Below are 144,179 nucleotides of genomic sequence, written 5' to 3' on the forward strand. Positions count from 1 at the left end.
ACATGCTATAAAATTACTAAGGCAACATCTCGGGACATAGTCAAGTCTTGTGCTAAATGTGTTACACTTATTCCTAACCCCTCGCTAGGAGTAAATCCAAAAGGGCTTCAGCCCAATCATATTTGGCAAATGGATGAAACTCATCATTCAGAATTTGGAAAACTACAATTCATCCATGGTCAATAGATAACTTTTCAGGATTTATTATGGCCTCTGCTGACTCTGGAGAAAAAAACCAAAGATGTGATAACACACTGTTTACATTCTTTCTCCATCCTAGGGGTCCCCAAACAAATTAAAACAGACAATGGTCCTGGATATATGTCCAAGGCCTTTAAACAATTTTGTTTCACCTTTGGTATTCAACATATCACAGGAATTCCCTATAATCCTACTGGACAGAGCATTGTTGAGCGTGCCCATTTAACACTTAAAAACATGCTTTATAAACAAAAAGGGGGAATAGGGGCATCATACAGATTCCCAAAAGACAAATTATCTGTTGTCTTGTTCATTTTAAATTTTTTAAATCTCGATTCTGAGGGCTGATTGGCTGCTGACCATCATTCAGAGCCTCATAAAAAACATCTATCTCAAGTGCTCTGGAAGGACATTCTATCAGGACAATGGAAAGACCCGGATCCAGTATTAATCTGGACCCGAGGGTCTGTTTGTGTTTTCCCGCAGGACACACAATCACCAATTTGGGTGCCTGAAAGATTAGTCAAGGCTTCTTCAATAGAAAACCAAGAACAACAAGAAGCTGTGGAAGTTCCTCCAACTGCTGTTGTTGATGATCCCTCACCATGTTAACGGAGGAGCCGTGCGTTGCCTATGGGGGATAGTAAAAGTGTGGTCTTGCCTTTTGCCCCTTACTAACTCTTTCAATTTATATCCTCCTATTCTTACCACTAATTCCACATTAGGGTTACCTACTGTTACATTGCCCAGAGCTATTAATAATAAGACTGATTTTCATATCCATTGGTATGGCCATTGCCAGTCCTTCAAAAAGCCTATTACTTGGCCTCCATTATGGGGGGCTTGTCAGAACCTAGGACCTGATAAAAGGGTCTCCAGTAATCTGACTTTTGGACCTTGGTATTTACCTAATCAGATATCACATCTTAAAGTACAAAAGATTTTATAGAAAATTTGAAATATAAAGGCAATTACAACCCCTTATCCATCTGGTCCTTATGCAAACCTAAGGCATGTATGGATATAAGCCCCCTGGCTTTTGTAAAAGGAGGGCCTATAAGTAAAGGGAAGTGCACTGATCAAAAGGTTAATGAAGTTGATATTGAAATATGTAGAGAGAGCGAAATGATTGTTTTTTCATATAATTCTGTGTGCCTAGCTCTTCCTTTCCTTTTTTGTGACTTTTAATGAGAACTTCTCTAGACAGTTATTTTCACAGATCGCACAAGATGGACGGATGGATTCGATGAGCTGGTAACAAGGCTTTGACAACAAATCCTCACCATAAACGCCACTAAGTTGGAAGTCAAACTGGGAGGGCTTATCACGGGAGCATTAGATAAACTAACACAATTTGGCACCAAATTTTGGGGACCCTTAAGTCTCACACTAATAAGCTTGGGTATGCTTGTGTTAATTCTATTCTACATCTACAAACGCCTCAAAGCCAGTCAACAGGCTTATAATGTGATCATAAAACAGGCCATGGCCGCCCTTGGGGCAGGACAATCTCCCAGTATATGGCTTAGTATGCTGGATCGGTAGTCAAAGACGGGTAACCATAGGAAAACACTGTACCAACCTAAGACAGAGGGGCCAACCCTGCCTTGGTATCCTTTGATGGTGGGTAAGGACAGGATGTTGATTCCCAGGACCTAAGACAGACACGATCCCTGCCAGCTTCCTTTTCATTTCATATAAGGAAGGGGGAATTGTTGGGGGCTATGCCATGTGGACTATGCCAAGATGGCACCTGGCAGCCAGCCAAAAGTTGTTTTGGTCACATTGGCAGTGAGGAAGTTAATTAACATAAGCACACTCAGGTGATTTGTCATTGGCTGTATTCAATTAAGTCCACACATACAATGCATGCACATGTGTTCTCGGGTGCTCCTGATCGTGCCTGCTTGTTTTGACCTTTACCATGATTGGGCAGCTGGCTCCTTGCCTAATCTTCACATAATTGGCATCAGCCCTACCCTTCACCTCCTGGAGGGGATATAAGCTGGCTCTCCTCAAGTGCTGGGGTTCCAGGTTCGAGGTTCCAGTTCTCGGGTTTCCCGAATCTACAATAAACCATTCCAAATTCAAGAGCCTCACTATTCATTTGTCTCCCACGCCAAATTGACTCCACTGGACGGCATCAAAACTTAGATTAAATACAGAGGTCAAGAAAAGTCCATATTTGGGTCTTGCCCTCAAAGTCAGCCTGAACCCAGGGAACAAGAGGTCTTCTCCAAGGAGCTTTGCAACTCTGGGTCGCACAACCTCCTGAAACCACTAGAGGATGAAAAATCACTCAGTGCATCTGCTGCAGAGGAGGGTCATGGAACATCCCTGGTGCTTTCAAGGAAAGCCACCTCATGGAGGAGACCCTGCCTAACCAATGGCACTGGTGGAGCTAAGAAGCTGCTCTTAAGTTCTCTATGAGTGACCCTGTGGGAACTCAGCTGACTCTAACACACAGGAACAGGTCACTTTGACCTGCTTGATCTTAAACACCTAGCAAAATAGTTAAAACCAAAATATAGCCATTCTTGGGCATTTAAAAGAAATAATACTTAAATGTAACTTAAGATGTACACTTTTGTTAGCCCACGAAAATAAAGACTTAAAGCTACAAAAGAAAGATTCTTAGGCAATGTACCTGATAACTATCAAGAGACACTGCCAGAAGTTTTTAGTCAGTTTAAGGCCTACAGACACAGGTAGGCTTAATCTATGTTTGCTAGTATCTCTACTAAATGTTGTGTTTACATTCCTGATAACCTAGACAATGTTAAAGTTCTGAAATAAAGGCCTTCTTCTCTACAGCCTTTGCTTGGCTTTCTCAGTTCTTCCACCTCCTGGTGAGGGTTTATTGACTTCTGTCACTTTCATGATATGCATTAGCATGTTCCAGATTCTGCAACATTTATATTGTATTAATCTCATTTCAGTACTCATGTCTTTTGTTCTTCTCTCATAGAAGCACCCATCCCCAGATGCCTTTACAACCTGCTCTTCCCAACTGGACTTCTACCATGAACCCCTCAATTGACCTGATTTCTAAAATGGGAACTCAAAACTGCTTTTCCCATGCTGCCCCCTTCCAGCTTCAAGAAGCCAGATTGGTCATCACCTCTTTTCACTACAGCAGTGAAGGAGTTCCTAGAATTAGAGGGGTAAATGAGGTCAGAATTGGGGACAGGCAGTTAGTGTAGAAATAGGGGATCAGTCAAATCGAGGTCCATGAAAACCATCTACCTTTGGAAGTCTGGAAGGAGAATGGACTTCTTACATCTCACCTGCAAAACCAACCCTAGTCACTTAGGCAGGATGGAGAGAGAAAGCTTCAAAAAGAACTGTGGAGCAAAGGATTTTCTTATAAAAAAAGAAATGGAGGAATGTAATATATAAAGCTGCTCCCCCGCCCACCAGGTACAGCCATTTTGACCACCTCCCAATCACTTGTCAATCTGTGAACATCCTAGCTAGCTATTGGTTCATCAGTCAGCTTGCAAGTATCCTTCTCCGATATTAGCCTGGCAGAATTCAACTGTTTTACTGTAGCTTCCCCACCATCTTTTTCCATTCTTCTGTCTGTCCCACTCACTTTTCTCCATCATCCTGGCTTTCCACTCTCTCTAGCACATGCCCTTTCTTTTCCTTTCTATTTTCCTCTCATTTTCTCTCTTACCCTGCAGGGAGACACTCTATTTATTTAATAAATTTCTTTATGTGATTTCCCATGTCCAGGGTGGTTTCATGGGATTTCCTTACAGATATAGTTCTTTAAAGATGTTTAATAAACTCTTATACAAAGACATAAGGCCTGACTAGATTTTCTGTCCAGTGTTCAAGCTGAGTTATGTTGGCCTGTGGAACATTACTTATCCTTTGTGGTTTAAGCCATATTTGCAGTATTTGCAAGGGCTGGGACTGGAGGAACCAAGTAGAGCTCACCAGATAAACATTCTGTGGGATTGTGAAGACTGGCAGCTGTCAGGGCAGCACCTTGAATCAATCTAACAAAAAAGGCGAAAGACCTCTACAATGAGAACTACAGAACACTAAAAAGGAAATTAAAGAAAACCTTAGAAGATGGAAACCTCTCTCAAGTTCTTGGATAGGCAAAATTAATATTTTCAAAATGGCCATACTACCAAAAGTGCTATATAGACCCAATGCAATTACAATTAAAATCCCAATGACAAACCTCATAGAAATACAGCAAGCAAACATGAAATTCATTTGGAAGAATAAATGACCCAGAAGAGCTAAAGCAATCCTTAGCGAGAAGAGTGAAGCAGGGGGTATTGCAATACCAGAACTTCAATTAAACTACAGAGCAATAGTAATAAAAATGGCATAGTATTGGCACCAAAATAGACAGGCAGACCAATGGTAGAGAATAGAGGATACAGAGACAAACCCACACAAATACACTTTTCTCATACAAGACAAAGGTGCCAAAAACATACAATGGAGAAAAGATAGCCTCTTCAACAAATGGTGCTTGGAAAATTGAAAATCCAGGGGGGTTTCAAGATGGCGGACTAGAGGGTGGCTGAATTTCATGTTGCTCCAGGACTCAGGATTCAAAAGAGGAGATATTGAGAGATTTGGGACCAACTCAAAGCCACTGGGTGAGTCTCTCCCATTGGGGAGGCATCCTAGATGGGGCGGTAGTCCCAGAACACAGGGAAATTTGTGAAGTAGAGCTGCCCAACGAGACACCCCTCCCCCCCCCGGAGCAGTGAACTCAGACAACTGGGAGCATCATAGAGGAAGTCGCTCACCACAGCACTTGGAATCGGAGCAACCACTGGGGCTGCAGGCCGCTACCCAGAGGAGGAGCTGCACAGTGAGCTGTTTGGACTCAGAGCACCCACTCCTGAACACCGGGGGGCTGCCTGGAGGAGGAGGAGGGCAGCGGGTCGATTGGACTCAGAGTGACCACCCCTGAACAATAGGGGGGCTGCCCGAAGGAGGAGCGCGGCGGGTCGCTTGGACTCGGAGTGACTGCATCAGAGCTCCAGGCGGCTGCTCAGAGGAGGAGGTGAGTAGTGAGTTATTTGGACACAAAGCGACTGCTCCTGAACACCGGGGGAGTAGCGCGGTAGGTTGCTTGGTCTCAGAGATGCCACACCAGAGATCCAGGCGGCTGCCCGGAGGAGGTGTGCGGTGGGTTGCTTGGACTCAGAGTGACTGCTCCTGAACACCCGGGGGGCTCCCCAGAGGAGGAGGAGGAATGGGGTGGGTCACTTGGACTCGGAGTGACTGCCCAGGGCTACAGGCAGATGGCAGGAGGAGGAGGCACACAGTGAGTTGCCTGGACTCCTAGTGACGACACCGGAACACCAGGCTGCTGTCCAGAGGAAGAGGCTTGCAGCAGGTTGCTGGGACTCAGAGCAACTGTACAGGGCTCCAGGTGGCTGCTCAGAGGAGGGGCTGCATAGCCAGGCAATTAGATGCAGAGCAGGGTTCCAGGACCTAGGAGGCTTCTTGGTGGAAGAGTCCCACAGAGACACGCTTAGGGGCGGAGCGAAGGTTCCAGGACTGCGGGCAGATTCTCTGAGAAGAGGAAGCCTAAGGAGACTCGTCTGCAAAGGGTGAGACTCCCAGGCCCAGGAGATAGGTCCGGGCCCCTGGGAACGTTGCAGAGGAAGGCAGCCCAGCCCAGGCGGTAGTTGTAGATTGAGGGGAACCTCTAGGAGGGGAACTGACCAGCGAGACCTCCCCACTGGGTGAGTCTTCCCTGACAGGTGAGGTTTTCCCACAAGGATGGTAAAACCAGAGACTCAGGCCCAAACAGGCCTTGCCTCAGCCCACAGCCTAGATCCCCATGGCATGACCATTGGTCAACAAGTGGAGGGTGCCTCTGCCCACTAGCAGGGAATATACCCCACCTGAAGGCCACCACCCCTAGAGAGGCAGCTTCCTTGAGGACCACAGCATTATCAACTTCCTCCAAGACTTCAGGCTACTGAAGGCTAAGTGGGGATATACTAGAAATATTCAGGGACATTATAAGTCAATAGAGGAAATCTGCAATATCTTAGTGATCCACTGCTACCTGAACAATATGAGAAAACAAGGGAAGAAAATGCCCTAAACAAATCTAGATGTTATATCAATAAAATCCAATGACAGCATGGCAGAAGAAATGACAGAAAGGGAGTTCAGAATGTGCATAATTAAAATGATCAGGGAAGCAAATGATGAGATGAAAGAGCAAATGCAGACATTGAATGATTGCACCAATCAACAGTTAAAAGAGCAAATACAGGAAGCAAAAGATCATTTCAATAAAGAGAAATATTGAAAAAAAACAGAAATCCTTGAAATGAAGGAAACAATAAACCAAATTAAGAACTCCATAGAAAGCATAACCAATAGGATACAACACCTGGAAGACAGAACCTCAGATATTGAAGAAAAATTATTTAACCTTGAAAACAAAGTTGAACAAACAGAGAAGATGGTAAGAAATCATGAACAGAATCTCTAAGAACTGTGGGATATCATGAAAAGACCAAATTTAAGAATTATTGGGATTGAGGAAGGCTAAGAGAAACAAACCAAAGGAATGAACAATCTATTCAATGAAATAATATCAGAAAATTTCCAAAATCTGAACAATAAAATAATAGAAAATCAAGTTCAAGAGGCTTATAGGACTCAACATACACAAAATTACAACAGACCCACAACAAGGTATATTATAATGAAAACACCTAACATACAAAATAAAGACAGAATTTTAAAGACTGTGAGAGAAAAGAATCAAATTACATTCAGGGGAAAACCAATACGAATATCAGCAGATTTTTCAATCCAGACCCTAAAAGCTAGAAGGGCCTGGAACAACATTTTTCAGGCCCTGAAAGAAAATGGATGCCAATCAAGAATCTTATACCCAGCAAAACTTACCTTCAAATTTGACAATGAAATAAAATCCTTCCATGATAAACAAAAGCTAAAAGAATTTACAAAAAGAAAGCCAGCATTACAGAACATTCTCAGCAAAATATTCCATGAGGAAGAGATGAAACACAAAGAAGCAAATCAGCAAAGGGAGGAATTATCCTAAAGGAATTGTCAAATAAAGGAGGAACCAGGTCATGTCAAATAAATAAATAAAATTTCAAAAAATGAACCAAATGACTGGGAATACAAATCATATCTCAATAATAACCCTGAATGTTAATGGTCTGAATTCATCAATCAAAAGACATAGACTGGCAGATTGGATTAAAAAGAAAGATCCAACAATATGTTGCCTGCAAGAGACTCACCTCACAGAAAAAGATACCCATAGACTAAAGGTGAAAGGATGGGGAAAAACATACCATGCATATGGACTCAGCAAAAAAGCTGGAGTATCCATCCTCATTTCAGATAATGTGGACTTCAAGCCAAAGTTAGTCAGAAGGGATAAAGAAGGACATTTCCTACAGCTTAAGGGAAGCATAAATCAGCAAGATATAACAATCATAAACATCTATGCCCCAAACAGGGGCTCATCCATGTATGTCAAACAAATCCTTCTCAATTTCAGAAACCAAATAGACCATAACACAATAATACTAGGTGATTTTAACACGCCTCTCTCACCACTGGACAGAAATTCCAAACAAAAATTGAAAAAAGAAACCATAGATCTCATTAACACAATCAATAATTTAGACATAACAGACATTTATAGAATATACCATTCAACCAAGAGCGAATACACTTTCTTCTCAGCAGCGTATGGATCCTTCTCTAAAATAGACCATATATTATGCCACAAAGCTAATGTTAGCAAATACAAGAAGATAGAGACACTACTGTGTATTCTATCAGATCATAATGGATTGATGTTAGAAATAAATGACAGAATTAAAAACAGAAACTACTCCAGCACCTGGAGATTAAACAATATGCTACTATATGATGAGTGGATAACAGAAGATATTAGGAAGGAAATTAAAAATTTCTTAGAGGTAAATGAGAACAAAGAACATATCAAAATCTCTGGGACACTATGAAAGCAGTACTTAGAGGAAAATGTACTTCATACAGTGCATTCAATAAACGAAGTAAAACTCAAAAAATGAACGACCTAACACTACAGCTCAAAGCCCTAGAAAAAGAAGAACAGACTAACACCAAAAGTAGTAGAAGACAGCAAATAGTTCAACTCAGAGCTGAAATCAATGAAATTGAAACAAAAGAAACAATACAAAAAAATTGACAAAATAAATAGTTGCTGTTTTGAAAAAATAAACAAAATTGATAAACCTTTAGCCACACTAACAAAGAGAAGACGAGAGAAAACCCAAATCACTAAAATTTGAAATGAACAAAGAAATATCACAACAGACATGATTGAAATATAAAACTAATGAGAAGCTATTTTGAAAATCTATACTCCAACAAAATAGATAATTTCGAAGACATCAACAGGTTTCTAGAGACATATGAATTGCCTAAACTGAACGGGGAGGACATACACAATTTAAATAGACCAATTTCAAGTAATGAATTAGAAGAAGTCATCAAAAATCTACCAACAAAGAAAAGTCTGGGACCAGATGGGTTCTCAGCCGAGTTCTACAAAACCTTTAAAGAAGAAATCATTCCAATACTTCTCAAAGTATTCCATAAAATAGAAGAGGAGGGAACCCTCCCAAACTCATTCTATGAAGCCAATATCACCCTGATACCTAAACCAGACAGAGACACATCAAGGAAAGAAAATTTCAAACCAATATCCTTCATGAACATCGATGCAAAAATTCTCAACAAAAATTTAGCAAATCGCATACAAAAATATATTAAAAAGATAGTGCACCATGATCAAGTGGGTTTCATCCCAGGGATGCAAGGTTGGTTCAACATCAGGAAATCAAGAAATGTAATTCACCATATCAATAGACTTAAAGTCAACAATCACATGATTATTGTGATAGATGCAGAAAAAGCATTTGATGAAATATAGCACCCCTTCATGCTCAAAATAGTAGAAAAAATAGGGATAGTGGGAACATTCCTTAACATTGTAAAGGCCATCTAGGCTAAGCCCATGGCTAATGTCATTATAAATGGTGAAAAAGTGAAAGCATTCCTCCTAAACACTAGAACAAGGCAGGGATGCCCTCTTTCACCACTTCTATTCAATATCTCCTTGAAACTGGAGCCAGAGCATATGGCAGGCCAAAGATATTAAAGGGATACAAAGAAGAAAGGAAGAACTCAAACTATCCCTATTTGCTGATGATATGATTATATACTTAGAGGAACCAGGAAATTCCATCAGAAAACTTTTAGAACTCATAAGTGAATTCAGTAAAGTAGCGGGATATAAGATCAATGCACATAAATCTAATGCATTTTTATACATAAGTGATGAATCTTTGGAAAGAATAATTAGGAAAACTACCCCATTCAAAATAGCCATCAAAAAAAAATAAAATACTTAGGAATCAATATCACAAAAGAGGTGAAAGACCTCTACAATGAGAACTGCAGAACACTAACGAAAGAAATTAAAGAAAACCTTAGAAGATGGAAAGATCTCCCATGTTCATGGATAGGAAGAATTAATATTGTCAAAATGGCCATATTACCAAAAGTGCTATACAGATTCAATTCAATTCCAATTAAAATCCCAATGATGTACCTTACAGAAAGAGAGCAAGCAATTCTGAAATTCATCTGGAAGAATAAGAAACCCAGAATAGCTAAAGCAATCCTTAGCAGATAGAGTGAAGCAGCTGGTATTGCAATACCAGACCTTCAACTCTACTACAAAGCAATAGTAACAAAAATGGCATGGTATTTTTACCAAAATAGAAAGGTAGATCAATGGTACAGAATAGAGGACATGGACACAAACCCAAATAAATACAATTTTCTCATACTAGACAAAGGGGCCAAAAATATGCAATGGAGAAAATATAGCCTCTTCAACAAAGGTGCTAGGAGAATTGGAAATCCATATGCAACAGAATGAAACTAAACCCATATCTCTCACCATGCAAGAAACTAAACTCAAAATGGATTAAGGACCTTGGAATCAGACCAGAGACCCTGCAGATTATAGAAGAAAAAGTAGGTCCAGATCTTCAACATGTCGGCTTAGGACCAGACTTCCTCAACAGGACTCCCATAGCATAAGAAATAAAAGCAAGAATCAATAACTGGGATAGATTCAAACTAAAAAGGTTTCTCTCAGCAAAGGAAACTATCAGCAATGTGAAGAAAGAGCCTACAGAGTGGGAGAAAATCTTTGCCAATCATACTTCAGATAGAGCACTAATCTCCAGAATCTATAAAGAACTCAAAAACGTCTACACCAGGAATGCAAATAATCCAATTGACAAATGGGCTAAAGAAATGAATAGACACTTCACAGAAGAAGATCTACAAGCAATCAACAAATATATGGAAAAAATGTTCAACATCTCTAGTAATAAGAGAAATTTAAATCAAAACCACCCTACAATTCCATCTCATCTGAATTAGAATGGCAATTATCAAGAATACAACAGCAGGTGTTGGTGAGGATGTGGGGAGAAAGGTGCACTCATACATTGTTGGTGAGCTGCAAATTAGTGCTGCAACTGTGGAAGCAGTGTGGAGATTCCTTAGAAAACTTGGAATGGAACCACCATTTGACCCAGCTATCCCACTCCTTGGCCTATACCCAAAGGACTTAAAATCAGCATACTACAGAGATACAGCCACATCAATGTTCATAGCTGCTCAATTCACCATAGCCAGATTGTGGAACCAACCTAGATGTCCTTCAATTGATGAATGGATAAAGAAACTGTGGTATATATATATATATATACATATATATATGTATATATATATATACAATGGAATATTACTCAGCCATAAAGAATGATAAAATTATGGCATTTGCAGGCAAATGGATGAAATTGGAGAATACCAATCTAAACAAGATAAGCCAATCTTAAAAAACCAAAGGACGAATGATATCACTAATAAGTGGATGATGACATAATGGGAGTTGGGAGGGGTTAGTGTTAGGGTTAGAGTTAGGTTTGGGGGGCAAGAATGGAGGATGGAAGGACTATTTAGAGGGAAAAGAGGGGTGGGATGGGTGGGGGGAAGGGAAAAAATAACAGAATGAATCAAACAACATTACCCTATGTAAAGTTATGATTACACAAATGGTATGCCTTTATGCCATGTACAAACAGAGAAACAACATGTATCCCATTTGTTTACAATTAAAAAAAAGATTCAATAAATATTAGTATATTTTTAAAATAAAAAATAATTGAAAATATATATGCAGCAGAATGAAACTAAACCCCTATCTCTCACCCTGTACAAAACTGAACTCTAAATAGATCAAGTACCTTGAAATAAAACCAGAGACCCTGCACCTTATAGAAGACAGAGTAGGTCCAAATCTTTGTCATCTTGACTTAGGACCAGACTTCCTTAACATGACTCCCAAAGCACAAGAAATAAAAGCAAGAATCAATAACTGGGATAGATTCAAACTAAAAAGCTTTTTCTCAGCAAAGGAAACTATCAGCAATGTGAAGAGAGAGCCTACAGAGTGGGAGAAAATCTTTGCCACACATACTTCAGATAGAGTACTAAACTCCAGAATCTATAAAGAACTCAAAAACTTTACACCAAGGATACAAATAACCCAATCGACAAAAGGAAATGAGCTAAGGAAATGAGCAGACACTTCACAGAAGATGTACAAGCAATCAACAGATATATGAAAAAATGTTCAACATCTCTAGTAATAAGAGAAATGCAAATCAAAACTACCCTAAGTTTCCATCTCACCCCAATTAGAATGACTGTTATCAAGAATAGAAGCAACAATAGGTGTTGGCAAGGATGTGAGGAAAAAGGTACACTCATATATTATTGATGGGATTACAAATTAAGTTCAACCACTCTGGAAAGCAGTGTGGAAATTCCTTAGAAAACCTGGAATGGAACCACCATTTGACCCAGCTCTCCCACTCCTTGGCCTATACCCAAAGGACTTAAAATAAGCATACTACAGAGATACAGCCACATCAATGTTCATAGCAGCTCACATCACAATAGTTAGATTGTGGAACCAACCTAGATGCCCTTCAATTGATGAATGGATAAAGAAAATGTGGTAAATATACACAATGGAATATTACTCAGCCATAAAGAATGATAAAAATATGATATTTTCAGGTAAATGGATGCAGTTGGAGAATACCATGCTAAGTGAGATAAGCCAATCTCAAAAAACCAAAGGACAAATGATCTCTCTGATAAGCAGATGATGATACATAACAGGGGGTGGGAGGGAGGCAAGAGTGGGAGGAAGGATTGATTGTATAGAGGAAAAAGAGGGATGGGAAGGGGTGGGGGAAAGGAAAAATAACAGAATGAGACAAACATCATTACCCTATGTACATGTATGATTACACAAATCATGTGACTCTACTATGTGTACAACCAGATAAACAACAGTTGTACCCCATTTGTGTAAAATGAATCAAAATAAATGAATAAAAGATTACTCCTTATGGAAGTGTGAATGGCATTCAGACTAAAAAATCAGGACCTCCTAAAATTACATACAAAAGTCTTATAGTAAAGAATACTGAGAGAATTGGTGGGGAAACCCACAGAGATGTTTTATTTGGGCTAGGCCTTTTTACATCCATAGGGAATCTATGTTCTGTATATTCCAGTATGAAGGATGAGTTAGTTAATTTTATAAAAGCTCTTCTTAAAAAACAAAGGCATGTTTTCATATGAAGTTGAAATAGTGCTCTACACTTTAGAAAAAGCATGGGCATTTCTGAGATTACTTTTTCAAGAAAGATGATAAAATTCTTTTCTCATTGTCCCAAGCAAGCAGTACAGTTCTGAAAAACAAAAGGAAAACAAGAAATCATGCCCAGAATTAAACATTAAACCTTGAGACATTTTTCAAAAAACTAGAAAACTAAAAACCTTTTCTTTCATTTGGAAGAATAAGACACCCAAATAGCCAAAGCAATCCTTAGCAAGAACAGTGATGCTGGAGGTATCACAATACCTGATCTCAAATTATATTACAGAGATGTATTTTTAAAAGTAGCATGGCATTTGCACCACAATAAACATGACGACCACTGAAACAGAATATAGCAGAGTGTAATACACAGCTGCTCTCCCCACCCTTTCCTTTGCAGCCATTTCCCCGCCTCTCAACTACTTGTCAGTCTGTGAACATCCTAGCTAGCTATTGGTTCATTGGTTAGCTTGCAAGTATCCTTTTCCATTATTGGTCCCCTGTTAGACCGGCAGAATTCAACTGCTTAAAGATAGCTTCCTTGCCATCTTTCCTCTTGCTTTCTCTCTCTCCTCCTTGCTTTTCCACTCTCTTTAGTGTGTGCCCTTTCTCTTTTCCTCTCATTTTCTCTCTTACCCTGCAGGGAGACACTCTGTTTGCTTACTAAATTCCCTTATTTGATTTCCCGTGTCCAGCATGGTTTTTGTGGGTTTCTTACATTGGTGCCATGACTCAGATGGGCTCTTTCACTGTCTCTTAAGCAAGTGGAACCCCATGACACCCCAGTACCCCCCGGACACAGCCTCACCTTCCATTCTGCCCAGAAGCTCTGCTCTGCAGCCATCACTGGACTTCAGATTGGTGAGTCCCCTAGGCAGGTTCCCCTAGGCCAATTTAACACCCAACCATGACTTTTATAGTTATGGCTGGCCCCATTAGTCGGTCTTATCTGCTGGGTGGGTTCCTGATTTTATGGTGGAGATTCTTTCTCAGGGTTGAGGCTCATCTTTGCATTCGCACTCGCCCTCGAAAACCCTGACGTCAGGTTCTCAACCCTCCTCAGCTTTTGCATGGCCCCACATTGATGCTTGTGTGATGACACAATCAATGTGCTGCCTCCTCATTTCCAGTTGACTACTCTGGTCTTGGGACACCCTGGCCACAGACTCAGCTGTATCAGTCTCCATCATGGGATCTGTGTCCTCCATTCTGGCAGATTCACCCCTGGGAACTCTTCGCCTGACCCCCGGCTTAAAGCCATCAAAACTTAATGATATTTGGCCACAGTACCCTTTAGATAATCATCCAAAATGGCTGCATAATGGCACACAGCTTCCGTAAGCAAGTGGGCAGATGGAAAGGGATCCCTTATCTTCCAGTCTCTTCTTTCTTGCTTCTTGGCTTTTCCTGCAAACTCAACCACTTCCTTTTGGCTTCTTCTCCCCCTCTTAATCCCTCCTCCTCCTCTGACTTTAACTCAGCTCTGTTTCTGCTTCCATTCCCCTGCCCAACCCACCTAGTCCTCCTGAGAAGCCCCATTCCTCACAAGTAGTGGGAGATAATGTTTCACAATTTTCTGCATCCAAACCTGAATTGATTACTAACCAGGAAAAAGGGTTAAAATGCCCTAGGCATCAAGTTTCTGCTAGAACCTGTTAGCTCCTTTCAGATCTCAGTCAAGGCTTACATTGAAATGTAAATGGAGAAAGCCAGAGTGCTCAGAGACCAGTTTCAAACCCAAGGAAAAAAAGTTTCCATTTTAAATTTCTCCTGGGCTGCAACACAACATTTTGTCTCTCCCTTTTACCTCTTTTCTCTGCCCTTCTCCTTCTCATTCTCTCACGCTGTAATTAATAGCCATTATCATTTTTCTTCTAGGACTTTTGTTTTTCTTAAATGCTATATTTTTGAGCTCACAATTTTGATCCTACATACCGAGGTTAATGGTTTTGGATCAGTACTTTTTATCCAGTTCTAGAGTTATTTTTGAACATCCATTACATTGCAGTGGAGATAAACATTACAAGGCCTTTACTTTTGTGTTAAATGTAAGTGAACATAAAATTTAAAATTTAAAAAAATGGATCCAAATACTTTTAATTCACATGATTTAAAATGGTTCAATTTAAATTGGGTAAACTAATAGAAGTAAAATGTCTTTAAAATTAACTCAAGTCTCTAGATGGTCAAACTAATAAAATGTAGATGTTTAGAAAATGTCTAACATCAATTTTTCTAGGACTTTTCTTCAACAAGAACAAGATGGCAAATACTGTTGGTTCACTAGTCTGATATCTTGGTTTTTATTACACTTGTCTGATATCTTGGGTTTTTTTAACAATATGATGAGTGAATTACAGTTGACATGTATGGGATTACGCAAATGTGTTTGTTAGAGACATCTGATTAATTTACAAAGTTATTCCATGAGGTAATATACATAAACATTATTCTTTGTATATTAAATGTGTTCATATTTTCCAGGTATACAAGCCTTTAAAGCAGAAAATTTATCAAACTTCTATTCTCCAAATTAACCTTACCATTATTACCTTAATGGTAATATTATTAATCTTAATGGTAATTTTAAACTTACCATTTAATGTTCTATTATAGGACCTGTCATCAATAGGGTACATGTAAAATTTGTTACACTGAGATAAAAGAAATTCAAATGTAAATGTATTTCTAAAAGTTAGTGAGAGCCTGATTTGTTTAAAGGTTAATATCATGAAACATGAAAGCATTTTGCCACTTTGCCACACAAAAGGAAAGTTAAAAGCTCTCTCAACTTTTCTTTAATTCATATTTTAGATATAATGTTAAATTGTGTTAACTAATGTTCATATAGACTCAGGAGTCACTATATGTAAACTTCTTAAAATGACATTTAAGAATGAGTGTAATGTGCAGTAGCAAAAATGGGACAACAGTGACTGAGATTGGGGTCTCTGACCTCATGACTGTGACATGCCTGGTGCCTGGGAGTGTTCCTGTGTTCGGGCACAAGATGCCTAACTGCTGTGGCAGTACCCTCCCTGGGGAGGCTCTATATGGGAGTCCTATTGGCTCTGACATTGATCTGAGGCACACAGTTCTTGGGATGGAAGGAATTATTTTGCTAGATAGCCAGTGTTTCATCAGCTCCCTTCTCTGGCTCCTGCCCACCTTACAGTAACTTTGGACAGTGGACGTTCTTGAGAGCTACACAGAGCTCCTAACATTGTACTTTGCAGCTCTGAAAAAAAGTTACATAGATGTCCTTGTCTCTGTAACTTTCCTGAAAACAAAGAATAATGCTTATATACATATATAAAGATTGCTGTTATAACTCTTTACATCTGCATTTCCATCAGAGAACTGAGCTTCATCTGATCTCAACTTAATCTTCAATATCTGTGTTTATAAACCTTTATTTTCTAATACTCCTTTGCCCCTCACTGAACTTGAGAATTTTGTCATGCTGGTCATGGCAAAAGAAGAAAAAATTAGCTTCAGGATTAGAACATTTTACCTAAGATTTGTGAAGAGCCCCGCCTTACCTGAGATAAGGCTCTGCCTCACCCTGCTGCATGTTACAATGGCTCCAAAGTAAGCCAGACTTTAACTCATTTAAAATTGTGTTCAAAAGTTTGATGTTTGTTGTAAAGATTACTGTGATCCCAAAGAGGGGATATAATGAATAACTCAGCCAAAATTCAAGATAGCTATTGCACAAACTGAATGTTTTACTCTTGGTGATTCCATTTTGTATTTTCTTGTAAACTCTGTTGCCTAATTAATATTTTGCAGAAGTACCACTTCAAGAGCAAACACTGTAAATTAACTTGAAATAAATAGTAAGCCATCACCTTTAGGACAGATAATGTAGACCCCAATTAGATATAAGGGGGTAAATAACTGTAAAGTTATAGACATTGAAGTTAAAGCCCAGTACTCTTTATGAATGGTGAGACTGGCTTGCTGGATGGTTAAGATCAAATGCAGAGATTGAGATTAAATACAGAGGCCAAGAAAAACCAGTATCTTTCCTTCAAAGTCAGCCTGAACCCAGAGAACAAGAGGATTTCTCTAAGGAGCTTTGAAACTGAGTCACACGACCTCCCGATTAGGGAGATTAATAAGAACACTAGAGGGTGAAAAGCCAATCAGTGCAACTGCTGCAGAAGAGGGTCAAGGAAAAAGGGAGACATCCCTGGTGCTTTCAAGGGAAGCCACCTCATCAAGGAGACCCTGCCTAATGGACAGCACTAAAGCTAAGGCTTTCAAGTTCTCTATGAGTGACCCCTGTGGGAACTCAGCTGACTCTTTAATAGACAGGAACAGGTCACTTTGACCAGCTTGATCTTAAATACCTAGCAAAACAGTTAAAATCAAAATATAGCCATTCTTGGACATTTAAAAGAAATAATAGTTAGATGTAACTTAAAGATGTACACTTGTGTTAGCCCACTAGAATAAAGACTTAAAGCTGCAAAAGAGAGATTCTTAGGCAAATGTGCCTGATAACTATCAAGAGAAACTGCCAGAGTCAGAAGTTTTTAGTCAGTTTAAGGCCTACAGACCTTCCTAAGCTACACAGGTAGGCTTAATTTGTTTGCTAGTATGATTATCTAGCCCTAAGTAACAGAAGTATAGAGATCTCTACTAAACATAGGTTATACCAATAAAGGGATATTTTACAAAAATCAGATGACATTAAGTAGCTTAACTATATTTTCTGGGGACATCAATGATATTCAGATTTAAATGTTGTGTTTACATTCCTGATAACCTGACAATGTTAAATTTCCCAAATAAAGGCCTTGTCCTCTCCAGCCTTTGCTAGGCCTTGTTATGAGAATGACTTCTCAGTTCTTCCACCCACTGGTGAGGAATTATTGACTTTTGTCATCTTTATGATATTCATTGGCATGTTCCAGATTCTGCAACATTTATATTGTATTAATCTCATTTCAGTACTCATGTCTTTTTGTTCTTCTCTCATAGAAGGACCCACCCCCAGATGCCTTTACAACCTGCTCTTCCCCAAACAGACTTCTACCATGGACCCCTCAATTAACTCGATTTCTAAAAAGGGAACTCCAAATTGCTTGCCCCACGCTGCCCCCTTCCAGCTCGAAGAAGCCAGAACAGTCATCGCAACCCTTTCCCTACAGCAGTAAAGGAGTTCCTAAAATTAGAGGGGGGCATGAAGCCAGAATTGGGGACAGGTAGTTTGTGTAGAAATAGGGGATCAGTCAAATCGAGGAGATGAAGTCCATGAAAACCATCTGCCTCTGGAAGTCTGGAAGTTGGAGACTACCCCTGGGAGAATGGACTTTTTACATCTCATCTGAAAAACCAGCCCTAGTCACTTAGACAGGAAGGAGAGATAGGGCAGAAATAAGGCAGAAAAGAACTGGAGAACAAAAGATTTTCTTATAAAAACAGAAACGGGGGAATGTAATATAAAGCTGCTCTCCCCGCCCTTTCCTTTGCAGCTATTTCCCCGCCTTCCAACTACTTGTCAGTCTGTGAATATCCTAGTTAGCTATTGGTTCATCAGTCAGTTTGCAAGTATTCTTCTCCGTTATTGGTCCCGTTAGCCCAGCAGAATTCAACTACTTAAGGATAGCTTCCGTGCCATCTTTTCTCATGCTTTCTCTCTCCTACTCACTCTCTTTCTCTCTTCTCCTCACTTTTCACACTCTCTTTTGCACACGCCATTTCTCTTTTTCTCTCATTTTCTCTCTTACCTTGCAGGGAGACACTCTGTTTGCTTAATAAACTCCCTTATGTGATTTCCTGTGTCTGGCATGGTTTCGTGGGTTGGGTTTCTTAGAGAGAAAAATCCACATACTTAGAGTCATCTGATAATTGACACAGAAGCCAAAAATATGTGTTGATAATGGTGGCAGGAAAACAAGTGTCGAAAAGTAGAAAATGAAACTGTCCCCTCACAAAAGTCAAAACAAAGTGTTTCAAAGATTCAGGAATTCAATTAAAAACTTTGCAACTGCTAGAAGAAAATGTTGGATCGAAATTTCATCATATTGGGATACTTACCAACGTTCTCAAGAAGACCCCTAGTGTTCAAGAAATAAAACCAAGAATCAATGACTAAGATGTATCAAATTAAAAAGCTTATGCACAGCCAATAATATGTTTAAGAGTGTGAAGAGAGACAAAGAATAGAACAAAACTTTGACCATCTACTCCTCTGAAAGGGGATTAACATCCAGAATATATAAAGAACTTAAAAAGTGTAATACCAAAAGAAAAAAAAACAAACAAAAAACCAATCAGTAAATTAACAAAAGAACTCAACAGACATTTCATAAAAGGAAATACACAAATGACCAAAAAATACATGGAAAAAAAGTTTAATGTTTCTTGAAATCAGGAAACTGCAAATAAAAACCACGATCTGATTTTATCTCCTTTCAGCAAAAATGGTAATTATCAAAAATGAAAATAATAATAAATGCTGGGAAAGATGTGGAGGGAAAGGTACACTCATACATTGCTGGTATGGAGACTCCTCAAACAGCTTGGAATGGAACCACCATTTGACTCAGTTATCACACTTCTCCACATATACCCAAAGGACTTAAAATCAGCATACTATAGTATGAAGCCACATCAATGTTCATAGCAGCTCAATCTCAGTAGATAAGATATGAAACCAACCTTGATACACTTCAATAGATGAATGGATAAAGAAAATGTGGTATATATACACACAATGGAATATTACTGAGACATAAAGAAGAATGAAATGATGGCATTTGCCAATAAATGGATGGATAATGTTTCCAATTACTGTAAACTCTCATAAACTGACGGTTTCACCTTTAACCATTCCTGCATTATCTACACATAAGTTTTCAGGGGATACCGCATATCTAATCCATAACACTTCCCATCATTTGAACCCAACCAGAAGTAAGATATAAACTAACCATCTTCATGCAGCCTCTAAGGGAACAACAGATTACAAAAAATATGAGAGTCTATTATTTTGCATTAAGCACCTGCTTGACCCCAACATACCAGACTGAACCAAAATGTAAGTCACTCATAATACCTGTCACACAATTAGGATGAAACACTGAGTAACAAAAGAATGACTTTCAAGTTCTAGTTCTAACATGAACTATACAAGCTCAAGAATCCATGAAGCACAATTTCATTATCTGCCACGTATGGTTTATACTTATCTTGGAGTGTTTTTGAAAGATTATATAAGACTTGAAGTACAAAGTATTATAGTGGCTTATATTTCTGAATTATCTTCTTCATATCTCTATTATTCTGTTCGACCAGCTCTGATACATTCCTGAATAATCCTACCACATGTTTCAATTTCTAGCAACTATTTTTGGAAGATAACTTTAATTGTTAATTTTTGAGATCTACATAATTAATTTTCCTCCTAGTTCTAGACACACATTCTTATGGGTTTAGCTGTCTTCACATTCTATATTATAGTTCCTTTTGAGGAGGAATTTAGCAAGGTGATAAACTGGAAGAGACATGATAGACAACAAAAAATCAAATACACAAAAGAGAAAACTCAAAACAGTTAAGGAAATGAAAATATTAAGATGAGGTTGGTATGAGATTTGTTGATGGTTTTAAAGGAAGGATACAATGTGGTGGTTGAAAGGATGTGGGAAGTAGTGTGTGAAATAAAGTGAATCCTTGATACTTCTATCTTTTATCTGTCTATGCAAAATAATTAAATCTCAATATATATCAAGTTCAATAAATAAATATAAATATGGATAGGTGAGGTATAGCAAAGTGGGAACTCTTTTCTATAGGGTTCAGATGTTATCTAGAGCTTTTTAGCTTTAAGACTGGTGAGAGCTAAAAATCTGCTAAGCTTATCAATATGTTCCAAGAGTTTTACCTAAGGGTGATGATGTGAGATCACATACAATGTTGAAAAAAATGGTGGTAAAGGGATGAAGATAGCCTCAGATAATTTTGGTTGTCAACCTAAAATATTCCATCTCTCTTCAATCATGACTAATTCTACTCACCAAGAATCAGTATGAAGAATATTTAATATAGGTAAATCTTCTTCAGAGAGTTTCAGTTCCACAGAAGCAATAGCATTAACATTAACAAAGGTTGAAAAACATTTGAGACTCATGATTGTTTGAAATCACACAGAGAATGACACAGAATGAGTAGGCTTGCCAGGTTATGCCCACACATCAGCAAATCTCAAGGAGCATGATGAAATCGTTTCTCAGGTGAACTAATAGGAACCCATTGAAGAATGGCAGCAATGCTATCATTATCATTATCATTAATCGAATCAATGTATATTATAATTTATTTTGTTATTTTAAAATTACAAAGTTACTATTTCACTCTGAATATCCCAGAATAGAACTATTTTAATATGTTTCCACAATTAAAGTGCCCATGCAAGTACATATTAACTGATTTTAATTTTTCTTTACATAATTACAAAGAATGTTATAAATATTACTAGTTTGGAACAAGAAAATGGAACATAATATTGCCTAATAGGAATGAGTTAATAAGGAAACCCATATACCCCAATTCTAACTTTTAAATAATTTGATGTCTCCCAGCATCACTTGGAACTGAAAACACTCCTCACCAGCTTACTTAATGACCCTTTTACATCCTTATTCCTCAGGGTGTAGATGAAGGGGTTGAGTGTAGGAATCACTACTGCATAGAAGAGAGCCATGAACTTGGGCTGGTCTCTTGAGATAGAAGAGGGGGGCTGAAGGTACATGCTAATGACTGGGCCATAAAATAAGAAAACTACAATGAGATGGGATGAACATGTGCCTAAGGCCTTTTTCCTTCCTTCAGAAGATTTTATCCTAAGTATGGCATGTCCAATACTAGCATAGGAGGCAAGAATTAAACACAGAGGAATGGCTACTATAAAAATGCACACCACAGAGAGGGAGAGCTCATTAGCTTCTTTTTCCCCACAAGCAGTCTTTATCAGAACTGGAATCTCACAAAAGAAGTGATTCAGTTTATTGTTGCCACACAGTGGCAACTGCAATGTGAGAGTGATCTCAAAAACGCCATAAGTAATTCCACTCATCCACATAATAGACACTAATAGGATACAGATACGCTGATTCATGATGAGGTTGTAGTGCAGAGGTCTGCAGATGGCCACATAGCGGTCAAAAGACATGAGAGCCAGAAGAAGACATTCTGTGGCTCCCATGGTGCTGAAAAAATAAACCTGAATTACACACCCCACATAGCTGATGGTCTTCTTAGAGCTTCCCAGGTTAAACAGCATCTGAGGCACAATGCTGGTGGTTAAACAGATGTCCAGAAAAGAGAGGTTGGTGAGGAAGAAATACATGGGACTGTGGAGACTGGGATCTAACGTGGACACCAGGATGATTGCAATGTTTCCCATCATGGCCATGGAGTATATTATGAAAATAATAACAAATAGAGGAAGTTCTAGCCAAGGATGATCAGTAAAGCCTACTAGGATGAACTCTCCAGGGTGGCTTTCATTAATCATCATCATTCTCTTCTCCTTATTTCTCCTATGGGAAGGAATTTACAAAAAAAAAAAAAAAAAAAAAAAAAAAAAAAAAAAAAGTGGTAATAAAGAATGATAAAACATAATTATGCATTGAACTTAAAAAATGATAGATGGGATGCAAAACTTGTGGAATAATTAACATAAATGATCTGGCATTAGGTGACCAAATTCCTTTCATGACAGTATAAATTAAAAGCAGCCACCTTCAGCATGTTTCATAATCATTCTGACACAAAACTTCCACTTTGTATAATAAGCCAAACTACCTGTTTCTTTGTGTTGCAATGAGGAATAAATTAAAAGTTGAAGCAACTGTGTTTAAGAACATCTAAAACAAAAACTTTTACTGGCATGAAAATCAGTAGGGGAGTTTGTTTACATTATAGCTCCCCCCATCCAAATGTCTGATGAATGAGGTGTGTCAAGGGATGCTGGAATCAGAAGATTTTCAGACGAACTGCTACAAGGCATTACAGAAATATTAGAAATACTAAAAGTATTGAGATTGCAGACATTGTGGAAGGAGGAGAAAATCTGAACCTATGGAAATCATCAATATATTCATATCCAACTAAGTAGGTAGTTCATAAATCATAATACTTCCAGAGATAGGAATAAGACTTTGGGTTGAAAAACTTGTTTCTTAGCTCTTCAGAATTGAGCAAGTTCAAACACTTTTAATATTACTTTCCTGAATGATAAATTGAGGCAGTGAAGCTAGATTTCCTATTGTTTAAAAATTTGTTTATTCATGTACCACTTTCTTATATAACTATTATATATTATACTAATATTTTGTTATAACTTTGGGGAATTTGGTCTTTTAAGCTAAAGGTTTTTTAGTATATGCTTTCATAAGAATTTTCCATTATAAAGTGAGATTATCATCCTACTCCAATATGAGAGTTTAGACAATTATCAGTGATCAGTTGATTGTATATAGTTATAAATATATTATGGAACTTTATATGACAGCCATCAGGAGAAAAATCAATATCCCAGTATAGGTCCAACGACTTATTCAGATTCAACAGCAATTTTACATTTTCAGGACATTGGTATTTTTTTGTTTCACAGTTAAAAGTCATACTGATAATAACAAATTTCATTAGTTGAGTAAAGCAGCATTTTGAGAAAGATAAATAAGGTAATGAAGGTTTTAATTTCCATTGTTCTTTGCTTTAGTGGTGAGGCATATTTCATAAATTTGACCTTCTGTAAGATGGGAAAGGTTCAGATGTGGAGTTAAGACAGAATATCTTTCTGGGTTACTCTTTCTTTCCCTGTGTGGCAAGGTTATCCAATTATATTTTTAGGGATAAAAGACACAGTTTTCATATTGTTTCATTAAACCCTCAAAGCCATCCTTTGTACTGTCATACAAAAGTCCTCAGAGTCAACATATGAATGTTGTCCCTTGATTAAATGCTTTTTAGTGTAAAATTATACTAAAATAAAATCATAATAATTCCAACTAATCCTGTGAGGTCTTTATGCCAAAAATTTCGATGCACTTATTACACACATTAAATCACTTAGTATCACTTTTTATGCCCTATAACAAAGGAAATGTTAGTATCCCCACTTCAGGACACTGTTATTCATTCTTTTTGTACTGGGGATCGAACTCAGGGCCTTGTGCTTACAAGGCAAGCACTCTACCAGCTGAACTATCTCCCCAGCCCCCTGTTATTCATTCTTAAAGTGTGCTACTAACTGGGAGTTTTGAATATTAACGGACAACAAATGCCATAAATAAGATAGTGAGATGTTGAGATGATGAACTCAGTTTCAACATTTCAAAGAAAGGATGATTAATTTAGAATGAATATATTTTGGAATGTGTTTCACCTACACTTTGAGTTTGATGTTATGCAAGTGTTATATCTGCACAGAGAATTTAGAAATTATCCTTGTCCAAGTTGTTATTCAGATAAAACTCTATGTCATATATTGAATATGAAAGGAGCATGGTCAGAATTATTTAGATTGTTAACAATTTCCAAAACATGTTTATTAAATAGTTGCACTATAAGACTCAATTTCTCTCTATTGGATATATTTACATTCATTTTTTTTTCATAAATGTTGAAAAGAATTAACATTTTTATTTTAATAGGCATAGTTATTGTATAGGCATACTTATATATATATATGGGTTACAGTGTGACATTTCAATACATGCGTACGTGTTGTGATCACATTGGGGTAACTGTCATATCAATCACCTCAGGCAAGATTCACATTTTTATATTTTTTCTGCCCTGAACTGAACTTCAGTTTTATAAACAATAATTATAGATTTGATCTTTCAGATTATTTTTTCTAATTAATTACATCTAACTCTCAGTGAGACTATACTTTGAGAAAATTCATTAAATTTTATTTAGAACTTTGTTTCTGTCTTTCATCTTCAAAGTAGAAGATGTGAATGGTGATTGCTCATAGTCTCTTCATTTCTCTGGTATCTCCTTAAAGATACTAAAGAAAGTGTGACTAATCAATTTCATTTACTCAGAAATATAGTTAAACTTTTAAAATTAGCCTTAGATCTCATGCTGTCCATGTCCTGCTCACCTTTCATTATCTTTTGGATTCCGTCTGCCATTTGGACCTTTTACTTGCAGTGATTTTCCATTCCTAATTCATCACACAGTAATTATATACCCATGAATGTTGGAAGTCAATTTGATAAATTGCCAGACTCTGTGTTAAAATTTTCTTTGCATCTCCCTTACATTTTCAGACTAATGTATCTTATTCATACTTTAGATTTATCACATGTAGTATCTTATCTACACTAACAACATTTTTTAGTTTTACAAGGAGGAAAAAAAAATCACAAGCAGGAATCAAAGTCATTTTCACTGAAAAGTGTGGAGAAGTGAATCAATGAAATTTTGACCATATAATAAGAAAAAGTGATTCATGTTTTATATTCACATAATTGAATGAAGACTTCATTCCTCAATCGAGTGTATCTTTCAAGAATATTCACTATGAAATGTAAATGCTTTTAATGTTAGTTAAAATGAGAGAGTGAGAGAAATTAATTATAAAGTCAAATCTAGTTGTTCCTAGAGCCACTGACCTAGGTATTTCCAAAGTTTAGAAAAGGGTACCAGAAATGAGATATACCCTATCTTTCATATGCACATTAGCACTAGGTTCTACACACATTCCAAATACATGGTCCATAAAACAGCGTTTTTACTCACCTTATTTTTTTATAGATATTCTTCAATAAAAAAGAATAGTGAAGGGGATACATTTAAATATTTCAAACTTTTAGAAATAGACCAGAAAAGTATAGTGTACATTTAGACTCAGTTTCCGAACCATTAGTGTTTTAGTTAATATAGGGTACAAAAGAGAGGGGGAAAAAACCTAGCTCAGTATGTAATGCTTTGGGGCATGCTATTTGTATGCTTTCTTTCAGACTCTTGGACAGTTTTCAAAGAAGGCTTTCACTTATGTTTATCCCAGATGAATTAGCAGAGCAAGTTCCCAGGGACAGAGATCTCTATGGAAATGCTTTTTACATAAAATTAGTTACTACTAAACTGAGGTCAGAGCAAGTATCTTTATTACATGTGCTCTAAATAAACACATATGATTTCTCAACATATGAAACACTAATTTTGAATAAGATGCAATTAATAATAAATGAATAAATAAATGGTATAAACAGTATATGCTAAAAATAAACTTTATGAAAAAATGCTTCTGGGAAATTTAAACAAGAAAATATTGAATATTCTACTTCATTGATTCTTAGATGTGTCACATAATATTTAATTATTTTTAGTTAGAAGAGTAAAGTGGCTCAAAAATTCTTTGGGTCAATAAAAAGTAAAAACTTTCAGTTGTTACAGGGTTATATCATTTCTCAGTTTCCATTTTCTTGAGAAAGATTTTGGTCAAGAGATCAAATCAAATAATCAGAAAGAGTTTTAAAATTGAAATGAAAGTAAGATCTACTTCCCAGAGAGAAAATGGCCTGGGGTTTTCCACATAGAAGATTTCATATTTGGCCTGCATACTTCCCTCCTTGTGCAATATTTTTTTGGTGCAGTTACTGTGGTTTCAGCACCAATGCCTAGTATGCTTACACTGGTTTTGCAGTATTGTTTTGTTCCTATCAACAGTGAGATATCATATTAGGTAAAATAAGCCATTCATAGAAAAAAGTACTGCATGAGATCACCGAGATGTCAAACTTAAAAAAGTTGATCTCATAAAAGTAGACAGTAAAATGCCAGCTACCCAGTGATGTGGTGGTTTGATAGGGTTGAGGACATGTGAAGGATACAAAATTTCAGCTATATTTGAAAGATAGATTTACACATTGACATGATAAATATTGTTAATAGCAGATCAACTCCTGAAAAATGCTAAGAAAGTGAATGTAAAGTGTTCCTACCACAAAAATCACAACTAAGTGATGTAATCCATGAGATAATTAGGCATTGCACAGTGAATGTCAAAATACATAACACACATGGCAAATATATATATTTTGCCATGATTTAAAATAAGTCAATGAAATACAAAGAACACCCCAAAATAAGATAAAATTTAAAACCAGGCTGGGGAGATAGCTCAGTTGGTAGAGTGCCTGCCTCGCAAGCACAAGGCCCTAGGTTCAATCCCCAGCACGGCAAAAAAAAAAATTTAAAACCATCCTGCAGAATATGATCTTCAGTGTGTGTTGCAAAGTTTAGTCAGTCATGGTCCCAGCAGAAAATTGATGGCACATTGTAACTGGGATATTGAAGACCATTTTACAAAGAAAGCATCCACAAAGGTGTAAGAAGGATTTAGGAGTACAAATATTAAGTTTATATATATATATATATATATATATATATATATATATGTATATATATATATAGGACCAAGCAGGTGCTCATTTCAAAGCAAGAGCCTCTCATACTTTTTGTTAAATACTTTCTATTCTGTGCTGTACTCCTACAGGGTGAATCAATAGGATTCATTGATTTCTGACTTCTGGTTGGGTTTAGCTGAGAAGAGTTACCATTTAAGATTTGGAGAATAGAGCACAGCTAGTTTGGGTCATGTTTCCTTAGCTTCTTCTCAGTCAATGTTGCTTAACCAGAGTTCTTGGACGTGACCTTGTGCACGGAAATACTCTTGCTCTTTCTTTTTGCTTTCAAATATTACTTCTTCCTGTGAGGTCATGGTTTGGCAGCAATATCCCCACTGTTGCCAGCTTGTTCTATAAAATGAGCACCTGCTTGGTCCCAACATACCAGAACAGACCAAAGTGCAGTCACTCACACTAAAAGCCACATAATCAGACTGAAACATTAGGTAAGCAGATCTATCCTGAAATACAAAGAAGTGATTCCAGTCTATATGAGGCAACATAATAGAAATGTTTCCTTCTATTTAACACTCACCAAAAGAGCAACCTGACATTTCCTATTGATCTGTCGTTGTCCCCTATTTATGCAGCCCTGGGTTCTGCATTTGTCCAGGGAGAACTCTCATTCTATTTTTTTAATAATAGAAACTGCACTGATTCATGAATCAGGAAAAAAAAAAATCCTATAACTGAATTTTTTATTATTTTCTCTTCCGACAAATGGTACATTATGGGATACAGAATGAATTTGAAACAGAGGAAAATGAGTAGAAATACTTAGTAAATGCATAATATGGAAAATATATAATCACTTCGTACATGTGGTTACCTGCTATTTGATAAAATTGAACTTGTTTTTCCAAATAATGCAATCCTGCATTATATTCGTAATTTTTACATTTTTATTTCAGTACTGAGATTGAATCTTAGTGATTTGTCACTGAACTACAGTCACAGCTCCTTCTTTTTTTATTTTGATACAGGGTCTCACTAAGTTAGCAAGACTGGGTTCAAATCTGAGATCCTCCCACCTCAGTCTCCTGAGTCACTGGGATTACAGAGGTGGGCCACCATGCCCCAGCACTAGATCATAATGTCATCTACACATTTAACTTACATAGTGTGTGTTGAGAGAGAGGAACAGAGACACAGATTTTTCATTTCACCTTTTTATTGTGAAAACATTAAGAATTATTCTGAAATTTTTAAGTATCACTTGAATTCTACTCTTCGTGTTAGAATAAGTAGGCCGGTTGACATGAACAGTAGACGGAAGAAGGAAAAATGGGGCCCACTCCATCTTTAACGATGAAAAAAATAACTCCACCTCAGGTGATAGAAATCCTACCCATAAACCCACCTCCTTCTTAAACAGGAAGAACCAGGAATTACCAGCTTCAGGGACTTCCCAACTTGAAAAATGCAGAGAAAATTAGGCACTGCCATTTGGGTATCCTCTGATTCATTGTAATTTATATTATGCTTTTAAACACCCACAGGTTTCATTTAGGTAGTGATAGGAAGTTTCCAACATTGTGGAACTAGTGCAGGCACACTAAGCCTTGGTGTGAAAACCACAGTAACTGCACCAAACACATAATATGTGAAAAGGGAAGTTCCCAGACCAAAATGAAAACCTCCCATGTGGAAAACCTGGTTTGCTTTCTTTCTGGGAAGTGGCCCAGTCCACATGGAATGTATTTACATTTCATTAAATAGACTTCATGCTTATTCTTTGTCTCTTGACTGAAATCTTTCAGGAAGAGCAGAAATGAAGAGTGACATCACTCAGTAACATATCAGAGGGTGTTGGGACTAATGACACGTTAACTAACTCAGGCTGACTCCTTACTCCCTGTCGAGTGAGTAAGATGAAGCAAGGCCTCAAAGGCGGTTTCAATAGTTAATGACGATCAATCGGACCACCGTCAGGGATTGGTTAACAGCAGTTTAGTGAATGTAATCAGCTCGAGCTTGCCATGTAGTCCTATGGGACTCTCACCTGCGTGAAACCCCTGCATGCCTTGCTGACCTTTAAGCTGATTGGTTCCCGTCTAGCCCCCACCCTACATAAAAGCTGTGTGATTTCCTCAATAAATGAGATTCCTGCTGTGCCTCATTTGCTGACAGACCTCCCGGCTCTGGTGTGTTTCCTTTGCCTCTGACACTCATCATCCTGCTCACCCCATATTCTCCTCAGGCAGGCCCTGAGGAGGTACATTGGACCTTGTTGCCCGACAGGGAACAACGAGAGGGTGGTTCCTCTGTGTGGCAGCTATAGCAACTCAGGCTGACACAGAAAATGGCATGAGTTTGGGAAGCCAAAATGTTATCTGGCCAGCCTCATAGCAGGTCAAATCCCATCTCTGGCTGCCCTTAAAGATTTGCTTTCACTTTTGTTGTGGCCTTTTTCTGCCATATTGTGTATACAAGACCACATTTCCATGCAACTTCATTTTTGTTCTTCAGAGAGGTACTCCTATTTTCCTCCTCCTCCATGAGGACCTACTTCCTCTCTCATGTCTCTTTCACCATTGTTCTCTCTGCCCGTGGACTGATCCTAGACTCCAGCCTCTACTGGATGCCTTCTTTTGTACCACCCTACATCTCCACAAACTTTGTGATGACTCTCATCATCACCCAGACTGCTCACCTCATTCATTTGGTAGCCTTAGGATCCTTAAAATCTCACTCTTTCTTTCTTTATCCATCCTGTATTTTGGCATGGGGTCATTTCTTCCTCCATATTTAAAACCCTCCCTTGAACTCTTCAAACTATTCACAGATTCCTAACTGTTATTGAGTCAACTACCCTAATGTTTCCAAGATCAGAGAGTTGTTGCTTCTGTGGAACATAAGTAGGGGACCCTTTACCTTTCTCTATTCAATGCTTGCTTTTGCTTTTCCTTCATCTCATCTGTCAGTTGTCCTTGGACCCTATTAATCTTGGTCTGACCAAGTTGATTATTTCTTCATTCTGCTGACCATTTGCACTAGATTCTGGAGTTTTTTAAAGGGTGGCAGAAAATTAGGCACTCTTAGGGTGGTGTTTCTCATAGCATCTGTTGTGTTTCTGTGGATGACTTATTCTACCTAATATGATGTTTCAATTTCCATCTGTTTTTGCAGATGACAGAATGTCCTTCTTTGTCATAACTGAAGAGCATTCTACAGTATATACAGACTCTAGTTTCTTCATCCACTCCATATCATGGCTATTGTGCAACAAATGTGGTAAGGATACTTCTTTAGCATAATAATTTCATTTTCTTTGGCTATAGTCCTTGCAGTGGGATTGATGGATCATATTGTAAGTTTATTAAAAAACAATGTTTAATTTCCATGATATTTAGTGATGTGGAGCATTTTTTGCTGTTATTGTTTACCTTTTGGCAGTTTGTATGTCTTCTCTTCAGAAATGACCTTTCAGATTCTTTGTTCATTTTTTAAAAGGAGGTGTTAGGTTTTTTGTTTTGTTTTGTCTTTGTTTTTGTTTTTTTCTCACTATTGAGTTGTTTGAATTCCATTGTATGGGTATTAATTTCTAATAAGGTGCCTAGTTGGCAAAGATTATCTTCATTCTGTAGAATGTGTCTTTACTCTGTCAATTGTTTATTTTTCTCTCCAGGAACTTTTTCATGTAATGCAATAGTAGTAATATTAAATAGTAACACAGTAATAATTTAGTCTCAAAGTCAAGATTATACATAATGTGAACATTTAAAGTCCTCTAAGTTTTTATCTTCTGTAGCACACAAATTCTTTCATATTGCCATTGCTTTGAGTCCCTGGTTATGGTTCACTATACATCACATTTTCCATTTTACACACATGTAAATTTAGCTTGAAATTTTGAATTACTCATGATTTTTGATTTATAACTTTAAATTATATCATCTTTTCATACACATATGAGTATACCATAGTTATATTCACAATACACTAATTTTAAAATAAAAACTATGAGTAAATAGCAGAAACCTCAGTAGACTAGAGAAAAGGGAACAGGGGAGGGAGAAGAGGAAGGAAAGGGAAAGTACTGAATTAAGTACTTAAGGAACTGAATTAGAACAAATTATATTCCATGCTTTTATAACTATGTCCAAATTAATCTTATCATTATGCATAATTAAAAATATCCAATAAAATACCTTGTTATAGGTTGGAAATAACATCCTTTTTTTGTTATCAAATGGATTTCATAGATTTAACCATTTCACTGTGGAATGTACTTCAAACATCATGTTATCCATAATGAAATTGTACGTGTTATCTTTCAATTTAAGATTAAATAAATAAATACATACCAGTTTTCTCATTGGAAACAAATTTATTATTGGGGCACTGCAATTATACTTATTGGTAAGATTCAGTACACCATATTCATTCATGCACATAACATAATTTTATTAGTCTCATTTCCTAGTAGCTTCCCATTCTCTCATGCCTTCCCACATTCACTTGCTCTTTCACTGATATCTTTTCTATTTATTGTTAGTTATTTAGTTAATGCTTTATGTATATGTGTGTACATGTGTGTGATTCATTTTGACAAATTTATACATAAATGTAGCATATAGTTTTGTAGATTTCCTTCCCCAGTAATTCTCCATGCCTTGTCTGCCTTCCTCCCTCTTGATCCTCTTTATTCTATAGATATCACTTCTATTTTTATGAAATTTCCCTTTTTTATTCTGTCTCTCTCTCTTTCATTCTGCATGTTAGAAACCATCCTACCCTTTACTTCTGATTCTGGCTCATTTCACTTAGCATAATGTTGTTCAGTTCTATCCTTTTACCAGTAATTTACATAATTTTATCTTTTTATGACTGAGGAAAACTTCAATGGAAACAGGATTAATGCATGAGAAAAACATTATGAATTCTTACACATGCTGTCATTGGATGAAGCTTGAAGACATTATGATTAACATATAGTGAAATCATGCAGTATTTAATTTTGTATAAGACTTATCTAGGGCAGTAAAATTTGTAGAGATAAAAAGTAGAATACTGTTGCTTTGTGTTGGATATGAAGGAAATGTGAATTTGTTGTTTAATGGGTTCAGAATTTCATTTTCTGAAGATCAAAAGATTTCTGCTGCTGCAAGGAGTTAATGGTTGCACAAAAAGGGGAATCTACTTAATGCCACTAAAGTGTACACACACAAAAAAAATTGGGAAGCTAAATGTTATGTCGTGTATATTTTACCACAATTTAAAATTGAAATAATCTTTAAAATTAAAAAGTGCTAATATAAAGTAAACTTGGATTTCAAGTTTCCATTAAAACATGAACTGTACAAGCTCAAGAATCAATGAGAAATTCATTATCTATCAACTATGGTTAATACTTACTTGAAGGAGTTTAGAGCAATTAGATAAAAATTAAAATACACTCCATGTATGTATGTACAATATGTCCAAAAATATTCTACTGTCATATAGAACTAAAAAGAACCAATAAGAATTTTTAAAAATTCAAAAAGGAAGTTTATAAAATGTTCACTTATTTCAGCTTATTAATATTTGTGAATTGTTTTCTCATAAGTATCTTTTATTACCATGCTCCATCAGCCAGTGATATATTCCTGTGTAATCTTACTAAAGGTTCTAATTTGTGTCAATTGCCCTTGGAAAATATCTTTAAATGCACTTTGTTTCAGAGGGGGAGGTCAACATTATTAGTTTTCTTCTATTTTTGAAGGTACATTTTAGTGCTTTTTATATTCTATATGATAGCTGATATAAAGGAGGAATTCAGAGAGTTGATAAATTGGAAGGGGTATGATGAACAGCAAATCAAATACATAAAAGGGAGAAAAATCAGAAAAGGAAAGAGAAATATTAGCATATTGTAGTTGGTATGAGATTTGATGGTGGTTTTAAGACAAGGATTAAATGTGGTTGTTGAGAAAGAAGAGGAATGGGAAGTAGTATGGTAAATAAAGTGAAACCTCATCAATTCACTGTCTATGCAAAATAATTAAATCTCAGTACATATCAAGATATTGAGACCTTGAGTACAATAGGTAAATATTGACATAACCCAAAAATTAATGAAAATTTTTGGTATGATGTCAATCAATAAAAATAAAAAGTTTATTTAGACTTTCATTCATGAAGCAGATTCTTAAATGGCTGTTTAATTTCTACCCCATGGATTTTCATTTTGTGTTCATGTATATTATATACATTTATCAGTTCAGATGAAAATTTGGACATTTTTCGAAAATACAGTATTATTTTGATAGTAATGTGGCAGTATTTATTTCTCAGAAAAGATTAAGACCATAGTTATCTAGGTTTCTATCTAGTATATTTTCTTCCAACAAAATCTGATATTTTCTTCCTTCACAATATCTCATAGTAATCCAGCTAATCCACAAGCCCTAGTCTTCTCTTGGAGTCCTTTAGGGCATTGGTATCCCAATTGTAACAATTTGGAAAGATATTGGACATACTATTCATAAAGACATTTGTTGAATCAGAATCCTGGTGTGCACTTATTTTAATCACTCCTCTTTGAATAGGATGCACTCCTAATAACAGGCAGCTATTTTCCTAAGCAACTGTGGGGCAATATAGTTCTAAAACATCTTATTCTACTGAAAGAATGGACATTTTTTTTTAAGCTGTCTGTTTTATCTCAATTCCCTAAGGTCTCCCTCCTAGTGACGGGAACAAAGCCCTTAAAGCTGTTCCAGGAATCAGCCCCAAACAGAGAGTAAAAGAGTAAATTGAGCCAGATAGCCAGATAGTGCTCAAACAGTAGGATTACCAGAAACTATTGACCAGAATCTACACCCTGTTGTAAAACATTGTGAAACATGTTGTATGTTATCAGCAAACCCAGACCCCCTTTGAAATTTCCCGGCAGCTTTGTTCCCCTTTTTTCCTTTTTTTCCCCTTTTTCCCCCTTTCATGTGCGACCCCTCCCGATGTGTGTTCTCTGCCTTTATAAACCTACAAGATTTTCTGCTAGGGACTCGACTCCTGGACTTCTGTGTGAGTCACGAGTCGGGTCCCAGCGCGCAGGAATAAACACCTCTTGCGGTTTGCATCAAGTGATGCCTCCTGCGGTTGATTGGGGTTGCCGTCGATCCATGGGACAGAGTTGGGGTTTCCTTTTGGGGGGCCTTACACTACCTATACAAATTTTCTAAATATGTGTCTTAATTTTTAAATTCTCATTAGTTTTTACTTTACTTTTCAATGCTTATGTTTTTGTTGTTAACATGACTTACTGTTTTCCTTTTTTTTTTTTCCTTCAAGAAAATCCTTGTTTGGAACAATGAGAAAAGTATTTGATCATTTTCCTTGAAAAAAAATGATCTCAGGAGTGCTCATGCTTTATATCAAAGGTACAGCACACTTTCACCTTCTGTTTTCTTTCAACAGAACTTCTGTAAAATTAACTAAGAAATCCTTTATGCTGGTATATACCTATACCCTGGAGAAGTGGAACAGTCTAGTCTAAGTAAAACAGCTCTGTGGGTTCTCCCCATCATTTCTCTCAATATTCTCTATCCTCAGATTTTATATGTAAATTTAAAAGATCCTGAATTTTCAGAGTCAGAATGACATTCACACTTCAGTAATGAGTAATCTCTACAGACCAAGGAAAGAGTAATCACATTCCTAGGAAGGAGAACAACTTAAGAGAGTAGTCAATAAAATGGTTACCACCCTCTTCAGCTGTGATTGTGACAAAAATCTTTTCTATTATTTTCCCTATAGTAAAAGTACTGTATTTTACTGTATGACTAAAACAAATGATACTTTAATAAATAGTATATTATTTGACATCAAAGATTTTTATTTCACTAAGTGCACATGTGCGTGCACAAAATTGAAAAACTTTTTCTGACTATCAGGCAGCACTACATGAGTAATTAGGTGATATTTAAAGTTACTAATTTTTTTCAATTAAATCTATGGAAGGACAAAGCTATTGAGAACTACACTAGCAGTAACTAATCTGTTATTTGTAAGGAAAGTATCAGTTTCCATTCATTTGCATTTATAAGATGTGATTTTTCTTCTAGTGATTTATTTAGATCTTGCTGTTACCAACAGAAACATAATTCCAAAAGATCCATTGTTTTTCTTACTGTGAGCATGTTGAACTCAGCATATGAATTCATCCCTAAGGAACTACAGAATCCTGGATTTTTTTTTAACAACATTCCTAATTTTATGACTACTGAAGTTTTGGAAATTTCTTCATTCATTTGTCCTACCATATCATCCCTGAAGCAAATGGGGATCGTAAACCACCTTGTCCCTGAATGTCCCTTTCTTTTCCTAAGAACCTAGCCAAGAGGAACAATGAATGTAAGTCTGGACTGGAATATTCAGGTACATATTATCTTTAAGGACACTAGCTCTTTCTTATAAACAGTGGGAACTAGGGAAGTTAGCATTATCTGTAAAAAACTACTTTCTTGAACATGTGCCAGGACAGTTGTTCCTTGGAATGCTGGTCATATAAGCGGGCTAAGCAAGCTGATGCTGATGATGCCACTGCTTCTGCAGCCTAATATATAAAACTGCTCTCTGAGTTGGGGTGAGCAGAAAACTGAGGGAACGTTGGAATGAACATGTGGCACTTGTCCCGTCAGCTGCCACTGGACAAAGAACCATGAGGAAGAGCTGCTACTGCTTGGCAATGCACTGTGAGGGACAGAGGTGCTGTCCACCTGTTGCCACGGAACTCTTCTTAGAGCAGTCTCTGATCTCCCGTAGACTTTCTCCTATAAATTATATGCTCACCATTCTGTCTCTGGGTGTTTTCTTTGGCCTGTCTACAACCTACTCCACTGCCCTTGCCCAGCAGGGCTATGAATGAGAGAGCTACTATCACAAAATACCTGAAATTGTGTAATGTATAAATAATATCAGTTTGTTTCTCACAGTTCTTTATTATCCATAATAAAGAAACCAGTAATTTAATTGTCTAATAAGGATTCAGTTTTAGCTTCCATGTTGACACCTTGTTTCTGTATCCTTTGTGGGTTGGTATCACTGTGTCCTCAAACCAAGGGAAGGCAGAAAGAAGGGTAAAAAGGTCAAACTCTGTGTCAAGCCTCTTTCATAAAGGCCTTCATCCCATTCAGGAGGGAAGACCCTTTAAGACCTAATCACTTCTCATATATTTTTCTCTAAATAGAATCACACTGAAAATCAGAACAATAAATGAATTATGGCAAAGAGGCATTAAGCAAACAAAAGCAGAGTGAGTCCTAGTACTACCTTTTAGCACTTTTTAACCTTTAATAATTGCAAATTTTGAACATCATTTAAAACCCAAATTTAAATCTATAAAATATATTGCTTGTTAAAATAGACAAGTTGCTTTTCATTCTAGAAACATGAGTTATTTCTTTTTCATGTTGTTTCTTTCACATCTAAAGAAGACATTTCTGGCTGTTCAAATTTATGTAGAGAAATGTTGTTAGGTTGCAGTTCATTATTAATATCACTTTTGTGTCTTCTCTCATTAACAAGACATATATATCAAAAATACATTAAGAAACATCTCTTCATTGGATTCATTTTAATATTAGACTATAAATTGTTAAACTCAACATACAAAACACTGTGTACTTATTCACTAAGCAGGAATTAAAATGCATTTTTAAAAAGTGTCCCTAAAATAATAATTTTGACTTACCAGAAAATAGTTTATTCTGAACTGAGTATGTCTGATCCTGGCCTAGGAAGATCAAATTACCTTGAATGACAAGTTTTGTCATGGAAGTGAATACAAAGCTTTTATGGTCTTTAAAAAAATTATAAACACACCAAATATTTTGGTAGGGGCATTAGCTACACAGGTTACAGCAGACCAGGGAACTTGTTTATATAGATTTCAGATGATATAACATCCGTAGCTTTCATGCTGGTGGAGGCTCATTGTCTGCTGAGCTTAGCAATACTTTTCCCTAGTAGTCATGAGGACACAGAGTTTAAAGGAAAAAAAAATGGGTTAAACATTAAGATAATCCTCCTTCATTTTGGCTCTCTCCACAGTCATTACTATTTGATTCTATCTAGCCAGTGTCAAACAGTTCAGGATCTTTAATATAGATGAAACTCCTTCAAAGAATTTCCATTCCACAGAAACAGCATCAACATAAATTGAGGTTGATAAAGTTTTGAAACTCATAATTGTTTGAAGTCATACTCTTTCACACATATTGCACTCAGACATGCATCACTTTCAGAGGTGAAGTGATAAGATGCCCATTAAAATGAATGGTTGCCATGCTCTCAATATAATGAAGAGTGTAAAATAATCAAACTATATTCTTAATTTTAAAATGACTTTTTAAAATTTTTAAAAATTTGTTCTAATTAGTTATACGTGACAGTAGAATGATTTTGTACATTGTATACTAGTGGAGCACAACTTCTCATTCCTCTGGCTGTACTTGATGCAGAGTCACATCAGTAGTGCAATCATACATGTGTAAAGAGTAATAATATCTTCTCATTCCGCCATCCTTCCTATCTCCATACCCTCTTCCCTCCCCTCACCTCTCCTACACAATTCTTCATTCTTCCTTCCCCCCACCATTATGGATCAGCATCCATGTATCAGAGACAAATCTACTGAACAAAGTCATTACTGCATCATGTGAAACAAACAGTACAATTTTTAAATATATTTTCACAACTAGAGTGCCCATAGAGGTGCATATTAGCCGATTATCATTCTTGTTTAAAATAAGTATAAAGACTGTTTAAAGGAATTATGAGCATGTTTGGCAAGAACATGTGGTCTGATTGGATTATGAGATGAGAATGAGTTATTAAAGATATTCCTATGAATCATGTATAATTTTTTAAAAAGTTTGTGCCATATGTACCAACTATCACTTGTAACTGAGAATGCTCCTCACCAGCTTGCCTAGTGCCCCCTTCACATCCTTGTTCCTCAGGGTGTAGATGAAGGGGTTGAGTGTAGGAGTCACCACTCCATAGAAGAGGGCCATGAACTTTGGTTTGTCCCTTGAGATAGAAGAGGGGGGCTGAAGGTACATGCTAATGACTGGGCCATAAAATAAGAAAACTACAAGAAGATGAGAGGAACATGTCCCAAAGGCCTTTTTTCTTCCTTCAGAAGATTTGATCTTAAGTATGGCATGCCCAATACCAGCATAAGAGGCAAGAATTAAGCACACAGGAATAGCTACTACAAAAATGCACACCACAGAGAGTATAAGCTCATTAACCTCCTTCTCCCCACAGGCAGTCTTTATCAGAACTGGAATCTCACAAAAGAATTGATCCAGTTTATTGATGCCACAGAGTGGCAACTGCAATGTAAGAGTATCTTCAACAATTGCGTAAGTAATTCCGCTCATCCACATAATAGTCACTAATAGGATACACATGCGCTGATTCATGATGAGGGTGTAGTGCAGAGGTCTGCAGATGGCCACAAATCGGTCAAAAGACATGAGAGCCAGGAGAAGACATTCTGTGCATCCCATTGTGCTGAAAACAAACAACTGAACTACACACCCCATATAGCTGATTGTCTTCTTGGAAGTTCCCAGGTTAAACAGCATCTGTGGTACAAAGCTTGTGGTGTAGCATATGTCCAGAAAGGAGAGGTTGGTGAGGAAGAAATACATGGGTCTGTGAAGATGGGGGTCTGACATGGACACCAGAATGATGGTGATGTTTCCTATCAAAGCCAAGGGGTATGTTATAAGAAGAATAACAAATAGAGGAAGTTCTAGCCAAGGGTGGTCAGCAAAGCCTAATAGGATGAATTCTTCTGGGTGGCTTTCATTAATGAGTGCCATTCTCTTCATTTGTATTCCCTATAGTAAGGAAGTGGCAAAAAAAAAAAAAAAGTAAATTTATAAAAAATGTAAAAGCATAATTATTGACAATCCTCATAGTGAAGATGGGATACAAAAGTTTGTTAGGCAAAAATTTGTGGTCTGCAAGCAAATGATCAAAGTTCCTCTCACAGTAGCAGAAATTAATAGCATTTACCTTCAGCATGTATGTAATCACTGTGATACTGAATTTCTTCTTGTTAGTCTGGTGATAGCTTTTGCCTTATGTTTTGATGGGGAATAAATGAAAAGTGGAAGTGATTGTGTTTGTAACCTATAAAACAAAGTTTTTCAAGCCTATGCTATCATTAAAATCAGCAGAGGCATTTGTTTACATGAGATGGATATCTTCACCTCTTCAAGTGTGGCATGGGGTGCTGGAATCATATGGTTTATTTTCAGACACACCACTACCAGCCATCACAGAAGTGTTACAAAGAGTAAAATCTGAGTCATTAGAGAAGAAGGAGGAGAAAATTAGAGTATGGGGATCATCAATGTATTCTTCTTCAGCCTAACTAGGTTGTCTAAAAATCATAATAGTTCTGTAGATAGTAAGAAGAATTTGAACTGAAGCAACTATTTCATGTTTCAGAACTGAGAAAGAATTCAAATATTTTTGTCACTAGCTTTCATAATATTGAGACAGTGAAGCTAAGATATAGGTTTTCCATTGTTTAAGCATCTCTATTTTCATGTAACCCCTCCCCTTTTTTTTTTAACATGGCTAATTTTCTCAACATTTGGGCATTCATTATTTTGAATTAAATGATAGTTTATATATATATATATACACATATATATATACATATATATATATACACATATATATATACATATATATATATGGGGATTTTCCATTATAAAGTGTTGTAGTATAAGAGTTTGGACAATGGCCAGTGATCAACTGATATAATTTTATCTTTGAATTGCACATAATAGCTGTCAGGGGAATGTCAATATTTCAATTTCAGCTTAGAGACTTACTCAGATTTACCAGTTATTTCCCATTATTTAGGGTATACATATATTTAATTCTTAGCCAAAAATCACACAGGTAATAAAACTTATTAGCTGATTAAGGCAGTATGTTGAGAAAGCTAAATGAGGTAATGAATATATTAATTTACATTTTTCTTCTCCTTAGTGGCGAGTTCTGTTCCATGAAATCCACAATCTTTTATAAGATGGGAAGTGCTTAATTGGGGAGTTAAGACACAACTCAGTGACAAAATCTTCAGGTACTTTTGCCCCTCTCTTTGTTCTAAGGATATCAGATAATATTTTTAGGGCTACAAGGCATAATTTTCACATTGTTTTATTAAATCCTCAAATTCACCCTTTAAAGTATCACAAAATTACAGAGCTATGATATGAATGTTGTACTTTGACTAGATACTGTCCTTGTCCATAAGTATGCAATAATAAAATAAAAATTCCATCTAATCCTGTTTGGTTCATGTATCATTAGAATGAGATTTTTACCTATCAAATAATTTAGGATCTACCCCCAAACCTTATGAGAAAGGAAAGTTTAGTGTCCATATTCAGGATATTGTTAATCCTTCATTGTTATGGTATGATATTAACTGGGAATGTTCTTAAGATAAAAAGACATTCAATGCCTTAAATGAGGCAGTGAGATATTGCGGTGATAGATTCAGTTTTAAGATTTCAAAGAAAGCTTGGGTGCTGACAGTACATATCTTAGATGTTTTACCTATACTTAATTCAAGCTTGACATTATGCAGGATGTTATTTGTACATAGATAATTCAGAATTATATCATGACCCAAGTTCTTATTCAGGATAAAATCTGTCATAGATTGAATATGATATAAGCATGACCAGAAGTGATTGGATTGTGAAATGGTGTAGAACAAAAAATATTGTAATGTAACCACATTACAAAATAATTGCACTGTTAAGACATCTGTCTGTTTTTGGACATCTTTACATATATTCACATTTTTATACTTTTCTACCATCAACTGCCCTTCATATTTTAACAAACAATTTTAGATTTGATCCTTCATAATTTCTTCTATAATTCATTAATTTAGAGTTAGCTATAATTATCCTTTGAGGAAGTTTATTAAATGCATGTTATGTAGAGTTTTCTTCCCATTATTCACCTTAAGTGTAGCTTAGGCTGTGAAGGATGATTACACCAAAGGCCCTTCATTTGTCTGAATATTTCCCTAAAGGTAACAGAGAAAGTGTCACTAGTCAATTTCATTTACTCTGAGGTATGTCTCATTACCTTCAATCTGCCCTTGATAGCATGCTTTCCATGTCATTCTCACATTGCATGATCTTTTGGATTCCTTCTGCGATTTGGAACTCGGACCCTCTACTTGCAGTGACTCTCCATCCCCTTTCCATTACACAGTATTCTATCTATTCATGAATGTTTAAATTCAGGTCAATACATTGCAAGGCTCTATCAGTGCTGATGCCTTTCTTCTATTTCCACTTGCATTTTCAATCTAGTGTATCTTATTCATACATCATTTTCATCACACGTTATTTTATCTATACATACAGCACTTTTTAGTTTAATAGAGAGGAAAACATCACAAGGAATCATCATTTTCATCTAATGCCAAAACACATTAATGAAAGATGTAGTCAATCCATGAAATTTTGACCACATATTAAAATATAATTCATATTGTATAGTTGCATGATTAAGGAAAGACTTTGTACATCATTCAAGTATCACCCAGAAATGCTCTTTATGAAATTTAAATGCTTTTAGTGTTGCTTAAAATGAAGGACTGAGAGAGAGTTTAATACATAGTGAAATCCAGTTTGCTTCCCCCCGCCCCTGCGGTGCTGGGGATCAAACCCAGGGCCCTATGCTTGCAAGGCAAGCACTTTACCAGCTGAGCTATCTCCCCAGCCCTCCAGGTGCTTCTTGAGCCATGGACTTAGGTATTTCCTAAGTTTAGGACAGGTTTCCTGAACCCTGAAGTGAAATGCACTCTGCTCTTCATGTGTATGTCAGGCACTATGATCTACAAACATTCCTGCCTTCTCTCAGAATAAATTGTTCATAAAACAAGTGTTTTACTCACCTTATTTTGATAAATTTCCTTCAATAAAATAATAGTGAAAGATTACACTTGGATTTTTCAAACCTTCCGAGAAAGACCAAGAGACTCTAATTCATTTATCCATATTTAAGAACTAGATTCAGAACCCTTAGTTTTTCTGTTGATACAGGATGCCCAAGAGAAAGAAGCCAAAGTTTCTAGGTTAAGGAAGCAATAGTAGAAAACACAGACTGCTTTGTGGGCATGCTGTTTGTATGCTTTTCTTGAGGCTCTTGGGCATTGTTTTCACTCAAGTCATTCATGTATCCTTATCCCAGATGAATTACCAGAAAACGTTCCTGGGGACAGGGAACCCTATGGAAATGCTTGTTAATGTGCAATTAACTGCTTACTTGAACTAAGCTCTAGAATAAGTCTCTTTGTTAATGTTCTGAAATAAACTCTTTCAAATCCAAACACATGAAATCTAATTTTTAAATAAGATGCAATTAATAATAAGTAAATTGTATATTCTAAGACCACATCTTATTTGAGTAAATGATTCTGGGGCATTTGAACAAGAATTCTTTCTATATTTTACTTCATTAACTCTTACGTTACTTAAGATTTGATTATTTGTAGTCATAACAAAAAACAAGCCCCAAATGAGTTAGGTCAATAAACAGTAATCTTCCTAATGAGTAGAATTCAAGTGATACTTTGAAACTTCAAATTATTAAATGTCTTTACAGCAAAAATGACAAAGTTTCTGTCTCTTTTTTTTCCTCTCTCTCATGTACCCATATAACATTACTATGATATATAGATAACAATAAAATGTAAAAAACATACATGATGCCTGAGCATATTAATTTGAAAAATGAATTCAATTATATCAAATAGCAGGTAACTACGAGTACCATACAAATACATATTTTTCCACATTATCATTTGCTAGATTTTTTCTTCCTTACTCTTTGCTGCTCCAAACCTATTGTTGTATTCTAATATGCATTATTGTTCAAAAGAGAATATACAGCAAATTTAGTTATAGGTTTAATTGTCTTTTTCTTGATACGTGAATCAGTGCAGCTTCCATGATAAGAATTATAGTGAGAGCTCTCACTGGGCAACAGCAGATAATAGTGCTTTGTAAATTGGGGACAATAAAATAGAAGAGTAGAAAATGTTGATTTGTAATACTATGTCGCTTCAGAATTGAAGATGAGAAAACATCTTTATTATGTTGTCTAGGGTAGACTGGGATCACTTCCTTCAAGAAAGACTGGTCTGTTTGGGGATGAGTCTGCTTTTTTTAATGTTTCATCATGATTATGTGGGATTTATTGTGAGTGATTGTATTTTGGCTTGATCTGCTTTGGTCTGTTGGGGCCAAACAGGTGCTCAGTCCAAAGCAATAGTCTCCCAGCCTTTTTACTCTATGTTGCTTTCCTCCAGGGTGAATCATAAGAATTCCTTGAAATCTGACTTCTGATTGGGTTCAGCTGAGGGGAGTCCCCACCTAAAATTTGAAGTGTAGAGCCCAGCTAGTTTAGTGTCTATTCCCATAGCTTCCTCTCAGTCAGCTCAGAAGTCTTCCTGTATAGATCAACCTAAGGTCACAGTTCTTGGAAATGGCCTTATGCATATATAGATACTCTCCCTTTAAGGTTTTCATTTTGAAGTCTTCTCTTTGTTACTATGGGCTTTTTTTTTTTTTTTTTTTTTTGTAATAGGCTTCACAATGTTGCTAGCTTCCGGTGGACCATTTGTAATACAAACAGAGACTTTCCTTATTTGTCTTCTTAATATTTTTCAGTTGTTTTTACTATATATTTTTAAAATTGACTGTAAAATTATGTGTTTTTTCATGTATATGATCATATATGAAGCACATATTTATTGTTCTAGTTAATAACCATACACCTTACCTCATGCATTATATCACATAGTCATGATTTTTATGGTAAGAACACTTTGCATCTACTATCTTAGGATTTTTCAAGTCTATATTTTTTTAACAATAGTGACCATGTTGTGTGACAAACTCATGACCATGTCTAATACAACTGCAAATTTATATACTTTGACTAACTTGTCCACAACTTTCTCTTCAAATTCACCTTATTTTCTAGCAAATGACACTTTGTTATCTTTTTCTGATGAGATAAATTGTTTTTTGATTTCAAATATGAGTGATCTCATGTAGCATTTGTTGTGTCTGCCTGGCTCATTTCATTTAATATGATGTTCTATAGTTCCCTTCTGTTTTTAGCAAATGACATAATTTCCTTCTTTTTAAAGGCTGAATTATGTTCCACAGTGCATGTTTACCATGTTATTTTATCCATTTATTCATTCCCCATGTTGGTTTTTGTAAATAGTAATGCAAAAAACATGGCAGTGCAGATTTGGTTTTGGCATGCTGATTTCATTTTCTTTGGATGTATTCCTTGCAATGGGATTAATGAATAGCCATTATAACAAGTGTGAGGTGATATCTAATAGGAGTTTTAATTTCTATTTTCTTTATTGTTAGTGATTCATACTTTTTTTTAACCCCTCTTTGCATTTGTATATCTTGTTTTCAGAAATGTGTCTTCAGATCCTTTGCTAATTTGTTAATGGAGGTATTATTTTTCTTGTTATGAGGTTGTTTGATTTTCTTATATTTTCTGAATACTAACTCTTTACCATATGCATAGTTGCAAATATTTTCTCCCATTTTGTATATTATCTCTTCCCTCTGTCAATTGTTTCATTTTCTGTGTAGAAATCTCTTCATCTAATGCAATTCCATTTATTCATTATTTGCTTCTGCTTTTTGTGATTTTGGGTTCATATCCAAAAATCATTGTTCAAATAATTTCTTCTAGAAATTTGCAATGTAAAAAAACCTAAATGAATCTACTGAAGAGTAGAAGAAGAAAAATGAATCTACTAAGATTAGAAGGAGAGGAGGTCCCAACAGTGGGGTAAACTCTACTATTTTCAAACTACTGGCATAAAAGAAAAAGCAAAATTTCAAAAAGAAAATTTAAAATAGTTTCCTGACAATGCATTTTAATTCCCCTTAATCTCCTTTGGACCTTCCTTTCTCTTCACTCTCCTAATGTAGACAGTACACTGCATAGAAACAACTTTAAAAGCGAAGTTCATGGGTGTTTCTGTTAGCGACCATTGTGACGGGTTGACATATTTGACTCCATGGAAATGTTATAGACCAAGCTACATGGGCAATGACTAAACAGACTCCATTTTACCCTGAGACTCCATGTCATGTAGGAAATGCTTCTCCCATGGGAACACCCCACCTCTGTACCCATCAACAGTTGCTTAGCATAGCATGTTTGGCAACACAAATGGCAATTCTTATGTAATGTAAAATTGTTCTATTTTTTGTTCCTATTTTTCCTAATCAATGTACCATGTCAACAGTGATTGTCTAGATATTAGTAACCATTCTTTAATTTGTACCTAAGGTCATTTTGACCCACTTCCCCCTTCTTATGATTTCAGATCTCATGATGTTAGATTGTAATTTTGAATCATAGCAACAGACACTTATGATTGATATATTGACTTAAGGTGTAAAATGTCCTATAACCTTATGGTCGGGGCTGTTCTCCCAATAGCCATTTTTGGCATGTTGTGTGAGACAGTCAGCTGGTCAGCTAATAAAGACTCAAATTTGAACTTCTCAGTGGTGATTTGTCTGTTCTTAAGTTGTGCTCCATAGCACCATTATTCCATTGTGGAAAACTGTTCTGGGGTTGGATAATTTTGAACTCTAAGACTTAGGAGAGTTTGTATAAATTACTGGTATCCGACTTTCCATTCCTTGACATCATCTTAAAAAATTTTTATATTATATAACATAATTAATTATCATAGGCATAAATATTTAAGATGATATCATGTTAAATGATTGAATTTCTTTCTTTTTTTTTTAAAGGGTACTGTAAAGTATGCTGAGAATAACAAGTGATATCAGGAAGTGGAGCAAATGTCACACACACTGGGAGGGAAGGTAACCTGGTAAACTATTCTAGAACATATTGCATAATCCATTAAAGTTGAAGATACACAAATCCTACTACTCAGAAATTCCAACTAGAAGTATAGACCCAACAGAATATTCATTCTTTTTTTTTTTACAATATAGATTTACACCATTCATGTAATCATACATATACATAGGGTAATACTGTCTGTTTCATTCTACTATCTTTTCATTCCCCACCCCCTCGCACCCCATTTTCCTCTACACCATTCAAAGTTCCTTCATTTTTTTCTTCCCCAGTGCAACCCCCCCTCTTTATATATTGTCATTCATTTATCAGAGAAAAATTTTGGCCTTTGTTTTTTTGGGCTTGGCCTATTTCACTTAGCATGATAATTTCCAACTCCATCCATTTACCAGCAAATGCCATAATTTTATTATTCTTTATGGCTGAATAATATCCCATTGTGTATATATATGACATTTTCTTTATCCATTCATCTGTTGAAGGGCATACAGGTTGGGTCCACAATCTGGCTATTGTGATGTGAGCTGCTATGAACATTGATGTGGCTGCATTACTGTAGTATGCTGATTTTAAGTCCTTTGGGTATAAACCAAGGAGTGGGATCGCTGGGTCAAATGGTGGATCCATTCCAAGTTTTCTGAGGTTTCTCTGTACTGCTTTCCAGAGTGGCTGCACCAATTTGCAACCCCACTAGCAATTTATGAGTGTGCCTTTTTCCCCACCTCCACACCAACACTTATTATTGCTTGTATTCTTGATAGTAGCCATTCTAGTTGAAGTTAGATGAAATCTTAGGGTGGTTTTAATTTGCATTTCTCATAATTACTAGGAATGATGAGAACTTTTTCAAATATTTTTGATCACCTGTATATCTTCTGCTGTGAAGTGTCAAGTTCCTTAGCCCATTTATTGATTGGGTTCTTTGTATTTTTGGTGTAAAGATTTTTAAGTTCTTTATAAACTTTGGATATGAGTGCTCTGATATTATTTTATTGAAGAGGTTGTTCATTCCTTTGGTTTGTATCTCTGTGCCTTCCTCAATCCCAGTAATTCTTAAATTTGGTCTTTTTATGATGTCCCTTAGTTCTTGGAGATTCTGTTCCTGATTTCTTAACATCTTCTCAGTTTGTTCAACTTTATTTTCAAGATTAAATATTTTTTCTTCATCGTCTGAGGTTCTGTCTTCCAAGTAATCTAGTCTGTTAGTGATGCTTTCCATTGAGTTTTTTCTTTGATTTATTGCTTCCTTCATTTCAAGGATTTCTGTTTGTTTTTGAGAATCTGTATTTCTTTGTTGAAATGATCTTTTGCTTCCTGCAGTTGCTTTCAACTGCTTACTGAAGTGATCATTCATTGCCTGCATTTGCTATCTTTTCTCATCCTTTGCTTCATGAATCATTTTAATTACATATATTTTGAACTTTTTTTCTGACATTTCTTGTAGCATGCTGTCACTGGCTTCTATTAATATAGAATCTAACTTTGTTTGAATCATTTTCTTCCCTTGTTTTTTTATGTTGTTCACGCATCTTCCCCTCTATCAGTGCAGATCTGGGGTATTGCAATTTCCCCCCATAAGCTTATAGTGACCCTATAGATTTCCAAAACCTTTTCTTTAAGGGGGAGATCAATATTAGCAGTGCCCAGTACAGACAATATGCAGCCCTAAACCAAAAGCCCTATGAAGATGTTAACAATATTGTCATAATAAACAGAATGAACTCAATTATTATCTACAGTATAACACATAGATTTGCAATAAGTTCTGCAGTTTTTAATGGAGGACAAAGAGGATGGTGAGGGGTGAAGGATGTAACTATTAATTGGATAAAAAAAGAGTATAGAAATTCTAGATCATAGAAAGAGTGAGAGTGTAATCAAAAGAAGTTGTTAGAATGTGGAAAGGGAGTAAGAGTCTGAGGAAACAGGTAAACAAAAGGAAAATAGAGCAAGAAATAAAAACAAAAATTTTCAAAAAGGTGAAATGAAAAAAATCTATACTATAACAGTCATATAGTATTCAAACTTTCCAGTCTTCATTATCCTCATGCATGAGAGGTACCCACAACAATGAGCTTCCAGTCTCCAGCCGGCATCTCAGGATGGGATTTGCCCCACGTAAAGATGAGAGCTACCACTTCCAGGATAATCCAAGATGGCCACTCTGGCTTCCAAATGCGTTGGCAAATAGGGAACTGCAGCTTGGGGTGTGGGTTTGGTGAGCCAGGGGTCCTGGAGGTGGAGCATGTTCAGTCGGTCTGGGGGTTCTGGTGGCGGGGCATGGTCAGTTGGTCCAGGGGTCCTGCAGGTACTGTGACAGTAGACTTCCAGGCAATAGCAGGCAGTTGGTGACCCACTGGCGGTCTGTGGTCAGTCTGCTGGCTACCAGCGGAAGATTAGCAGGTGGACTTCGGGTGGTGGGTGATGGGTAGGTGAAAGGCAGGCAATGGGCAGGCAAGAGGCAGGTGAACAAGCAAATGGTGGATGATAGGCGCCAGTGAGCAATCTACACTCAAAAAAGTAGTCGATATGCTGGCAGACTGCAGGTGATTGCTGTAGACAGCAGGGGATCGATAAGCAGCAAACACTGCCTCACCGAGAAACATATCCTCTGCTTGAAACCTGAGTTATGGAGCAAGAAGGAATGCAGCCTCCCTCTAGTATACCACCTTGGATCTCCCTTGAATTTCTATAATGTCTCCAAAGATAAAGAAATGCTACAAAGTCAGATTTATTTATTATTTATAAACCAAATTCACTTTGTTAGAAACCTATTCTTTGTGCAATCAGAGCCATTTCTTCTGCTAATAATTAATAACGTCTTCGTTGGAACTGTATTTCATTTTCCTGAAGTTCTTTTAAAACTTTTTTAAAATCCAAATTGGTCTTTAATAATACTGATATTATAGTGTTGCTAAGGGACAATAAGTATTAACACTAATATAAATGAATACATAGTTAGGCATGTAACTGACAATGAGAATACTTTTTAGAAAATATTTTAATCCTTTGCGTAATTACCTATTCATCCCTTCCTTCACAGATAAAATTGTATGTATTTATTTTATAAAACATGATGCTTTGAGCTATAAAATTTTGTGAAATGGTTAAGTATAGCTAATCAACAAATGCATTATCACATACAGTTATCATTTTGGGGGATGAGAACACTTTACATCTACTCTGAACAATTTTCTAGAATACGATATATTGTCATTAGCTATAAATGGCATGCTGTGCAATCTTTTTAATTTTTTAAATTTATTTGTTCTAATTAGTTGTACATAACAGTACAATGTATGTATACATTTTGATAGATCATACATAGAGTGTATTTAATCTCTCATTTTTCTGATTATACATTATTGCAGGATCATATTGGTCATGCAGTCGTACATGTACATGAGGTAATACAGTCTGTTTCACCCTTCTTTTATTCCTGCCCCCATTCCCCTTCCCCTCCCTTCACTCCCCTCTAACTAATATAAAGTAACTCTAATCTTCCCTATTCCCCCCGCCTTTATTGTGAATTAGCATTCCCACATGAGAGAAAACATTCAGCCATTGGTTTTTTGGGTTTGACTTACTTCATGTAGCATGATATTCTCTAACTCCATCCATTTACCAGCCAGAATTCTGTTCTTCTTTAAAGCTAAGTAATATTCCATCATATATATATGCCATGTTTTCTTTATCCATTCATCTGTTGAAGGGCATCGAGATTGGTTGCATAGTTCAGCTACTGTGAATTGAGCTGCTATAAACATTGATGTGGTTGTGTCACTGTAATATGTTGATTTTAACTCCTTTGGCTATAAACTAAGGAGTGGGATAACTGGGTCAAATGATGGTTCCATTCCAAGTTTTCTGAGAAATCTCCATACTGCTTTCCATAATGGTTGCACCAATTTGCAGTCCCACAATAAATGTATAAGTGTACCTTTATCCCCACATCCTCGCCAACATTTATTGTTGCTTGTATTCTTGATATTTGCCATTCTGATTGCAATGAGATGAAATCTTAGTTTTGATTTGCATTTCTCTAATTGCTAAAGAAGTTGAACTTTTTTTTATATATTTGTTTATATATTTGTTGATTGATTGTATATCTTCTGCAAAGTGCTTGTTCAGTGTCTGTTCAGTTCCTTAGCCCATTTATTGATTGAGTTATTTGGGTTGTTGGTGTTAATTTTTTTGAGTTCTTTATATATCCTAGAGATTAATGCTTTATCTGAGGTGCATGTGGTAAAGATTTTCTCCCAATCTGTAGGCTCTCTCTTCACATTATAGATTGTTTCTTTTGCTGAAAAGAAGCTTTTTAGTTGAGTCCATCACATTTATTGATTCTTGATTGAACTTCTTGTGCTTTAGGGGTCTTGTTAAGGAAGTCGGGTCCTAGACCCACATGGTGAAGACTTGGGCATACTATTTCTTCTACACATCACAGGTTCTCTGTTCTAGTGCCTAAGTCTTTGATCCACAGTGCATTGAGTTTCATGCAGGATGAGAGATAAAGGTTTAATTTCATTTTGTTACCTGTGGCTTTCCATTTTTCCCAGCACCATTTGTTGAATAGACTATCTTTTCTCCAGTGAATGTTTTTGGCACCTTTGTCAAGTATGAGACACCTGTATTTATGTGGGTTTGTCTGTGTGTCTTCTGCTCTGTACCATTGGTCTACATGTCTGTTTTGGTGCCAATATCTTGCTGTTTTTATTACTATAGCTGTACATATAGTTTGAGGTCTGGTATTGTGATGCCTCCTGCTTCACTTTTCTTTCTAAGGATTGATTTGGCTATTCTGGGTCTCTTATTTTTCCAAATGAATTTCATGATTGCTTTTTCTGGTTGTATGCAAAACATCATTGAGATTTTAATAGGAATTGCATTAAATTTGTATAATGCTTTTGGTAGTATGGCCATTTTGACAATATTTTTTTTTTACTGTAAACAAATGGGGTACAACTCGTTTCTCTGTTTTTATATGGATTAAAGGCATACCATTTGTGTAATCATATATTGATGTAGGGTAATGGTGTTTGATTCATTCTGTAATTTTTTCCTTCCTCCCCACTCCTCCCACCCCTCTTTTCCCTCTATACAGTACCTCCTTCCTCCATTCTTGCCTCCCTTCCACCCCCCATTATGTAATCATCCACTTATCAGTGAGATCATTCATCCTTTGGTTTTTTGAGATTGGCTTATCTCACTTAGCATGATATTCTTCAATTTCATCCATTTGCCCGTTTGACAATATTAATTCTGCCTATCCAGGAGTATGGGAGGTCTTTCCATCTTCTACAATCTTCTTCAAATTTTTTAAATTTACATTTTATTTTTTTCATTTTTACAGACTGCTTTTTGATTTTTTTTAATGTTCTATAAATTTCATTGCAGAGGTCTTTCACCTCATTTGTTAGATTTAATGATGCAGCTTTTGCGCAACATCTATCATGCTTCCCTCTTCTCTAAACATCCCTATTTCTGATAGCCTGCCTTACTCCTATCCATCACCCAACGCTCAAGGTTCACCTCCTGATCGTCCGACAACAGTCAGCAAACTGATCGCCAACCGCCAGTGGAGCACCAGCTGCCTGCTGCTCCCTAGAATTTCACTGTTACAGTACCTGCAGGTTTGATTACACGTGGCTGCCGCCATTTTGAGACAACAGCCAGGCCCCGTAGGACCCTGACCAGACTGACTGAGCCCCGTCTCCAGGATCCCTCAGCCCAACCAATCACTCCCTGCCTCTGGGGCCCTCACATCAACTGACTGCTCCCTGCCGCCAGGACCCCCAGACCAACTGACTGCGCCCTATCACTGGGACCCCAGACCGACTGATTGCACCCGGCCTCCAGGATCCCACAACCATACCAAATACACCAGACCTCCAGGACCCGTGCCGGACCAACTGCATCCCATCTCTAGGACCTCCAGCTGACCATGTCCACCCCTGAGCTGCAGCTCCCCATTTGCCAACACATTTCCAAGCCAGAGTGGCCATCTTGGATAATCCTGGAAGCCATAGCTCCAATCTTTGGGTGGGGCAAATCCCATCCTGAGACGCCTGCTGGAGGCTTGAAGCTCATTGTGAGGTACTTCTCATGCATCAGGCTGCTGAACACTGGGAGGTTTCAGTAGTATATGGCTTTATACAGTAGATTTTCTTCTTTCTCCTTTTTAAAAAAATTTGTTTTTATTTCTTTACTTTTCTTGCTTTCTTTTCCTTTTGTTTACCTGTTCCCTCAGAGTCTCTTTCTCCCTTTTTTGCATGCTAACATCCGATTTCTTTTGATTACACTCTCACCCTTTCTATTTTCTAGAACTTCTGTATATTCTTATCACATTAACAGTCACATTCTACATCCCTCTGCATCCTCTTTGTCCTCCATTAGAAACTGCAGACCTTATTGCAAACCTGTTTGTTTTACCAAAGATAATATTTGAACTCATTTTGTTTATTTTGTAAATGTATGAATATGCAAATGGTATGCTATTACTCCATGTACAAACAGAAATAACATGTATCCCATTTGTTTACAATAAAAATAAGTTTAAAAAAATAAAATAAAATTAGAAATTAAAAATAAATAAATATCCCTATTTATGGTAAAAAACATGCTTTTCTCTACTCATTTGCAGTGAGCTGTTTTGGATCCCACATATCAGTGACATAGGAGGTGTTTGTGTTTTGGTGAGTAGCTTTTCTCATTTAACCTGTTGCATGTTCATCCATGTTATTGTATGTAATTGGACTTTTCTTTTGAATTACGTTGTAGCATTCCATTTTGTTTTGATGTCACATTTCATTTTTTGACACTTATGAATGGATTCACATTGATACCATATCTTAACTCTCATATGTAGTGCCACAATAAACAGGATACAGGAATGCAGCTATCTCTTCAATATACTGATTTCATTTCCTTTGAATATATTGGGTATAATAGGTTTTCTTGATCACACGGTTGTCCTATTTTTACTTTTTTGAAAGACCTCCATACTGTTTTCCATAGTGTTTGTGCTAATGTATGTTTCCACCAACTGTGTTCAGAGGATCCTTTTTTTCACATTCTCTGTTATCAACTCTGGTTCTTCTAATTTTTTGATAATAGCTGTTCCAACTTGAGTGAGATGGAATTTTAGAGGATTGAACTGCATTTGTCTAATGATTACAAAATGAGTGCATTCATGTAATAATTGAACATTTTATCCTAAATCTGTTGGTCATTTGTATGGTTACTTTTGAAAAATGTCTATGTGGGTCTTTTGATCACTGTTTAATGGGTTGTTTTCTTGAAATCATGATATTGAAATTCCTTTTTCAAATTCCTAAATATCCTTTAGGATATTTATCCCTTTTGAGAGATCTAGTGTCTAATGATTTTCTCTCATTCTGTAGGTTGTCTCATCATTTTCCTTTGCTTTGTAAAAGTTTTCTTAGTTTGATGCAGTCCAAGTTGCCTATTTTTTTTGTTGTTTCCTATATTTTTTAGGTCATTTTCCAACATTCATTGTCCAGGTCCAACATTAGAGATATTTCTTCTTATAGTTTTCTTTAGTAGTTTCTCTTTTCTTCTAGTAGTTTCATAGTTTTGGTATTAAATTGAAGTCTTTATTCCATTTTGAATTGACTTTTGTATATAGCCAGAGATAAGCATATAATTTCTTTCTTCTGAATTTGAATTATTATATTCTCACAATGTCATTTATCAAAGAGATAGTGCTTTGCCCTTTCTGTATTCTTGGAGTATTTGAGCAAAATCTTTCCATTATAGATTGAGAAATTTCTTTCTTGCAGTTATGTTTCACTAGTTTATGGGTATGTGCTTGCAACAAAAGGCCATAGTGTCTTGGTTAGTACAGTTTTTCAAAATATTTTGAAGTCAGGTAGTGTGATGTCTCTTCCTATGTTGTGTTTAATTAAGAATGCCAGCCTATTCAGGCTCTCTGCCATATGCAAATTTTAAGATTTTTAAAATATCTATGAAGAATTTTATTTGTATTTAATTAGCTATTAAATATGTAGATGCTTTTAGGTACTGCAGGCATTTTAACATTAATCATTTCAAAACATGGGCATAGAGTATCATTACATTTTTAAAATGTCTCCTTTTGTTTTGTTCTTCAGTGTTTTGTAGTTTTCAGTGTAGAGATTGTTTACTTTCTAGGTTAAATGTGTTCCTAAGTATTTTTTTTCACTTCTTGAAAAAGTGATTATTTTCATAATTTCTATTTCAGATTTTCAATGGTTAGTGTACAGCAATGTTACTCATTTTAATATGTTGAGTTTGTATCCTGCAATTTCATTACATTTGTACATTGTTGCTAATGGTATTTTTTGGTAGAGTCTTCATGGCTATATATTTTTTTCATGTTATTTGCAACAAGTTATAATTTAACTTATTCCAATTCAATTTCAATGTCTTCTCTGTCTCCTTATTTATTATTCTGATTTAGATTTGTTGAGTATACATGCTAGTAATATTTATATATGGATTTTGAATTTTATAACTTTTCCAAAAATTTTTTTAATAATGCTAACTTTTTTTGGTGCTGTCCTATAGTTTTTCTGATTTTTTTTAAATTAACACTAACTCTTTTTGGTGTTCTTCTGTATCTATATCATCATGTAATTTGCAAGCAGGAAATAACTTTATATCTTTTTCTTGCTTAATTTTCTTAGTCAGACTCCCATTACTGTGTTGAATGATATAATTCGCAGAAGTGGGCACATTTTCTCATTCCAGATTTTACAGGGACATATTTCAACATTTCTCCTATAAATGTGATACTTTTTTTTACATATGACATTTATTTATTCTATGACTATTTTCTTGATAGTGTTTTTCATCATTAAAGAATTTTGAATTATATCAAATTATGTTTCTTCATTTGTTAAAGTGATTGTATGGTTTTTGTTCTTCAATCTGTTTACATGATATATCACATATATTGAATTGTGTTTACAAAACAACTTTGCTGTTATAAATCCATTTGATTGTGTTGAAAGTATTCTTAATGTACTGTTAAATTTAGTTTGATACTTTTGTGTTGAAATTTTGCATCTATATTCATCAGGGATGTGGACTGGTACCTTTGTTTTATTCTTTCTTGTCTGATTTTGCCCTCTGGGTAATGCTTGCCTCACAAGATGAACTGAGAACTATTTTTTCCTTTTCTAATTTATGGAATTATTAAATCTTGGTAGTATGTATGTGTCCAGGAATGTATCCACTTACAGCAGATTAGCCAGTTATTTAGCATGTGCTCATTCATAATAGTTTCTAATGATTCTTGTATTTCTGTGATACAATTTATAATTTCTCCTTTTCCATGAACTCATTTCATTCATTTGAATCTTACTTCTTTTGCTAGTTTGGCTAAATTTCTTTCAGTTTCATTTATCTTTTCAGTGAGTAAATATTCTTTTAGTTGATCTTTTTCTATTTCTAGTCTCAATTTTATTTATTTCTCTGTTCTTTATTGCCTTCTATTAACTTTGAACTCAGTTTTTTGTTGTTTTGGGTACTATTTATGAATTTTCTAAACTTCCTTTCATTATTTTCTAATATTATCCAATTTTGGTCAGAAAAGGTACTTGCTATTTCTCCAATGTATGTAGTTGACTTTTATGATCTATTGCTGAAAGAGGGATTTAAAAATCCCCTGATATTATTGTATTTCCAATTTGTCCTTTATTATTTACTTCTTTCTATCAACTTTGAACTCAGCTTTATCTTTTTATTTGTTTCTTGTGTAGCAGCAGTAGTTTCTGTATTTACACTTTTATTCTTTTTCTGATGGAAGCATTTATTTTTGCAAACTTTTTTCTTAGAACTCATATTAAGTACCCCAAAGGCTTTGGTGTGTTTCTCCTTTTTTTAAATTTTCGTTTTTGGGGGTATGGAGGTTGAACTCAAGGGCACTTGACCAATGAGCCACATTCCCAGCACTATTTTGTATTTTATTTAGAGACTGGCATGTGCCACTGCCAGGCAAATGTTATCTCACTATTGAGACCACCAATAAATGGCAGGTCCTGTTTCCTGTCCAGGAGAAAGCTGTCAACTCCAGGATGAACTTGGGGCAGGATAATCTTTTACATTTTTTTCTTTGCTGGTGGAAAGGATCCTTTCCTTCCAAGTTGTACTAGTTCAGGTCATAGGACTCGGTTTGTTAGACGTGATGGGGTGGAGCTCCTCTGGGCACTCAATATGACAATGGTGGGATTGTTGCAGACTGTGATGAAATGGCACATTTTCCCTCAGTGACTAAAAGTCCTGGGTTAGTAAACTTTTTGTATTTTTATCTCCTGTTCTAATACTTTTGCCCATGGACCTAGGAACCCACACCATCAAGACCCTGTTTTCTCCGGGTATGGTGGCCTGTGCTTGTAATCTCAGCAGCTCAGGAGGCTGAGGGAGGAGGATTGAATTCAGAGTCAGTCTCAGCAAAATCAAGGTGGTAAACAACTCACTGAGACCCTGTCTCTAAATATAATACAAAATAGTGCTGGGGATGTGACTTAGTGGTCGAGTACCCCCTGAGTACAATAACTGGTACTCGAAAAATAAAAAAAAATTTTAAAAAGTTTTTCATTTACCCAGGTAGCAGAGGAGAATATTGTTTATTTTCTAATGCATTTGTGAATTTTCTGTATTTGTTTGCTTTCCGGTATCATCCCATTATAATCAGAGAAGATATTTGGCATGATACAGGTATAACTAACCCTCTCTAGTCATTGTGTGTCTTTGTGGGTTAAACCTCATAAGGCAGCATATATTTGGGTTTTATCTTTTTTATCCATTCACCATTGTCTATCTTTTTGTTGGAGAATTGAATGCACACATATTACACATAATTAGACATGTGGGAACTTTGTAGGGTAACTTTTTTAGTCACTTTTTAGTTGCTTCATAGGTCCTTTCTTCTTCTATACTGTCTTTGTGTTCAAGTGACTTTCTCTCCAAGAATATTTTCATTGCTTTTTTTTAATTCTTAATGTCCATCTAATAGGTTTTTACTTTGTGGTTACCATTAAATATACAAAACCATCTTATGGTTATAACAAGCCACTCTAACCTGAAAGATTTTGAATTTTTATTTCACAATTTACATTTTTTTAAAATATTTTTTAGTTGTCAATGGACCTTTATTTTATTTATTTACATGTGGTGCTGAAAATCGAACCCAGTGTCTCACACATGCCAGGCAAGCGCTCTACCACTGAGCCACAACCCCAGACCACACAATTTACATTTTTATATTGTATATTCATTCCTTAAGGAAATAATAATTATTTAATATTTTTAAATTTTTAACAAAGATATAAACAGGTTTAAGCACTACACTAAACTTTTTTAGTATTCTGCAATTATGTGCTTATTTTACCCATGAGTTTTTTTTAATAGTTCCATTAATATTTTGGTATGTTTTCATATATCTTACATATTGGCATTTTTTGGTTTTTTTAAATTGTTTTTACAATATAATATGACTTCATGTATTTGATTTTTAATTTAATTTAATTTGTTCTTATTAGATATGCATAAAAGTAGAATGTATTTTGGCACATTACACATATGTGGAGTATAACTTACTCTAAATTGTATCCTGTTCTTGTACATGATACAGAGTTACCCTGGTCATGTATTAAAATACAAGGATAGGAAAGTTATGTCTGATTAATTCTACTGTCCTTCCTAATCCTTTCCCCTCATTCCTCTTTTGCTATAGTGATCAGCCATATGAATGTTTATGGCAGCTCAATTCATAATAGCCAAGCTATGGAACCAACCTAGGTGTCCTTCAACAGATGAATGAATAAAGAAAATGTGGAGTATACAGAGAATGGAATATTTCTCAGTCATAAAGGAGAATGAAGTAATGGTATTTAGTAAATACATGAAACTGGAGAATGTCATGCTAAGTGAAATACGTCAGTTCCAAAAACCCAAACATATCTCTCTGATATGTGGATGCTAACCCACAACAAGAAAGGGTTGAGAGGGGAAGAATAGAAGTTCGTTGGATTATTCATAAATAATATAATACTTTCAGTTATTTGCATGTTAGTTTTTCACATGCTTCTCTTTCAACATGATGAGTCACCTCTAGCATTTCTTGCAAGACAGGTCTATGGCAGGTGAATTTCCTCAGATCAGATTTTGTCTGACTTTCATTTTTGAAGAATAGATTTTCTTTGTATAGATGGAACTTGTTGTATCCCATGGGGGCTCGTGTAATTGGGGGTGAAGGGCACAGTGTCAATAACCACACAGACACTGGGAGCCAGGTAAGAGCAGAAGAGCTAGTAGCTGCTGACTCGTTTATTGCATAAGCTTCTTCTTTTATTGAGTACCTATCCAATCAGCGCGTCAATCAGCACATCACACCACTGGAAGCCACCAATCATTTAGTCTCTTAGAACCACCAATCATTTGAGGGTTTTGTATTTTGCACAAATGGGGATATATTTCTTATTCTACATGACTCCACATTTCCCCCTTTTCTTTCTTTCTTTTTTTTGTACATTACTATGTGTCCCCTGGCCAGGAGCAACACTATAGTTCCACCAGGTGTCCAACCTGCGTGGACACTGCAGGAGATAAGCGGCTGTGCCTTTCTTAGGTCGTCTCCCTCTGGAGATCTTACCCATCATTGACTACCAGCCATCATCAATCCTGAGTGTATAGTACAATTTATAATGGTAACATGTGATGTAGGGGCCTTTTGGAGTTTTTTGCTGTTGTTTCTTTTTCTTCCTTTTTAGTTGGTGCACATCATCTTATTTCTGGAGGTCATCATCATTATTAGGGGGCTCTGTTCCCTGTAATCTTACATATTGTGGCTCGGTGCTTACAAGCTTTGCCATTGATTTGCTGATGTTGTCGATTTGAACCTGTAATGAATTTCCTTAACAGCATAGCAAGGTATATCATTAGAAGTATTTTAGTCAAGCACAGGTTTGACATTCCTCACAGGTACCCACACCAGAGTTTTGCTGGTTTCTGGAAAGACACAAGCATAACTCCTACCTTGAGAGAGAAGGGGATGGGGCCTATGCCATTGAGATGATATGGGGTCTTTCCACCTAACTAAAGGCAGAGGAGAATGAGCTGGTAAGGAGCCCCAGTGTTTGTATGCAGGGGATATATTACTCTTATCAAATGTGAGGAAATTAAGGGAAAAAAAGGGCACCAAATGAGGGTTGTAACAAGGATGGGTAAGGTGCTGCTTAGCAATTGTATCCTTAAGGGTCATCTGTAGTAAGGACCACATCCAATTGTTGGAGGAGGCCTCATCCCCAGAGCGTATTGGCATTTCAGCAATCAGCGGATGGAATGCTCCTTTTTCACCATCCATATCTTGCCAAATAACTTCATATCTTACTTGAAGGTTGAAGACCTCCAACACCCATTATGTTTGGACCTTGCTCAGTTTTCCAAGAGAATTGAGCAACAGTAAGAGCATCAATAATGGTAACATCAGCTCCTGTACCTACTAAACCTTTAACAGGTTTGCCATCTAGAATGAAAGTCATTTTAGGCTTAGTATCTAATATAGGTAATGTCCAATGAACCTGAGGAGTAGCAGAAGTCCCTCTTACTTGCGGGGCTGAGGGATGCCCCTTTGAGAGTTTAAAGGCACTGCAGGAGAAAGGGCAGAAGACCTGCAGTCTTTAGCCCAATGATACCCTTTTTCATACTTTGGACAGGGGTCTTTGGTCTGGGATTACTTTGTGTTCAAGGTTATTGTGAAGGGGACAGAAGCGTAAGATATGACCAGGTTGCTGGCATCCCTAGAAGATAGGGAGTCCCATAGGTGAAACAGCAAAAGCAGTTGGGCAAGAGGCAGACTACAGAGAAGCAGATAAGCGTTCCATGGATACAGCAAGAACAAAGATCGGGACAGAAAAGGAGAGACCAGGGTCAGATGGAGGGAGTGGAGGAACTTCTCTGATGGCTCGAATCCATTTAGCTATAGGTTCGGCATGGAGAGGAGCAATGGCATTTTTTAACCGAGGTAGTGGCTCCCTCCCAAACAAGTTGTTTAACAAGAAACAAGAAGTCCGGAAACCACTCATGATGGCCTTGAATAAGGTTTCTAAAAAGTTCAGAAGATTTAGGAATATTAAGTGATTTAAGGGACTTCAAAGCAAAGTCTTTAACCTGATCATAATAAAGGTGGCGACCCACGGTGGCTTGATTCCTAGGGTGTATGTAATCACCGCAGCCCAACATGTCAAGGGAGACAGGCTCTCTATTGACAGTATTTGTTCTGGCTTGTGAATCAGCCTCCATGTCATAAATGGCTTTCCATTGTACAAACTGACCAGGAGATAAGCAGGCCTTTCATTTATTTCCCCATTGTTCTAAAATTTGGATAAAAAAGGGCAAATTAGGGCCAGACTCAGAGACAGCCTTACAAAGGGCGGTAAGATCCCCAAGTGTCATAGAGAGCCAGGGATTGTCCTCAACATCAGGACCAGCAATGACAGGGAAGGCATAAGAGGAGGCCAGAAGAGGAAGGAGTCGGGGGGAAGAGCAGTAGGGCTGAGCGAAGTGGAAGAGAGAGGAGCAGAAGACGTGACCGAGGGGGGTAGGAAAAGGAAGTTGAGACAGAGAAGCATGTTGGGGCTTAGGGGGAGGAGAAGGAATGGAATGCGGAACGTTAGAAGGAGAACGTTCAGTGTCTTCCTCAGAATCAGAGGAAGACGGAGAGTCTTTAGAGGACAAAGACAAAGTAGATGAGTGCAAAACCAACTTATCATCATCCATGGAAGCATTATGTTTTTGAAATATAGCTTCAAAAAGAACTTGAAATGTAAATCAGCGGAGGAACCCTGCAGGGACGCGATGATAGCTAGGAGAATAGGAAAAAAGGTAGGGGGGAGTGACCATCATGAACCTCCCTTTTTTGGGCCAAAAGAAGGACCCACATCCAGATTTGTGGGTCCCAAATATTTTCAGGATTAATCCAAGGTGCCAGAATTATAGTCTTATCCCAAAACTTATCAAGGTCAGAAGTTTTTACTTTAAGGACTCTCTGGGACAGAAGAATTTGTAAAGCAGATAATTGAGGCATTTTCTGGGTAGAAAGGAGGTTGCCCATGTTGAGGGAACACAGAAGAGAATAGAGGAAAAAAAGAGCAAAAAAAAAAAAAAAAAAACAAAGAGGCATGAAAAAAGAGAAAAGTGAAAGGAAATCATAAGAGAGAAAGTGAAAGTAAAAAGGGAGACAGAAAGGAGCCCTAAAAATGTGATGGATCAATGTAAATGCTTAAGCAGGGGACTTGCAACATGTTTTAGGCATTGCCCTGTATCTGCCACAGTGTCTCGGATTGTTCCCAAGCCAATTCAGGCAAGGGTGGTTCAGCATTTAGGCGTGATTAATGTCGAAGTAAACACCCCTGACGAACGAAAGTGTTGCAGCTCAATGAAACTAGGGTGAATATGACGAGACAAACTAGACAAACAAAAATGGGGGAAAAGAAGGAGCCTATCTTACCCTATAGGTTCCATATAACACAAAACACAGAACAAAACCCCGAGAGACATATATAATGTCCATAGGGGCCCTTACCCAAGAACCAAAGAAAGGGGCTGGCCAGGGGCAGTGGGATTGTTGGGCACCAGCTGTTTATACCACGGGGGCTCGTGTGATGGGGGGTGAAGGGCACAGTGTCAATAACCACACAGACACTGGGAGCCAGGTAAGAGATAGCAGAAGAGCTAGTAGCTGCTGACTCATTTATTGCAGAAGCTTCTTCTTTTATTGAGTACCTATCCAATCAGGGCATTAATCAACATGTCACACCACTCGAAGCCACCAATCATTTAGTCTCCTAGAACCACCAATCATTTGAGGGTTTGTATTTTGCACCAATGGGATGTATTTCTTATTCTATATGACTCCACACCATATGCTACATGATTCATCCACATCAACATTTACAGCAGCACAATTTAAAATAGCTGATATTTGGAACTAGCTCAAGTACCCTTCGATAGACTAATTTATTAAGAAAACGTGTTACATATATACAATGGAGTTTTGCTCAATCACATAGAATGAAATTATGGAATTTGCCAGTAAATTGATGAAACTGAAGAACATCATACTAAGTTAAATAAGCCAGTCTGGAAATCGAGGTTGAATACTCTCTCTCACATTCAGAAGCTAGACCAAAATAAGTGAGAGAGTTAAACATCATAAAGATATAGGAATAGTTTTCCTAACTTCTCTTCCTGAAGATTCATCACTTACGTATAAAAATGCATTAGATTTATAAGCATTGATCTTATATCCTGCTACTTTACTGAATTCACTTATGAGTTCTAAAAGTTTTCTGGTGGAATTTCCCGGTTCCTCTAAATATAAAATCGTGTCATCAGCAAATAGGGATAGTTTGAGTTCTTCTTTTCCTATTCATATCCTTTAATTTCTTTGATCTGTCTAATTTCTCTGGCTAGAGTTTCAGTAAACCCTCTGTTTAAAACCACAATACCTAGTAACTCATATTTCACTAACTGCTTTTATAGGATCAGTTTTCAGGTTCTACATCTGAGTGATGTCATACACTATTTATCTTTCTGTGGATGGTGTATTTTACCTGATACTATGTCCTTCATTTCATCTGTGTTGCTGCAAATGAAATGATTTCCTTCATTTTATAACTGAATATTTCATTGTGCATGTATGCCACATTTACCTTATTTATTATTCCTTTTCTTATCATGATTTATTGTGAATAATATTGTAACAAACATGTAGTTTTGTATAGATATTTCTTTGGCATATTGATTTTTATTTCCTTTAGATAGATTCCTTGCAGTGGGATTGATGGATCATATTATAGTTTTAATTTTTAAAGTTGTCTTCATTCTATTATATAATGGCAGATCATCTCTTTATTAGACTATTATGATTATATATAGTAGTTGGGTTCATTTGGACAAAATCCTATATGCATGGAATTTGATTTAGTCCTTCTTAATTCCCATTTTCCCCCTTTCACACCCCTCCTGCCCCTCACCTTGCACTCTCCTTTTTCTACTTCACTGAACTTCCTTTCACTCATTTGTTCATTTAATTTTGATTGATGCCTTTTACAAGTATATGTGGTAAAATTCCCTATGGTATATTATAAGTGCACATATGATTTTCTTAAATTCCTTGCACATTTCCTGTCCTTCCACCCTCAATCCTGATCCCCTTTTTTACTCCACTGATATTCCCTATATCTTTATTTATTTATTTTTTAGATTTATTTTTATTTTAAACAAATGGTGTATATCTTGTTTCTCTGTACATGAAGTAGAGATGATTACACATACCATTTGTGTAATCATACATTTACATAGGTAATGATGTTTGATGCATTCTGTTATTTCCTTCCCCCCACCCCTCCCACACCTCTTTTACCTCTATACAGTCCCTCCTTCCTCCATTCTTGCCCCCCTCCCAACCCCCCTTATGTGTCATCATGTGCTTATCAGCGAGATCATTTGTCCTTTGGTTTTTTGAGATTGGCTTATCTCACTTAGCATGATATTCTCCAATTTCATCCATTTGCCTCCAAATGCCATAATTTTATTATTCTTTATAGCTGAGTAATATTCTATTGTGTGTGTGTGTGTGTATATCACAGTTTCTTTATCCATTCTTCAATTAAAGGGCATCTAGGTTGGTTCCACAATCTGGCTATTGTGAATTGAGCGGCTATGAACACTGATGGGCTGCATCTCTGTAGTATACTGATTTTAAGTCCTTTGGGTATAGGCCAAGGAGTGGGATAGCTGGGTCAAATGGTGGTTCCATTCCAAGCTTTCTGAGGAATCTCCATACTGCTTTCCACAGTGCCTGTACTAATTTGCAACCCCACCAGCAGTGTGTAAGTGTACTTTTCCCCCCACATCCTCGCCAACACCTATTGTTGCTTGTGTTCTTGATAATTGCCATTCTAATTGGAGTGAGATGGAATCTTAGTGTAGTTTTGATTTGCATTTCTCTTATTACTAAAGATGGTGAACATTTTTTGCTTTGTTAGTATAGTTGAAGTTCTGGTATTATGATACCCACTGCTTCACTCTTCCTGCTAAGGATTACTTTATCTATTCCGGGTTTCTTATTCTTCCAGATAAATTTCATGATTGCTTGCTCTATTTCTGTAAGGTACGTCATTGGGATTTTAATTGGAATTGCATTGAATCTGTATAGCACTTTTGGTAGTATGGCCATTTTGACAATATTAATTCTGCCTATCCAAGAACATGGGAGATCTTTTCATCTTCTAAGGTTTTCTTTAATTTCTTTAGTGTTCTGTAGTTCTTATTGTAAGGTCTTTCACCTCTTTTGTTAGATTAATTCCCAAGTATTTTATTTTTTTTTTTTTTTTTTGAGGCTATTGTGAATGGGGTAGTTTTCCAGACATGAGTGAAATATAAAACATAGAAACTATTTGGAAAATTTATGCTCTTACAAAATAGAAAATCTCAAAGACATCAACATGTTTCTAGAGACATGTGAATTCCCTAAACTGAACCAGGAGGACCTATTCAATTGAAATAGATCAATTTCAAGAAATGAAATAGAAGAAGTTGTCAAAAGCCTACCAACAAAGAAAAGTCCAGGACCAGATGGGTTCTCAGCTGAGTTCTACAAAACCTTTAAAGAGCAGCTCATTCCAAAACTCCTCAAAGCATTCCACAAAATGGAAGAGGAGGGAACCCTCCCAAACTCATTCTATGAAGCTAATGTCATCCTGATACCTAAACCAGACAGAGACACATAGAGGAAAGAAAATTTTACACTAATATCCTTCATGAACGTTGATGCAAAAATTCTCAACAAAATTTTACAAATCTCATACAAAAATATATTAAAAAGTTAGTGCACCATGATCAAGTGGGTTTCATCCCAGGGATGCAAGGTTGGTTCAACATCAGGAAATCAATAAATGTAATTCACCATATCAACAGACTTAAAGTCAAGAATCACATGATTATTGTGATAGATGCAGAAAAAGCATTTGATAAAATACAGCATCGCTTCATGCTCAAAACACTAGAAAAAATAGGGATAGTGGGAACATTCCTTAACATTGTAAAAGCCATCTATGCTAAACCCATGGCCAATATCATTCTAAATGGTGAAAAACTGAAAGCATTTCCCCTAAAAACTGGAATAAGGCAGGGATGCCCTCTTTCACCATTTCTATTCAACACTGTCCTTGAAACTCTATGGTCATGCATTGCTTGCATTTGCTCTCTTATCTTGTCTTTTGCTTCATGGATCATTTTAATTATGCAGATTCTAATCTATTTTTCTGTCATTTATACTGCCATGCTGTCATTGGAGTCTATCACAATAGCATCTTGGTTTCTTGGGGACACTTTCTTTCCCTGGTTTTTCATATTATTTCTATATATTCCCCTCTAGCAGTGAAGATCAGAGATACTGAAGTTCCCCCCACCCCACCCCACCCTCGAAGGCTTATTATGACCCTACGGTTTTCCACTACCTCTCCTTTGAAGGGGAAATCAATACCAGTAGCACCCAATACAGAGAAAATGCAGCCCTGAACCAGATAGCCCTTTAAAGACTTTAACATGATTGTAATGAACAGGATGAGTTTGATTACTATTTACAGTGTTTCTAGTTGTGAGCAAGAGGATGGGGAAGGGTGAGGGATGTAAGTGTGTAAATAGGGTTATCTGTCAAAAGGCCTCCAGTCTCCTGTAGGTGTCTCAGGAAGGGAGCCGCCCTTCCAATGATGATGGTTACACCCTCAGGAATAATTCAAAATGCCTGGACCAGCCTCCAAAGAAACTAGGGAGCCCCAGCAAGGATGCACAGAGCCAGCACAGAGGCAGGCACAGTGTCCCTCAGCAGTAGCGGGGCAGGCGGGCAGACTCAGTGACCAGCATCCAACCTCAAGTTGGGGGGCAGGTGGGCTCAGTCCTAACTAGATTCTTAACTATACATTCTTACAGATTAGGTGGAACCATCCTCATTTCCCTCAGTTTGGGGATCTGGTCTGTGAAAAGGGTCTCAAAATTCTCATCCTTCAGGGTAACTTGGGTGTTTCTTATCAACATTATTTCAGTCCTGAATTTCTTCTGCAGATAAAAGGTAATTTGCTAAGGAATGTGACATATCCTGTCCATTTAGGCCAGATAGGGCTGCAGGAAAATTGCTTCTTGGAAAAGAAAGCAGTGGACCCATTTTATAGAATAGTTCCTTTAACCACTACTCACATCTATCTGTTCCCTATCACTATCACTTTACTCCTACTCATTGAAAATTCACTTTTTATTGGTTCAACTCACTTTAGGGTACCTTTATTGTTATATCTAGAAATAATTAAATCTGACAATCTAAAAATTAATAAAGAAAAATATTCAAATAACTAGTTTAAATTCCCAGAACCATTTATTCAAACTAGTTCTGGTCTTATTGTATATTAATTAATTAATTAATTGATTTTTTTATATTGTCTTATTTAAAGTCTAGTGTGTTGGGAACTTGAATGAGTTTATTGTCAAATATATCTAACAAGAGACTTGATTCCAACTTTGGTTCAGTAGATAACTAATTGTATAAAATAAGCATTTCCATAGAGAGCACTATCCCAGGAACTTTCTCTGCTTATTCACCTGGGAAAAGGATAAATCAATGGCCTGTATGAAAACAGTGCCCAAGAGATTTCAGGAAATGCATAGAAACAACATGTTCCCAAAGCATTCTTGATTTTTTTTTTTTACATCTGTATCAAATAGAAAACTAACCATTCTGAAAATAACTCTTAAATATGTATGTGTATTTTAGTTTCTTGGTCTTTTTCTCAAAGTCTGAAAAATTCAAGTGTATCTTCATATATCCTTTTGATTAAAAGATATTTATCCAATAAGGTAAGTTAAAAGACTCTTATTGTGATGGGCCAAACTTACTCAGGGACTTTTAAATGTGATGAAAGACAAAGTATTTCAGGGAGTCTCCATACTTCCACCCCCATCTTGTACTCCACCCCCACCCCTATGCTATTAATAAAATCCAGTACTTGAAGCATTGTTAGGCAATCCAAGGCCTTGATAATATAGACCTGGAACAACGCTGAGCTATGCCCTCAGCCCAAGGATAAGTTTGTAAAATTTGGAAATACCACATTATGTAGTCTAGGAACAACTTGATTTCTCTTAGTAATGAATAATTTCTTTCTGTGTCTATCATTTAAAATAATGCCCAAAGCATGTAAATTTCAATAAAGAGTATTTTACACAGATGGAAATATGAAATCTTCATTCAATCACATGACTATAAAACATGACTCTTTTATTAAAGGATCAAATTTTCATGCATTGATTTTTGCACATTTTCAACCAGAGATTTTTTTTTTTTTTTTTTTTTTTTTTTTTTTTTTTTTTTTGCGGTGCTGGGGATCGAACCCAGGGCTTCATGCTTGCAAGGCAAGCACTCTACCGACTGAGCTATCTCCCCAGCCCTCAACCAGAGATTTTAGTGTCAGATAAAAAATAACTTTCATTTTTTCCTATGATTTTTTACTCTATAAAGGCAAAAGGTGTTATAAGTATAAATTAAATACTGTTTGTGTTGAAAATAAAATATAAATAGGATACACTAGAATGAAAATGGGAATGGAGATACAAAAAAGACATTAACAGAAATAGAGTCCAACAATTCATTAAAATGACTTTTAAAATCTATGGATAAATACATCACTGTGTAGTAAAATAAGGATGGAAAAATTACTGGAAGTAGAAGACCCAAAAAGCAAATGAAACCCAAGAGTTAAAAGTAACAAAACATGAGAATGACATGGAAAGGAGGCGAGATCTAAAATAGAATTATAGCATGTAAATAATTCAGAGTACCTCATATGGATTAGGCATATAGATTAGTTATTAAGTTCTCTGTGGTGGCTCTGGGGGAATATCAAGAGAAATGGAAAGGGTTTGGGGGTAGCACCATTTACAAGAAAAACTATACTTAAGTAAGGTGAAAAATATGAACAAAATCCCAAATAATACAAATTAAAATAAGCATAATGCGTGGGATCACTGTCATTAGAGTTAGGCATAATAAATTATGGAGGTTTCCTTGTAGATCAAAACCAAAATTACTCTGAAAACTTAAAGGATGGTCCATGGTATATACGTATGTATGTGTAAATAAATAAATATAACTATACAAAATAAATAGATAATAGGTATCTTACAGTATAATGATTTAAAAATGTGAACAGATTCTGTCGCTGAAGAGACCCACCATTGGACCTGAAGTGACAGAGGGGGTCCATAGTTCTTGCAGTCTCACAAGAAGAATTTCAAGGAAGTTCCACAGAGTTTAGATAGGACTTTGCTAGAAAAGTGAAAAATGAGGATAACATACAGTATAGGCACTTCATGGACTGCCTCTAGAGAGACTGGTGTGACTCTACAGAATCTGGGTGTTTTAAGGGTTTGGGGTTCTGTTCTTTGGTTTCTCATTTCCCCTCTTAAATGATTTACTATCCTTCTGTTGAGTCTTCAGCAAATTTTCTTCATAAAGGTCATGATAACCTAGTCACAAGGGGTGGGTGCAACATGGTTTCCATGATGACCTGTCACAATGGATAGATGTGACGTGATCTTGAAACAATGGTTTCCTTAAGAGATTATAATTAAGTATGACTGGGGAAGGTTTGGTATATCAGTTTCCATTTTCCAAATGCTTGTCTGCTTCAATAAGGTTCCTTATGATTTCCAGTTCTAAGACTCATGGATTCTTTTTGATGCATATGTCAAATGTCCTCCTTGTAAGTTACTGTTCTTCATCATCCTTCCCCTGTCCACCTGTGCATGGTTAAACTACCTAATGAACTGCACTGTTAGAATATTTGTTTTAAGACTAATTAGTTCTTAGAGTGTTTATTAAATGTCCCATCTACCACACAGAATTTTCATGTAAAAAAGAACTTAGACCAAGAGAAAATTGTGTTCATACAACACCATGATTGATGTGAAGCTCAGATAAGGTTCAGGGGTGACCAGGAAACATCCCTAGTGTACAGAAGCCTTCTATGGAACATTGAAACTCTGGAATTATCATCCTGATATTCAGTCATATTTCAGCCAAGAATTGCCCTTTTTTCACATATTAGGTTATTTATTTTCTTTTTTATTGGTTTTTTAGTTACATATGACAATACACTATGACATAATTATAAAAGCATGGGATATAATTTGCTCTACTTCAGTTCCCAGTACTTTCCGTTTCCCTCCCTCCCTTCCTTCCAACCCCTGTTCCCTTCCCTCTACTCTGCTATTCTTTATATATTTTACAATCTCCTTTGTCACAGGGTTTGGGGTGGATACTAAATTATTTAATGGGTGTGAAATACTATTGGAGTGTTTGGCACATAGGGATCACTAAAGATTAGTTAGAATTATTTTAGAGCACACTTTTTAACTAGAATGGCATATAATCAAACAGTTATCCTCTCTCTGCATAACTTTGTGTGAAACTTAACAAGATAACTTTGAGAATTGACTTTTCTCCTGACAGCCTTTATCTGGAGTTAAATAAAAAAACTTACAGTCATTCATTGATAATTGACTACACTCTTACATTGCAAAAGGATGATGAGCTCACTTTGTAATGAAAAATCCCTACATGAGAATAACTGAAATTTAACATAAAAGATCAAATGCTCAAAAAGTTTGAAATAAATTCTTAAGTCAGAAAAAAGTACATACAAAATGAAATTCTTAAAACAGTGAAAAAACATTGTCATAGCTCAACTATCTTAATTTATACTTCAAGAACTTACATTAAAAAGTGTTTGAATATATTCCTTGATTCCAAAGAACTAAGAAATATCTGTTCCCATCTTCTAACTATTCACAGATATAAAAAGATTATTCAAGTAATTGGTGAAATTGAATGAGACTAGATGATTTTCATAGAACCAAGTTTTCTCCTTCTTCAACTATTAGAAACTGAATATGTTTTTACTCTTGACATTTCTGTAATGCCTTAAAGTAGTGTGTCTGAAAATTAATCATCTTGATCCTGTATACCATGCTACATGTCTTCTATCAGACATCTGAAGTGATAAACCAATAAACTTCATTTTAACAATATATTTGGCTAATTTTTATGCCAGCAAAAGTTTGAAAACCATTGTTTTGGAATTTACAAAATACAATGACTTCTATTTTCATTTAACCCCCATCAGAACTTAAGAAGATGGCTGTTGTCAGCCTATTAAACAAAGCATCAAATTAAGTTTGAGAAATACTAGCTTACATGGGGAAGGTAACTGCTTATAATTTATGCTGTCATGTAGGGAAGCTGGGTCACCTACTACCAGAAGATTTGTTTTCAATTTCATCTTCTGTAAGTGGCTGGTAAATACACAATTATGTTTTTATGTCTACTAGTAAATCTACCAATTTTTATCACTTTGTTACAGTAGGGAAAAATAAATTGAAGAGAATGGCACTAATTAATGAAAGCTACCCTGAAGAATTCATTCTACTAGGATTCATTGACCATCCTTGGCTAGAACTCCCTCTGTTCATTGTTCTTCTGGCCACAATGGGAAACATCACCATCATTCTGGTTTCCAGGTTAGATCCCTGTCGCCACAACCCTATGTACTTTTTCCTCACCAACCTCTCCTTTTTGGACATGTGTTAACACAGCAAGCATTGTGCTCAAATGCTGTCTAACCTGGGAAGCTCTAAGAAGACCATTGGCTGTGTGGGATATGCTGTTCAGCTTATATTTTCCACACAATGGGAGGCACAGAATGTCTACTTTTGGACATTATATCTTTTGGTCACTATTTGGCTATTAGTAGACCTCTGCACTACACCCTCATCATGAGTCAGTGCATTTACATCCTATTGGTATCCATTGTGTGGTTGAGTGGAATTACCTATGCTGTCTCAGAGGTCACTTACATTACAGTTGTCACTGTGTGGTATCAATAGACTAGATCACTTGTGTGGGATTCCAGTTCTGATAAAGATGGCCTGTGGTGGAAAAAAAAAAAAATGCTAGTGAGCTTATGCTTTCTGTAGTATGCATTTTTATATTAGTGGAGTTTTTGGCACATAGGGATCCTCTGTGCTTAATTCTTGCTTCCTGTGCTAGTATTGGGCATGTTATATTTAAGATTCAATCTTCTGAGGAAGGAAAAAGGCCTTTGGGACATGTTCCTCCCTAAACTAATATGGGAAGTAAACATTTTTCACATTATTATCACTTTTCATTTTGATTTGATAGTTGCTACCAATATTGTACCCTCACCACATTTGATTGCATTTCTTCTACTATTTTAAAGTATTAGTTGGAATCATTCTTTGTTAGCTTAGCTCAGGTTCCCAATCCTCTTTCCCCCTCTTTTTCTTCCTATACTACCTCCCATGCCTGAAATTCCCCCATTCATGTTTTTCTTCTTTTACTTTGGTATGTATTATTCTTTTCTATATCTGTTCTCTTTTTTATCTCTTTTTGACCCAAATCATATCTCTTCCCTTTTCACACCTATATAATTTTATAGAAATTTTATAATATTTATGAACTAATTTTTACATATTCTAGAAATTTACTACAAGTTTATACCTGGATTACAGGGACTGAAGTTAACAGTACTAACAAGTTTTTCCTTATAATACATGGCTTTGCTCTGAAGCGATTCTAATAAATGGGGCTCATTGGCTCCTCTCAAAGTGGTGTTGATACTGGGAACAGCAACGGACACACATTGAGTCTAAGTATCAATACCTGGATATTCATCAAGCCCAGAACTATTAAGAGAAGGAATTGCTTGCAATAAAATAAGTGATAATTATACCAATAGATGGGTAGATACACAATCAGTATGAAAAATAAAGAGAAAAAACCCACAAACAATCCACAACAATTCAACAATTGATGCCATTGACATAATGCTGAAGAAAATGTTAATGAATTTAGAAAATTCATAATTAAAATGTTTAGCAAGATAAAAGGAGATGTGAGGAATAATTATATAGAAAATATAGGAAGTGAAAGATGGTTTCAATAAAGAGAGATTCTGAAAGAAAAAAATGGACATCCTGGAAATGAAAGTCTCAATAAACCATATTAAAAATTCAATGAAAAGCATCACCAATAGATTAGACCACTTTGTACAGAGATTCACATGACTTGAAAACAAAGTATATGATCTTGAACATAGTCAACAATAAAAAATTTTTTTTAAAGATTAAAAAAAAAAAAGATTTTAAAAGACCTTGACCAGAATGGTCAAGAAATCTCGGTTACTATCAAGACCAAATTTAAGAATTACTAGGGTAGACAAAGACTCTGAAATACAAACAAAAGGGATTCACAATCTAATCAATGAATTAATACTAGAATTTTTCCAGATCTTAGGAACAAGATGGAAATCCAAGTACCAGGGGCATATCATCACAGTGAATACCACCATCATGTACATCTACAAGAATGGGGTCCTAATTAGAATAAGATATATTCCATGCCTGTATAATTATATTAAAAGGGATTCTACGGTTATGTGTAACTAAAAATAACCAATAAAAATTTTAAAACAAGAGAAATTACTGAAATTAATACGATTAATATAACCATGCTCAAAAATTATATATTTTCTATATAATTATTCCTCACATCTCCTTTTATCATTAAATTTTACTGCTTTTTGAAACAAATATATGATATAAACATGTTGTTTAAAAAGACCCAAATAGCAGGATCAAAAAGAACTCCAAAACATTATGATAAAAATGTGCAATACAGAATAAAGGACAACATTTAAAAAGTTGCAAGAGAAAAATGGCAGATTACATTTAGAGGTAAACCAATTCAGATACAAATTGGAAAATAAACAGTAAAAGTATTTGATTATTGAAGAAATGATTCTGTATTTAGAAGACTTAAAAAAATCCACCAGAAGACTTTTAGAGATGATAAACAAATTCAGCAAAGTAGCAAAGTACAAAGTTGACATACATAAATCTGTTACTGTCCTATACTCCAATAATTAGTCTGCTGAAAAAGAAATTAGAAAAATTATCCCATTCATAATAACCTCAAAAAAAGTACTTAGGAATAAATATAACCAAGGAGATAAAAGACCTTTACAATGAAAACTACAATACTACATAAAGAGATTGAAGAACTTGAAAGATGGAAGGAACTTCCATGGACTTGGATAAACAGAATTAATATTCTCAAAATGGCTATACTACCATAAGTGTTATACAATCCCCATCAAGATACCTATGATAGACATTGATGGTGGGACTGAAAATCAGTGTGCCACTCTGGAAAGCAGTATAGATATTCCTCAGGAAACTCTGAATGGATCCACCCTTTGATACAGTTATCCCACTCCTTGTTATATACCCAAAGGACTTAAAATCAGCATACTACAGTGACATGGCCACATCAATGTTTATAGCAGCTCAGTTCACAATAGCTAAACTATGGAACCAATCTAGGTACCCTTCAACAGATGAATGGATAAAGAAAATGTGGTATATATGAACAATGGATTATTACTTAGTTGTAAAGAAGAATAAAATTATGGCATTTGCCAGCAAATGGATGGAACTGGAGAATATTAGGCTAAGTGAAATAAGCCAATCTCAAAAAACCAAAGGCCAAATGCTCTCTTTGATATGCAAACGCTAACACAAAATGGGGGGGTGGGTAGAAGTTTATTGTATTAGACAAAGGGGATAGAAGAGAAGGAAAGGGAATGGGAACAGGAAAGACAAAATGAATCAGACATTACTTTCCTATGTTCATATGTGAATAAACAATCAGTGTAACTCCACATCATGTGACAACTGCAAAAATAGAAAGTTATACTCCATATACAACTCAACAATTGTACTTCACACTCTACTGTTATGTATAACTAAAAAGAACAAATTAAAAAATAAATTAAAAGCAAAATAAGAGATACCCATGACATTCTTTACTTTATAAAAAAAATAATTTTAAAATTCATTTGGAAAAATAAGAGACCCAGAATAGCCAAAGCAATTTTGAATAAGAAGTGAGATGGAGACATCACAATACCTGCTCTCAAATATAACACAGAGCCATATTAAGAAAAATAAGCATATTATTGACACCAAAATAGACATAAAAACCAATGGAACAGAATACAAAATATTGAGAAAAAAATCCACCTCCTTACAGTCATCGAGGCTCTATAAAAGGTTCAAAAAATATACATTGGAGAAAAAATGGCATTTTTAATAAATGGCACTGGGAAAACTGGATAATCATATGTAGAAGAATGAAACATGATGCATATCTCTCACCCTGAACAAGTCAATTCAAAGTTCATCAAAGACCTAGCAATTAGAAGAGAAACCACAACTGCAAAATGAAAATGCAGGTTCAATACTCAAACATATTGGCACAGGCATCAACCCTTAACCAGACTCCCAAAGCAGAAGAAATAAAACCAATAATTGGGATGGCCTCAAATTAAAAAGCTTCTTCATGGCACAGGAAATAATTAAGAACATAAAACAAGAATCTATAGAATGAAAGAACTTTGCCATTGATAGATGGCAAAGTCCCTCAGATTTGGAATTAATATTCATAATGTATAAAGAATTCAAAAACTTAACACCAAAAAATAAGCAACCCAATTAAGAAATTAGCAAAAGAACTAAGCCAATAGTTCTGAAAATAAGAAATACGAACGGTCAATAAATATATGCTCAACATCTCTAGCAATCAGGGAAATGCAAATCAAAACTACATTGAGATTTTATCTCATTCCAGTCAGAACAGCATTATCAAGAACATAAATAATAATAAATGTTAGCAAGAATACAGGGGAAAATGTACACTCATACGTTGTTGGTGTACCTGAAATTAATATAACCACTCTGGAAATCAGTACGGAGATTCCTCAAGAGGTAGTGAGGAATGGAACCACTGTATGATCTAGCCATCCCTCTCAGTATACATAAAAAATATCTATAATCAGCCTACCATAGAGAAGCAGCCACATCAATGCTGATAGCAGCACAATTCACAATTGCCAAGCAATTTAACCAGCCTAGGTGCCCATCAACAAAGAAATAGATTTTTTAAATGTGGTATGTATACACAGTGAAGTTTTACTCAGCCATAAAGAATGAAATTATGATGTACACAACATATATGACACCTATATGTTCACTCACTAGCAATTACTAATTTTAAAATTTAACCTTACAGTAATGCATAATGTTCATATGAAGAATTGTGCTTATGCTAGTGGACTGTATTCATTAGGAAATTAAGCAACAATGATATTCTTTAATATTTAAAAATACATTCTAACAGAGCTTTTAATCCAGATCAGCAAGCAGTTAAAATTAACTACTGACTGTGCTACTAATGTAAACTGTTTCCTTTCCCCTAAGGACCATGCAGTAAACTCATTTAGTCTCTTTCAAATAGCTTCTAGAGAGAGATAACTAAAGAATTTTATGCACTTAATAATTTTCAATGATGTTTGCTATTTTATGTACTCATAATATGAAAATATGGCTAATAAGGGTGCTGTTTGTAAAATTCCACATTAAATATATTATGAAATTTTCTTTAAACTCCAATCTGAGATAATGAATCCAATACAAGGAGGTAAAATCCCGAAGGCATCATTAATTTTGTTTGCTCAATGGGAGCCTACTGGCATAAAAAGAAATTTTTAGAAGCAAATTTTTAATAGTTTACTTGACAAAGTATTCAATGCCTCTTAGTGTCCCTTGGGTCTTTGTACCTCCACAGTAGCCTATACATTACATATATATGAACCTTAATCCAAAACTGATTTTTTTTCAAGTAAGGAATAATTTTATTACAATGATTTTTTTCTTAAATTAATTTGCTTTTTTCCCCTCATTGGAAAACATGAATATTACAATTACCTAAAAAATAAGAAATCGTGAGAAAATACACTTAAATTTCATAGGCAGGTTTTAGAATCCTATTGTATACAGGAATGCACACACACACATACACACACACATCACACTAGCAATGTTTAATTCATTGTGGAGAACCCTCTCAGGTGAAGATAATTGACATAGAAGTTTTTGGCTTAGAAGTGTCTACAGAAACTACTATTGTCCAACTTTCTAATTCCTACATTAATTCATATTATAATATATATTGCATAATACAGCAAGGCATTCTACACATGAAACTTTTATCCTACGGTATTATATATTGTTAAATGATTGAATTTCTTTAATACATCCAAGAAAGAAATGTTATAAATTCTTTTATACTCTTACTTTATAAATCAATTTTTTTTTTTTTTTGTGGGGGTACTAGGGATTGAACTCAGAGGCTCTTTGCCACTAAGCCTCATCCCTAATCCTTTTTTTTTTTTTTTTTTTTTTTTTTTTTTGGTGGTGCCGGGGATAGAACCCAGGGCCTTGTGCTTGCAAGACAAGCTCTCTACCAACTGAGCTATCTCCCCAGCCTAGAAAGAGGTGAGAGGATGGAAGGTTGGAAGCCTGAGAATTGGTTTCATTTGTTTGTTATTTTCACAATCAATCAGTGCTGGGGACTCGAACCCAGGTCTCAGGTATGCGAGTCAGGCACTCAACATGATGGGCTATATCACCAGCACCAAATTCTCTTTGATAAATACCTAGTCTCCATTTTTGCAATTACAATTCATTTCTATTAGTAATTAATATGTTCCTCACAATTTGGCTACTAATAAGTTTTTCTAGACTCCTTAAAATTTGTTTTAAAAGCTATTTTTAATACAAAGTAATCCTATTCTATTGAGATTATCTTCTTGATAACAAATGAAAAATTAACATTAAAATAGAATATTCAGCTGGGTGCAGTGGCACACATCTATAATCCCAGCAACAAGTTTGAGGACAGCCTCAGCAACTTAGCAAGAATCTGTCTCAAAATAAAAATAGAAATGATTCAAGGATATAGCTCAGTGGTAAAGCACCCCTGGGTTCAATCCACAGTACCCAAAAATAGGGCATATATATGACTGATCAGATAAAAATTGTGTTCAATTTTTTTTTTTCTTTTTTTGGGAGAGGAGGAAAAGTTTATTTTATGGCGCATGGTTTCAGAGATCTCAGTTCCACAGACAGCTGGCTCCATTCCCTGGGTTCAAGGTGAAGCAGGAGGATATCATGACCGAAGAGTGTACCAGACTGCGTTGGCTCATATGATGATCAGGAAGCAGAGAGAGACTCCACTGACCACATACAAAATGCATACTCAAAAGGCACTCTCCCAATGACCCACCTCCTCCAGTCACACCCTACCAGTTACCACTCAGTTAATCCCAACAGGGTATTAATTCACTGATTGGGTTATTTTTAGAAAATGACAACTAAAACTATATGTATATAGTGTAAAACATGATGTTTTGATGTAAATATACATTGTGAAATAGTTTCATTAACAAATACATTTCCTCATACAGTTATCATTATTGTAGTGAGAGTAGTTAACATCTACTCGGTATTTTTGAACATTCTATTTCCATTAACTATGAGTATGCTGGATGATAGATACCTTGAATGTATTCCTTCTGTCTAGCTATAATTACGAATACTATGGCAAACATCTCCATAATACCAATGATCCCTAAGTACCCTAATTTCTAATAATCACAATTTTACTGTTTGTTTTGTGTAACTATTTTGTCACCCACATATAAATAAGATCATGCAATATTTGTGTTTCTGTGCTTGGCTTATTTCACAAAACACTATGTTCTTTGGGGCAATTAATGTTGTCAGAAGAAAAAGGATTTCATTAATCTTACTGGCTAAAAGTATAATATTATATCACATTTTCTTTAAACATTCATACACTGAAGATCACTCAGGCAGACTCCATGTGTTTTTTATACTTTTATTGTAACATTATGATTATATATAATAGTGGAATTCAGGGTGACATATTTATACATAATGTAATTTGCTTAGTTTTATTCCTAAGTACTTCCTCTTTATTCCCCTGATCCCCTTTCTCTACTCTAATTGCCTCCCTTCTGTTAATGTTTAATTGGTAAATTATACCTAGAAATGAGATTGTGATATAGTCATACATGCACGTAGTGTAATTTGGTCAACTACATTGCCCAGTACTTCCCCCTTCCATCACCTCTTACCTTCCCCTCATTCCTATTCCTGTTCTCTACTGTTCTCCCTTTGATTGTTTTGAAATCTACTTTTATTCTTTTTTCTCTCTAGAAAAAACATCCAAGGCCTGACTTTGAGTCTGGTTCATTTCACTTAGCATGATGTTCTCCAGTTCCATCCACTTTCCAGCAAACGTAACAATTTCATTCTTTGTGGCTGAGTAAAACTCCAATGCATTACAGACCATGTTTTCTTTATTCATTCATCTGATAACAGATACAAAAGCTGATTCCATAAACTGGCTATCATGAATGGTGTGGCTATAAACACTGGAATGCAAGTTATCTCTATGTATACTGAATTTACCTCTTTGGAATAAAACACCAAAAAGTGAAATCACTGTTCATATGGTTGTGTCCTTCCTAGTCTTTTGGACTATGCTGATTTCCACATTGGTTACACTCATTTGTATTTCTGTCAATAATGTGTAAGTGTTCTTTTTTCCCATATCCTTGCCAGCATTTATTATTTAGATTCTTATGAGATGAAATCTCAGTACAGTTTTGAGTTGCATTCTCCTGATTGTTAAGGATGTTAAACATTTTTCATATATTTGTTAACCATTTGTATTTTTCTTTTGAGAAATATCTGTCTAGTAAATTTGCCCATTTATTGATTAGAAATTTGGGTGGGTTTTTTCTTGGTGTTAAGCTTTGTATTTCTTTATATGTTCTGGATATTAATCCTCTGTCAGAAAAGTAGCTGGCAAAGATGTTCTCCTATTTTGTGGGCTCTATCTTTGTGCTTTTGTTTTCTTTATTGTGTAACTTTTTAATCTGATGCCACTCAATTTAATAATTCTTGATTTTATTTCTTTAGCTTTAGGAGTCCTATTAAGGGAGTTGATGCCTGTGCCTATAGATTGGAGTGATGAGCCTATGTTTTCTTCTTGCAGTCATGAAGTCTCTGATCTAATTCACTGATCAATCCAGAATATATTTCAATGTATATTTTTGGCTCTTTATCAGAGATCAGCTGACTGTATCTCAATGGATTTGTCTGTCTTCTCTTCAATTCCATTAGTCTTCATGACTGTTTTGGTGCCAGTACCATGCTGTTTTTGTTACCATAGCTCTGTATTATAGTTTGAGATTGGGTGTTGTGATATCACCAGACTAGCTAATGTTGCTCAGAACTGCTTTGGCTATTCTGAGTCTTTCTTTTTCTCTTTAGTACATTATAGTTATACATAATATTGGGGTTCATTTTGACATAATCATACATGCATAGAATATAATTTCTTCCACTTCAGTCCCTTGTATTTCTCTTTTTCCTCTCCTTCTTCCTCTCCCTGTTCCTCTTTCTCCCCTGTTCTTCCTTCTATTTATTTATGTTTTTATTAATTAGAGCTTTATAGATATGCACGTAGAGGGGATTCACTATGATATATTCATATATGTAGGTAGAATAATTTGGTCACTTTCATTCCACCATCACTCTTCTTTTCCATTCTTTTCCCTCCCCATCAATTCCCTTTCCTCTGTTCCACTGATGTCCCTTCTATTTCCATGGACTTCCCAGTCCTTTCTTCCTCGTATTTTGGTCTAAGCTTCCACGAATGAGAGAAAACACTGGACCCTTGACTTTGAGTCTGACTTAATTTACTCAGCACGATGGTCTCCAGTTCCATCTCATTATAGCAGTTATATTCATGAGAAAGCTCCATACAGTTTTCCAGATTGGTTGTACTAATTTGCAATCCCATCTGGGTCTTTCATTCTTCCATGTGAATTTTAGAACTTTTTTTTTTCTAGTTCTGGAAAGAATAGCACCAGTATTTTGATGGAGATTGAATTGAATATATAGATTGTTTTTGCTATGGCCATTTTGACAATATTAATTCTGCTTCTCCAATAATATGGGAGATCTTTCCATCTTCTAAGATCTAAGATCTTTAATTTTTTATTATTCTGTGTTTTTTATGGAAAAGGTCTTTAACCTTCTTGGTTAGATTTACTCCTAGGTGGCTTGAGTTTATTTTTGTTGTAGTTGTTTGTTTGTTTTTTGTTATTGTTGCTGTTTTGGTTTTTTTAAGAATATTGTGAATAGAATTATTTTTCTGACTTCTTTTTCCATTGAGTTTATTGTGTATATAAAGCTATTGATTTTTTTATTGGTCCTGTTGTTATACATGACAGCAGAATCCATTTTGATATAACTATACAACAGTGGTGTATATCTTATTCTAGTTAGGGTACCCTTCTTATGAATGTACATGGTGGTGAGAGTCACTGTGTTGTTTTCATAAATGTACATGGGAAATTATGTCAGATTCATTCTACTGTCTTTACTTATCCCCCTACCTTCCCTCCATTCCCAGTTGTCTAATCTACTGCCCTTCTATTCAGCCCCTCACACCTGCCCTCAGCTTATGTGGGTTAGATTCCGCATATCAGAAAAAAAAATTCTACCTTTGTTTTTGAGACTGGCATACTTCACTTAGCATGACAGTCTCCAGATCCATCCATGAAATGTCTTAAAGTTATTCTTCTTTATGGCTGAGTAATACTCCATTGTGCTTTTTGTCTATTGACTTTGTATCCTGCTACTTGGTTGAATTTATTTATCAGCTTTAGAAAACTTCAGTAGAATTTTGTTTTGTTTTATTTTTTGTGTGTGTGTTTTTGGAGGTGGGTGTTCTTCTAAGTAAAAGATCCTATCATGGGCAAACAGATAAATTGAATTCTTTTTCTAATTTGTAGCTCTTTAATTTTCTTCTCTTGTCTGAATGCTCTAGTTAAAATTTCAAATAGAGTGGTGAGAGTTGACATTTTTATTCCATTCAATTTTACAGGAAATGTTTTTCTTTTTCCTATTTTTCTATGACCTTGAGATGTAACATTATATTGTTTGAGATTCTCTGTTTTTAATATAGTCACTCATAGTTAGATACTTTCCTCTTAGAACTGCCTTCATGCAGTTTCCTAGATACTGTTACAATGTACTTTTGTTCTTGTTGGATTCTAAGAATTTTTAAAATTCTCCCCTTAATTTCCTCTCTGATCCTTTCAAAACTGAAAAGTCTTAAAACTCCCATTGAAAATATTCTCCACAAGTCTACTAATCCAAGTGGAAAATGGAAGTAATGTTCTTGAATAAACTGAGAAATTAGGTATAAAGTTTAATAGTAATTTTACTTTATTGTGCCTGAAGAGGAAAAAAAGAACAAGAAAAAAAGGTGAAAATCAGAGGATAGAGACAGAAGCAGATAATGTGAGAAGAAAAAGACAAAAGAGGAAGTAATATAAACATGAGCAAGGAGAAAAAAATGGAAAGAATAATTCCAATTAATGCTTTAAGATATTAAAAGAAATATACCAAATTGAATCGAGGAAGTCAATATGAAATAATATGGAAAACCTATCAATAAACATGAAAACTGAGATCAGAACTGCTGAGTTATTGAGATGAGGATTTGCACTTTATTAGGTTTCAGGAAGTCAGTAAATACCCACACCTCCTCAGCTTTACCTCTAAATTTCTCCGTGAAGGTAGCCGTCTCACCAGCGCATCTCTGATAAAAATCTAGGAAGTTCCTAGATTTGTGTGTTCTTTGGCATATCTGGGTAGCTAATAGGATTCTGGTGGGTCAAAGAAAACAACATTTGTCTTAGCAGTCACATCTCTCCCCGGTTGGGAATGTGCCTGTGTGCACACCTGTACGTTGGGGGCTGTGCCATGTTGGCAGCGCCAGGATGGCTTCTGATCACATCGGCAGTGAGGAGGTTAAATGACATAAGCACATTCAGGTGATTTTCTCGTCCACGCACACAATGTATGTGCACGTGTTCTCGAGCACTAATTGCCTGCTCCAAGCTTCTCGCCTAATCTTTCCTAAGAGGCGTGGCCCTGCTCTCCGAGTCCTGGAGGTGATATAAGCGTAGGCGGAGCAAGACAGAGATATAGCAGCCATTAGAAGCAGCCAGAGGGAAAAACACAGCAGCGAGTAGGGGCAGCTGAGGAAGGCAGATTGCAGAACGGAGAACTGAGACGCATCACTAGGGAACCTTAGGTAGACACACCCTTAGTTCACAGGATGCAGGGCTTTAAAGCATGGCAGGCCTCTCTCCTTCTAAGCTCTAAGAAAAGCCTGTCTTTCTTTCAAAGTTTCTCTCTTAAGCAAAGTTTCTTTCTCTCTGATAAGCGGGGTCTCTCTCTCTCTCCTCTCAAAGCAAGTAACAAGCAAGAAACAAAGTCTCTCTCTCTCTCCTCTCAAAGCAAGTAAACCTCATTTCCTCTATCCTCTATAAACAAGCAGGAAAGCAGTGCACCAAAGAGAAAGATAGAAGTGCCTCAGTTTCCACTCCACCACCCATAAGACCCGTGCAAGTTGTTGCTGCAGGCGGTGACAAATATCCACGGATTTTGGAACCGCAAAGAGCCAGCGACACCTGTACAAATGCTTCATGTGCCCAGAGCTGTCAAATCAGGTATGAGCTCCTCTGTTTTGATTTCAGGGTGTGTGAAGCAGAAGCCTAAGGCAGGGGTACAGTGGTTCAGCTTAATAAATGCTGGGTGGCAAAGATGATGCTCCTGCTGGGACACGCAGGTTAGGGGGCCTGTATCGAAGCACATTGTGCTGAGATAGCATATGTGGTATTGTGGTCTACAGGAACCCTCTGTGGGATGTGCTGTTCTGCTGAGGCATGGAGGGGCTTTCACTGGTTACTGTGGGGAAGGGGGATCATGCTGGTTTCTTCTTGCTACCAGAGAATGCCATCCATGGGCATGCATCTGAATGCATTTGGTGGCTGCCAGTGATCGTAGGACCCACGTGTGTGGGCTCTCTGCATGGTTCGTAGCCCTGCTGGGCTGCTGGCAGTTCATAGGCCATGGCTATACACACTTGGTGGCAGCAGGTCCCTGTGGACTGCTTCTTTGGGGTAAGAGGGGCTGGGCACAAAACTTCCCATGGCTGCTGCAGATCACAGGATCCTCACCCACCACTGGTGCTTGCTATTAGTAGGCTGGATACTTGGGGGAGGTCAGCAGATGTGAGGCCCATGTATGCAGGCTATCTGTGGTGTGCCCAGGCACTGCTAGGCACTAGGGCACTGATACAAATCAGAATTTTCACCCACTACTGGAACATGCTGTCAGTTAGCTTCTGTCCATACACTTGGTGACAGCAAGCAGCTATGGGGAGCAATGTGCCCCTGGGGCACAGGTAGGTGCCTCTGCCCCAACTCTGGTTCCCAAGGCTTCTGTCAAACACCCACCCATACTCATTGTCAGTTGACTGACCAATATGAGGGCTGGGAAGCAGTTAGTAGCTATGGGCAACTTCTGTCAAGGGTGGGGGATTTGATTGGGCCTCTGCTGGCTGTTACACATGTTCCAGGTTTCTGTCTTACAACCTAGACTCACTTTCAACCAACTGGCAGCACATGTACTCAGTGAGGTCTGCAAGGCCCAAGTCTGTGGGATTTGTGTGTGGCACAGCACCACTAGGGTGCTGGGGCACAGGGATGTTTCTGCTGATTAATGGGGATTGTGCTACAGTGGCCCATAACTAGGGTGCTTGATTCCCAGGTGCTGGTGCCCAGCTCCTCAGAAATGATTTGATCTCAGTTCTGCTCCAACCTGGTCTCTTTGTCATCAGCAAGGGAAGAGGGGTTGGCAAACTTCAGCTAGCAGTGATTCGTCTACACAGGTTCATGAACAGCTCATTTTAAAGGCATTCCCTATGACAATGTTACCAGGTAATATATTTTTCCCAGTTTTGTTTTTCTTAAAATAAAAATTTCAGATTAAAAAAATTAAAGATTTAAAAAAAAAAAAAAAAACATCGTTTATTTAGTGAAATGTGTGTGTGCTCCAATAAGGACCTGTAGTAGTACTTCCCAAGAGAGAAAGCACCTTGTGTCTTCAGCTTAAGCCCTGCTTGGTATCCTTGAAACTCATGATTTATTCATTTGGGGCATTTACCATGGTTTTCTGTCAAGACTTAGTGCATCAGTGCTTTCCTTGAGAATGCTCCAAAGTTAGAAAATGCTTTAGGCTGACTACACCTATTTCTTATTAGTTTTTTATTTGTTTGCCTTTGGTTTGTTTTTAACTTTTGTTATTTTTACATACGCATGACAATAGGCTGTATTTTGATGTATAATAGATACATGGAGTATAACTTCCCTTTGTCCAATATTCATAAGTGAACACAGGAAAATTATGTCTGATTCCTTCTACTGTCTTTTCTATTCCTATCCTCCCACCCTTACCTTCATTCCCCTTTGTGTAATACAATGAATTTCTATTCTTCTCTCCCCCAACTGGCCTGCATTGTGTTAGCGACTGCACACCAGAGAGAACATTCAGCTTTTTGTTTTTTTGGAAATAGCTAATTTCACTTAGCATGATAGTCTTTTATTCCGTCCATTTACCAGCAAATGGTATAATTTCATTCTTCTTTATGGCTGAGTAATATTCCATTGTGTGTATATACCACAATTTCTTTATCCATTAATCTGTTGAAGAGCACCCAGGTTGTTTCAATACCGCAGCTATTATGAGTTGAGCTGCTAAAACACTGATGTGGCTGCCTCACTGTACTATGCTGTTTTTAAGTCCTTTGGGTATATGCCAAAGAGTGGTATAACTGGGTCAAATGATGGTTCCATTCCAAGATTTCTGAGAAATTTCCAGACAGCTTCCAGAATAGTTGCACTAATTTGCAGTCCCACCTATATATATATATATATATATATATATATTTTCCCCCACATCCTCACCAACATTTATTGTTCTTTGTAGTCTTGATAATTGCCATTCTGACTGGAGTGAGATGAAATCTCAGTGTTGTTTTAATTTGCATTTCTCTAATTGCTAGGGATGTTGAACATTTTTTCATACATTTGTTGACCAATCATATTCCTTCTTTTGAGAGGGATTTGTTCAATTACTTTGTCCATTTATTGATTGGGCTATTTTGGGTTTTTGGCATTAAGTTTGAGGTTTTTTTATATATCCAGGAGATTAATGCTCTATGTGAAGTGCAGGTGGCAAAGATTTTCTCCCATTCTGTAGGTTCTCTCTTCACATTCTTCATTTTTCCCTTTGCTATGAAGATTTTTAGTTTGATACCATCTCATTATTTGATACTTGGTTTTACTTCTTGTGCTTTAAGGTTCTTGTTGAGGAATTCAGTTCCTAAATTGACATGGAGAGATAGGCTCACTTTTTCTTCTCTTAGGTTCACAGTCTCTGGTCTAATGTCTAGGTTGTCTTGATTCACTTTGAGTGAAATTTGGGGTAGGATGAGAGGTAAGGGTCTAATTTTATTTTGCTGTATATGGATTTCCAATTTTTCCAGCACCAATTTTTCTAGAGGCTATCTCTTCTCCAATGTGTTTTTGGCACCTTTGTCTAGTATGAGACAACTGTATTTATGTGGGTTTGTCTCTGTGCCTTCTATTCTGTACCATTGGTCTTCATGTTTGTTTTGGTGCCAAGATCATGTTTTTGTTATTGTTAACTATAGATCTGTAGTGTAATTTAAGTTCTGGTATTGTGATGCCTCCTGCTTCACTTTTCTCATTAAGGATTGCTTTGCCTATTCTGTGCCTTTTATTTTTCCAAATAAATTTCATGACTGATTTTCTATTTCTACAAAGGATGTCATGGGGGTTTTAATAGGAATTGCATTAAATCTGTATAGTGCTTTTGGTAGTTTGGCCATACTGACAATATTAATTCTGCCTCTCCAAGAGCATGGGAGATCTTTCCATCTTCTAAGGTCTTAACATCTCATTTTTTAGTGTTTTGTAGTTTTCATTGTAGAGCTCTTTCACCTCTTTTATTAGATTGATTTCCAAATATTTGTTTTCAGGCTGGATGGGATAGTTTTCCTAATTTCTCTTTCAGTTGATTCATCACTGATGTATAGGAACACAATAGATTTGTGGGTATTAATTTTATATTCTGCTACTTAGGTAAATTTTGAGTTTTAGAAGTTTTCTGGTGGAGTGTTTTGCATCTTCTAAGTATGGAATCATTTCGTCAGCATAAAGGGATAGTTTCAATTGTTCTTTTCCTATTTGTATCACTTTAATTTCTTTCTTTTGTCTAATTGCTCTGGCTAGAGTTTCAAGGACTATGTTGAATGAAAATGGTAAAAGAGGTTCTCCCTGTCTTGTTCCAGGTTTTAGAGAGAATGCTTTCAAATTTTCTCCATTGTTAGGATGAGTTTAACATATGTAGCTTTTACAATGTTTTGAGTATGAATGGATTCTGAATATTTCAAATGCTTTTTGTGCATCTATTGAGATAATCATGTGATTCTTGTCTTTGTCTATTGATGTGATGAATTATGTTTATTGATTTCCATCCTTGCATCCCTGGGATGAACCCAACTTGCTCATGCTGCTCTTTTTTTTAATGTGCTTTTTGATGTGATTTGTCAATATTTTGTTAAGAATTTCTGCCTCTATGTTCATTAGTCTGAAGTTTCCTTTTCTTGATGTGTCTTTATCTGGTTCGTATCAGGGAGATACTAGCTTCATAGAATGAGCTTAGAAGGGCTCCCTCCTTTTCTATTTCATGGAATAATTTGAGGAGGATTGGTGTTTGTCTTCTTTGATGATCTGGCAGAATTTAGCTGGATTCTATCTGGTCCTGAGCATTTCTTTGTTGGTAGGCTTTTGATGTGTCTTCAATTTTATTGCTTGAAATTGATATTTAAATTTTCTATGTCCTCCTGATTCAATTTGGGTAGGTTATATGTTTCTGGAAATTTCAAGTCTTCAAGATTTTCTATATATTAGAATACAAATTTTCAAAATAGTTTCTATTATTTGTATTCAGTAGTATGTGTTGTGAGGCTTCCTTTTCATTATGAAATTTTAGTAATTTGAGTTTCCTCTCTTTCCTCTACATTAGCACTGCTAAGGGTTTTTCAAACAACCAATTTTTTGTTTCAATTTTTTAATAGTTTTGTTTCAATTTTCATTGATTTCAGTTTTGATTTTAATTATTTCCTGTCTTCTGTGCTTTTGGTGTTGATTTATTCCTTTCTAGGGCTTTCAGGTGTTAAAAGGTTTCAGGTGTTAAAAGGTCAGCTTTTTAGGTTATTTATTTGGTGACTTTCTATTCTTTTCATGAATGAGCTCAATACAATGAATTTTACTCTGAGAACTACCTTCTTAGTGTCCCAGAGATTTTGAGTTGTATCATTATTCTCATTTACCTCTAAGTTTTTTTTTTATTTCATTCCAGATTTCTTCTGTTATCCATTGGCCATTCAAGAGCATATTATTTAGTCTCCAGGTGTTACAGTAGCTTCTGCTTTTTACTTTATTGTTGATTTCTAATTTAATTCCACTATTATCTCATAGAACACAAGGTATTATCTCTATTTTTTGTACTTGATAAGAGTTGCTTTGTGTCCTAAGCTATGGTCCATTTTACAAAAGGATCCATGTGCTGCTGAGAAGAAAGTGTATTTAGTCATTCATTGATGGATGAAATACTCCATATATGTCTGTAAAGTCTAAATTATTAATTGTATTTTTTAGTTTGAGAGCTTCTTTACTTTGTTTTTGTTGATCTATCCAGTGAGGAGAGAGATGTGTTAAAATCACCTAGTATTATTGTGTTCTGGGCTACTTGATCTTGAAATTGAGAAGAGTTTGTTTCATACATGTTTGAAATATGTGCCATTGTTTGGAGCATAAATATTATTAGTATGATGTTAGACAGGTTCTACTTATAATCTTAATCATTCAAGAATCCTTCAACAAAGTTATTGTCTACATTGGTAATTACCTATGTCTTATTGATTTTTTTTTCTTTTTTTTCTTTTTTTTTTATTAAAAATCATAAACTTACATAGGGCAATGTTGTTTGATTCATTGTTATTTTTTTCCCTTCCCCCCATGCCTCCCACCCCTCTTTTCTCTCTATACAGTCCTTCCTTCCTCCATTCTTACCACCATCCTTATCCCTAACCCTAACGCTAACCCCTCCTACCCCCCATTATATGTCCTTATTCGCTTATCAGCAAGATCATTCGTCCTTTAGTTTTTTTGAGATTGGCTTATCTCACTTAGCATGATATCCTCCAATTTCATCCATTTGCCTGCAAATGCCATAATTTTATCATTCTTCATGGTGGAGTAATATTCCATTGTATATATATGCCACAGTTCCTTTATCCATTCATCAACTGAAGGGCATCTAGGTTGGTTCCACAATCTGGCTATGGTGAATTGAGCAGCTATGAACATTGATGTGGCTGTATCTCTGTAGTATGCTGATTTTAAGTCCTTTGGGTATAGGCCAAGGAGTGAGATAGCTGGGTCAAATGGTGGTTCCATTCCAAGCTTTCTGAGGAATCTCCATACTCCTCTCCAGAGTAGCTGCACTAATTTGCAACCCCACCAGCAATGTATGAGTGTACCTTTTTCCCCACATCCTCGCCAACACCTATTGTTGCTTGTGTTCTTGATAATCGCCATTCTAATTGGGGTGAGATGAAATCTTAGGGTAGTTTTGATTGGCATTTCTCGTATTACTAGAGATGTTGAACATTTTTTCATATATCTGTTGAATGCTTGTACATCTTCTGTGGAGTGTCTGTTCATTTCCTTAGCACATTTGTTGATTGGATTATTTGTATTCTTGGTGTAGAGTTTTTTGAGTTCTTTATAGATTCTGGAAATTAGCACTCTATCTGAAGTAAGAGTGGCAAAGATATTCTCCCACTCTGTAGGCTCTCTGTTCACATTGCTGATAGTTTCCTTTGCTGAGAGAAAGCTTTTTAGTTTGAATCTATCCCAGTTGTTGATTCTTGCTTTGATTTATTGTGCTATGGGAGTCCGGTTAAGGAAGTCCGGTTAAGGATCCTAAGCCAACAAGTTGAAGATTTGGACCTACTTTTTCTTCTATAAGATGCAGGGTCTCTGGTCTGATTCCGAGGTCCTTGATCCATTTTGAGTTGAGTTCTGTGCAGCATGAGAGATAGGGGTTTAATTTCATTCTGTTGCATATGGTTTTCCAGTTTTCCCAGCATCATTTGTTGAAGAGGCTATCTTTTCTCTATTGCATATTTTTGGCACCTTTATCTAGTATGAGAAAATTGTATCTATTTGGGTTTGTGTGCATGTCCTCTATTCTGTACCATTGACCTACCTATCTATTTTGGTACCAATACCATGCCGTTTTTGTTACTATTGCTTTGTAATAGAGTTGAAGATCTGGTATTGCGATACCCCCTGCTTCGCTCTTTCTACTAAGGATTGCATTAGCTATTCTGGGTTTCTTATTCTTCCAGATGAATTTCATAATTGCTTGCTCTATTTCTGTAAGGTACACCATTGGGATTTTAATTGGAATTGCATTGAATCTGTATAGCACTTTTAGAAATATGGGCATTTTGACAATATTAATTCTGCCTATCCAAGAACATGGGAGATCTTTCCATCTTCTAAGGTTTTCTTTAATTTCTTTCCTTAGTGTTCTATAGTTCTCATTGTAGAGGTCTTTCACCTCTTTTGTGAGATTGATTCCCAAGTATTTTCTTTTTATCGAGGCTATTGTGAATGGGGTAGTTTTCCTAACTTCTCTTTCTGAAGATTCATCACTTATGTATAAAAATGCATTGGATTTATGAGCATTGATCTTGTAACCTGCTACTTTACTGAATTCACTTATGAGTTCTAAGAGTTTTCTGGTGGAATTTCCAGGTTCCTCTAAATATATAATCATGTCATCAGTGAACAGGGATAGTTTGAGTTTTTCTTTTCCAATTCATATCCCTTTAATTTCTTTGGTTTGTCTAATTGCTCTGGCTAGAGTCTCAAGAACGATGTTGAATAAAGTGGTGAAAGAGGGCATCCCTGCCTTGTTCCAGTTTTTAGGGGGAATGCTTTCAGTTTTTCACCATTTAGAATGATATTGGCCATGGGCTTAGCGCAGATGGCCTTTACAATGTTAAGGAATGTTCCCACTAGCCCGATTTTTTCTACTGTTTTGAGCATGAAGGGATGCTGTATTTTATCGAATGCTTTTTCTGCATCTATTGAAATAATCATGTGATTCTTGACTTTAAGTCTGTTGATATGGTGAATGACATTTATTGATTTCTGGATGTTGAACCAACCTTGCATCCCTGGGATAAAACACACTTGATCGTGGTGCACTATCTTTTTAATATATTTTTGGATGCGATTTGCTAGAATTTTGTTGAGAATTTTTGCGTCAATGTTCATTAAGGATATTGGTCTGAAATTTTCTTTCCTCGATGTGTCTCTGTCTAGTTTAGGTATCAGGGTGATATTGGCTTCATAGAATGAGTTTGCGAGGGTTCCCTCCTCTTCTATTTTATGGAATACTTTGAGAAGTATTGGAATGAGCTCTTCTTTAAAGGTTTTGTAGAACTCGACTGAGAACCCATCTGGTCCCAGACTTTTCTTTGTTGGTAGGCTTTTGATGACCTCTTCTATTTCATTGCTTAAAATTGATTTATTTAATTTGTGTATGTCCTCCTGGTTCAGTTTAGGTAATTCATATGTCTCTAGAAACTTGTTGATGTCTTCCAGGTTTTCTGTTTTGTTGGCGTGTAGATTTTCAAAATAGCTTCTAATTATGTTTTGTCTTTCACTCGTGTCTGTTGTGATATTTCCTTGTTCATTCCAAATTTTAGTAATTTGAGTTTTCTCCCTCTTTCTCTTTGTTAGTGTGGCTAAGGGTTTATCAATTTTGTTTATTTTTTAAAAGACCCAACTATTTATTTTGTTAATTTTTCCGATTGTTTCTTTTGTTTCAATTTCATTGATTTCGTCTCTGATTTTAACTATTTCCTGTCTTCTACTACTTTTGGTGTTGGTCTGCTCTTCTTTTTCTAGGGCTTTGAGCTGTAGTGTTATGTTGTTTATTTGTTGATTTCTACTTCTTTTGTTGAATGCACCCCATGAAATAAATCTTCCTCTAAGTACTGCTTTCATAGTGTCCCAGAGGTTTTGATATGATGTGTCTTTGTTCTCGTTTAGTTCTAAGAATTTTTTAATTTTCCTCCTGATGTCTTCTGTTATCCATGCATCATATAATAGTGTATTATTTAATCTCCAAGTATTGGAGAAGTTTCTGTTTTTTATTCTGTCATTTATTTCTAATTTCAATCCATTATGATCTGATAGAGTACAAGGTAGTATCTCTATCTTCTTGTATTTGCTAACAGTAGCTTTGTGGCATAAAACATGGTCTATTTTAGAGAAGGATCCATGTGCTGCTGAGAAGAAAGTGTATTCGTTCTTTGTTGGATGGTATATTCTATATAAGTCGGTTAAGTCTAAATTGTTGATTGTGTTATTGAGATCTATGGTTTCTTTATTCAATTTTTGTTTGGAAGATCTATCCAGCGTTGAGAGAAGGGTGTTAAAATCGCCTAGTATTATTGTGTTGTGGTCTATTTGATTTCTGGAATTGAGAGGGATTTATTTGACGTACATGGATGAGCCAATGTTCGGGGCATAGATATTTATGATTGTTATGTCTTGCTGATTTATGCTTCCCTTAAGCAGTATGTAATGTCCTTCTTTATCCCTTCTGACTAGTTTTGGCTTGAAGTCCACATTATCTGAAATGAGGATGGATACTCCAGCTTTTTTGCTGTGTCCGTGTGCATGGTATGTTTTTTCCCATCCTTTCACCTTTAGTCTATGGGTATCTCTTTCTATGAGATGAGTCTTTTGCAGGCAGCATATTGTTGGATTTTTCTTTTTAATCCAATCTGCCAGTCTATGTCTTTTGATTGATGAGTTCAGGTCATTAACATTCAGGGTTATTGTGATATGATTTGTATTCCCAGTCATTTGACTCATTTTTGTTTTTTGACACGATTTGGTTCTCCTTTATTTGGCTATTCCTTTAGGCTCGTTCCTCCCTTTGCTGATTTGCATCATTGTTTTTCATCTCTTCCTCATGGAATATTTTGCTGAGAATGTTCTGTAATGCCGGCTTTCTTTTTGTAAATTCCTTTAGCTTTTGTTTATCATGGAAGGATCTTATTTCATCATCAAATCTGAAAGTAAGTTTTGCTGGGTATAAGATTTTTGGTTGGCATCCGTTTTCTTTCAGGGCTTGGTAAATGTTGTTCCAGGCCCTTCTAGCTTTTAGGGTCTGGATTGAAAAATCTACTGATATTCTTATTGGTTTCCCCCTGAATGTAATTTGGTTCTTTTCTCTCACAGTCTTTAAAATTCTGTCTTTATTTTGTATGTTAGGTATTTTCATAATAATGTGCCTTGGTATAGGTCTGTTGTAATTTTGTATATTTGGAGTCCTATAAGCCTCTTGTACTGGTTTTCCATCTCATTTTTCAGATTTCGGAAATTTTCTGATATTATTTCATTGAATAGATTGTTCATTCCTTTGGTTTTTCTCTAAGCCTTCCTCAATCCCAATAATTCTTAAATTTGGCCTTTTCATGATATCCCATAGTTCTTGTAGATTCTGTTCATGATTTCTTACCATCTTTTCTGTTTGGTCAACTTTGTTTTCAAGATTAAATATTTTGTCTTCAGTATCTGAGATTCTGTCTTCCAGGTGTTCTATCCTATTGGTTATGCTTTCTATGGAGTTTTTAACTTGGTTTATTGTTTCCTTCATTTCAAGAATTTCTGTTTGGTTTCTTTTCAATATCTCTAATTCTTTATTGAAATGATCTCTTGCTTCCTGTATTTGCTCCTTTAATTGTTGATTGGTGCGATGATTTAATGCCTGCATTTGCTCTTTCATCTCCCCATTTGCTTCCCTGATTGTTTTAATTATGTACATTCTGAACTCCCCTTCTGACACATCTTCTGCTGTGCTGTCATTGGGTTTTATTGATATAGTATCTAGGTTTGTTTGGGACATTTTCTTCCCTTGTTTTCTCATATTGGTCAGATGTCAGTGGGACTTTGTGATATTGCAGATTTCCTCTATTGGCTTATAGTGTCCCTGTAGATTTCCAGTGTATCACCTCCCCGCCTTCAGTAGCCTGAAGTCTTGGAGTAACTTGATAATGCAGTACTTCCGAAGAAAGCTGTCCCTAGCCTGCTATTGGTTGCAGGCTTGGAGCTGGCTCTGTGTGGAAAGGCTCTCACTGGGGGGCCTGCTCCGAGAAGCTGGCCGTGTGGGAGGAGCCCACCGCTGGAGTGTCCAGGGCTGCCTGGAGAAGACTCTAGCTGCCCTGCCCTACTCTAATAAGCTGCCCAAATCCAGGCCTGCTGCCCGGGCCGAGCTTCACCGGGTGGGGGAGACTCACCCCATGGTTCTATTTTAGTCCAAGTCTCTCTCATTGTCTCCCCTTCTTGAATCCTGGGTTCTGGAGTGACTGGAGATGCAGTCACCCTCTAGTCCACCATCTTGGATCGCCCCATTTGAAAAGCCTGCAGCCAGACGGGGGCTGGGCCGCCTGGAGAGGTCTCTGGCTGCCCTGCCCTGGTCCCCGAGGCTGCTTGCAGGTCGGAGGTCTCCACTGGCTTGAGGACTTGTGGCTGGCTCTGTGTAGAATGGCTCTCACTGGGTGGTCTGCTCCGAGAAGCTAGCCTAAAAAGGCACTTCCCGCCGGAGGGAGCTGGGCTGCTTGGGGAAGTCCCTGGCTGCCCTGTCCTGGTCTCTGAAGCAACCTGTGGGCGGTCCGGAGCTCGCCATGCCCTGGCTCAGGGACTTGGAGCTGGTTGTGTGCAGAAAGACTCTCACTGGGGGGCCTGCTCTGAGAAGCTGGAGAATCTGGCCCTGTGGGAGGAGCCCACTGCTGGAGTGCTCAGGACTGCCTGGGGGAGACTCTAGCTGCCCTGCCCTACTCTAATAAGCCACCCGAATCTGGGCCTGCCGCCCGGGCCGAGATTCACTGGGTGGGGGAGACTCACCCCGTGGTTCTATTTTAGTCCGAGTCTCTCAGTGCCTCCCCTTCTTGAATCCTCAGTTCTGGAGCGACTGGAGATGCAGTCACCCTCTAGTCCGCCATCTTGGATCGCCCCCTTGATTTTTGATCTTGCTAGATTAAATTAGAACTGGATTTTGAAAGGCTTTCTTATTTTATATTGGAGGTATTTAAAACCTTAATTTAAAAAATAAAAAGATGGTAAATATTGAAATACATTTATGTATATATAAAATTCAGCATCATTAAGTACATTCTCATTTTTCAGTTATCACTACCATCCATCTCCAGTAATGATTTGATATTCCCAAACAGAAATTTGTTCCCCATTAAACACCAAATGCTCATTTCCTCTTACCCCTCCCCCTGGAAGCAACTGTCCTATTATCTGTCTCTAATTTTGACTGCTGTAAGTACTTCACAGCTGGAATCAGAGTATTTGTTCGCTTGAGACTGGTTTACTTCATTTAGTATAATGCCTTCAATCTATTATTATCATTTCAGCATTTCCTTCCTTTTTTCATTCATAAGTATTCCTGTTTCCATTGAGAGAACCAGTATTTTATTCATGTTTTCAATTGATAGATAACATTGTATGTTTCTTTGTGTACAAAATGATATTCTAAAGTATGTGTTCATTGGGAAAAGATTAAATTTATGAAAGAATTTACCAGAAATGAATGCTTTTCTTCTTTTATAAGAAACTATTTGCCAAGATTATACATTCAAAATTATTAATTTAATGATGGTGTATTAATCATCATAAAGCTTCATGGAAATTGGGATATATGTGGAAGTGCCCAACTGCAAAAGTTTATGTGCCTTCCCAGTTCAGTCAATCTATGTTGCTAACAATGAAAGAATGAAGGAGCTGATTGCAAGAGAGTTTACCCATAACAAGTATCTGGAATTCACATTCTGGAATCCTATTACAGATTAACTGGTTTTAATCCAGTCAAGATGAAATGAAACCTCGAAATAGAAGAAACAGTAAATGTGTTTTTTTATGTTTTCTCTATAGATTAAAAAGAATCAAATATAAATATCAAATTAGTACAGAATTCAAAAATTCTAAAATTATCCCCCAAAACAGTTTAACTTTTAATTTATATAATTGAGAATCAAAGACTTTTTATATTGGTATGTGTTAATTATACAGAATGATGGGTTTCATTCTTACAAAGTTGCACATATATAAAAATATAAATTGATCCATTTTTAGTCGCCAACACCTTCTCTGTTTTTCTCCTTCCCTGTGGTCCTTTTCTTCTACCATATTCTTCTAGTTTCATGAGGTCTCTGAATCCCCTCCCTGCCCATTTCTCCTCCCTAGCTTCCACATATGAGAGAAAACGTATGACCCTCAACTTTCTTGATTTTGGCTTATTTCACTTAATATGATGCTATTCAGTTCTTCTATTTTTCTGCAAATGATATAATTTCATTCTTCATGTTTGAATAAAACTCCATTGTGTTTATAGCACATTTTCTTACTACACTCATCTGTTTGGTACCAGGATGATTCCTTAATTTTCCTACCATAAATTGTGATGTGGTAAACAAGGAGTATGTATTTCTAAAATTGCTGACTTTCATTCTATTGGATGAATGCTGAGGAACGGTTCATCTGGATCATGTGGTAGCTCTATTTTTAGCATTTTGAGGGGACTCATACTGATTTTTTCGTAGTGACTGAACTAATTTATATTCCCACTATTAAAATATAAGAGTTCCTTTATCCCCATATCTTCAACACCAACATTTTTTACTTGTTAAATTCTTGATGCATGTTGTTCTAACTGGAATGAGATGAAATGTTATTTCAAATTATTTTTATTTTTATTTCCGTGATGGTTAAAGATGAATTTTTTTCATGCAATTATTGGTCATTAGTACATGTTCTTTTTAGAAGTGCCTATTCAGTTCATTTGCACACATATTGATTAGGATATTTGTTTTTTAATGTTGAGGTTTTTAAATTCTTTATACATCCCTGATATAAATCCTCTGTCAGAAGATTATCTGGCAAAGACTTTCTCCCATTCTGTAGGCCTTTTACATACCCTTCTTTCCTAATAATTTAATTGATTCTTTTATTTCCTGAGCTATAGGAGTCTGATGTTATTTCATTGAAAGATTGTGCATTCCTTTCCTTTGTATCTCCAAAACTTCATCTATCCTAATTAACTTTGGTCTTTTCTCGTATCTCGTATTTCTTGGAAGTCGTGCTCATGGTCTCTTTTCTCCATGGTCAGCTTTAAGATTATATATGTTGTCTTCCTTGCCTGAGACTCTCTTCCAAGTGGTCTAGTCTGTTTGTGATGCTTTCCATTGAGTTTTTAATTTGGTTCATTGTTTTCTTCACTTAGAGATTCTGAAGGAAAAAAAAATCAAGCAGAAACCCTTTATCTCTTCTATTGAAACACTCTTTCATTTCCTGTTTTTTCTCTCTGGTTTCACTCCTTATACCATCCTTTACCTCACAATCCAGTGTGCATTCTAAACTCCTTCTCTGATGTTTCTTTCACTGTGGTGTTGTTGGATTGTTATTAAAGTATCTTGGTTTGTTCGGAATGATTTGTTCCCTTGCTTTTTCATGTTTGCACGTCTACCCATCTAACAGTACATATCTGAGATGGGAGAGATTGTACCCTGAGGACTTGTAGTGTCCCTGAAGTGTTTCTAGTACTTCACTGTTTAGAGGGAGAAAAATAATCACAACTAACAATATACAGCATTAAACCAAATAGTTTCTGCCATGATGTTTACATGATGTTAATTGTCACAATAAACAGAAATGATATAATTGGTTATAGTCTACAATAAAAACAGTAAGTTTGTAAAAGGTTTTACCATTTTGAATGGTGGACAGGGAGACACAGGAGTGATGTAGGATGTGATGATTATGTGGGAGGAGGAGGAGAAGATAGAAGTAAAAAATTAAATGAAGAGTGAAAGAAAAATAGAGATTGTCTGAAGAGAATCAAGGGAAACAGATAAGTGAAAGAAATTTTATAAAGTAACAATTTAATTAAAAATAAAAGAATACAAACAAAATATACTAATCAAACATCCTAGTCCTCAAAAATATGATCCTTGAGAAACAACTAGCTTCAAACATGCTATGAATTAGAATAAAAACAAACGTGAATATATATAAATGTTCATGAACATATAAGGACAATTAAAAAGAAGAAAAAAAATCTCAATGTAAACTTAAAGAATTTTTTCCTTTGGTGTTCAAAAAAATTGTTTCCCTGATCAGTAGTATTTGGAGGGTCATCAGAAGTGTCACACTTTCTCCATCCTTAGGGTGGGGTTGCTAGGGTAAGAGAGGTAATCCCATAGGTGGAACTCCTGGAGGTGAGGTTTAGGCTTAGGAAGACTCCAGAATCTTTGCTAAATTCCAGTTGGTCTGGAGAGTTTAAATGAGTGCACCTCCAGGACTCAGCAATTGCCAGTCCATTCTGGCAAGACTGCTCCCCATGGATCTCTCCTGTGTTCCACTCATGTAGTGGAGGAGCCAATTCTTAGACCACTAAGTTACCTATGGACCCCACATTTCCTGGTCTTGGGGTCAGTCTCCAAACTTAATCTCTCCCATCCCCACACTTTCAAATTCTCTTCCAGGGGCATCTCTTCAAGCCTGTTCTGCATGCAGCCAGATTGGAGGAGGAGGATAAGACCCAGGTGGGTTTCCACAACCAGTAAATCTCTCTTCACACTTGATTTTTTCCTGGTCACTTAAGCACACTCTATGTCATGCAGTGGAGGTTTTCCAGGCCTGTATTTTGGACCAAACTCAGGTTTTCCAGGAATTGGCTCCCCCAGCTACCGGCTCCCATGTCATTACGGCAAAATTGTTACTTCCTCTGTCCTCTTCATGCAGCCAGGAGCAATATGGCTTCTTTCCCACACAAGGTGTGCAGCACTCCTTTCAGTTTAGTCAATTTTTTTTTTTTGACGGTACTGGGGATTGAACCCAGAGCTTTGTGCTTGCAAGGCAAGCACTCTACCAACCGAGCTATATCCCCAGTCCTCAGTTTAGTCAGTTTTTTGTTCATTAGACAAAGGGTGCTCAATGGAAAGGAAGAAATGGAAAATAGACCATAGAATGAATCAGACATAAGTTTCTAATATTCTTACATGAATACATGACCAGTATTCATGTACAACCTCGAGAATGGAAACTTACACTCCATGTATGTATAATATGTAAAAATATACTGTCATGTGTATCAAAAGAACAAATTTTTTTAAAGTGTTTAACACATTCAAAAACTCATGGCAGCTTCTTCATAATTGTTCTTATTCATCTCCTAAATTATCCTTTATCCAGTGTTATCCTATTTACTCCTACTAAACCTTTTAATTTTGGCTGCCCAATGCTAGAAAATATCTAATTCTTCATTCTTCAGGAATATATAATTAGTCTTGCTCCTCTGTTCCAGAAGCATATTCTTGAAGTTGGATTTTAGCACTTATTACCTTCTATACTATTGTTCACTTTGAGGAAGGATTTAAAAGTGAAAAACAAGAGGAGACTTTGAACACAAAAGTAAACACAGAAGATAAAATACAGGAAAAGTTAGAGCATGAAAATATGATTGTACATAATGTGATTGATGTGGGAGGTGTTGGTGGTTTTGGGGAAAGAGTACAATGTAATGCTTGAAAAACAAGAGTAATAAGAAATATAGTTTGTGATCATTTTGTGCAATGTATTTAATTTCTCTGTTAATGTTCTACATAGTTACTTAGATCAGCTCCCAATTCTCTATGTAAAATAATTAAGACAGTATATATCAAGACATTAAGACACAAATCAATACTTTAAAATACATACACACATGTATGAATATATCAAAATGCATTCTTATTTTGTATGTAACCATACTGCACCAATTTAAATATAAATAAGATCAATAGAGTAGAGGAAGGGCATTAGAGGAAGTAAGTAGGGTTGGGAAGGGAATAGTACTGGGGATTGAAATTTAGAAAATGAATTTTTTATGAAAATGAATCTTTTGAATGTAGCAAAATGAATCCCACTATTATGACTACAAAGCAGTACAAAAAATGGATCCACACAAAATGGTTTAAAATTTTTTAGTATGATTTAGTATTTAATGATAATTACACTCAGACTTTATTTTGTACAAATTGTTAGATGACTACATGAATTCTTACTACACATTGAAGTCTCATTTTATATTAGCATGTATTATATACTCACCTTTTATAATTATTAGCATATAGTTGCATAAATGATATGCACTTTAATATTTCCATTCATGCATATATAATTTGTTGATCATTTCCATTCTCCCTACTTTTACTCTTTCCCTTTCTCCTTATTTCCTTCAAAATCTTGGCCACCTCCCTAGGCCCTTGTACTGCCTGTCTTACTAAAAGGTCATTTTTTTTTTTCCACATATGAGAGAAAACATAAAATACTTGTCTGTGTCTGGATTACTTTAACATCGTGTCTTCTACTTTTGACATTTTCCTAAAATGGACATCACTTCAGTCTTTATGTCTGAGTAACATTCTTTTGTGTATATATACTGTATTTTCTTTATCCAGTCATCTAAAGATGGACACCTAGGCTAATTCCATATCTCATCTATTGTGAATAGTTTCACAATAAGTGTGGGATATACAGGTATCCCATTTGCTGATTGCATTTCCTACAGATTTATATATCCAAGATGGGGTAGCTAGATCATATGTCCAATTTTTTAAGGACCCTTCATACTGTTTTCCACAGTGACTGTACTAATTTGCATTTCCACCAGTAATAAGGGTTCCTTTCCCCCACATTCTCACCAGCATCTACTTTTTTTTCTTTTGATAGCCATTCTAACAGGGATGAGATGAAATTTCAATGTAGTAATGTAGTGTTCCTTCATACTTCCCTGATGGTAAAGTATACCCTTTGGTAACAATGAAACAAAATTGTTATTTCTCAGAATACTGGGGCAGTAGTTACCTGTCACTGTGTCCTGCACAAGGAGGGATCAGATAACTGCACAGGAGGTATGAACCAGCTGAGAAATTAAAAGTTTGAAATAACTAATAAGAAATAAAATACAGGAAAACAGTTTCCCAGCAGAGGCCTGATGGGTCCAATCTCTAACAAAGAGTGAGGCTCCATGAGCTTTATTTATAGGAGAGCACATCGAAGGGATTTATTGTGAGGAAGGGTTCTTCAAGGTAAAATGAGAGGCTGTGGGGAAGTTGGCCTGATTGGACACTTATCGCTTGCACAGTAATTCTTCCTCTTCCAGGCAGCTGGTGCCTCAATTCTACTTGGGCACACTGGCATCTCTTTCCATTTCTGGCGAGTTGCGTTTGAACCTAGGGCTGTCTAAACCAATAAATTCCATGGTATCACAGAATTCTCAGATGCTGTCAAGGCGACAAAGCAGTATCAGACCGGCGAGATGAAACCAAGAGTTCTCTGAGGGGCACGCCTCCACTTAGAGATCATTCAGACAAGCCCACAATTAATTCGTGGCTCCCAACAGTTACTTTTGTTTCTTGGTAGTATTTTTCTTCAAACAAAATCTGATATATATTTCCCTGCTGCACTGTATCTAATCCTTCCCTACCCAACCCTCATTTTTCAATGGCTTCTAAAGGCATCCAAGACATTGGAATTCAGAGAATCACAATTTGAAAGACATTGGATTTCTATTAGTCCTAAAGGTATTTATTGAACCAGAATTACAATATATTTATTTAGCCATCCCCCTAAGAATATGATGCATTCTTGCTTTCAAGTTATTATGCTGTGCAGCTCTGAGTATATCTTCAGTGATGACAAAATCATTGTTAAAATATTAAATACTTTAAGAATTTTCTAAATAAATGTATGAATTCTTTTTTTATAATTAAGTTTTGTTTCTAAGAAATATCTGCCCATTTATTGACTGGGTAATGTTTGGGGGGTGTTAAGTTCTTGGAGTTCTATTTATATCCTGGATATTAAAGCTGTATCTGAGGATCAGGTGACAAAGAGTATCTCCTTTTCTGTTGGCTCACTCTTCATGCTCCATTAAATGATAGCAATTTATTTCTCATGGTTCTTGATTCAGCAAACTGAAGACAAAGGCCTCAGCAAGTTTAATATCTGGTAAGGAAGCAGTGCCAGCTTCCAAGATGGTACCTTATTGTTTCACCCATTGGAAGAGAGTAGAACTGCATCTACACATGAGGGAAAGCACAAGGGCAATAGGGCCTAATTTAGTATCATCCTTTTTTGTAAGGGCCTTGATCCTATTCATGAAGGAAGAGCCCTCATGACTGTCACCCCTTATTAGATCGCTGTCACAATACAATTATGTTGACATTAAGATCAATGCATAAATTTTTGGAAGAGACACATTTCAAAAATAGCAGGATCTGAGTCATAGAACAAAGTTTTTGTACTTTAAACCTTTAATGATAAAGCTTCAAACATCATAAGCATCCAAATTTTCAATCAATAAAATATTCATATTGTGCATCAAATAATCGTTGCTTTCAATTTCAGAAAAACGATTTTTTCTTAAACTTTCTTGCATAATTTAAAAAGATATTCCTGGCTTTTTCAATTTATGCACACAAATGTTTCTAGGTGAAGTTATTATCACTTTGTTTCTTCTCATTCAAAAGACTCATGCTTATTATATTTGAATATTAAGAAATTGATATCCATATTTTTTAACTCTTCATTCTATTCTTTTAATAATTTAATGATAATTTCTATAAGTTAAAATACTCTACACTTAAAATGCATTTTAAAAGATACAAAAGCATTTGCATAAATTGAGATTTACAAACATGGGATTCATGATTCTTTCAAAGCAGAGTGCTTCACATAGAATGCAGTATAGATAGGCTCTCCACTGAGACTTAGACAAAACTTTCAGAGAAGGAGAAATGTTCTCAGGTATTACTGACAGGAAGCCCGTTGAGGAATGTTTACCACATTATTTTTTTAAATGATTACAATATTAACAAGTTCAATTTAATTAACATTGTTAATTTTTAAACTAAACTGTTACTATTTCAATATCCAGGAGTCAAAATTGACCTATTTTAATATTTTTTCCAGAAGTAGAACACCCATACTGGTGTTACATGAATATGTTCTTACCTAACATGGTTAGAAATATGATCTGTATTCCAAGATGAACAGAGATTAGTAAGACAAGAATGAGTCACATAAACCTGCTTAATTGTTAAATAATCTTGTTTGATGTCTATGAACTATGACTTAGAACTAAAAATGCTGCTCACCAGTTTGCCCAATGCCCCCTTCACATCCTTATTCCTCAAAGTGTAGATGAAGGGGTTGAGAGTGGGAGTCACCATTCCATAGAAGAGAGCCATGAACTTAGGCTGGTCTCTTGAGATGGAAGAGGGGGGCTGAAGATACATGCTAATGGCTGGGCCATAAAATAGGAATACCACAATGAGATGAGAGGAACATGTGCCAAAGGCCTTTTTCCTTCCTTCAGAAGACTTGATCTTAAATACAGTATGTCCAATGCTAGCATAGGAAGCAAGAATTAAACACAGAGGAACAGCTAACATAAAAATGCACACCACAGAGAGTATGAGCTCATTAGTTTCCTTTTCACCACAGGCAGTCTTTATCAGAACTGGAATCTCACACAACAAGTGATCCAGTTTATTGACGCCACACAGTGGCAACTGTAACGTAAGAGTAGCTTCTAAGAAAGCATAGGCCATTCCACCCAGCCACACAGTGGTTACTAAGAGTATGCAGATGCATCGATTCATGATGAGGGTGTAGTGAAGAGGTCTGCAAATGGCTACATAGCGATCAAAAGACATAATGGCCAAGAGCAGACATTCTGTGCCTCCCATTATGCTGAAGAAATAAAGTTGAACTACACACCCAATATAACTGATTGTTTTCTTAGAGCTTCCCAAATTAAACAGCATCTGAGGAACGAAGCTTGTTGTGTAACACATGTCTAAAAAGGAGAGGTTGGTGAGGAAGAAATACATAGGGCTGTGGAGACGGGGGTCTAACTTGGACACCAGAATGATGATGATGTTTCCCATCATAGCCATGGGGTATGTTATCAGAAGAATAACAAATAAAGGAAGCTGTAGCCAAGGATGGTTAGCAAAGCCTAGTAGAATAAATTCTTCAGGGTGGCTTTCATTAATTAGTATCATTTTCTTCAACTTTTACACATGTAGGAGGATGGTGACAAAATAGGTAAAATTATAAGGAATGATAAAACAATTATGCATTTACTATTCAATCATATAAGACAAGGTACAATAAGTTGTGGAAGAAATAAAGGGTCAAGCACCAGGTGAATTCCATTTCTCTTCATGCCACTATAAATTAAAGACTTCAACAAGCAGGCCGACCATTCTGTGAGTGAATGTCCTCTGTAATAAGACCTACAGTAACTATCTCCTGGGGTTCCAATGAGAAGTAAATATAAAATGGAAGTGACTATGTTCTGGAAATTCCAAAATTATAGTTTTCAAACTGTCGAATACAAATCAGCTGAGGAGGTTGTTAAAATGAAGTTTGTTTTTTTTTTTTATTTTTATCTCCAGAAAACCGTTAAGAGATGTGGCAAGAGTTCAAGGTGCCAAATGGTTTTGTCAAAAGCATTGCTACAAAGCATTACTGAAATATTAAGAAGAGTTGAAGTGTTGAGTTAGCGATAGAAGGGAGAGAAAACCCAGTGCTATAAAAATTAATAGCCTAGTCCAGCCTAATAGTGAAATAATTACATCACCTATGTTGAGAATGAGAAGATTTTAGTGTTCAACAAGCTCTTAGGTATATGAAATCGAGCAGGAATATAAATGCTTTCAGCTGTGGCATTATTGCTGTTGAAATGGAGCCTATGTTGCCCAGTCTGGTCTTGAACTTGGGTGCTTGTTTTCTCTTCAGCCTCCCAACTATCCAGGACTAGAGAACCACACCACTATGCCCTGTTTAACTATATTTAACATCAGTGTTCAGTATCAATTGAGGGAGTTGAGCTATAAAGACATTTTCCTCCAAACTCAAGAATTTGTTTTTATGTTTCTTGCATAACTACTTAGATCAAACTTCAGGCAATTCATCTTTCAGTGCTAAATTTTGTTTAATTTCCCATTTTGCAGGTTGGTTTTTACTGTTTTTATATGATTTTAGACAACTGTCAGTGACCTACAGATGGACTATACAGCTATTAATACATTTTTTAATTCCGGGTAACTGTTGTCAGGAAAAATGTCAATATCCCAATTCATACCTCTGAATTGAATGTCTGCACACCTTATTCAAATTCATAAGTTATTTTACATTTTTAGTACATATTCTTTTGTTTTTTTAACTGAAAGTTACATTTAATGCAACAAAATCCACAAGTTTTAAAAAGCAAGATTTTGAGAAAGATTAGATAATGCAAGTTTTTTAATATATAATTCCTTTCTTTTAGTGATGATGCATGCTTTGTGAAATCCACAGTCTTCTATGAGGTGTAGGCTATTCAAATGGGAAGTTAAAGTAAAAGTTAAAGTAGTATTCCAGTGATAAATTCTAAGTTACTCCTTGAGTCAATTAATAGTCAAAGCTCCCAGATTACATTCTCATAGTTGCACAACAGTTGTGATCCTACAGGCCAACCTGTGCAGTGTTACAGAAAGCTATTCAGAACTAAGAAGCGATGTAGCCCTTTGTTTTCCCAGTCTAGAAGTGTGTGATTAATAAGATACTTCCAACTCATCCTTAACGAGCCTTCTGTGCTAAACACTCCAATAAACTTATACCATTAAATCATTTAGTACCTACCCCCAAAGCTTATGGCATCAGAAAACTTGTGTGTGTCTTAAGATGTTATTAATCTTTCATTTCTGGGATTTGCTAATGACTGAAGAGGTTCTAAGGACCAAAATGCAATCAGTGCCTTAAATGTAGTGATATAAAGACTACACACTCAGTTTCGAGATTACGTGAAAACATCTGCATTCTTGGGTTCTTACAAAGTGTAGCTTCTACATCTTGAGTTTGACATCATTCAAACTGTTACATAAGCATGAAGAATTTAGGAAGATATCTTAACCTAAAATTTTTTTCAAGTTCATCATAAACTTCCTTATTGTACATAAGGTATTTAGAGTATTGTATAAATCAGTTGATTCTTAAACATTCTAAAAGTTGGATTATACCCATATTAATTGCATTATAGAATACCTGTCATCTATTCATTTAACATTGTTATATTTACCTTTGATGTTTTTCTTCTGTAGACCATAAAAATTTTTAAATAAAGTTAGATCTGATCTTCCATGAAATATTTCATAATTGTATCAAATAATGGTATTCATTCTGTCAGATTTGTATTGATATTCTCTTCATATTATCCTTAGTGTGGTTTTGTTGGTGAATTCTAATTACCCCTGTCAAAAGACAAATTTAAACTAAATTTAATTACAGATATAATTGGCTTTTATTTGCAATCCATGAGCCAGGGCAGCATCCATTCTACAAATTAGAGTTGAAAGCTCCTACTGGGCAGAACCCTGAGTTTGACAAAGTGGGAATAAGGGAACAGAACAGAAAAAAACTTCAATTAACATCTGGTACTTCAGGTTGATTTTTTGAAAAGGTTAAAGCAGAGGTGACTTTTTTTTTTTTTTTTTTATTTGCCTCATGTGAACAGGAATGTCCTGTTTTTAGGAAAAAGGGATCTGTGTTTTTTCCTTAGAGCTTCAGTGTGAGGTGGCATTTAGCATGAGCAACTCCCCTTTGGTTTGATCTGGTCTGTTGAATCCTATTGCAGGAGCTCAGTTCAAAATATTCCCCTAGAGATACCAGATGTAGATAATCAATGTTATTTAATCTGAAGTGCATTTAAGCTCTATAATTCTATCCTTCATTCTCCATCTTTTCCATATTACTCTGGTGATATTTCATTATTTTTAGGTCTTGGATTCCATGACTCTTGGATCTTCTTTCAGTGATTTTTTTTTCAGCATTGTCACACTATACAGGGATCTACTTACCCACAAATACTTAATCACTTTTAAAAAGTACCAAATGTCATCCCTTTGGATATATCCTTAGTATCACTACTTGCATTTTCATTCTAATTTATTTTATTCATATTTCATTTTCATGACACAGCATTTTATACATATTTGTAGAACCTTTCAAATTTATGTATTAATTTCAAAAAGAAATTTTTATCTGACAAAAATACTTGAGTGAAACAAATTCAAGAAATCTTCACCATGGGTTAAAAAATGTTTCATATGACATATTCACTTGATTGAATGAACACTTCATACTTCATTCAGGTATTTAATATCTGCCAGGTGCTTACTGAAATTTAAATGCTTTTAATTTTGGTCTACATGACAGAGATTACAAAGAGAAATTTAGTTGTTACCTGGATCACTGAACTGGGTATTTCCAAAGTTAGAAAAACTCCCTGAAATGACATGCATTACATTTCAACGTATATTAATTACTAAGATCTACATATATTCCAAACTTCTCTGAGAACACATGATTTTTTAAAAGTGCCTGTTTTCTTACCTTATTTTGATAAATATTTAGAAGAAATTATAATTTTTTAAACTTTCAGAGAAAGAAACTCATACACAGATGAATATTTAAAACAGTTTTAAAATTTTTAGTTTCTCAATTGATGCAAGGATGTTAAAAAGGAAAACATGGATTATGGAGGCAGTCATGGAAAATATTAAGCATGCTTTATAGACATGCTATTTGTATGGTATTCCTGAGACCTCTTGGGCATTGTTTTCACAGACCATTCATTTATCTTTCTCCCAGAAGAGTTAGCACAGAAAGTTCCTTGGGACAGAATTCTTTATGGAAATACTTCTATGTATAATTACTTACCTATAAAACTTAACTTGGTAGCAAATTTCTTCTGTCTTTAAATGTGTTTTAAAATAAAAAATTAAGTAGCATAGTGCTGTCCCTTGATATTCATGGAGAATTGTTTCTAGGACTCCTAATACATAGCAAAATCTGTATGATCAAGTCCCTTATTTAAAAAATGACATAACATTTAAGTGTATTCTCACATACTTTGAATCATCTCTAGGTTGACGTTATCTTGGTATAAACAATGTTATGTAAGAAGTTGTTTTATTGTTTAGGAAATAATCTGTGTATCTATTTCACCACATAATCATTACAAATTTTATGCCAAATTTGTTTTGCAAAAAAAGTAGGGTACAACCATTACATGAAACTTTTCTTAAATTGTGCCAGTATTATTTAAAAGTCATTACAAAACTGTCCTTTTAATTTTTTATTAGAGCATTATAGTTATAGTTTGATTCATTGACAAAAATCATATGTACAAGGAATTTTATTTCAACACCCATTCCTCCCTTTTCCTTAAATCATCCCCCTCCACCTATTCTTCTATTGATCTTTATTTCTCTTATTTTTAAAAAATGTCTTTTTAAAAATATTTTTTAAAAATATTTAAAAATGTCTTCTGGAAGTGATTTTGAAATGGAATTGTTAGGCCACCTCTAGGAGTGACATTTATCCAGGTTTGTTCAGTAGGTTAGAGGACATGGAGAAGACTGACAGTGAGGAGGAGGTCCTGTGCTAGAATGGTTATACTTAAAAGACATAATGATCATTGTCTTGTACATGCATTTTGTTCCTCATTACTATGTATACAGTTGAAAATGCTAAGTACTTTTTTGAAATATCTAGACTTCCTATATTCTGAAGTGTCTAATATTTTAAAAGTAGTAAAATATAACACATTTAGTAAATTTCTTTTTGTTAAATTTCTTATGAAATTTTTTGGTGGGGCAATGATCAAACCTCCTGTTGAGCAGTACACAGTTGTGTATTGCTCTTGGCGAGCACCATGCTAGTGTGCTTACAATGAGGTAAGAGTTGTTCCTTTTATCTGTAGGTTTTGTTTTACTTTGCTGTGTGCATAGTGTGTATAAAGGACAAAACAAGCCCTATTCTACATCTAATCTTTCTAGATGTTAAGGAGGTTGCCAGTGTATGACTAAAGTAGAATTAGTAAACAAATTTTGTATGTTTTGGGTTAAAATTCCTAGAAAGGATTATCTTCTGAAAATTTGAGCATTATAGCCCACTAGGTTGGTGAAGGGTCAGAATGCTCGTATTTGAAGACATTTTGAAATTAGAACTATTGTTGCATGACAGTCTTGAATGAGCTGCACACATGTACATAATGGACAAATTGAGTCCTTACTTGAAATATCTAGTCTGTGAAAGCACCCAGAAACCACTCTGGACATGGGAACTCACACAAGAAACTTTTTTAGCAGACAGAGTGTCTGCTCTTAAGGGCAAAAGAGAGAGAAAGAGAGAAAGTGAGAGTGAGTGAGAGTGAACGTGAGAGAGAAAATGTAGAAAATAGTAGAGAATTACCCTTAAATAGTGAAAGTCCATGGGCTAATTGGACCAATGACTGACAATAAAGTTAATAGTCTAGATTATAAAATGGTATGTGGGGAGGGGGCGGAACCAGGGGAGAAATAGCAGTAGTCTTGTTCCTTACATTCCCCCATTTTTGTTTTTATAAGAACATCTCTTTTGGGCATATGGGTGAAGATTCATCTTCAGTGACTGCTTCCTGCTGGTCATGGGTATAGAACTGATTCATTGCAGTAGGTGAGGGTTGGGGACTTGTAGCCAGGCTCCAATTCATCCTTTATAAGGTCCTGATAATCCTGTAATACAAACTGGACAGATCTATTAGGAAAAATCTAATAGTTAGAAAAATAGCAGAGAGGGTGAATGGCAAGAAAGGCAAGAATGTAGCTGGCAGTCCTCATGGCTGGGTGTAGTTGTCTGGTGCCTCAGTGTTGTAATCCTCAGCCTCTGAAATGAGAAGTGTTGGGGTCTTTAGCCCCCTGCTCTTCTCGACCAGCAACAAGGGAAGGGAGCACTCCCCAACAAGGCCAGACCAGGAAAGGTAGGGCCAACTGACCACTGGCACCCAGCCCTCCAGGTAGAGGACAATCAGATGCATCAGGGAGACCAGTCACAGCAGGAACTCATTGATTGAGGAAGTCACAGAGCTTTTATGTAGGGTGAAGGCTAGGCGGGAGCCAATCAGCTTAAAGGTCAGCAAGGCACGGGGCAGGGGGTTCACACAGGAAAGGGTCCCATAGGACTATATGGCAAGCACGAGCTAATCATGTTCACGGAACTATTGTTAACCAATCCCTGACGGCAGTCTGATTTATCATCATTAACTTTTGAAACCGCCTTTGAGGCCTTGATCTTGCTCACCTGCCAGGAAGTAAGGAGTCATCCTGAGTTAGTTAACATGTCATTAGTCCCAAAAAGAAGAAGGGTAGAGGGCTTGATAGTCTTCAGCCTGAGGGAAGAGGTCCTACTGGGGTGGGGGAGTATTGGTTGGAAGAAGCCTGAGAGCTAGAAACTGGAAAGAAGTTTATGGATTGAGATTAGAGCTTAACCCCATAAATGTGTAGCCATCCCAGTAAACCTCGAACCATGACAGCCATTGGTGTAGCCAGAATCACCATAAGGGGTCCCTGCCATTTGGGAGATAGAGAGGCCATGGCCCCCTGAGGAGGAGAGATAAGAACTTGGTCTCCTATTTGAAGAGGTTCAGGCAGCGGGTCAGACAAAGTTCTAGGCAGGGAGGAACTGACATAACCCCATAGGAATGCCCTTTGAAGCCTCACACAAAGGGGCCACCAAGATGGAAAAATTTGGAGTCCAGGATCATAAATATCCTGCTAGCCCTAAAAATGAAAGAATTTCCTTCCTTGGTAGATGGAGTAGTCATGTTCTGCAACAATGCTTCTCTCTCTACAGTGATGGCCTTAAATCCAGGTGAAAGGTTGACTCCTAAATAAATGACCTAAAATTAGGAAAACTAACTTTGCTGGAGACACCCTATACCCTCTGTCAGAAAATTTAGAAGCTTAAAAGTGTTTCCTTAAGAGTCCTCAAGAGAGGGACTACCTAAAAGAAGATCATCAACATACTGTAAGAGAAGAGGAAACAAAAGTAAGAGAAGCAAGATCATGAGACAGTATTTGGCCAAAGAGGTGAGGGCTGTCCCAAAATTCCTGTGGGAAAACCATCCAGGTCAACTGAGAAGAAATTTGAGTGAGAGGGTCAATCCAAGTGAAAGCAAAGAGATCCTGCAAGTCAGGATGAAGAGGGACAGTAAAAAAAAAAAAAAAAAAAAAAAAAAAAAAAGGCATCCTTCAAATCCAACACAGAAAAATGTGTGATAAAGTAGGTGATAGAGGAAAGCAAGGTGTAAGGATTGGGCCCAATAGGGAAGATAGGGACAACTGCCGAGTTGATGATGCAAAGATCTTGCACCAAACAGTAAGATCCAGTAAGCTTTGTAACAAATAGGATAGGAGTGTTATAAGGTGAGTTGGTGGAGTACAGGAAGTCTATCTTAAATCCTGAATGACTGGTTGAAGCCCTAAGAGGCTCCTTTGGGGAAGGGGATATTGAGCCTGAGCTGGGTAGGATGTTGGATCCTTTGAGCGAATGAGTACAGGCAAGCATGTAGCTATAGAGGCTATGTGGGTATCCCAAACCTTGGGGTCAACAAAGGGGGGAGGGAAGGGATATGAAGCCTCAATTTGAGTTGTATGTTCCTGCAAGGTCATGAGAAGAATAGCAGAGGAGTCTTGTTGGAGATGCATGGTGGGTGAGAAGGAAATAGAAGCACCCAATTTGGTTAGGATGTCCCTTCCCAGGAGGGAAATGGGACACTTAGGAATTATAAAAAAGAATGAGTGAAGCAAATTTATTCTATATGACAACTTATTGAAGTGGTTTATAGGGGGTGGTATGGTTTTCCTTCTACCTTATCAAGAGAATTTGGCAGAAGTGGGTCCCCAAAACTCCTGCAGCACTGAAAAGGTGACTCCAGTGTCTATAAGGAAAGGGAACTGCCTTCCTGCCACCATAAGAGTCACCCAAGGCTCCTGAACGGTGATGGTCGTTGGGTGTAAAAGTCCTGGGCCCCTTTAGTCATCCATTGTCAATCCCAGTAAGTCACTGGGGGAAAGGGGTGAGGTTGACCTGGCACTTCTCAGCACCAGGACAATCCACTGCCCAATGCCCTGGTTGATGACATTTTGGACAAGGACCTAGGGGCCGCTAGGGGTTGGGGCAGACACCCAGTGGCCTTCTTTTCCGAACCTGAGGCATGAGCCTGGAAGTTGTCTGGGAGCTGGGCTGCACCTAGTAGTGGCTGGCTGGGCAGGTCTAGCTGGCTGAATGTCTTCATCTAGCATTAGGTATTTTAATTTTCGTTTTGTCTTCCCTCCCTTTCATTATACACTTTGAATGTCACTGCTAGAACCTCTGGTTGTGGGGTCAGGGGCCCCCTATCCGACCACCTCAATTTAGCCTTTATGTCTAGGTAGCTTTGGGGAAAAAAAAGTCAGGAGTAACTGTCATCCCTCCAGAGTTTCAGGGTCCTGGATAGTATACCTGAGCATTGTGAAGCGACTCAGAAAGGCAGATGGGTTTTCAGTCTTCTCTTGCATTACTTCCTGAAGTTTATCATAGTTAATAGGTTTAATGGCAGCCTTACAGAGACCTGCAAGTTTGGAACTCACCCCACTGCAAAAGCCTGATTCCCATATTATAGTCCCGTCGGGGCTCACTATCTGATACTGCTTCAGCACCAGTAGGGTGGGTCAGGAATTGGTGAACCTCATCTGTGCAATTGGGCACCTGTTCCCATACTCTCCCGAGCTCTCAGGGGTCAAGGTGTTGGACATGATCATACAAATATCATACAAAGAAAGGTCATAAGACTGAGTGAGATACTGAAATTCTTTGATAAAAGTTCTGAGTTGATAGTGAAGGAATCTAGCCACTTTCTCTGGGAAAAATCAGAAAGCAAAAAAGGAACATGGACTCTGATTACTCCCTCCATACCAGCCACTTCCCATAGGGGGGGCTAGAACATGTGTGAGAGACCACGTGACAGGAGGACTAGCAGGTTGGAAGAGGGTGGTGGGAGAAGAAACAGCAGGACAAAGAAGATGAAAGAGCAGAAGCTGGAAAGGCCTCTGCTGCAGGAGACTGGTATGGGTGTGTGTGGTTCATTAGCTGGATAGAAGTTGGAGGAGGGACGAGGAGGGGGAGAAGTCAAAAAAGGGGGTGTTTGAGTTTGCAGGAAGAGCAAAAATCAAGTTTAGTGTGCAAGAAACAGAAAGCTTGAATATAAAGAATTTCTTTCAACTTGCCCGCTCATTTACAGAAGTTGCACAAATCCCTCAAAACATTAGTGCCATTAACTGACTGCCTAGATTGATTATCCAAAGGATACTGTGGCCAAATGTCATTATACATTATACAAGCAAGTAAGTTTTGATGACTCTAGGTCAGGGATCAGGTGAAGAAATTTAAGATTTTCTAGTGAATGTCCCAAGGGTGAATCTACTGGAATGAAAGACCTAGATCCCATAGTGAAGACTGAGAAACAGCCAAGTCAGTGCCTAAGGCATCCTGAGACTAACTTGCTGGAGACGAGAAGGCAGCACAATGAGGGAAGTCATCACACCAGTCAGTGTATGCCAGGCAAAAGCTGATAGACCTGAGGACCTAACACCAGGGTTTTAGAGAGAGGAGCCTCAATCCTGAGAGAGAATCTCCACCATAAAGATCAGGGACCCACCCATCAGATAAGGTCCACTAAGGGGTCCAGCCATAACTGTAAGAAGTTGTGGCTGAGGGAACCCCCACTCCTCAACTGCCTCAAGGGTGCCAGATGATCAATGGTCACATCTCAGGTCAGCAGAGGAGTGTTTAAGTAGACCTAGGGGAATACTCACCAATCTGAAGCTGGTGGTGGATGCACAACTGAGTGGGCAAATGGAAAGTGAGACCAGTGTCTGAGGGCCTGGGGAGTCAGATGGGATTCCACTCACCTAAGTGGAAGAAGAGCCCATCTGAGTCACAGCACCAATGAAAGCATCCAGAAACTACTCTGGACATGGGAACTTACACAAGAAACTATTAGCAGACAGAGTGTCTGCTCTTAAGAGCAAAAGAGAGAAAGTGAGAGAGAGAGAGAGTGAAAGTGAGAGAGAGAATGGAGCAAATAGCAAGGAATTGCCCTTAAAGAGTAAAAGCCTATAGGCTAATTGAACCAAAGACTGACAAGAAAGTTAACAATCTAGATTACAAAATGGTGTGTTGGGAAGGGGTAGAATCAGGGGAGAAATAGCTGCAGGCTTGTTCCTTGTCTGTCTATGTTTAGAAGTGTCCCATTTGTTAAATGCAGAGATGGTAAAATGTCACTTTGTACATATTTAGTATGAAATATTTTCTTTGGGGAACTGTTAAATCACCCCTGTGAGCAGTATAGTACCAGCTCTACCTGCTCAGTGATATGGAGAAGAGGGAAGTAATTGCAAAAGATAATATATTACTGTGTTCATACTTGGACATTTTCAGACATCAGTTTTCTGTATTTTTTGTACATTTTGTTTGGCTGTGTATATAGCATACATATTGAATGAGTTCCAATTTTGCAACATCTAGTCCCTACATGTTAAAGAGGTTGCCAATGTATGACCAAGTAGTAAAACTAGCACATTTTGTATATTGCGCTGAAATTCAAAGGAAAGCTTGTTCTATGTAAATGACTTTTAGATATAAATTAGATATAAATTTGTGCAACCATCTCTCAGCATTACATATGCCTATACTTATCCACTGGACTGAAAGTAAGAAAAGGAAGTGAGGATGGAAAGGTTCAAGGACAAAATTGCCATATTAAAAGATACCTCAGATTATAATCATTGCTATGCATGCAATTTTGTTTACCAGTACTGAATGCAAAGTGGATAGGTTCTTATATAGAAGGACTAGATATTCCACATATTTAATAGTGCTTGATATATTTGAAAGTAGTAGAATAAAACTTTGTAAACAACTTTTACAAATGGATAGGAAATATTGTGTTTGGAATTGTTAAACCAACTCTGAACAGAATACTGTCTATACTTGTTCATTGGATTGAGGGAGCTGAAAGGGAAGAAGTTGCAAAAGGTCTTTTGTTAGAGTATGCTAGAAAATCTCAGCTTACTCATTGCCCTCTAATGTGCATTTTATTTCACTGTATATATTGTGTATATCCTAGACAAAGGAGTCCTAATTTTATAATATCTAGTCTCAAGATAGTAAAAAGGTTGTGTATTAGGTTTCCCTAGAGGAACAGAATCAACAGGAAGTATGACTATAAAAAGGGGATTAGATTGACTTACATGACCAGAAGCTAGAAAGTCCACAATGGTAATCTGCAGCTGGAGAGTGTAATGGGTTGACATATTTGTCTCCATGGAAATGTTATAGGCCAGGCTATATGGGTAATGACTAACCAGACTCCATTTTATCCTGAGACTCCATATTATGTAGGAAATTCTTCTCCCATGCGAATATACCACCTCTGTACCCATCAACAGTTGCTTAGCATAGCATGTTTGGCAACACAAAATGACAATTCTTACATAATGTAAAATTGTTCTCTTTTTGGTTCCTATTTTTCTTGGACAATGTACCTTGTCAGCAATGATTGTCTAAATGTTAGTAACCATTCTTTAACTTGTACCCAACCAAGGTTGTTTTGACCCACTTTCCCTTCTGCATATGATTTTAGATCTCATGATAGTAGTCTATAGTTTTAAATTATAGCAACAGACACTTAAAACTGATGTACTGACTGATGGTATAAAAACCCCTGAGACCCCAAACATGGGACTGTTCTCCCAATAGCCATTTTTGGGGTTATGTGAGACAGTCAGTTGACTGGCTAAGACTCTGAAATTTGGACTTCTCAGTGATGGTCTGTCTGTTCTTAAAAATTGTGCCCCACAACATTTGGAGGCCCCAGAAAACCCTCAGTGGATAACCACTGCTCATTGCTGACATGGAAATGCCTATGAGGAGGTAGAGGCCACAAGAGCCATTGCTCCTAGAAGAATGCCTCCAAGAGATGTTCCTCAGCCCCAGGCTGCCATGGCATGTGGAGCCCCACCTCAGGACTGAACTTCAGAGTCACCTGTTTCTGTGCACCAGGGTGACAATGGTAAGTCTGTTTCTGGCAAATCCTTTTCTGGGACTCTAAGGAAGGCTGGATGCAGCATTATTTCCCAAGTCCAGGACTAGCAAGGCATTGCCCAGGCCCTCAGGTCAGGAAACAGAAGTGACCACTTGTCATTGTCTTTGGCATCTTACCTATTCTGTGTTTGTTCATCTTTTTCTGGTTTTTGTTACCCTTCAGCGTGGACATGGGTCAATCTCCCTCATGTTCATCATGTACTCCCTTTCAATGCATATTGACCAATTTCCAAGAATTCCAGAGAAGGGCCACTGACTATGGAACCCTCTTTGATGTTTTTTCTCTAAATTCTGTGAGAGAGAATAGCCAACTTTCAAGGTTGAATGGTCCTCTCAGAAAACCACCAAATTGTCTTTGGTTGGCCTGGACATCCTGATCAAATGTCTTATATTCAAATTTGGGGGGGGGGGAGATTTTTAGCTTTGTTTACTAAAGCTTACATTAAAATGTAAACTGCTACCAATTGGAACTTCCAACTATTGGAGTTGGTCCACCAAAATGCCAGGTTAAAATTTTGATGGCCACTATTCAAGAGACCAGGGAAACTGGTTTAGAACAAGACCCTAAACTGAGGGAGCTTTCCCAAGGAAACCAATGGAAGTAGGCTCCCTTGCTATCTCTTCAGGAAACTCCTTCAGGGAGGGATGGGGCATAAACCTTTGTCTATATTCTTTTAACTCTTTTCATCTCTGATGACTGGGAACACATCAGGATGAAGCCAAAAAACTTTAAAGTTCTATTTTTTAGTTCATAATTCTGATCTGGTATGCATAAATTAATTTTTGATCAGAACTATTTTATCAAACTATAAAGTTTTCTTAAGGTTGTTTTATTCAGAGGCCAATTTACAAGGGTTAACTCTCAATCTAATGGGTTTTAAAAATAAGCTATGAGACCTTTGTCCATCTGTTTATTTTATGGGTATGTACACCAATGTACTGTCATGTCTATATGTTTAATACCAAAATTGACATATGAGCTCATAAATTTAAAATTTTAAAGAATGGATTCAAATGTCTTTGATTCACATGATTTAAAAGTTTTTTTTTTTTTTTAATTGGGTAAACAAAAGTATGGCTTTCAAGTTACTAACAGTTTTGTTCCTAGGTGGTCAAAAATGATAAAATGTTAACTTTTTATAAAATGTCTAATATCCATTGTTTCTAGATTTTTTTTAACAGGGAAGAAATTGCTGATGCTACCCACTACACTTGTCTGATATATTGTCTGTTTTTTTTTTTAAAAAATAACTAAATCAGATTTGACATGTATGGGACTGATCATGGATGTGTTTGTTAGTGATATCTGACTGGTTTACAGAGTTAAAATGCTAACTGTTAAATATAACATCAAGTACTCTTAATTCCTTAAATTCCATAAGGTAACATAGTTAAAACATTGTGTTTTCAAAAACTGATGAGTAAAAAAGGGTTTAAAATTACTTTGTGTCATCACTGAAAACAAGGTTACTAAAAGTCTCAACCAAAGTTCACTCTATATTGTAAAGTGACAAATATTCTTAAAACATTAGTTTACTCAACATTGTTTCTGTTAAGTTTTGTCCTCTAGAGCAACTAGTCTTAAAAATTGGGGTTTGTACAACTCTGGTTAAACAGCAACCATTATGTTAGAGTATTAAAGTCTAAATTTTTAAAAGCTAAACTTGGTTAATATAAAAACATCAATGTAATTATGGTGCTTCTTTATATATTAAATATGTTCATATCTTCCAGGTAGATTCTTAATTGAATAGGGATGAAATATCCATGGTAATTATAATCCTCATTTCTGTAACTGGTCACATGGACATAGTTGGTATTTATGATTATCTTCTTCTACTACCCATTCTGTATTTTCTCTACCTTCAGCAAGCACCTCAGCAGGTCTTGGCTCTTTACCAGGAGGTGTGACCTACATTTTCATTCATGCAGCATCTGAGACTTTGACATCTTGCCTGCATTGGGTTGTTGTCATTTCCCATTGACCCTAATAGCAGGACAGGGTAATACCAAGAGATTCCCAAAGGGATCTCTTGCACTCCAGGAGAACTCCATTGTGGAGTAACAGTTCAATGTCCTCTTGGTAATCTGGGTCAATCACCCTCACCAGCACCATAACTCCCTTCATAGCCTGTTGACTCAGAGGCATGAGGAGCCCAAAGTGGCCAGGGGGAAGTCTTAATTTCCAGTTTAATGAAATCATTGTTGTATCTCCCAGCTGAAGAATTCCTCCTTCTGGAACTAAGACTTCTAGGCCTTCACAGTCCAAGGTTACAGAAATAGAAAGCAAAAACTTTCCTAGTGTGTTTTATGGGTAATGGTGAGTACTACCATTTCCATTTCCACCTTTTGATTACTGGACCCATGAATTCTAGCAATAGGAGAGACAGTACCATATAGCAGATGCTGATTCAGAGTGTAAACAACCTTCTGAAGAACCTTACCCCAGCCCTACAAGGTATTGCCACCTAGTTAACACTAACTGCACCTTCAAGAGTCCATTCCATCATTCTATCAAACCAACTGCTTCAGGATGGTGGGGAACATGGTAAAACCAGTGAATCCCATGATCATGGTCCATTGCCTCACTTCTTTGGCTGTGAAGTGAGTTCCTTGGTCTGAAGCAATGCTATGTGGAATACCATGCTGATGGTTGAGGCATCTGTAAGTTCAGAGATGGGCATTTTGGCTGAAGCACTACGTACAAATTCATACCCAGAATAAGTGTCTATTCCAGTAAGGACAAACAGCTGTCCTTTCCAGGACAGAAGTGGTGCAATATAATCAACCTGCCACCATGGTGCTGGCTGATCTTCCTGGGGAATGATGCCATATCAGGGGCTTAGTATCTGTCTCTTCTGCTGGAAAACTGGGCACTCAGTCGTGACTGCAACCAAATCAGCCTTGATGAGTAGAAGTCCATGCTGAAGAGCACATGCATAACTGCCATCCTGCCACCATGACCACTTTGTCCATGAGCCCATTGGGCCACAGGGGTGGCTGGGGAAAGAGGCTGACTATCTACAGATTGGGTCATCCTATCTACCTGATTATTAAAATCCTCTGCTGAGGTTACCTTTTGGTGCACATTTACATGAGACACAAATATCTTCACATTCTATGCCTAGAGAGGTCTATCCACATACCTCTTCACCAAATGTCCTTTTCACCAATTTTCCAATGTTGTTCTTTCTAATTCCCTGATCAACTAGCCAAACCATTAGGTATAGCCCATGAGTCAGTGTACAGCCACACATCTGACCATTTTTCCTTCTAGGCAAAATGCACAACCATATGCACTGCCCCAAATTCTTCCCATTGTGAAGATTTCCCTTAACCACTGTCCTTTAGGGTTGTTCCAGAAACAGCAGTGCTGCAGCTCTCCACTTCCAGATGGTACCTGCGTATCAGACAAAACCATCCATGAACCAGGCCCTAGACTTCTTTTCCTCTGTTAATTGATCATAAGGTACACCGTATGAGGCCATAGGTTTATGCTGAGGTACAGAAGGTACTGCAGCTGAAATAGGAACTATAGGCATTTGGGTCACTTCATGCAACTTACTTGTACCTTTGGGTCCTGCCTGTGCACAGTCATGTATGTACCACTTCCACTTGATGATGGAATACTGTTGTGCATGTCCAACTTTATGGCTTGGTGGGTCAGATAACACCCAGTTCATGATGGGAAGCTCAGGTTGCATAGTAACCTTGTGGCCTATAGTCAAGCATTCAGTTTCCATTAAGGCCCAGTAGCAGGCCAAGAGTTGTTTTTCAAAGGGAGAGTATTTGAAGATGATGGTAGGGCCTTGCTCCAAAATCCAAATGGCTTCCTCTGTGATTCACCTATGGGGGCCTGTCAAAGGGTCCAGACATCATCTCTATCACTGATACTTCAAGTACCATTGGTTCTGCCAGATCATATGGCCCAAGTGGCAGAGCAGCCTGAATATCAACCTGGACTTGTTGCAGAGCCTTCTGCTCTGGACCCTACTCAAAACAAGCAGCTTTCCTAGTCACTCAGTAGATGGGCTGAAGTAACACACCCAAGTGAGGAATTTGCTGCCTCCAAAATCCAAGTAGGCCCACCAGGCATTGTGCTTCTTTCTCATTTGTAGGAGGGGCCAGATGCAACAACTTATCTTTTACCTTAGAAGGAACATCTCAGTAGGTGCCACATAACTGGACTCCTAGAAACTTTCCTGAAGTTGAAGGCCCCCAAATTTTAGTGGGATTTATTTCCCATTCTTGGACATGCAAATGCTCCACTAGCAAGTCCAAAGTGGCTGCTACCTCCTGCTCAGTTGATCCAATCAACATAATGTCATCAATAAAATGGACCAGTGTAATGCTTGTGGGAGAAAAAGATGATCAAGATCTCTAAGAACTTAGCTGTGACACAGTGCTGGAGAGTTGACATACCCCTGAAGAAGGGCAGTGAAGGTATATTGCTGGCCTTGCCAGTTGAAATCAAATTGTTTCTGGTGGTCTTTATGCACCAGAATAGAGAAAAATGCATTTGCCAAATCAATAGCCACATACCAGGTACCAGGCGATGCATTAATCTGTGCAAGCAAAGAAACCACATCTGGTACAGCAGCTGCAATTGAAGTCACCACCTGATTAAGCTTAAGATAATTGTCATTCTCCAAGACCCAAATGTCTTATGCACAGGCCAAATAGAAGAGTTAAATGAGGATATTGTGGGAATCACCACCCCTGCATCCTTCAAGTCCTTGATGGTGGCACTAATCTCTGCAATCCCTCCAGTAATGCAGTATCGCTTTTGATTCACTATTTTCCCAGGTATAGGCAACTCCAGGGGCTTCCATTTGGACTTTCCCACCATAATATCCCTCAATCCACAGGTTAGGGAACCAATGCAGGAGTTTTGCCAAGTGCTAAGTATAATCTATCTGGATTATACATTCTAGGACTGGAAAACTAACCACAGTATGACATCGGGGGCCCACTGGACCCACTGTAAGTTGGACCTTGGCCAAAACTCCATTGATCACCTGACCTCCATAGGTCCCTACTTTTACTGTAGGGTCACAATGACGTTTCAGGTCTCCCGGAATCTATTTCAATTCAGAGCCTGTTTCTATTAGTTCTCCAAAGGTCTGATCATTGCTTTCCCTCCCCCCACTGCACAATTACCCTGGTAAAAGACCTTAGCTCCTTTTGGGGAAAGATAGGAGAAAGATTAACAGTAAAGATTTCTGGTACTATATGAGGGTCCTTCCTCAAGGAGAACTGGCCTCCCCTTCACTCAAGGAGTTCTGGATTTGTAAATTGACAAATCCAGGATGTGGTTGATGGGTCATGATTCTCGGCTGTTGTGATCTAGGGCAGACTTTTGTAGAGTGGCCCTGGAATTTTTCTGCTTATATAAGTCAAGTATATGGTTTCCCATCTATTTGGCTTCTAGAAACACCATGATTAATTAGCCAACACCAGAGATCTACATGAGTCTACGTGAGAATATTGTGTCCATTTCTTTCCCTTTGCTTTCCATTATGGTAACTACGACCACCCTGTCTTTGGCAATTGAGGGTTGCCACTTGGCCCATTTCTCCCCAATATCCAATCATTCCCATTGCATTCAAGTCTTCCAATTGACTAACTGCAGCTCCCACAGTAAGGTCTGGCATACAAAGAGCAATGACGGAGCTCTTCAAGGATGCTGGTACTCCCCTCACAAATTTCTTATATTTTGGTGAAACTCACATCTTCTGGATCCCCCAAGTATGGAAAAGGTCATACACGACAGACCAACTCCAGCACTCCAATCTGAGTCTGAATTCCCTCATCAACAGTAAACCAAGGGATGTCAGGCATTTCCAGCTCATTTATAATAGGCCATCTTTGGACCCATACTTCAGACAACCAGCTGAACAAACTATTAGTACCTTTTTTAACACTGTAAACTATTACATTAAATCTAGAATCTCTGCTTAATGGGCCAATAAATTCTGCCTGATCTAAGTTTATGTTCCTTCCACCATTATCCAACACCCTTAAAATCCATTCCCATACATGTTCCATAGACCTCTGCTTGTATGGTTTAGAAAATGAGAAGTTCCTTTGGAGTGTAGCATACTTCCTTGTGGGTCACTCTGTATCTGACCTCTAGGAACCTGCTTAGATTTGGATCTAGTTATAGGTCTGGAGGCAAAAGTGGGTGTTGAGGGTGGGTTCTGAGTAGTATCAACATCTTCATGCTGAGTAACAATCAGAAGACTTTTACTGTTTCCATAAGCAAAGCAGGATTTTTTCCTTCCAGGGAGGGTGGAGAAGCCAATGCCACAGAAGGTGTGGGGTAGAGATGCCTCAGGGTGGGGACTCAACAATGTCTGGCAAAATAAATTTATCAAAATATGGGATTTCCAGGTCCCCAGTCCCTTCAGGCTTCTCCCATACATCACCATCCCAACTTGCAGGGTCCCATTCTTTTCCAAGCAGTGCTCTAACTCTCAGCTTCACAAGGTGTCTGTGGTTAAACTTTCATCTTAATTCAGTCAGTTGCAGGATGAGGGTTTGTGTTTGGTTTGCAGCAACCTCAGCCCTATAACCACAAGAGACAAGAGTTTCCTTCAGAACACTTAGCAGCTTTCAGATCAGTTATGCACATCTGTGGCTGAGAAACCAAATTTCTGAGCTCATTCTTTGTTACTTTGTCCAGTGAAGACAGAAGCAACCAACCAACATCATCATATTTCTTTAGTTTTCCAGAACTGTTCAAAGTTATGTATAAAGTCACTAAATGCCTTGCTTTATATAAGTGGTAAATTGGAAGCATCAGATGCATTTACTTTATGAATCTCTTTAAACAGTCCACACCATGGATTATCAGTGCTCTCCGAAGTACCCATAGGAGAGACTTTAGTAATTTTAGATCTAACCAATTTAGACAGCCAACCCCAAAACCCACAAAACCAACTAAGGAAATTCATCCTTACAATTCTGTTTCTCCAGACCCACTCTGGTACCAATCTCTGTATTAGTCAGGGTTCTCTAGAAGAACACAATCAGTGGGAAGTATGACTATAAAAAGGGGATTTATTACATTGGCTTACATGACCAGAAGCTGTATAGTCCACGATGGCCATCTGCAGCTGGAGAGCTGGAAGAACAAGCAGCTGTGCAGTCCAAGAGGTGGAAGCCCCAGAACAAGAATGATCAACAGTGCTACCCTAGTCCAAGACCAGGGCTTCTGGAAACTATCTGGAGAATCACTGGTAGAGTCCACTTTGGAAGAGTGAAGAAACAAGAGTCCAATATCCTCAGACTATTAAAGCAGCAATCAAGAACCCATTCAAGAAAAGCCAAGCTTGCATCTGCATCTGCTTCCTTCTTCCAACTTTTATTTCATCCTATTGGGCAGTGTTGCCCATGCTTAAGGAGGGGTACCTCTTCAGTTCACTATCCCACATTCCAATCACTGACACACCCAGAAGCCTCAATCATGGACATATCTTAATCCAATCAAGTTGACAATTCAAATTAACCATTAAGGTTTGCCAATGTATGACAGAAGTAGTTAGTAAACTAACACATTTTGTACGCCATGTTAAAACTCATAGAAAGGCAGTCTTCTGGAAAGGGCTTTTGGAAGTGAAATTTTAACATCACGTGACACTCATATGCACATGTAAACATAGGAGAAAGAAGTGGAAGGATTCTAGGCCAGAGTGATCCTACTTAAGACACTTTCAAATATAACCATTGTTACATGTGTGTGGTTTATTCAACACTATGTAAATAGTGGACAAACTTAAGTCCTCCTTTTCCCTTATTTTGCTCTACCTTCTATATATGAGAGAAAACATTTAACCCTTTATTTTCGGAGTTTGGCTTATTTCACTTAAATGAATGGAAATGGAGAAATTCATGTATCAACAAATGCCATTATTTCATTCTTTATGGCTGAATGAAACTCCATTGCACATGTATATATATATGAATATATATCATTCTTGATAATTGCTACTCTAATGAGCGAGATGAAGTCTTAGTGTAATGTTGACCTATATTTCCTAGATTAGTAAAGATGTTGAAAATTTTTTCATATATTTGTTGGCAATTTGTGCTCCTAAGAAATGTCTGTTCAGTTCTTTTGCCCATTTACTGATCAGGTCATTTTTTGTCTCATTTTTTAAGTTTTTTGAGTCCCTTTAATATTCTGTATATTAATACCCCAATAGAGGAAGAACTGACAAAAATTTTCTCACTCTTGGCTCTCTTTATGCTTTTCATCATTTCCTTTGCTGTACTAAAATTTGATGACACTTATTCTTCATTTTATTTATTTCATTTTAGGTATCGAGGAATTTGGTGCCTGCACCTATATGATGGAGTGCTGAGCATACATATTCTTCTAGCAGTTAGAGTTTCTGATCTAATTCCTAAGTCTTTAATTCATTTTGAGTTGACTTTCATGCAGGGTGAGAGATAGGGATCTAATTTTATTTTTCTACATATATATATTCAGTTTTCCCAGCACACTTATTGAAAAGGCTACTTTTTCTCCAACATATTTTTGTCACCTTTGTCAAGTATCAGGAGACCATAAATGTATGGATTTAGCTCTGTCTCTATTATATTCCATTCATCTTATCTATTTTGATGCTAACACCATACTGTTACACCATCTTTGGTGCAAGATGAGGATGCATAGAATACTCATGAATATACATTAAAATTGAATAATTCAAATCAATATACATTTCTTCATGACAGTTTAGCAAACATTTTTCCAGTCTGGAAAAACTTAATACATTATTTGTTATTTTTGCAATATAGCCAAATTATTACACTTAATAAAATTTACTACTGGAGTATAGACTTAAATCTTTAATCTTCAGTCCAAAGATCCTGCAATCCTATCATTGATTGTTTATCTGATGCTACAACTTCATTGCCACTCGTTTATTAGTACTGCACTCTAAACAAATTATGCAAATGGACTTTTGAAAATATACTGAATGCACGTATGCCAAGATTTCTTGGTTCCCAGTTCATAGTGAATAAAAATATGTGCATCCATATTCCACTGGTGAATATATTATTTTCTGTTAACCTTTGCAATGAGATAAATAGAATTATACCATGCAGTCATTACCTGATAAAAGATTATAAACCAATTTTTGTACTGAAGAAACAAGGTGTTAAAATTATGCAGTAGCAACCACTGTGAAGTGAAATATGATATGTTCATGACAGATGCAACCATTATAGGGCTAATTATATAGTACCGGGTTGCATCTACTGATTGCAGAATCTGGAAATGGGGTCAGCCTACCGTGCAAGTAGAAAACAATTATATCTGAGGGAGATTGAGTAAATCATTTGTGGGAATTAAAATGTCAGATCCTTTAATCTTATTTCATTATTCTTGGAATATATTATGTCTAATAAAAGTAAGAAGGTAACGATTCTTCCCTAGCACACCCCCATTGTGAATTAGCATTCACATAGATAAAATATTCAGCCTATGGTTTTTTGGGATTGGGGGTAGGAAGGATAGTAGAGTGAAACAGACATTATCTCATGTACATATATGACTGCATGATCGATGTGATCCTACAACATGTACAAGAAAAATCATACAAGAATGGAATATAACTTCTCATTTATCAAAATGCATACATGCATTTTGCTGTCCTATATCTAATAGAAGAAATTTAAAAGCTTTAAAAAAAGTAAATTTCACTTTAAAAAAATACTGCTAAGTTAGAAAATGATAAAAGTCATCATTCCAATGAGAAGGAATCAAGTGACATTTAAAATGAAAACTTCAAAATACTCAACATTTTTACAACAAAAAGACCAACAGCCTATCCCCACACATTGCATACTATTCAGATATGTGGATAAATATTAAGATTACACATATAACCCATAAATGCAATATTTTGAAAAATAAGCCAATGTAAAATATGGGCAAAATACATGAATTGCCATCTGTGTTTCTTTAGAGAGATGTCTATAATAGTTTTATAAAATAATGCACATTGATTATTAGGAAAATGGAAATTAAAGCCATAAGGAGATACTACTTTATACATGTTATGGCTTTGATAAAAAAATAGTAAATGTTATCAAGGATATGGAAAAATGAAACCCATCTACATTCTTGATAGGAATGTAAATTAGTATAGCCATTATGGGAAACAGTATGGAGGTCCATTTAAAATTTAAAAATAGAACTACAATGTGATTCAGCAATTCTACTTGATATATATCTGAGTTTAAAATATTCAAGAGTTATCTACACAGGATGAGATGGGAAACCAGAATCTGGGGATGTCCAGGACCATTCTTTTTTTAACATTTCTTTCTTGTAGTAACTAACTAGGGTCCCATTAATTGCTTCCAAAGAGCAGTACCATCAAACACCTACTTGCCTCCCACTAGATTCTTCTTTAAATATTTGACCTTCAACACCATTATACTAGAGATCAACCTACCACATGAATCTTTGGAGGACACACTCAAACCATACATTATCATCTTTAAAGAAAAGGGGAATAGCAAGATGCCATGTCCCTTTCCATTACCAAAAATTTACCAAGTTACGTGATAATGAGAACAAGCCTGGGATGGAATATCCAGATACATATTATCTTAAAGGACACCGACTTTCCCTCATACATGCTGGAAACAAGAGCAAGATAGTGTTTCTGTAGAAAGTTGGGGTTTTTTTGCATTTTTGTCAGAATAGTTGCACCTTGAGTTGCTGGTCATACAAAGAACACAAGCTAATGCTGATTAGCTTATGCACCAATTCTGCAGCCTATCATAAAACCCCTCCTTCAGCAGTAATACAAAACTGAGGGTACTATGGAAGAAATGTGTTTTACTCAGTCAGTTGACACTGGACAAAATGCCATGACTGGAAATGCTATCTGTTCAGTCTATTCCACTGGACATTGCCATAAGCATTTCTCAATGAAGTCTATATAAGGCTATGTAACACCTCTGTTTGGTCTCTTGGCAACCTATCCCACTACTCTGGCACAAATGAAATGTGAACATGACACACAAACATAATACTATGTTGAATAAAAGTGGTGATTGTGCATCCTTGTCTTGGTTCAGATGTTAGAAAAATTTTTAATGGCCCATTCAGTAAGATGGTAGCTGTAGAATTTTCATATGTGGTCCTTAGATATAGAAGTGTTCAATATAATTTTTAAAAGTTTTTATCATAAAAGCAATGTTGAATTTTATTGAATGATTTTTCTGCCTCTACTGAAATGATCATATGGGTTTTGTTCTCACTTCTGTTAAAGTCATGTATCACGTTTATTGATTGTGTATGTCAATCATCTTTACATCTCTGGTGTAAATTAACTTAGGTGATTGATTTTTATTGTACTACTGAATTCAGTTTAATATTTAGTTCAGGATTTCTGCATGTATGTTCATTAGGGATATTGGTCTAAATTGTTTATCTTCTAGGCTTATCTACTTTTCGCATTGGGGCAATACCTCGAAGAATGAGTTTCAGAGACCTCCCAATTTTTTTTTTTTTTTTTTAATGGTTTAAGGATTAGTATTAGTTCCTTCTTCAAATACTCGATGGGACTGAACAGTGAAGCCAAGGTCTGAGTTTCCTTTGATGGGAGACTTTTTACTAATTTAATACTTTGTCTTCCAGCCTTTGTATTAAAGATATCTTTTGTAATGGACACTATGGGTTTTAACAAATGTATACTGTTGAAAAAAATGGACATTTTTTTAAGCTGTCTGTTTTATCTCAACTCCCTAAGGTTTCCCTCCCAGTAATGGGAACAAAGCCCTTAAAGCTGTTCCAGGAAACAGCCCCAGAGAGTAAAAGAGTAATTGGAGCAAGATAGTATTCAGGCAGTTAAGACACCAGAATCTACACCCTGTTGTAAAACATCGTGAAACATGTTGTATGTTATCAGCAAACCCAGACCCCCTTTGAAATTTCCCGACAGCTTTGTTCCCCTTTTCCCTTTCATATGCGACCCCTCCCGATGTGTGGTCTCTGCCTTTATAAACCTACAAGATTTTCTGCTAGGGACTCAACTCCTTGAGTTGGGTCCCAGCGCGCTGGAATAAACACCTCTTGCGGTTTGCATCAAGTGAAACCTCCTGCGGTTGATTGGGGTTGCTGTCGATCCATGGGACAGAGTTGGGGTTTCCTTTTTGGGGGCCTTACACTGTCTTGTACTAATTAATAGGGCAGCATGAGAGCAAACAACTCTTCCATATGGAGACTCCTCAAAAGTCCAGTAATGGAACCACCATATGACCCATTTATCCTGCTCCTTGGTATGTATCCAAAAGATCAAAAATCAGCATAGTATAATGACACAGGCACATGTAATCTTATAGCAGAGCAATTCATAATATCCAAGTTAGGGAAACAGTTCAGGCATCCATCAACTAGATGAATGGATAAAGAAAATGTGGTACATATTCACAATGTAGTTTTACTCAAAGAATTAAAATGTTGGAGGCGGCAAGAATGACCCCCAAACAGACCAAAGCTGCACACCACTGCATCCCTACATCCAGTGCCTGCATCCTACTGTCGCCACCATGCCCAAGAGAGACTGAAACCAAGATGAAGGATGAACCAGAGATCCACAAGGTTGTCTGCTAAATCTACTCCTCCAAAGTCAGAGTCCAATCCTAAAAAGGCCCCTGCAAAGAAGGGAGGGAAGGTGTTCAAAGGGAGAAAGGGAAAAGTTGATGCTGGCAAGGATGGGAATAACCCTGCCAAAAGATGCCAAAACAAACCAAGCACAGAAAGCTGAAGGTGCTGAAGATGCCAAGTGAAGTGTGTACATTTTTGAAAAATGCATACTTCTGGCAACTCTAGAGCTTGAAATACCATTTTTTATCAAGTTTTATAAAAATGCAGAATTTTACTTTTTTTAAAGCTATGTTAGTGTCATAAGCGGTTGAAGTATGAGACGCCAGAGGTAGTCTCTCAATGCTGGTTTACTCACTGCACACAATTACATACCTTACTTGATCTAACTCGTCTTAGCCTAACTCTGGTCTCACACCAGTGACATCCCAGTGCTCACCACTTGAGGCTGGCTTCGCTGGGATTTGATCCAACCCCAAGGGCATGTGAATTCACCACAGGGGGGACATCTGGTGGCTCAGCTTGTGGGGGATCTCAACTCTCTGGTGACCTCTGGTACCCTACGGTGTCCTCAGTTTTCTGACTTCAGTCCAGCCTTGTCTCAGTTCTCCACCATCCTGTCCCCTGCTCTCTGGCCACTCTTCTTATAGTTCTTATGTCTGTCATGGCCCAATAAGGTGGATGGCACTTGATGTTGGGTGTGGTTGTTCTGAACTGCTTCTGATTGGTTACACCCCTTTTTGGGGGTCTCTCATTGGTTATACCTTTAGGGTTACATCACTGGGTTTTTGCAGTCACACATAACACTGCAATTTTCATATAATATTCCATATAGTAAAGTTCCATATAGTAAAATACAAAGCAAGGTAAAGTAGTAAAGTTCCATATAGTGAAAGCAAAGTAAGGCATGGCACTCATAACAGCACACAGAACACCATTGTTTTTTGCGGGGGGGGGGGGGGGGGAAGGAACATATGTCCCTAGTATAAAGTCTCCAAAGTTGAATTGCTGAGGGAGAAAACACCTTTCCCTGCTAGTTTTGAGAGACTTTCTCTTGACTCCCAAGAAAAGGGATTCCCTGATGTTGGCACATAGCCACGTTGGCAAAACTTGTGTTATGGAAAAACTCAAATTCATTTTTAAGCCCTTGTCTCCCTCTCTGCCATCTGTGCAGATTTAACTCCCCTGAACCTGAACTGTTGGGACCCAACTCCCAATAATTGGTTTTACCACTGCATCAGCCAATCTGGACTTTCCAGTAACATCACCGAGATAGTGTTCCTCAGAAGAGCAGCAGTTCCTTTTCAAGATTGTGTATTTTCAGATTAATAATTCTACCATTTTCATTTCATTTCCTAAAAGTCAGGGTCAATGCATGAAAAGTTCTTGAACAAAATGCGAAACGTGAATGTCAACCCTCACTCTAAACTATCCCTACTCAGCATCAAATGAAGACTTCATTGGATTTTATAATGACTTTCTGATTTTGGTAGTCCATTCAAGAAAGGAGTTTGAAAGTTGTTGTACACCGTATACTGTTAATGATCATCTGCCCATATCTTGCCTGAAATACCATGATTGTTTATGAAAAGTATCTTTAATAAAACTGGATACAGTTTAACTTGGGGGAAAAAATGAACAAAAATGTGGCATTTGCTTGTTAATGGATGAAAGTGAAGAACATGCTAAATGAAATAAGTCAGACTCAAAGTCAAAAGACCAACATTTTCTCTCATGCAGAAACTAGAAAAATAAGGAAGGAGGGGGCAGATCCCATGAAAATTCAGGGGAGATCAGTAGAATAGAGGAAAAGGATTGAGGTCTAGGGAGGAAGGGGAACAATGAAGAAGTATGGAATATAATTAAGCTACATACATATATGAATGTACCACAGTGAATTCCACCTTTGTGTATCTATAAAATACCAATTCTAAAAATAAAGAAATAAACCTAAGAGTAGAGAAAGGAGAACAGGGAAAGGAGGGAGGGGAGGGAATGATGAAGCTCTGGGAAGGGGACTGAAATGGAAAGTTATATTCCATGCATGTAAAATTATGTCAGAATGAACACCCCTGTTATGTATAACTATACACCAATAAAACCATTAAAAAGAATTTGGCAACTTTCCATTGCTTTGGCAAAATACCTGTAACAACTTAAGGAAAAAAATCTTGGTTCACAGTTTCAGGAGGTTTCAGTCCATGGTTACTTGACCCTGTCATCTCAGGTCTTTGGTGAGGCAGAATATCATGGCAGGGAACATGTGGTAGAGCAGCATTGCTTACCTTATGACAGTCAGAAACAGAAAGAGGAAGGGGCCAGGAGCAAAATACACTCTACAAAAGGCATGTCCCCAGTGCCTACTTCCTCCAGTTAGGCACTGTAATGGTTAATTTGAATTGTCAAGTTGATTGGATTAAAATGCCGATGCCAATGATTAAGAGGCTTCTGGGTGTGTCATTGAGGGCATGTCTAAGAATGACTGGAATGTGGGAGAGTGAACTGAAGTGGAGACCCTTCCTAAGCATGGGCAGCACTGCCTAATAGGATGGTGTCTTGGATGGAATAAAAGTTGGAAGAACAAGAAAGCAGATGCAGATGCAATCTCAACCCTTTTTAAATGGGTTCTTGATTGCTGCTTCCATCCTCTGAGGATATTGGACTCTCGTTTTTCACTCTTCCAAAGCAGACTCTGCCAGTGATTCTCCAGGTAGTTTCCAGAAGCCTTGGTCTCATATTAGGGTAGCACTGTTGATTTTTCTTGTTCTGGGGTTTCTGCCTCTTGGACTGCGCAGCTGCTGGTTCTTCCAGTTCTCCAGCTGCAAATGGCCATTGTGGACTATCCAGCTTCTGGGTTATGTAAGCCAATGTAATAAAGCCCCTTTTCATAATCATACTTCCTCTAGAGAACCCTAATATAGGACCTTTCTCTTAAGTTTCCAACATGTCCCCATAGCCTATTAAACAATAAGTTCACCAATGGTTGGATCTATTAGTGATATTAGAGCCCTCATTATCCAATTACCTCCCAAAAGCCCCAAAGCTGAACTCCATTGCATTGGGGATCAAGCCATCAACACATGAGATTGAGACATTTTAGATTCAAACCATAACAAATTCCACCATCCTAAAATTGCCCAGTGCAATTTCTTTGTAATCAACTCATCTCCCTTCTGCCAATGTCAAATGTGCTTTTCATCCTTATAGTTTTTCCAGTTTCTTCATGAATAGAATCATAATGATAGCCATTTGGAATGTGACTTCTTTCACTTACTACAATGTAATTAAGATGTATCCGTGTTGTTAACTATCAATAACTTTTTCCTTTCCATAGATGATTAGGATGATCTCCACTCTGTTGTGAGGATGTATCCCAGTTTACCTTCCCTCTTTAGGATATCAGTTACTTTGAGTTTTGCATGTGGAAAAAAAAAAAAGCTATTAAACATTTTATTGCACATTTTTATGTGGACATAATTCACCTGGGTAAATAACGAGGAATGTGATTTGGGGTAATAGGATAAGCCTGTATCAAACTTTATACAAAACTGACAATTGGCCTTTCACAATATGAGAAACATTTTGCATTTCCACCAAAAAATGAGAGATTCTCTTGTCTGCATTCTTATTGGCATTTATTGTCAGCTCTGGGGATTTTAGTAGATAAAATGTTATATAAGTACTTTCATAATATCCCAGATTTTCCTCTTGGCCTTCAAAAGTCTAAAATATTTCTAGTTTTTTGAAGAAAATTTTTCCAGATTCCTGATCTTTTGCATGGATTTTATTAACTTTTTTTCTATTCAACTATATAAAGTTTTCTTCTGAAGTCTTTGATTAGAATGGGTAATTGTTTTCAATTTAAGAATTTCAGATTTTTCTGTCTCAACACACATGGCTCAAATTTTCACCTTCCTTGAAAACTTTAAATACTATCTTCTTAAACAATGTGTGAATCTCTATCCCTTTGGGTTTTTTTGTTTGTTTGTTTGTTTTAAATATACCAGAGGTTGAACCCAGGGGCACTTAACCACTGGACCACATTACCAGTCTTTTTATATTTATTTTGAGACAGGGTCTCACTAAGTGCTTATGACCTCGCTAAGTTGCTGAGGTTCGCTTTGAATTTATGATCTTCCTGCCTCAGTCTCCAGAACTGCTGGGATTATATGCATGCACCAGGCTCAACTTCGTTTTTTCAGTTCAATTTAGAAGTTGCTTAAATGCTCTGCTAAAGGTTTTGGAATGCATTTGAAAATATATTTTCTGACAAAAAAGTGCTTGACCAATTCTGAATATTTTAATGTGATTTTTAATGAGTTTTAATGATTTCTATACAAGTAATTTGATATTCTGTCATCAAGAGCTTTAAAGAATCATAGGCCAATTTTTTCAAAGCCCCTTTGAGTGGTTATTGATTGGTATTTCGTTGTTGTTGTTGTTATAGGAATTTCACCTGAGTTTTCAACTGTTTTTTTTGTTTTTGTTTTGTTTTGTTTTGTTTTTGCTATCTCTTTCATACAAAAAGACTATCATTATCCATTAATAAGTAGAGTAAAACAACCTTTAAGTTTCAACAGGTTCTTACAGTTCTCGGAGCATTTCACATTCCCAGTTTATTTGCTCTTCACAATAGCCCAGTGCTACATATTTCACAGCAATTTGTTCACCATGGTCTACATTCATAATTAATGAAAATTCAACACTATAATACTTTTAAAGATCAAAAATATTATATCTTAAAATTTTCATTTCTTATTGACAGCTATACAGTTTTTTTTATTTCTTCATTCCATACAATTCTAAGTCTTTGCCATATGTTAAATCTTTTACTATAGTTGAAATTAATCAAGTTTTTCTATTATCATAGTGAGGCCCTAAGTAACTTAGGGAGACCCTGTCTCAAATTTTAAAATTAAGAGGGTTAGGGATGTTACTCAGTGGTTAAGCACCCTTGGGTCCAATCCCTGGTACAAAAAAAAAATTATATATATATAAATTTATATATATAAAAAATTATATTTATATATATGACTATAGTTGCCACCAAGAACTTCTCCTGGAGTTCCCACTGAAGCAGGGGAACATGGGTGTCCACCCTGTGAACTGAACATTTTGATCTTTGCATTTAGCTACAGGATCCTATTGAAGACAATGTCTAGAAGCTCCTACTTTGCAGTTGTTGGCCACCATGATAATCCAGTTTTTTAAATGAAATCTTTGCCAGTTGGAAAAGCAGAGTCCAAAGATGATCGTGATTATTTGATCCAATTCATGACTTACACTCCTCTTGACCTTGTGGATGAAAATGTGGCTTTTGAAAAACATGTCCTTGAAAACTGGACAAATTCATTGTGGTTTGTGTATTTTTCACTGCAGAATATGATTATGCTTCATAAGTCAAGAAAATGGAATAAAGAACTTCTTTACTGATGAATATGATTTATATATAAAGTTAGCAATTAAGCCCTTTTATGAACCCAATTCTATCAAATGCATTTGACAGGAAAATTCAATTTCTTGGGAAGAAACATCTTTTAAGCTAAAAACAGAAAAATTCTGAAATAAACAATGTCACTGCATTGGGTTATTCTCGGGAATATGTATATTATAAGTAGCTTGATTAAATAGCATGCAAAAATTTTACTTGTGTCAGTTTAAATCTAAAAAAAATTGTATTTAAAATTGTTTTGCAATTAAACTTTAATATTTATTTGAACTTATTTATAAAGAGTTCTTTCTTTAATCTTAATATTTTTATTTTAAAAATGAGTATAAGCTTTGGTCTTTCCTGATTCAGGTAGATTGGTCTTGAAGTGACCTTTCATTTAAAAATGTCATAGTCAAGATTTGATAAACGAATTTAAGACTAAGATTCTCCAGAAATAAATGAGATTGATAGCATTTACACTGACCATACATTTGAAGATGTAAAAATTAGTGTACAACATTATTCAAACAGTTTTTGCAGTGCTCAATGTTGTATGCCTGCCTCAGATGCCAGGAATATGATCTTACTATAGTTCTAGAATTCAGAACCCTGTGTGTAAAATGGACCAGCATTATAGGCCCACAGTGAAATATGTTACCTCTGTCACATTATGCTCCTGTATTTCCTTTTTCAAGGTAGCAAACTAAGGGTTAAAAGAAACTATTGACATCTGTACTTGTAAAAATTTGTAATGCAATTTGAGAAATGTTAAAGAAAAAATTTACTTAGCCTTTTAGATATACAGTGGAGGGGTCAGGAATAGTCTCTTCTGTACTATAATAAGTGTGTGTGCTTTGACAGTAAAATAATAAATGTCCCTGGAAAAGAAAATGAGATTTCTCTGTGCCAATTGTGAATGTACAAGAATTTTGTTCCATTCTGAATAACATTTGGTCAAGGAAGTCTAAGCTTGGTCTTGTATCCTGTATGAAGTTGCTACCATCACCTTTTTACTTTAATTCTTAAAGATGTCAAAAAGGATGTGTAGGAATAAAATAAACCAAGGGGTTAAAAAATATGCATACTGAAAACTATTAGAACTCTGATTAAAGAAATTTAAGAATATGAGAAAGGAAAAATACCCTGTGTTCATAGATTGGAAGAAATATTGTGAAAATACCTATACCACCCCCAATTGTCAGATTCCATGCAACATCTACCAAAATTCCAAAGGCATTTGTCACAGAAACATGAAAAAATTCTAAAATCATAATGGAACTACAAAATACTTCAAATAACCAGAGCAATCTTCAGCAGAAGAGCAACTCTGCCAGATCAAAATACCAGACTTAAACATACTGCATAGCTATAGCAATCAAAAGGTGGAGCTGCAGAAAACAAACTGAGCAATGAGACAGAAGCAAACCTAGAAATAAATCCATTTATAGCCAAATGATTTTTTTAAAAAGTACCAAGAACATACAATGGGGAAAGCTAAGTCTCTTCAATAAATCATGTTAGGAAAACTGGATGTCCATATACAGAAGATGAAACTAGGCTTTTCTCAGACCTTTTACAAAAGTTAACTGGAAATAGGTCAAAGACTGAATCATAAGATCCAAACTGTAAAACTGGAAAAAAAAAAAAAAAAGTACAGGAAATGTTCCATGACCAATGGTCTTGAAAAATCATTTTTTGAATGAACCCCAAAGCAGAAGCAACAAAAACAAAAATAGAAAAATGGAATTTTGACAAACACTTCTGCATATCCAAGGAAATAAATTACATAGTGAAGAGACAATCTACAAGTTAGAAGAAAATATGTCAATGTAACAAAATGACAGGGTGGAGACGGTTTAGTTTGGATTAGGTAGTCAAGGAAGGCCTCTTTGAATAGATGGTATCTGAGAATGTTTGCACCAGGGGGCGAAACCATGCAAACAGAAGTTAAATAACCAAAATATACAAATAACTTAAAAAAAAAAAAAAAAAAACCTCATTAGGAAAGAAATCAACAGCCTCATTTAAAAACAGGCAAAGGAACTGATTAGGCATTCTCAAAAGATAAAAATGGTCAGGTATATGAAAAATACTAGTAACAAATCACTAACATGTCTCAAGAAGATATAAAAATGGTCAGGTACATGAAAATCACTCATCAGGGAATGGTAAGGGAAATGCAAATTAAACCACAATGACATATCACCCACCTGACACGTTAGATTGACTATCAAAAGGACAAAAGAGTGTGGAGGAAGGGAACCCTTGCATTCTGTTGGTGGGAATATAAATTGATAGTCATTCTGAAAAATAGGGAAATTCTTCAAGAAGTTAAAAGTAGAAAGCACCATGGATTTGGCACTACCACTACTAGATATATAACCAGAGGAAATAGAATATGTCAAAGTGACCTCTACACCCATTCACTGCAGTATTATCCACATAATATGAAATCAACCCGAGTGTTCACCAAAGAAAATGTGGTACATGTACACTGTAGAATACTAGTCAAAGAAAATCCTGTCATTTTCAACATAGAATGATGTTAAGATCATGTTTAAGTGTAGCCAGGCAGAAAGAAGTACTGCATGATCTTATGTGGTATCTAAGAAGCTCATCTCATGGAAGTCGAGATTATTAATGGTAGTTGTCAGAAGTCAGGAAAGTAAGGGCAGGGGATAGAATGGTTGGTACAGGTGCTAAGTTACAATTAGGAACAAGATACTGTGGTATACTGTTGCATAGTAGGGTGACTAGATAAATATAATGTACTGTTCATTTCAAAAGATAAGGAAGGGGCTGGGGAGATAGCTCAGTAGGTACAGTGCTTGCCTTGCATGCACAAGGCCCTGGGTTCGATCCCCAGCACTGCAAAAAAAAAAAAAAAAAAAAAGAAGGGTTTTGAAAGATCTCACTATAAAAGAAATTATCTTTGAAGGAATAGATTAACGTGATTTAAACATGCAATGTGTACATGTATAGAGTATCCCATTAATGTATGCAATTTTTGTTTTTATGAGTTAAATATTTCAGGGAATAAAAAAATATGTCAATATAACAATGACAGGGTGGAGAGGTTTAAGTTTGGATTAGGTAGTCAAGGAAGGCCTCTGAATAGATGGTATCTGAGAATGTGTTCAACAGGGGTGAAACTTGGGAACACAGTCTTTCAAATAAATGAAATCAATGCAAAGACCTCTTAAATTCTGCATCCCCTGAATATCAAAAGGGATAAGAATGGGAGATTAACAGACTAGGCATGGTGCATCTAGCAGGTCTAGTAAAGCACCTGAGGAGACATTGAAAGATTAAGTTGGTAAAGTGAAAATATTTTTAATAGTATGTTTGACTGCCATATGGAGAATGGACTGAAAGAGAAGTATATTAAATTAGTTTACTTCCCTAAGAGGCCATTGGATAATCCAGCAAAAGAGGGTGGCTCAGTTTGTTAGCAACAATGAAAATGGAGGGGGGGGAGGGCTAGTAAATAAAGATAACACATGGGTTTCTAGCCAGTAGATAGATGTTGATGTTATTTAATACAATGAGTATTATACAGTGTCATTTAACACAACAAATAAAACTGGGTGATAGAAGTTTTGGTGCAGGGGGAATCAAAACATATTCCATGTATGTGTAATATGTCAAAATATACTCTACTGTCAGGTTTATCTAGAAGAATATAAAATACAAAAATTTTAGTAATATTCAGATTCATATTTTTGCTACACATCCAAATGTGAGTGAAATGAAGTTGGAATTACCTATTTGAAGCTCAATGGAGAAGACTAAAAATATAAATTCAAATATGTAGACAGGATTTAAAGCCTTGAAACTATACATTATTTAGGGAAACTAAACAATTGCCTTGGTAAGGGCATAGCAATCTCAGAACTCCATCTAAAATTTCTATACAGCATAATTTTTCTGATATGTTGCAAATTTTGGAATATTGTTAATAACTTCATTTTAAATGTCTTTCATAAGAGCTAAAACAAGGGAAAATAGTGGAAATTAGGGAAAACAATGTCAAAGTGGATTTAAAAGGCATAAATCCAAGACAAAAGCACCTGCTTCAAGATCTGCATAAATTTCTGGATGATCAATAACATTTTCAAAAATTCAAAGACTAAATGATTCCACTGATTTCTCCAGAGTAATAAAATCTTGGCTTATATATTACAGAAATAGAAGCAAGAGACTAGGAAATTCACTGTTAAAGGAATTTGCTTGAAGTTAAAACCCATATATGACCATTTATATATTTTTATTTTGCAAACAAAAATCGAATATTTGCTCAGTTGTACTTATTATAAAATTCAATTACAACTTTAAAGCAAGCTTTATGAAAAAAGTGACAGCTCCATGTGCAAAACTTTACTGAGGAGAAACAACATATGAGTAAAACTGAGATCATTAATCAGTGTGAAAAGCTTAAATTATCTGGATATTTAGAATCTTGATACACAAAAGTATACCTTTGACTTTATGGCCATGATTAGCTTTTAGAGAATACATACAGAAATAGACCCATATACCCTACAGATAACATCCCAAAGAGGGCGATTAAAATGGAGAAAGTGTTTTTCAGTTGCTTTTGTCAAACACTGGTGTTCGAGCTTTCCCCAAAATGATAGAAGTGAATGTTTGAGAAGACAACCCCCTGAGTGAATTGAAATCAAAAATATTCACTTGAATGCTTACTGTGTGCCAACTAGTATTGTATTTTACATATATTAATCTTATGTAGTACTTACACTGACCTTTAAAGTATGTACTAATACTATCTCCCTATTGTAGGTAAGAAATTCAAGACACCAGAGGGTAAAGTAATTGTCCCACTTTCACAGAGCTAATAACTGGAATTGAAGATTTCAGCCCAGAAAGTCTGTCCCCACAGACTAGTCACCTAATCAATAAACTATCTTGAATATAGAATATACTGATGAAAACAGGCAAATAGCTGAAATTGCTCAGTGATAAGTTGTTCATAGTTGACCATATCATATGCCAATTTGTGATCAAATATTTTATTAAACTGTTGATATTTTTAATTCATACAAATCTTTGGAGTACATATTTGCTCCAGGGTCTAGTGTTTGAATAAGTGACCTCTGAGACAAGAACGAAACTCTCATAGGCACTGAAGGATTTGAATCACACCTCCTGGTCACCAAGACAACTGAGTAAAAATATAAATATTATGAGCCTGAAATGACTTCTTAGAATAAAAGTGCTTGGAACTTGTGTATCAGAGACTACTACTAGAAGTAAATTTTCTAAATGATATCTGCTCAGAGCAAATTTTTTTTCTAAAATGTCAGTATGTGTACTATAAATAAGATTTTGTAGAACTAATGTTTGCAATGTTATAGTTTGTAGTCTGAGAGCAATTTTTATTTGTATATTTTCTACCTAGAAAAAACTGAAAATGCTCTCCCAATTCCATTATTTAACTTTCCTTCATATTATATACTTATTAAAACTGTACATGTGAAATATTAGGATATGGTGTAACTCTACAAACATTAGCTGGCCTTTTGTCACCTTAGTGAAATCGCCTGGAGGAAATTCTGGTTTAGATAGTTTTTTTATCATTTGAGTTTTTGGCAATATTAGGAAGTTGTTCAATTCTTATTCTGGATTACCTATTTGCTTTTCATGTTTCTCTACAATCAAGACCTAGGTGCAGGCTCATTTAAAGGCAAAACAAGCAGTAAGAATTTATGAGAGTTTCATCCCTTTACCTGAAGTCACACATGCAAGGGGAAGTCCTGCTGAGAGTTTCTGCCTGCACAGGTTTCAGAAAAAGCAGAATTCACAGATGTGCTTCAGAAAAAAAAAACATAAGAGCTGCAGCCCTGGAGAACAAAAGCTTAAACAAATCTGTTTTCACATTGTTGGCTCTACTGTGGTCCTAAAGTAGGACATGAAAGGAACTCTCTGGATCAGGGTAACATTAATCTTTTTTTGTTGTTATTGTTCTTTTTATTTATATGTAACAATGGGACTCTGACAGAATTATAAAAGCATGGAATATAATTTGTTAATTTTTAATAACTCTTAGAAAATAGTGTGACCTGGCCTGGCAAATCAATTTGTGGGAAGGAAAAGATCTTAAACTTGCATGGACTAATTCTTCAGACTTGCTCTCAGCTGTCTGAAAACATTGTAAATCTCTTATCTTACAAAAGATAGAATTTATTCTTAATTATAATTATAAAGAAGATAAAAGCAGTTTTTTTCCCGTGGTGCTGGGTATTGAACCCAGGGCCCTGTGCATGCAAGGCAAGCTACCAACTGAGCTATATCCCCAGCACATAAAGATATTTCTTGATTTATGATTTTAGACATTCTAACCCAGCAGACATGCAAGAAGGAAACAGGTGAAAAAATATTTTATTCTTGAAGATTTGAGCTAGGACTCATTTTTATCTGTTTATAAGTCTAATATAAAATATTGAAAAATTACTTTTTTATGTAAAGCTCATTAGGTAGGAGTTTTATTCCTTCCTGAATCAGTGGAGACTTCAGTGATAATGAAAATTAAGGAATTAACATTAGATTGGCATTAATTTAAGAATTTATTCTTGCTTTTATGTAATTTTAACTGAAGACCTACTTTATTCAGAAGTTAGGCACAATTATACACACCAATGGTGTCTGTCAAAATAAATACTAATTATCCATCCCCCTATTCAGATACTATAGTACTCTAATGATGTTTGACTGCTTCCAACACATTTTAGATAGTTTTTTCTTTCTATACAAGTTTCATAGACAGAAAACCAAACCCAGTAGTGTTATGTAACCCCATCTGGGATCACAGCAGGCATAAGCTCTTAGAACCCATATAGCATGGAGTGTAATAGTTCCCCAAACAGAATATAAGATAGCAAACAAAGAAATTATGGGTTCTGAAGCCCCTTTTAAAACAAACATTTAAGAGGCAGCCTAAAGAGCAGGTAGAAGTTGCCCAGAAAGATTGTTTCCAGGACTTTAGATGGGAATGAGCTTTGTGATGTTAAAAATTGAGAGAATAGTAGTGAAAATGTGTAAAGTGATTTGTGACATGAAAATAAAATTCTAGGAAGGACCAAAGCATGCAGGTGCATCAAGGCTATCAAAAAATTTATAATATTTTTTAAATCTAATGAAAAGTAGATTACAAGCTTTAAGCATGTGGCACTATTTTCTTGAATCCTGTAATCATGTAAAGGCTTAAGACTGGATGCAGGAAGTGAAGACTAAAGCCAGAATCAAGAAAAGACCTAACAGTGGTTTACATTAGGGTAGTGGAAGAAGTTTTTTAAACAATTAACATGTCTTTGCCTTCAAGTTTACCAGATTTAGTCAAGAAAGTTATTGAAGATGAGAGAAATAGAAGGGTCAAAGGAAAAATACCAGATATTTCTACAACAAAATGAGAATAAAGATATTATTTGTTGAAATATATAAAAAGAACACCCTCATTTCTGACATTAGACTCAGATTTTATAAGTTAATTCTCTGTCCAAGTGTAACTAAAACATTCACTATATCAAGCTAACCAGTTTTATAATCAATAGGTCACATCATTTTAAGACCATTTCAAGTTAAGGGTGTGGCTCAGTGGTAGAACACTTGCCTAGCAAATGCAATTTGCTGGATCCAATCCCTAGCACTGCAAAAAACATCATCCCAAACTTCCAAATATGCATGTGAGAAAATTGAGACTAGTTAAGAGTGGAGTCCTGAAGGTCATCTAGATTTTAAAACATCTAACAAACTCATTGCCATGAAAGATCCTATAAAACATACCAAATTACTTTGTTGTAATTTTACCCTTTATCCATTTCAGTCACTGCCCTAATTTTTCTTTAGTTCTGTATTTATCAAATTTAAGTAATGCATGTTGACAAATATTTTGTTCTCCCCTTTTTCCTCTTCTCACTCTAGGATAGAGTTCGAAGAATTATGGTAGGCCATAGCAATTATAGTTCACATGGTTTTATTCTGCTGGGCTTCTCTGACCACCCCAGTCTGGAGAAGATCCTGTCAGGAATTGTCACCATTTTCTACTGTATTACATTGATGGGGAACACAGCCATCATTCTTGCATCTCTCCTGGATTCCCACCTCCACACACCAATGTACTTTTTCCTCAGGAATTTATCTTTTCTAGATCTATGTTTCACAACCACCATTGTCCCTCAGATGCTGGTCAACTTGTGGGGACCCAAGAAGACCATCAGCTATGTGGGTTGTGTCATTCAACTCTATGTTTACATGTGGTTGGGCTCCATCGAGTGCCTTCTCCTGGCTGTCATGTCCTATGACCGTTTTACAGCTATTTGTAAGCCTTTGCATTATTTGATAATCATGAACCCTCATCTGTGTCTCAAGATGATTGTCATGGTCTGGAGTATTAGTTTGGCTAATTCTGTAGTGTTATGTACGCTCACCCTGAATTTGCCTAGGTGTGGAAACAACCTTCTGGATCATTTCTTGTGTGAGTTGCCAGCTATGGTCAAGATAGCTTGTGTAGACACCACGGCAGTGGAAATGTCCGTTTTTGCTTTAGGCATCATCATTGTCCTCACACCCCTCATCCTTATCCTTGTATCCTATGGCTACATTGCCAAAGCTGTGCTAAAAATGAAGTCTAAAGCTGGCCAACGCAAAGCAATGAATACCTGTGGATCTCATCTCACTGTGGTGTCCATATTCTATGGAACTATTATCTACATGTACCTGCAACCAGGTAACAGTGCCTCCAAAGATCAGGGCAAGTTCCTCACCCTCTTTTACACCATCATCACTCCAAGTCTCAATCCCCTCATTTACACCTTAAGGAATAAGGACATGAAGGATGCACTAAAGAAGCTGATGAAAGTTCACCACAAATCTATAAAAAAAAGGAACTGGGAATCATAGGAAAATTTTAGAACAAATAAAGCAGTGAAATATATTTTCTAATCGTCTTTCATCTTTACTGAGGCAAGTAACTTACAGATTTAAAAACTTTGTGGATACAAACAATATTAGAACCATCCTGCTTAGCTTTTCTGTCTCTAATCAGTAGGTTGCCAGGAAATACATGTCACTTAGGAATTTTGTGTTTGCTTGAAATATAACACAAAGGGGCTATAAACAAACTTGAATGCATTTAATTTTTCTCAAGCCTCACAGAAGATACACTGGCTTAATATTTTTAATGCTAATGTTTGTATCTTCCAAAATAGACCTGAATGAATGCTTTTATATTGTGTACAGTGACCTAGCACATTAAATTTTTGTGATGTCACCCAATGTTTGTATGCAAATTAGGAGACAGTAATCATCATAAAGACCCACCTAAAACAATTTACTCTGTTCAGTAAATAATCCTTTGTGAAGGATCTTTTTATGTCTAATACTACTTTATTATAAAAGGAGTGAAAAAATAAATTAAGGAGTTTAAAGGTAATACTTATTTCTTATTCATGAAACATTCCACATTTTTATTAACCTTAATTGAAAGGATGACTAATTTGCAACTAGTGAGACTTTTGAGATAGATCTATAGCATCATGGAATGGGTATGAATTGAGAAAGGTGTAAGATTTACATGTAGCACAATTTCATAAAATGAATCTTCTGATTTCCATGTATCAAGTTATGTTTACCTTTTGTGGGAAAATTACTTTTTAAACTTTGAAGTTTTCTATGATCTAATGAAACCTTTCTATAAGACCCCATTTTTTGTCATTGTAATGAAGATATTTAAGATACCTTGCTTAAACATTGATGTGGCTGCGTTACTGTAGTATGCTGATTTTAAGTCCTTTGGGTATAAACTGAGGAGTGGGATAACTGGGTCAAAAGGTGGGTCCATACCAAGTTTTCTGAGGATTTTCCACACTGCTTTCCAGAGTGGCTGCATCAATTTGCAACTCCACTAACAATGTAAAAGTGTGCCTTTTTCTCCACATCCATGCTAGCATGTATTGTTTTTTGTTCTTAATAGCCATCCAACCTAGATGCCCTACAACAGATGAATGGATGAAGAAACTCTGCTGTATGTATACACAATGGAGTAGTATTCAGCCATGAAGAACATGGCATTTGCAAATAAATGGGTGGAATTGGAGAATATCATGCTAAGTGAAATAACCCAAGCCCAAAAAACCAAAGGTTGAATGTTTTCCTCGATAAGTGGAGAATGATAAATAATGGGGGTGGGGAGGTGGGGAGTGAGAAGAATGGGGGAACTTTGGATTATGTAAAGGGAAATGAGAGGGGGGGTATGAAAAATGGTGGAATGAGACAGACATCATTACCCTATGTACATGTATGATTGCATGAATGGTATGAATCTACATTGTGTACAACCACAGAAGTGAAATGTACCCCATTTGTGTACAATGAATCAAAATGCAGTCTAAAAAATTAAAAGATAATATTAAAAAAACAGTGGGTTGGTTACTCAAAAAAAATAACTTGCTTTAAGTAAATATTCTCTCCTCTACCATTTTATAATTCCTGAAATGTGAAGAGA

The 144,179-nt window shown here is 36.5% G+C and overlaps 3 protein-coding genes and 1 pseudogene across 4 annotated transcripts; 2 read left to right on the forward strand and 2 right to left on the reverse strand.

Moving 5' to 3' along the window:
- Positions 1–21,590: 21,590 nt before the first annotated feature.
- On the reverse strand, positions 21,591–22,529 carry LOC306666668 (olfactory receptor 2B11-like; the record flags this gene model as incomplete). Its single annotated transcript, XM_079148891.1, has 1 exon — positions 21,591–22,529. The coding sequence occupies one exon, from the start codon at positions 22,527–22,529 to the stop codon at positions 21,591–21,593; it is 939 nt and encodes a 312-aa protein (XP_079005017.1).
- A 15,786-nt stretch (positions 22,530–38,315) lies between these two features.
- Positions 38,316–103,651, reverse strand: LOC306666696 (olfactory receptor 2B11-like; the record flags this gene model as incomplete). Its single annotated transcript, XM_079148918.1, has 2 exons — positions 38,316–39,084; positions 103,476–103,651. The coding sequence occupies 2 exons, from the start codon at positions 103,649–103,651 to the stop codon at positions 38,316–38,318; spliced, it is 945 nt and encodes a 314-aa protein (XP_079005044.1).
- A 29,732-nt stretch (positions 103,652–133,383) lies between these two features.
- Positions 133,384–133,775, forward strand: LOC306666714 (trafficking protein particle complex subunit 2-like; annotated as a pseudogene). Its single transcript has one exon. The product of its transcript is annotated as a trafficking protein particle complex subunit 2-like (transcript).
- A 7,841-nt stretch (positions 133,776–141,616) lies between these two features.
- LOC306665777 (olfactory receptor 2W1-like) lies at positions 141,617–142,576 on the forward strand (the record flags this gene model as incomplete). Its single annotated transcript, XM_079147393.1, has 1 exon — positions 141,617–142,576. The coding sequence occupies one exon, from the start codon at positions 141,617–141,619 to the stop codon at positions 142,574–142,576; it is 960 nt and encodes a 319-aa protein (XP_079003519.1).
- Between the last annotated feature and the right edge of the window lie 1,603 nt (positions 142,577–144,179).

Source organism: Sciurus vulgaris (assembly GCF_902686455.1).
Source record: "Sciurus vulgaris genome assembly, chromosome: 7".
NCBI classification, from domain to species: domain Eukaryota; kingdom Metazoa; phylum Chordata; class Mammalia; order Rodentia; family Sciuridae; genus Sciurus; species Sciurus vulgaris.